Raw genomic sequence first — 136,972 nt, 5'->3', positions numbered from 1 at the left:
GGGCTGCCCGCAGGCAGTACCGGGCCTTGTCCGTGACCGACGCCAGGCTGTGCGGAGGGGAAGGACCCCCCGGGTGCTCGGAGAAGGCCGGGACCCGCTGCGGACGCCGGCCTAGCGCCCCGGCAGGCGGGAGGGGAGATGTCGCCACCGCCTCAGCTCCGCTGCCGGCCTACGAGGCCCCCGGGCAGTGCGCGGCGCCGCTGAAGGGAACGGGCCCCTTCACGGCCACAGGCCCCGCCGCGATCGCCGCCTGTCCTTGCCTCAGGAGCCGAGCCGAGCCGAGCCGAGCCGGGCAGCACGAGGGGCCGGTACCAGCCTGTGGACGGGGATCCCGGCGGCGGTGCCGGAGCGGGGGGCGGCTGCAGGCGACATGAAGGGCTGGTGGCAGTGCCCTCGCTCGATAGGTGCCACCACACGGCCCCCGCAGGCAGTCGAGCCTCCGGCTGAGCATGGCGCAAGGGAGGCAGGATGGGAATGGACTCTGGTGCCAGATCCACACTGCAGGGCGCTAAGCCACCAGACGCGCACAGCACAGCACGGCTGCCCGTGCCTTGCTTGGCAAGCAAAAGTCAAAGCCACATACGCTGAGATAGGGATGGAGGCAGCAGGAGAGGATGGTGGCACTGGCCGCAGCCTGGCTTCGCAGTGCAGATTCTCGGCAGCTTTTGCAGAGCCCAACCCGTTACAGGGGCTCCCGGGCCCAGACACAGCAGCCCTGCACACAGCAGCTCAGTAGCATCACCACAGGTTCCTCAGAAGAGACAGGGAAGACAAGGGCCATGGGCTGTGTGCACCATGCAAACACCCTGGCCTGGTGCCCATCCTCGTTTCTTCAAAGCCGAAGCTTCTGGGCTGTTCTCTCCTCCACAATCAGCTGTCCATGACACTGGGAGTCAGGTTCCTCCTTCCCAGTGAGAGCGATGGGCTCTGTGGCTCCATCCTGCTGTACTTACACAACTCAACACAGCCCTCCCTGCTCAGATGCCTTGCTCAGTGTGTTCAAGTAACAGCAAGAGCCTCAGAAGCGCCTTAATATCCCCATGCCCATCCCCTGCCCCCTACCTGGGGCACGCTGCAGGACAAGCACACAGTGAATTGATAACTTGTTCTGCTCATCAGTGGGCAGCAAAACAGGGAGAGAGCATTTATGCTGGTGTCCCCCAAAGCACTGGGTTTCCCCACACACTGACCACTGGATATGTAACCTGGGCTCCCAGAGGCCCCCCATAAACCTGACCTCTCATTCTACTAATGTGGCAGGTGCCCAGAGTCCTGCAGGGCTCCGAAAGGGTGCTGAAGTGCTTTCTTGGAGCCTCCCTTCCAATGCAGGCTTAGAGGAGGGTCTTTTCTGCTCCCACTGTGTAGCTGAAGCTTTGGTTCTAAGAAAGGGAAGAGTAAGATGATCCGAGAGTTGTGCATCTGGTCTCATCCCACACAGCAGGCTCTGGCCAAGGCAGGCCATGTGTAACCATGACTCTGAGACCACAACAAATTCAGATGCTGCTAAGAGGGATCTGAAGGTAACTGGTACTCTCCTAAGGTACTCTCCTCACCCTGGGGCCAGCAGAGCAGAATTTCTTGGCACAGCAGTTTGCTGTGCCTTTTGGGCAAGGTAACGGTGGAAGGAGACCAAGTGTATCCCACTGCATGAGGGGAATGAGCCCTGCAAGGTGGCTGAGAGCAATTGGCACCCCAAAGCCCTGCCAGGCCTTGCCCCAGGCTGCAGGAATGACTTGCAGAACAAGAAACAAAAGGAAATGTTGATCCTGCTGTCATTATACCAAATGCCAGATCTAACGCTGGTGATGTGGTTTCAAGGAGCAGCAGCAACACAATCTTCAAAGACACGCAGGCAGGACCGTGTCCTTCACACTGGGGGAGGATCAGTGGCTGTGAGCTCAGGTGTTCCTGTTCCACTCTGCAAGAGAAACTGGGTGAATACGTGTAAGGTGGGGGATCATTGACAGACCTCGCGTTCCAAGGTGAGACTCACACATCAGCAAGGGAAGCACGCAAGGACTATCGTGGTCCCACTGACAGGAGCCCCCCTGGGCTATGCATGAAGCTGCGGCAAAGTTGGCCTGGAGCAATAATCATCATGAGAAGCAAAAGTTCATGTTAAAAAAGTTATTTTACTGCCTCATTATTAAATACATAAATTATCAACCTTAGCAGCAGAAATATGCGTCCCACAGTGTGTCTGGGTGACAGACGCAGGAGAAATTTCCAGAATGGATGACCAACAATGGACACAAACAGGGGAGACTGAGCTGAGCTCTTAGGCAGAAGCTCTTCCCTGTGAGGGTGCTGAGGCGCTGGCACAGGGTGCCCAGGGAAGCTGTGGCTGCCCCATCCCTGGCAGTGCTCAAGGCCAGGTTGGACACAGGGGCTTGGAGCAAGCTGCTCCAGTGGAAGGGGTCCCTGCCCGTGGCAGGGGTTGGAACTGGATGAGCTTTAAGGTCCCTTCCAATCCAAACCAGTCTGGGATTCTGTGATTCAACTGGAAATGGCCCTGAACAACATGATACAGCTTTTGAGTACACTTCATTTGGAGCAGGTTATTTGGATGACCTCCAGAGGTCATTTTCTTCCTATGTGTTTTTAAGGCATTACTAAAATCTGATGTTACACACAAGCCGATTTAATAAGGTCAAAAGAAAATCAAATCCAACAGAAGCTCCTGCGGGGGCCACCAGGGACACTTTGAGAATGAACAACTTTTTTTTAGTTGGCACTAAGAAGCTCTTGGCTTTTCCTCGCAAACTGGACCTTTGGAGAGGACACATCAAGTGTACCAGTGGAAGGAATCCCAGGGAAGAAAAGTAATGCAGCATAAATACCCAGGAGAGGAGCAAAGAATGGAAATGCCATAAAATAATAAATAATAAATGTATAATAATAATAATAATGATAACAATAATAAGGGAATGAGAAGTTTCCATAGAACAGGAAAAAACCCGACTAACACCCGAGAGCAGAACCTGGGGGTGGAGCTGTGTTGGGAAGCTCAAGAAATGTGCAAGAGTTCTTTGTCCCACACCAGTATACTCTGGCTGTTCCAGGTTGCAGCTTGCACCAACTGAACTGTATTTTAACAAAATCTGGTTCTTAAACCACAATTAAAATCAGAATTTTAAATATAAAACCAGAATCTTATAAAGCTGAATTTCTGCTGGCCACCTGCAGAGGACAGAGCTTTCTTCCTTCACCTTATTATAAACCTCAGCTTCTACAGAAGGATCATTCACCTGAAGCACCAGCATGCCACCACAATGAACAAAACCTCCAGCATGTGCAAGGAAATCAAGACAACCAGTGGAGCTTGCTCCTGCATTGAAGGAATGCTGCCCCTTAGTCCAAGGTGTATGGAGGTGGGAGGATCCTCCTTACATTAATCCATACTAGGATATCCAGGCCCAGATCCTGAATCGAAGCAGTCAGTCTCACTGCAGGCTGTTGCAAAGACCTTGAGTTCAAGTAATAAGCAAAAGTCTTCTCTTTCCTGTAGTACGTAGAACTTGAGAGTTCTCCAGGACTATAAACCATTAGTGCTTAAGATTTTCTGTGCAGCACGTTTAGTTTGGACTTTTTTTATTGCAAAACATCTATTACACATTCAGCCGTCAAAAGAACCCCAATGGTCCCTTTCATCTGATGTTCCTGAAGGTGGGCACCTCTTGGTCACACTCTTTCTTCAAACTGCCAAGTTCTAGGGATTTCAGTTTTCTGAGCACCAACATCATGGACTTCTTGCCCTGGCCAAGCTGAGCAGTTGGCCAGGCAGTGAACTCAAACTGGGTCACCATGGTCACCACACATGATCTGCTTGGAGCTGTAGTGTAGCCTTCAGCTGGGATAACAAGGGAAAGGCATTGCCTTGGCTGCTGACCCAGAGCCACATGGGACTTAGTGGTGCAGGCCTCCACAGGCACCACATTCCAACACTCCCAATAAAATTACCTGGAAGAGCAAGTTGATCAAAGCAACACACACCTGAGGGAGTGACAACAGAATAGAAGGTCACTCTATTTTCAGCTGGTTGAGGAGCTCTTCTGCCACGGCAATTACACCTCAGAGAAACAGCAGCAGGAAGTGTGCAATAAGCTGACTGCTAGAAAAGAATGTGAACTCCAGCCTTCTCCTTTTGATGATCACAACCCGCTGTGAGCAGCTTAGGAGGCCATCCTCTTATAAAAGGCTCCTCATCCTCTGACTGGTGACAATTCCACCTGCTTATGGAGAACTTATATTTGGGAATTTCATGGCACTGACAAGTGCTAATCCCCTACTCCTAACCCCTTCAGAACCACTGGGATTTTATTCCGTCCACTCATGTTCACACAGGGACTGTACTTCGACCTCCTCCATGTAGCTCAAATTACTGATCTGACTTCCTCTAGTCCAAGTTCAGCATCTCTGAAGTCCAAGTCCTGGCCTCCTTTTCCATAACCCAGGTCTTATTTTTAAGTTGCTGCCAGATTCTAAATTGCCTTGCTAGGCAGGATGCTCTGGTCTTCCAGGTATAGCATATGAATATACCTCAGATGCAAAAGGGTACTCATGCTTTTACCTTGCTAAAATACCACACAGCAACCGTCCCATTATAACAGGCACAGTTCCTATTTCTTTTAAAAATAAATATTTATAAGCAAAGGAAGAGATCCAGAGAACTACGATGTCAAAAATCTGCCTGCCAACAGCACAAATGTCTTTTTTGTGTCAAGTCACAAGTTGCACACCAACACAGGTACTGTCTAAAAGCCCTCTCTCCTCATCAGCTACTATAGTCCTCCACTGCAGGAATCCCATTGCAGCAATCAGCTCCTCTGCACTTCTCTAGGACTTGTACTGGGCTTCTTAATCTCCTTTTGTAATCAAGTCCTCGATATATGCATCCAGTTCATCATCTGTATTAATATCAATGTCCTGAAACCAAAGGCACAAGAAATACCAGTGAGAAGTGCATCTTGAAGAGCAGCGTAAGAACAGACAAGACACCAGTACAGCATCCTCTGCAACATCTGTCCTGGTCAGCCTTTACAGCCAACTTCCAGCCCTCTTCAGCTGCTGACATCTGCTGTGAAAGCAGGACCACCTTTCCTTGTCACAGCCTGATGGACAATGCCTGGAAATCAGTCAGCACTTGACGCTCAAACAGTGCACTCAAATAATAGATTTACTAAGCTGATCTGGGCAGACATTCCTTGCAGAACACAGCCTGTGCCCAGGGAAATTCTCCTGCAGCCCCACATTTCCTAGCAAAAATCGAAGAACAAATAAGAGACTGTTGCACTATATACATGCCATGAAAAATGCATCTGTGAAAATGAACACTCATCAGAATGTCTGGAACCCAAAAGGAGGACAGCAAGAGGAGCTGCACTCTCAGCTGCTTCTCATGATCTAAGCCCAAGTTGCACCCAATTGAGAAAGGTGAAGCGCAGCTCAAGCGCCTGAAGGGGCCCGGGTCTTGGGAAGGTTGCTACTCATGGGGTTGCTTTGTTTCACACCCCTTCCTGACCTACCTCCTGCACTTTCTGCAGAAGGGCCACGATGTTAGTCCTCAGCTTCTGCAGTTTCTCCTCTGTTTCCTTCAGCTTTCTCTCTGAGTTGCGGAGGTTTTCTTCACAGGCTTTGGCCCGGGCATCAGCACGTGTCTGATATGAATTGCACAGGTTCTGCAGACCAACCTCATACTGTCTGAAATATTCTTTCTGTAGAAGACAAAACACATCAGATGATACGTCAAGAAAAAGCACCAAGCCGCAAGAAAATTCACAGCCTGTGGAAGAGTCCAGCTACTGCATCCCATGACCAAACACCACCAGCTCTCCACATGGTTGTTACCACACATTTCCATTTCTGATTTGCCTACTGGAGGCAGCACAACAGTCACAAGGGTTTTCATGTTTCTCAAAGACCAGAACTGCAATAAAAGCTGCCTGAATTCAGATTAAGGATGTAGCATGTATTTAAAAGCCTAAACCCACAGGTATGCTGTAGAAAGATCTGACAGCCTCTGTTCATAGCAAGTTCCTTTGTATAGATCGCCTAGACAACACAGCGAGGTAGGAACATTCACACATGCAGAAAACTCCTGACAGAACCAACGTGCCTTGTGAAAGCAGAAGCACCAGTAACTCAAGCACAGGCCTGAATTAACAGAAAAGAGGAAGACAACTGTGAATGAGGGAGTATGGCACTATGAAGAATGACAAATAGGCAGTGGCTTTTGTTGTTTAGTCACCTGTAGGTGGATTTTGTAACCTACAGATGCCTCCAGAAAAGATCTCCCTTTGTAGTATGTCAGAGAAGAAAGAAGCCAGAGAAGCCACTATCATTTCTCTGCATTTCTGCCTGCACTGGACCTTCCAACACCAGCACAGGGATCCTGGTGTAGGCTCAGCCCCCATCTGTTCCTTGCTCAACTAAATGGAGGCTGCACCAAAAGCCTCAAGATGCATAGCGGCCTCACAGGCAGTCAGGCTGCTTCCCTCGAGGAGTGTGAGTAGGTTGGCTTGTGTTCTTTCCCACTTTTAAGATTACCGCCAATTAAGTTGGGTTTATAAGGCTGGGGGCAAAATAAACAGGTCTGACTACATCCTGTTTCTACAAACATCTAACTTGGCCTCACTTTTTAAAAGCTTAGCGGCAATGGACAAGAAGTTAAGATAGGAGCAGCCAACAGCTTTCCCACACAGATGCATGGTAATTTAAAAAGTCCTCAGAGAATACCTCAGGCATGTTTCAGAGGGTTTAATTCTTTTCTCAGCTGCATTAGTCTGCGAAGGACCCAAACAATCTTCTGAAGAGTGTGATCTTTCATTAACAGGATGGATGCTTGCCATAAGAATGGAATGTGTGTGGGGAAAACCCCCAGACTTACTTTTCTAGATATACTGAACTCACCAAGGGGAACGCCAACAACCCTTCTGAGCTCATGGAACTCAGCTCCTTCTTGGAGATAGGAAAATTGGGAGGTAAGAAGTACCGCAAACAATTTCTAGGCAGGAAAAGAGAAACACAAAGCCAGAATTGGGAGTTTAAAAGACTTAAGCAAACAGACTGCAACAGCTCACCAGAACTGCAGTGAACCCACCGAAGGATCTGGACTAGTAAGTCTACTGTTTCGTGGCTACTAGTGGGACCGGTGGTGTCTGGCTCAATTCTGACACAGTCTGAGGTAGAAGGTTCTGCCACAATGACCTCCTCTTCCTGCTGTGTATCTGGAGCCTGGTACTCGGGAGAGGGAGGCTTCATCAACCTCACATCCTCACTGCCCTTCTCTACCCTGAAAAAAACACAGTGAGGGAAAGTCAAATATCTTTTTCTACATTAACCATACCTGAACCACTGTTAACAGCTTCATCAGAACCTGTACCCAGCTTCACTCTGAGACCTCTAGATTATACAACAGTTGCCTCCACAGGAACATCACACTAAAGTGATGGGCAGACTGGATGGAGTCTGCCCTGATCATTCCTTATGAAGCAGCTGGACATTCCTAAGCACATATACACTCCCTGACATAACAGTAATGTATCTGTCTTCTCCATCTATGGAAGTAAAAAGGGGTCTTCCTCCTGAAAGCAAAGCAAGCCTCCAAAATCCAGCAGCTAGAGATAGTTACCAGCGATTCCTTGGTGTGGTGTCTGTAGGAACATAATCAAACTTCACCTTCCAGCGTACTGCATGCTTGCCCATCTCCACAGCTGTGACACGGCCTGTGAACCACTCCTTGTTCACACGCACTTCTACACGCAGCCCTTTATCTGCAAGGAGGACAATAGTAAAGATGACTGCAAGCATTCGGATGCTGGAGAGCACATTTTGCATGAGCTCTAAAGACAGCCTCTGTCAGTGGGGAGCCAACCTAAACCTGTGACAATTCCTTCAAATGATACACAAATCATAGCACCACTGTCACACAGTTCAAATCCTACTTAGAAACATTAAGATACAAGATATGGCATTTTCAGACAAAAGGTTTCCTCTGTACTCTGGGCTATGTGACATGGGCTTTCCAGGCCCATGCTGGCCAATTCACCATAGGTTTGCAGACAGCTCCTTGGGAAGAAGCTGAAGAAATGCCCTGCTCTTGCAGAAGGTGCAATACATCCTGGCTATCATCTTTCCTGAGGATCTCTTGGCCCCTCTTCCCTCACAGCAGCGCAGCAGGTCTAGATACAGTCCTCAGCATCTCCCAGCTAACATAGCTCCACGATCCATTCAGTGAGGAAGGGTGACATCAGTCTACAGCATGCAGCCAAGCATCACACCTGTTAATGTGACGCAGGCCTTTGATTACAGATCTCCCAATGCTCTTTGTTGTCCCTTTTCTAATCAAGGGCATCCTGGCCAAAATGTTTCATGTCAGTTAGTCATCTTGGGGTTTGGGACCCAAATTTACACTAGTTCTTACTTTAAAAAGCTCATTAATTAAATCACATGTTTAACCAGCGAGTCTAGTTCTGCAACAGTTCTTTTCCACTGTGTTTGATACCGGAGGCAGTTGAAGGGTTCATTTCTCACCTTTCTGAGATTTCTTCAGCTCTGCCAGGTCTTCTTCTCCAGCACTGTCTGTAAGCTGTGAGGAGAGAGCTCAGATTAGCTGCCTCCCACCAAGATTATAAACACTTGACAAATACCTTCTGCTGGGGAAACCAGTGCACTCTCACCTCTACCACCACCTCACTGGAATCCTTCTCTTCTTTCACAGCCACAAATTTGCCCCGTTTTGTCTTCTCTTTCTTGTGCTCCTCCTCCTCCTCCTCCTCAGACTCATCCTCTGAGGCGCTCAAGATTCTCTTCCGAGTGGTAGAGGCCTGCAGGAAGCAAAAAGGCTCAAGATATAATTCCAGCATGCTTCCAACCAAATCCTTCTTTCAGCCAAGGTAGAAAGCCCTCAAAATCCAGTACTTCATTTGGTAGTCCATTAGCTTTTCCAGCAGGTTTTAGCAGGTACTGCGTAATCATGAAAACACTCACCCTGCTACTCAACATTCATTCATTTCTGGGGAAACAGTCTGGTCTAACAGGAAAGAGATGAAACGAGTCTTCATAAGGGGTGTGGAATGGCACCCTAACTCACGAGTAAAGTAAAGGTTACCTTGCACAGGGACTACAGTGCAAATCCCATGCAGTAGAGCAAGACAGGCTATGCAGAATAGAAGGTACTGACAGTTTTCATCCCATTGAGTCTCACCTGTGGGCATTTGACAGAGGCAGATTTCTTTACTGCTGGCACCTTGGCAGCTTTGGGACTGGGTGTCTCACGTGAGCTTTTGGGATTCTGCAGGGCAGCAGAAGGTGGCTTTGTTGTTGTACCTGGTTTGGCATGAGTTTTTAAATTGCTGTTAGACTTCCCAGCTGTCAGAGTATGCTGGTGTGTCCTGGAAGTGCTGGCCTCCTCCCTGGAGAGCATGCTTGCCAGTTTGGGAGTGCTGGTATTTGGCCAAGCTGAAGAGTTCTTTTTCAGCTGCATGGTGGACTTGGCCAGAGGTTCAGACGGTGGTCTGCTGGGAGCATTCTTGATTACATCAGGTAAAGGAGGAGATCGTGGGCGCTGAGGTCGGGTTAGTGACTGGGTGTTCTGAAACAAATGAGGGTACAGAGAGTCAGTCAGTGCTTTTCAGAGCAGTTAAGGACAACACAAATAAGGATATAAGAAAGTAAGGACAGGTAAGGATAGTACAAATCCTACAGTGGTATCGCATTTACCTCCCCTGCAGGCCGTGTGGTCACATCCAGAGGCAGTTTCTTTAAGTCAGCTTGAGATCGAATTGGAGTGGTTTTCTATAAAAAGAAGCCAAAAACCTCAGAAAGGCCCATCTTTGAGGGCTGTCAGGGCCTGCCTTAGCCCAGCCCTGCAAACACTTTTTCAGCTTCAAATCAACAACTGTTAGAAGGCATGTTCTGTGTCCTTCAAGAGACATCCCTTCATCCAAACACCAGCAGTCCCTCCCATTTCCCTAGCAAGCTGAGATGCTTATTTTCTGTTATAAAACCACCCCTGCCCCAGTAAGGAGCACAGGTGGCAGCAGAGGCTGAGACAGAGGTCATTGTCTAGTGATCTGCACTAGGAGGTCCCTCAAGCATGCTGTGCTTAGCTGGAGACGTCCAGATTCACCTGCAGAGCTTCCAGCTTTTCCTGCTCCTGGCGGATTTTCTCAGCCAGTTGCTTCTGCTTCTCTTCTGGTGATTTCAGGTCTTTCTTCAGAGTTCCCAATGGTACCTTCTGCTTCTGCTCTGCAGCTTCACATCTAGCAGGACAGGAATGCAAGACCACCTCAGTAATACAGTAACCTGTGCTGTCTCACTCATACAGCACTGACTGTCCCCACAACCCATCCCAAAGGCAGCAGTAAAACTGCCTTTCTTTCTGCAGGACACACAATCTCAAAACCAGTAGTTTTCTTCTTGGGAAACGCATGTACAATTTAAGGATCAAAAGCACAGTTGTTAAAAAATAAACACATGCAGATTAAGCACGCTGGAGGAAAGTCTTCGTATTAACTGATTCTTACCTGTCTTGTTCAGGATCAGGGTTCATGGAGCAGACCCAGCTATCAGGGTAATTCTTCTCCACTGAACTCAGCTGGAAGGGGAGTGTTCGCCATTTCAGACAAACATCTGTCAGACAAACACTTTGCAAGTCAGAAATACACATCCTGAGCCACAAAGTAATTTTCTTCTGTAGTGCTTCTCAACCCTATTTGATGCTCAGGGACTGCCCCAATTACCATGTATCCAGTGACTGTCAGACTAGTGGCCACAAAAAAAGTGAGAAAAGCACAGGATCTACTGAGCCAGTTCTTGCTTCATGCTCACAAAATGCTTGCTGGAAGACCTCAAATTTCATACAGGGCATCCATAATAAGGATCTGATGAGGCCTGGGATCAACTGATACTAGAGGACCTCCAACTCACTGCTGCAATGACAGCTCATGCTCTGCCAGTGAGGAGGTGCATGGGAAGCCAGGAGGAAGCAGAGAGAGGACACCTGACCCAAACTAGCCAAAGGGGTATTCCATCCCACAGCACATCATGCTCAGTATAAGAAAATGGGAGGAATTACCTGGAAGGCCCAGGTCGCTGCTCAGGTCGGGCTGGGTATCGGTTGGCAAGTGCTGAGCAATTGTATTCTCTCCCTTTGTTATTTCCTTTATCATTATTGTTACTGGTGGTAGCAGCAGTGGTTTGTGTTATACCTTAAGTTACTGGACTGTTCTTATCTCAACCCATGGGAGTTACATCCTTTTGATTCACCTCCCCCATCCCTCCGGGAGCAGAGGGAGGAAGAAGGTAGGGAGTGAGCGAGCGGCTGTGTGGTTCTGAGTTACCAGAGCTGGGCTTAAGTCACAACAAATACTTACAGTATCTAGTAAGTTTTAGATGAACCTGGAAGACAGATTTGGCCCCCAGAGCATTGCCAGAGCTTTCCTGGCCTACCAGCAAATCAACAGCTTAGGAAAAAAGTTTTGCCAAGAAAATGGAAAAATTCTTAAATGAGTCTCTGGAAGGATGCCCACAGCAGAAGACCAAAAGAATGACAGGAAAGCTCCTCCTCTTTGGGAGGAACTTGAAAATGACTGAGAAAACTGTTAAGGCAGGACAGCCTAACAAAGTAATTCCACAAGACTGGCCCCATATTCCTTGTTACATTCTCATACCAAAATCCTGTGGGGAAATGAGGTCAAGAGAGTTTGGTGTCCCTCTACTAAGAGAGAGACAAAGTCGTTGTGTTGAAACCTCCCTCACACCAGAGTAAGGGCTTAGCCAAATCTGTTCAGAGGTGCACGGAAGAGAACTTGCACTGATTTTGAAAGTCAACTGTAAACAGCTCCCTTTTGACCTCACACCCAGTAAGGTTAGGAAGCCTCTGCATCAGCATATAAATTACTTGGCACTTTCTACTGCAGGAAGTTTCAGATCATATTCTAGTATTGAGGTGGGTTGGCTTTGGCCAGTTCCAGTTTGTATGACATTCTAAGCCCATCCTCAACACTGTTACTGGCCACACCTGCCCCATTCTGTAAGGGCACCTGAAGAACATCATGGTTAATAAACTGCAGGAAAGCAACCTCCTGCCAAGACATCTAAGTGGACCATCAGATGCAGACAATGGCAACTCACAGAAGAAGAGAAGCCCTAGAAGAGGGTAACGATAGCAAAGCAGTTCTCAAATCTCCTACCCATGTTGCTGCTCCCTAGCAGCAGCCAGCAGTCCCTCCCCTATGCACCAGGCAGGAGCAGCCTCCTAGTCACAGCCTGGCCAGACGTACCACACTGAATCGTGGTAGGGATCTCCATGGCTCTCCGGCGTTTGTAGCGCAGTTCACTAGATGGAGGCTGGTTCCAGTTTGCTGACAAATAACCAAATTCATCCCAGAACTTGATGATACCTCTCTGGGCTGGAAAAAAAACAAGTTCCCACTCAGTACGGAGCCATTACCACAGAAATCACCACCCGCAGTCTTGGCTGCTCTCCCCCTTTGCTGCCCTCCAGCCAAGGTTTTCCCTTCCAGGCCCTGGTAACTGTGAAGCTTCATTACCTATAGCAACATCCTTCCAGTACTGAGCCAAATGATCCCCCATGGCCTTCAGCAAGTGTCGATACTCTTTGGCATCAGCAAAGTCCTGTTTATTATGGGTTGGCTCCAAAACCAAATAGGGCACATCCACCACACCCACCACTCCACCACATGCCCTGGAAGAGGAAGACACAGTCACTCACATCATTCAGTTATCAGTCACTAACATCATTCAATTATCAGATCAATTATCAGATTATCAGTGTTGAAAACAGCAGGTTATACACATACCCACTCACCACTTCCTGCAGCAGTACTGGCTTTAATTTATCAGCTTTCTAAGTCAGATTGGAGCCAGCATACAAAAACATGGGCTCAGATATCTCTATTTGCTTTCAAGACCTATTCTCCCTGTCTCTAGAATGAGGCAATACTGCTACCAGTATTTATCAGCCCCAAAGGCCAGCACTGAGCATAAATGCCTGACACTTCGGGTCTGATCAAAATCTGTGTAGACAACTCTCTATCAAGAAACCAGGGAAATATTGGGCAACATTAACTGTAACTTATTTCCCAGAATCCAGACTAAATGCTGACACAATGGCTAAGCCTCACACTCATGAAGAACAATTAATGCAGAACAAGGTTATTGCACGGCCTGAATTATATGTAGGAACTCGCAAGGCTTAAGCAAAAGGATTGCCTAATAATCTCCAGGAACTCACATGCCACCATCCAGCTGCGGGCCCACCTTCTCATACATCTTTATCAGGCGACTGCAGTTATAAATGAACATGCCATCCAACTCGCGCTGCTCGATATTCACACCAAAGACAAAATTCAGCTCTTTGGGTTCTTTCAGTGCCCTGAGAGAGAATAAAAAGAAGCCTCAGGAATGTTGAAACTAAAACTAGTTCTTTGCTGTCATTAGAAGTGATCTAGCGCCTCTGAGCATTAGGGGTTTACCAACACCTGTCCTGTAGTCTGCTACTGCTAAGAAACACCAAGTACCTATTGAATGTGAATGAACAAAATACAAAACCTTTACAATACAGACACCAACTTAGGCTGGACAGTATCTTCTCCGATAATCTGTTTATTTGGATACGGTTTCTCCTTCTAAAATGGATTCTGCTTTCTATTTCAGATCTGCTTGTTCAAAAAAATTGAATTACACGTAGCTTTAGTACTGTGTAGTACTGGTAGGTAGAGACTGTCCCCTCCAATGCGATTTTGTTTGTATTTTCCAGATGTACATCCCTATGCTAGATAAAACATCGAAATTAAGATTTTGATGCTCAGATTCTGGGAAAGTTCTTGTAAACACATGTTTTCCAATGCCATTACTCTAAGTTTGAAACCTAGAAGATATAAGGGACAGCCCAAGCAGAGCTGCTTTTCTTTTTTTCCCTACAAATGACAGGACAGGAATTTGCATGATTTCTACTGTCTATGCAGCACATGACATCAGTAAAAGTTGGCCTCAAATATGTGAGCAGATATGGATTTCTGAACCTGGATCTGCTGTGTGAACTGTGTCTCCTGCCATATGCAGAGAGCCTCAAGACCTCCTTGTGTTACAAAAGAAACAAAATCCCCAGGTATCACAAACAGAACTATTGCTCTTTAACAAATTAAATTAAATAGGTTCCACAGCTTCCATTAAATCCATGCTTAGGATTTTTCATGATAAGGATCGTCCATTTCAGGCTGAAGGTATCATCAAATGTGAGTTTCAAACTTTTAACTACTGCAAGGCTATACCATTGTCCTACCCATCCATCTCATCTCTGACCTGCCTTACTTCCAACTCCCCACCATCTAACCAAATTCTTAGCACTTATGTGCTTTATCCCAGTTAGGAATTTTACCTTTGCCTAAGGGATCAGTTGAAATAATGGAATTCTTTAAACTGATCTGTTGACTGTCTACTAATATTAAGTATTAAAAGAACCTGAGCTGTGCATGCATGAGCACTGCGCAATAATATTCTGCAGGTAAAAGATGTAAATCTATCTTAATGGTCAAGGATTTCAAAATAAATCCCTGAAATAGATTAATTTCATATTCGTTTTCTGTTTAAACCCATCTTTTTGCTCACACAGACGTGTAAGTACTCTGTAACACACCTTCCTTTAAAATAAGTTACTAGAAAAACAAATGGAATAGCAGATTCGAGTAATTTTAACAGTAAACTTTTGCCAAGGCTTATTGTGAACTGTCCTGGGTTTAGCAGTAGCAGTCATTTTTCTCCTTCTTGGTAGCTGGTGCAGTGCTGTGTTTTGACTTTCGGGCTGGGAACAAAGCTGATAAAAATGATGTTTTGGTTTGGCCAAGGACTTTTTGAGCCTCCTGCTCTGCCAGGGAGGAGGGGAAGCCGGGAGGAAGCAGAGACAGGACACCTGACCCAAACTGACCAAAGAAGTATTCCATACCACAGAACATCATGCCCAGGATGTAACTGGGGAGGGACCTGGAAGGGGCTAGAGTGGACTGCAGGGTTGGAGGAGGTATCGGTCGGTGCTTGGTCGGGCTGGGGGGGCAAGTTATTGGTTGCCTGGTGATGAGGTGTTGTATTCTCTTCCCTTGTTATTTCCTTTATTATTACTATTATTGGTGGTAGCAGCAGTGATTTGTGTTATACCTTAGTTACTAAACTTCTTATCTCAACCCGTGGGAGTTGCATTCTTTCTGATTCTCCTCTCCATCCCTCCACGAGTAGGGGGAGGGCAAGAAGAGCGGGGGGAAGCAAGTGGACAGGCTGTCTTGGCTGGGGTTAAACCATGACTGAACACAACATAGAAGTTGGGCTAGATGTGATAGATCTACCTCTGGCAACAAGTCTAGGATAGCTCTGACCTAAGCACCCACGAAAACTAGCATGCAAAACAACCAGGTGGGAACAAAAACTTAGCATATATAAATCCCAAACTTTCTCACACTCAGCATTTGTTTGAAGAGCATTTTTATCTGGTTACAACTTCATGTATGAAATGCATAAAACAACTTTGTAAAAAACAAAAAGCTTATAAAAAAGTGGAATATTCTTGTGAGTACATCAATAGCAAAGTCAACTGCAACCAGAGCTAAGTGGGAACAATGCCTTGGGATTTCACAGCACTGACTGTAACAGAGCTCAGAAAGTTTTTAGAAAACATCCCTACAATTCTAAGACATTTTACTGTAATATTTCATTGCCTCCCTGAATCGTACCTGCAGATGAAAAAGCAAAAGAGTGAAAACAGCTGATGTGAAAACCATATAAACATCTACAGAAAACAAGCCAAATATAAAGGCATCTTTCAGCAAGAGGGGAATAGCAGAAGCAACCAGAAGAGCAAACAGTCCCCTTGGTTTAACAGCCAGGGTGTACAGGATGCCCACAAACATTTAAGCTCGGAGCTGAACCGCTCTCTCTACCACGCAAGCACAGTACGAGAGATGTGAACAGCCTGGGAAATCCAGAGCTCTGAACCACCCTGTACTCACCGCTGCTTTGCATCCTTGATCCTCTTCTTGACATCAGCCTCCCGGCGCATGGTTATTGCCGAGTTTTGGACCTGGCGCAGCATCACCTGCAAACATGCATGGTACAGAAAAATTGCTGCTCTCAAATTCATCATTCGCTCATTTTATGATTTTTTTGTCCTCTTCAAGAAGATCTTGGAAATGTTTTAAAGAATTCACTGACAGTAGAAAGTGACAATCATATATTTAGGGCAGTGCTCGGTGCTAGCTTGTTTAAGCAGCTACAGAGCTGCTTGGAAGAAGATGTCAAAATGCAACTGAACATCTAAGCTCACTGAAACCAGAGGGTAATGGAGGCACAGGGAAACAGCCAGGGTACTTGGATACTCCTATTTTCATTGGATGCCTATAGGAAGTACAGTGATTTCAAGCTGATGACACCTGGGGAAGCACCAGGCATACCTGCGTGCTCTCCTCCCACCCAGAGGTGGTCTGGGTCTCAGCCTTGCCCCTCTCAAGAGCCACAGACCACGAGGAGGAAGCAAACAGCCCCTCTCCAAAATTTTTGGAGCCAGTTACACAGGCAGGGACTGGGCATAGCCAAAAAGCACCCAGTTTTACTTCTGTTCAAACACCGTACATACCCCTGGCCTCTTCTGCAGAGGCTGACACCAAACAAGGTGCCTGGAGGCTGCGGGTTGCCTTCCCTCGCAGGATATATTGAAGAACATCAGCCCACTTGCCACCTGGGCTGGAAACCATGTACAGATGTTGAAGCACATCCACTGGTCATGAGCCCACAGAGCTGCTGAAATGCTGCAAGCAACTCCCCAACTGAAGTCCCTGCCTGTATCGCCTACACACTGGGTGCTACCACTGGGTGCTGACCCGCCAGTGCTGCTCTCTGAGCCAGTCCCCAGTGCCTGAAATGTCACATGCTGGCAAAGCACAGGGCTTACCCTGGACTCCCGTGTGAGGTCCCCACCTAGGCGCAGCTCAAGGGCACGGGCTTTACTTTCCGCCTCACGAGCCTTCTCTTCCGCTGAAACACACAAGGAAAAGAATGATGTCAACCATTCAGTACATGCAGCATATACTAAGGCATCCACCTGAGGGGACAGACTTCCAGAGAGCCTTTGCTGGACTGACATGTACAAGGGTACAGGGTTAACATAAAAGGGTACAAAATAAAACCTGTGAGAGGGCACCACTGACATCTTATAACCTGCTCAGATGTCACAGTCAACACCAGCAAAACTGCAAGGCTAAATTCTGCAAAAGCATGTTTAAAGGAAGGATCCATGAAGGAGTTAGTGAGGACTTGGAAAGAGTAAGGATGCATGTGGCCCCCGTCTGCTCTGCTTGGAAGCATGTAGGCAGAGAAAAGGCTGTCACAGAGTGAAGACTGAGTTCAGGCTTGAAAAGGAGCTACTCAGAAGTAATCTTCTTGCAGACATGAAGGGAGAGCAGTAGTAGTAAAAATGCTTTTAGCTTTGGTAATTGCTAAATTTTGCCTGGAAAAAGACATATCTGAGCTACAGAGAAAATAGGACACAGAGTTCTCTGAAAACCTGCCACTCCACCTGATGTCTGCATGAAGTTTACCATTGAGAATAACTCACCTTTCCACTTCTCCCCCAGACTTCCTGGCAATAGGTACATTTCACCCTGGTATTGCAAGAATTATTCAACAGATTTTATTTTCAGTGAGGAGATCCCTTTCTAAAATTGAGCCACCAGGTGCTTTGGTATATCAGCACCATATACCTTTCATCTCCATGCTCTCCATCCAAAAGCACATTGTGCCCTTTTAGATTAGTGTGATCCTCCTCCATCCTACAGGCTATGAGGTCCACGGGGGTAAACATGGACTGGCAAGTAGCCCCATTTTTAAAAAGGAAAAAAAGGAAGATATGAGGAACTACAGGCAGGTCAGTCTCACCTTGCCGCGTGGCAAGATCATGGAGCAGAAACTCCTGTGCTAAGGCTCATGGACAGTAAGGGGGTGATTGGTGACAGCCTCCATGCAGCCTTCTCTTCTCCAGGCTGAACAGCCCCAACTTTCTCAGCCTGCCTTCATTTGGGAGGTGCTCCAGCCCCTGATCATCTTCGTGGCCTCCTCTGGACTTGTTCCAGCAGCTTCATATCTTCTTATGTTGAAGACACCAGAACTGCACACAGTGCTGCACATGGAGTCTCACAAGAGCAGAGCAGAGGGGCAGGATCACCTCCTTCAACCTGCTGCTCATGCTTTTGATGCAGCCCAGCACACAGTTGGCTTTTGTGCTGTGAGCGCACACTGAAGTGGCTCATGTTCATTTTCAACCTTGTACACAAGCATTTCCCAGAGTAAGTCATCTTAGGGAACAATGTACATTCCTTTCATTACATGGAATATTTCTGGGTCATCAATAGTCACTGTATTAACTAATCTCCTGAGCAATCATAATGATCACAGAAGCAAGCAATTGCAGGTCATATCCAGCACAGCACTATCTTCCTGGCTGTTGCTACAGCACAGTCAGGATGCACGCATACCCCCAAAACTCACCTATCCTCGCCATGTGCTCTGCTTTCTTCACCTCTTGCTCTGCGCGAGTCTTGAAACGGTTTGAAGTATACTTGTACATCCTGTCATGATTGAAATTTATGAATCAGCAAACTCAGCAGTAAGGTTAAACCAAGATTTCATCACTGTATGAAAGAATAAAGTCTCCACCTGCTATTCTGCTCTTCTCAATAGATTCAATAGAGGAGATTTACACATCAGGAACTGAGTGGTTTTCAATGCAATTAGGCAAAAACTTCTGAAATCAGAGATGCTTTAACAGCAGCTGCAAACACAATTCCCTTTTCTGCATTAACCATTGGAAGTGAAATATGCCCATATTCTCAGAGGAAATCCCAATGTTTCGAGGAATAGCTTGTTTGGAAGCAGAAGGGAAGAGTAAATATATATGGAAAGCCTCTCAAAAAACTCACATTATAGATAAATAACCCTTTCTCCTGCAAATAGCCATTCACAGATGTAGTCTGACAGTGCCCATCACACAGTGTAGCTCAAAGACCCTACGTGGCAAAGCAACTCTGAATGGAGCTTCAAGTTTCAGTTCTAAGGTTTCACAACATTTGTGTGTACTACACATCTAACTCACAGCCTTGTAAACCGCGCTTGAGTCACAGTGGCTTGTTCCACCTTCCTGTATCATAATGTGCCAAATGCAGATCACAGACTGACTACTGTAGAGTGAAAGGCAAGTGTGTTTAAGAGGCAGAAGTTTGTGAGTATACATCACCTCTGTGCAGAGACACATAATTGGGGAAGAGGAGATGGCACCAAGAAGGATGATCAGAGTCTGCAGGAACTGAAACTGCCTTAAGACACCAAGTTCTGTATGTTTCAAGAGGAAAATCCCAACCCAAATAACTTTTTATGGAAAAACAAGGCTGTGATAATTGCCACAAGACCAAAAAGACATACACTGTGCTCTACAGGGAGGCCTTCTTTGCAGAATACTGCTGCAGGAGTGGGGATTTTAGATGTAAATGCTTTTACAGTGTTGGGAATTTTTTACTGCCCTACCACCGTAAGCAGATCTACAAGGAGTTTGCACAGATGTGGCACAAGCAGATTTGTTAGATACACCTGCACCAGCATTGATCCTAGTCAGTGTAACCGCGGGGCACTGTTCATTCATGAGTTTCTAATACAACTTCACACATTTTCACTTAAGAAGCTGAGGAAGTACAGGCCTGACAAGCAGGCCATGGCTGTAAGCTGAAAATGGGTCAGGCTCTCCAGGCAACCATCATGACATCAGATTGTGCTTAGTATGAGTACACAAGTTGATAGTGCGCCATACTATTAAAACAATTGATGTTTGTGCTATCAGAAAAGCTATCCACAAATACTCTATAAAATTATTACTAATCTATTAAGACAAATCATGTTATAGTATCTGGTATACAGCCTGTGTGCTCCCAGGGACAGAAGAACACTACTGCCTCAAGGAGACTTAAATACATGTTTTTCTTCCCCCTCGCATTCTTATATCCTTTTCTAGTTCCTGTTAAGACAACTGGCAGCACACCTCTCTTGCTTTCAACTTTCTTGTATAAGAGAACTTAAAAGGAAGACAGGGAATAGTATTTCCTAATCTCTATGCAAACCTTTATCAGCTACGTATGTAAGTTCATTTTCAAAGCAACTGTTTCAAAGTGCTTAGTCTCACTTCTTTTCAGTAATAGTTCTAAAGGCACCATATTTATGCCCTTAAAAACAGCTACCTAACTGTTTTGTATGCATATGTAATTTTGAACAACAATTATCTTCATTTCTTGGTTTGCTCTGAAAGGGAGCCAAACTGCATAAATTACTCAAGATACTAAATTTTCCACTGTCTACCTCCTTTTCCATATGATCTGTTTCTGTGGCTTTAACATGGAATTATGCAGGATACACCTGGAAAGCAAAATGTTAAACCCTTTCCACAGGGAATCTCCAAGAAGTCCTACACATCTGCAGATGCTGGGTCCAGTACTCACCTGGGCTTGTACAGGCAGCATGAAAGTCGTTTTGTTTGTACTTTGTGTCCATTTATGAAGATTCTCATTCTGGGATCAATATAAAGCACAGCAGCATAGGCACGAAAGGAGCGGCGCTCAGGCTTTCTGCAAGAGAGGGATGGATGCTTACAGAAACTGAGCAGTTTGTTCACCACTTCCTTGTAGAACTACCAGCAGACACTATCCCAGTCTGGCCCATGTAGCCCAAAGGTGCCTGCAGCAGTTCAGCCCCGAGTAATCAGTGTCTCTTTAGTCAGAGTGCTCATCCTGCATTCCACATTCCTCCTTCCTTCACAGTTTTTCCCCTTCATTCCCAACCATTTAAGAAGAGCGTGTCACATACTACTGTCACAGAGCCTTGTCCTCTATCCAAACCAAATGAACAAGTTTTTCCATGACAAAACTTGCAAGATTCTTATTTTACGACAAAATGCTACCCAGTAGCCAAGTGCCCACGCTGCTCTGCATTACCCCAATATATTTTAAGCACCTGAAGCAGGATTTACACCTCACGCATCTCAGCTCATAGCCTTCTCCTTCAAAACATGCCAAAGAGACAATCTTCAGCAAGAAAGGCAGGCACAAGACAAGGCCCTTCTATTTTAATTACCAGGCAGCAGGGTGAAGTGAGGCTTTTCTTTTAATATTGTTTTATCCATGTCTTCTATGGAGAGTTGCTATTGAGCTGTACATTTTAAATACTGCTACAAAACACTGATGTACGTATCACTGTAGCTTGAAAAGGATGTTTTGAATACAGCTGGATAATAAAGGTCAAACCTATAAACTGGCCCATTGAACACTAAGTGTGTGCCCCACTTGCTAGCATATTCTCTTACCATTCTGTTATTCAGGAGTGTGCTCTGACAGGAACTGCACAGATCACACACATAAATGCTATCACAAGGTAAGAGAGAAGAAGCTCCTTCCAGTGATCGGTGCTAATCATAAAAGCTCACCAGCGCAAAGAAACTGAGAATCACGTCAGATTGCCAAGGAGTTTGCTGCACCTGAGCACTCAGTAACATCAAACTAATGCATACAGAATTAGCTAGGTTTACAGTGTCTGAAACTGTATTTTTATGAGAAATTCAAGCACTTCAGGGAAGCAGTGTGTAATCTCATTATACAGGTAAAGCTCACTAGGTGTGCCCATGTAGCTCTGGGATTTAATCAAGCATTTGATTTAATCTGAGCTCATGTTTTCCTTTTCAGGCAGCTTTCCCTGAACACCCCTCTATGCTCTTCCAACTGTCCTCTGAGCACATCCTCCTTTCTCCTCTGCAGGAAATCCAGGAGCTGCTCATGCTCCCAGGATGAGGTGTTGATACACCCCATCAGTACTACCCTTTTACCACTCGCTCATACAGGCTGACCTGTGCGGTGTTCACATCTTGCCAGGGTTCATTTAGTAACAAAACTGAACATGAGTTTGAAAGCAGCAGACTCACGACCAGCTGTCATTGTAATGAAAACATCTTTGATGAGCATAGATTAAACCTATAGCTTAGGGCTCCTTTGTTTTAAGGTGCCTAAAGAAGAGCGCTGAGTTTCCTGCTTTGAGTAAGCTGAGACAAGACAAAGTAGGCATTCACCCAAGCATACAAACATAACACCTTCAGGCTGTTTACACACATAAACTCCAAACTGCTAAGAACAAACTAAAGATCTTTTAAACTCTCCAATTCACCACAGAAAGAGCAGCTTTTAAAAAGCACATGCACACAGTATATAGCTAAACCCTACACATAAAATTATCAGAGCCCAAAGGCTTGTAACATGACACTTACGTTCCCTCTGGAGATGTTTCTGCCATCTGAATGTCTCGGGGGTCAGAAGTCACATCCAGCTCTGGCTCTCCATTATCCATTAGTTTGAGGTTAAAGATTATCACCAGGGTGCCTGAGCAAGTAACAAGTTGGTAAGATGAATTCCAGCCAAACCCCAAATACCCTGCCTGGGACCAGCACTGTCCATACATACCTTTCTCACCATGTATCTTATTAAACTGCTCCATCACTTCCTGTTCTGACTTGAAAGGGGAATACTTGTAAATTAGCTCTGTCTCAATAGCAAACTTCTCCATGTTGTCAGTCACAGGCTCCCGGCTTCGTGCATTCCAGGTAGGCAGGGGGACAATGACCTGCAAATTGCACTGTATCAAGAGCACAGCTCACCCACTCTGGTCTGCAGACCATGAATGAGTGACTTGCCCCTTCTGACAAATGCCCAAGGACCTCTCTTTACCAGCCTCTGAGTTGCCTTCCCACAATATCTAGTCTTAGACTGAGCTATTTCCAAGTAACCTCTATGGTACTGGCTACTCACACACTCAAAGGGTTTTTTCCCCTCCTCTTGCAATGACTTTCATAATACTACCATAAAAAAAAAAAAACCACCAAATTTTGCTTTTTTAAAAATTTCAATTTCTGTACTTAACTTCTCTCTTGAACTCAAATAACCTTCACTCATATTCATCCAGATCTCACTCTTTATTTTATTTACAAGTAAGGCTATTATTGGTGTTTTCTGTTGTTCAGAACAAAACCACAGATGGAATTATAGCCTGGGTCTGCCTATCAAGGACACTGAATCCTGATCTCACTTTAGAACTGAGGTCAAGCACAAATCTCTGATTCCACAGCCGCAGTGAGAACTACATCACTGTTCCCAACTGGCTTCAGCCATCAGCTGGCCACTAACAAGCACTGCTCCCTCAAAAGCTTCTTTGTAGAGCTCCCTCCATGATCACAATGGAAAATACTTTCTTAGATACTATCCTAGTACAAATTTACAACCTTTCATTATCAGTCTTGCATGGAAAACACTTGTGTTTGAGCACAAAAATAGTTCCATGTTAAAGGGTCTGGATACAGAACAACAATGCCTGAATTATGTATTAAGATAATGCAAGTTTTCAACAGGTAGAACCACACTGATTTTTTGTTTTAAAAAAAAATCCAAAAGAAAAGACATGTCTGGAGTTTGGGTCCTGTGGCTAGGACTCATTCAAGCACACCTTTAATTCTCTACAGAAAATCAGATCAGAGCAATAAATTTAAATACATCCCATACTCAAATTTTGTGGAAAAAGGAAAATGCAAGAAGTCTAGGCATGACCTGAACTCAGCATAAGCAACATTAAGTGATTAAAACAAGTCCTTCAAACTTGCTGTAGTTTACAGAACTCTCGGAATTAAAACCTAAAGGAAAAATCCTTTGATGACTTTGCAGAACCCCTACAAGTTTATCACCAGGAGAAAACCATACCACTGGTCCAACCAGGGGCAGCCAACACTGACACAGACACTTCTCCTGTGGGAGCTGGAGAGGTTCTGGTGAGACAGCATTCACCACATTAGTTCATTATAACAAAGTACATGCAAACCTCATCAATGCCTTCTTCCTCATGGAATGTTCGTGACAAGAGAAGGCAAGTCATGGTGTTGTCTTTCTTTGTGAACAGGATAAAATCCTTCCCAATCCGCATGGAACCCCTGCAGACAAATTTCAGGCTGCATATTACACCTGATGCATAACATTTTCTAGAAAGCAGACCACATTACTGAACTTTCTTCCTATTATGTTCAAGATGCCAAAACCAGGTAAGGCAAAAGAAGGGCTTAAACAGCAGCTACCACTTCTCTCTAAATATCTCTCCTTTCAAAAGGCATCTTAATCTGAACATTCTCATAAGGCTTCAAATCCCTTAACACGAGTCTCAATCAGAAGCCAGATGCGCAGCGTGCCCAGGCTCATCCTAGATAGGAAGTTTAAAAAAAAATAATCTTTTTTTTTTTTTTAATCTAAGATGACTAAAGTGAAATGTGACAATATCCTGCAAATACACAGGCACAAGTGTGAGAAAGCAAAGACACACTTCATTTCACTTCACACAGAATGAACAGCAGCAAACAAGTTTCTGGGAGACAGACATTTTTTTCCTACGTCTAACTTAAAAGACTCACTGACACTTCAGCCAGTGCAACTTAGCAGCTAGCTGTCACAAAAGGGACAGTCCCATCTTCCTCCCCACTCTCCTATCCCCAACAGTGCCTTCCCCATCTTGTTTTACTCTAACTTGTCTGAAAAACCTTAACAAAGAGAAGTAGCATTGCATCAAAAAAAGGGATTAGTGTTCTGTCAGTTCAATTCTCTTTAGATTGGCCTGATGTGATACCAAAGCACACCTTTTGCATGTTTAGGCTTCAGTCTGCATTTCTCACCTGTAATATAATATGACTCTTGTCCAAGGTTAAGAACAGGACAGAGGTCTGCCCTGGAAGTGCCCAGCCAGGATCTGGGACCTGTCCTGCACTGCAGCTATATCAACGGGATATCAAAGTCCCTTACAACCCCTTTTCTTCTTTCCTCCCATGCTACAGAGTCCCACAGATTTCCCCAGGAGGATACACATAAAAATAAATCAAGCCACACAGAACAGTATGAAGCAGAACAGCCAGAGTAAGCCATAAAAGCCCTCTAGCCTTCCCAAAGACTTCAGTTTACCACAGAAACACTTCTTTCCTAGCAAATCCCCTCCAGCTAACCAGAATTCCTCCCCACCTTTGTTCAGCTGCCACCTAATCCCACTCCTCCTCTCATTCCTTCCATTACTCTCCTTCTTCTCTATGCATTTGTTTGATTTAGGAAAAAAAAGAAAAGGTTGAAGTCCATCTGACTAGCAGCCCACAACCTTCCTACTCAGAGGACTATTTTGCTCCCATTTCATTGTCTCCCACAGGCAAATTAAGGTTTTGTTTCCTGCTGTTTCCTGCATTTTTTTTCCACCAGCTCTGATCTGTATGCTCTGCATTATGCAAACATAATGGCAAAACACTGTCATCAGCTCTTGACAGACTTCTGAGCCACTGAAAAATTACAGCAGATGTCAGGGCTCCTGTCCCCCAAACCACGGTACCAGGATTTAGATTTCACCTGCCTTCTTTCTTCTGGGGAAAAAAAAAGATATATACCTCCAAGCAAACAACACATTTACTACCTCAGCCCTGAGCTCCATATCAGGAGGCTGGCTTTTGTTATACCTACGATTTCAAGCCGTTCCCATACTGCCCAATTTGAGTTGACTCAGGTGATCGCTTGGCTGATTTCCCAAACTGAATAACACTGGCAGCTTCATCTGGAACGAGAGACAGGTAACAACAAAAGTTTTATTTCAATACACAAACAGACAAACATCTTTTAGATAAATTCATTCACCACTGTAAGTAGCACAGAAAAATTATAGCATGGAAAATGCCAGAAGCCAAAGTGTCATCCTGAAGCTCTGCCGTACAGCCCTGTAAGATACACACTGCTCAATGGCATTTACATCATTAAAAGCTTTGTGCAGATGCCATTATGATGACAAAAAGAGTTTTAAGTTCCAGATGAGCCCCATGCTCCATCCCAACTGCACAAAGACATTTCTTTTTACCAAAAAAAATCCACAAGATGATCTGTTGCGTCAACCACAATCATCAAAATGTTCATAAACTAAAACATAGCCTGGGACACTGCAGCTCTGCTGTGCTGCATGTACTGCATGACTCAAACCCACTGCCAATAGAGCGTAAGTCAGTGCTACAAAAAAAGGTCTTGAATTTGGGATAAACATCACTTTCTCTTCATGGTGTTGAGCTGAACACTGAAGTAAGCTGAACACTGAAGCACTAGTAAGACAAAAGGTGATTTTCACAGCAGACTGCTAGCAGAAGGGCAGCTGTGGGGGAAAAGGCAGGATGAGCAAGTACTGCAGCAATTAACAGAGTACTTTATTACCAGCGACCTAAATGAAAGGATGTGATGCATCTGCATCTGCAAGGGTCTGTCATTTTTAGTTCAAGCCTTTATATTGTTCAAGGGATAAAGCCTTTTAACATTTAACAGAACAATTCCTCTTCCTTCCCCCAAGAGATCACAATCATTTCACTGCAGAGTTTGCCGGGAGAAATGAAACACAATTCCAGAGACAAGGAACAAGGAACATCAAGTGCCTTAACAGGAAGGCTAACAACAATTACAACCCTCAAATGTGTACACAAGCTGTGAGGGAGCTCAGGACACAAGCTGTGAGTGTAGCTCACCCAACCAGCCAGCTACATAGAGGCTGAGCAAGCTGGATTTAAGCATGGAAGACACTTGCCCAAGTCCACTAATATTGACAGTGAGTCTTTACAGTAAGATGTTTAGTATTAACACCACTGGTCTCACATGAAATCACTGAGCTGGGTGTCAGAATGCCATTTACCACTGAAATGACATTCAGATTTAAAGTCACAAATCACAAGGCAAAAATACTGTGCAAGCACCCCACTGCCTCAATGCAGTATGTTCACCATGGAGATCCACAAGCATTTCAAAACGAACTTTTGACTGGATAAGAGGACCTCTTCCTTTCCTTCAGCCTACAATAGCATTTTCTAGCCAAACAAGGAAAACATTAGATTACCTCAGATTTGAGATCTGGGTAAGAATATTGATTTTATTATTACTACTTTATTATATTCTTACTATTACTACTTTATTACATTATCACTATTGCTACTACTGCGTTAGTTTGAAAGCCTAGGCAGAAAAGGGTACAGGGGATGTCCTAAGAGGAGAAGTTAAACTGGAACCCTTTTGCTATACTGAAGTTGTATCAATGACTACTTTCAAGAAAACTCTGAGAAGCCTAAAAGGGGTAAAGAATAATTATCCAAAGCACTTCCTCTCTCAGAAAAGGCAACCATATGGTTTATAACTCAATGCTGGATGTCGAAAACTACCCTGTAAAGATTCCTCTTTCTGGGCAGAGGGACAAAAGTGATGCCAAGCAGAGGGACTGCGAGGGAGCATCTGTCTCTGCTTCAGGTTTGCTGTCTTTGGCAGAGGTTTAGGCTTTACCTCCTCCCAAGAATCAAGGTACAAATGATTTTATTTTTCTTTTTAGCTTTGAGTTAAGGCTCTAGAAGGAGTTTCACTCTCAGCTATTTTAGTCACGGTGTTTTCATTTTGTCGTGTCTCAGAGTTACCAGATTTAAAACAAACTCCCTGGCAACGTAAAGCGGAGGGTGACCTATGCCAAACACGAGAGAAAAAACAATCTGAAGGAATTTGCTCAAGATGGCAGATTGATCTTCAGAGCCCAAGAAAAGGAATCAAGGGCACAGATAAACAGTTGCCTCCTAAGAAACATGAGACGCCTGGGATGAAGAACTTGAGGGATGGAGTTGTTTAGTTCCTGACTGCTGGTCCTCCAAGAACAGCTGCAGAGCACCCTCCTCAACAACAGGCAGGCTGCTCAGCACAGGCTTGATGACACAAGCCACCACAGACACCCCTGCAAGAAGCTGCCTGCTCCCCCACCATGAGTCACAAGCCGTATCCCTCCACTCCCCCACTATCAGCCACAAGGCACCCACTGAAGTCAGACCTGGCTTGCCCTTTGAGGAGAGTCCTCTCACATTCCCAAGTTTACCAGACTGGAATACGCTAAAGAAGGTCTCGATGTAAGCATAGAAAATGATCCTTCCTGCCTTCTCCATAAACACATCTGCTATATTCACATTAGGTGGAGTACTTGCAGCACACTCAACAGCATCCTCAAAATATATCCCAGAGGCAAAGTATCTAATTTACTACATGGGGGAAATCAGCCTAAACCAAGATTACTTCCAGTGAAGCTTTCCCTAGGAAAGGGGAGGAGAAGCTCTGAGGTCTTTCATCATCATAACAAACACAAGACAGTCAGCTACCTGAGGCTGGTACAAGACGACACCACTTTCTGCCCACATGGGGAGGGCACTGGATGCTGTTTAGCTGGGCTTTAGCAAAGCCTTAGATGCTGGTTCCCACAGTCTTCTCCTGGACAAACTAGCAAGACACAGACTGGATGGGTGGTATGCAAGATGCACAGGGAACTGGCTCACAGGCTGCACTCAGAGGGGGACCATCAATGATGTTTACTCCAGCTGGCAGCCTGTCACAAGTGAGGCCACCCAGGGATTGACGCTGTTCAGCATCTTCATATGGGATTTGGATGATGGGATGGAAAGCACCCTCACCAGGTTTGGTGATGGTGGGTGAGCTGGACACATCAGAAGGGAGAGCCATCTTAGAAAGACCTGGACAGGTTGGAAGAGCTGGCAAGCAAGAACTGTATGAAGTTCAAAGGAAGGGCAAGGTCCTGAACCTGGAATGAAATAACCAAAGAACCCAGTACAGGCTGGGATCTGTGTGACTGGGGAGCCTTGGTGAAAGGGACATGGGGGTCCTGGCAGACAGCAAGCTGAATATGAGTCAGGAGTGTATCTCTGCAGCTATGAAGGCAAATGGGATCCTGGGCTGCATCTGTATGGGCATTACTAGAGACAGAGATGTGCTTGTCAGGCCATACCTGGTGTACTCTCTGCTTTTGATCTCCTCAGTTCAAGGAAGATGTGGACAGACTAGACAAGGTAAAAAAGGAGATGATGATCAAAGGGCTGGAGAACCTGCTCTATCAGAAAAGACTGAAGGAGCTAGGTCTCTTCTTTCTGGAAGACAGGTCTCACAGAGGGAATCACATCACACTACCCTAGTATTACAGGGCAGCTGCAAAGAGGATGAAGGCTCTCCCTTCACAAGGAGCCACACGAAAAAGAAAAGGGCAATGGGTAAAAGTTGCACTGGGAGAATAATCAGTCACTGAAACAACCTCCCCATGTGGTGGAGTCCCTGTGGCTGGAGGTTTTCAAGATGCAATGGGACAGGGTGCGAAATCATCAGGGCGCTAGGTTCCCCTCCCATGAAAGGTTATACCATGATGTACAGATGATCTTTGAGGTCCCCTCCAAACTGGGCTGTTCTGATTCTAAAATGCAACTTAAAGACTTATTTTTTTCTATCTTTTAAGAATACAATTATAGATCATTTCCTAAATTAGCCATTATACTTCTTCAATCTTCACTCAACCTACATTCTGATTCATGCAGCACCTTCAGAGCCCAAGCAGGAGGTAAAATTCTCAAGCTAAGTAACCTCAGTAGTGATGTCACTGACAATACGAGAAATCCTGACCTAATGTTTTCTAATCAAATCCAATTTAGTCCCTTATGAAAAAGCCAAACTTTTCAACCAGCACCACTATCCCAGTATCTCCCTGTGAGACATGATGCTTTTTTAGAAGCAATCTGTACTGTGGCACCACTGAATCCTCAGATCTTTTGATGACTTATGACTCTAGAGCATGTTTGCAGCTTGAGGACAAATGTAACTTGACCTTCAGGCAATCCAATCCAGCATGATCATTAAGAGAGCCAATGCAGCAAGTTCTGAATGCAACAATAGTAGGAGCCACTTGACAAACAGTTTTTAGAAAAGCTGATCACTTATACCTTTAGCTCATTTTACCTGGGGAGCTGCCATTTGCCTTGACAATGGAGCTATCGGGCAGAGCGCTCAAATTTGAGCTATTGCCTCACTCCACCCTTCTATGTTTCCATAGCTTGCCAGACAAATTTAGGACTGACCAACACAGAACAAGACCAAAGGGACTGGAGGTGTCCCTGCCTATGGCAGGGGGGTTGGAACTTGATGATCTTAAGGTCCTTTCCAACCCAAACCATTTTATGATTCTATGATTCTATAACAGAGAACGTGTTAACTGAACACTTTACTTGGGCCATTCAGCTCTTCCCTCTGTGTGAAAGCATCCAGAGATATCCAGGGTTATTGACTCATCCTCCTCATCCAGCCTTCTAAGCTGCCCCTTCAGTGTACTCGGGAAGATCATACTAGCGTGGGTTCCAACAGGATTAAGACAAATCACATAGTTATTCTTCTTAACATGTCAGCTTACAACAATCCTTACCTTAATTATCATGTGGAAAAATAAACTCCTCCCAAGCTCTGTGATTTCTGTGAAGGTCTGTGTGGATTTTGATGCTATTTTCACAATAAGGAGACAGAAAAGTCCAGTAAAAGGTTTTCTGCTGACCTATCCTAAAATCAGCTTTCAGGTAAGAAATCTTCAAGATGTCTTTAAAACTGGTAGATCCTGCATTATTAGAAATTAAAACTCAGGCCTCTAGTCAGGTGTAGAGACAGACCCATGTAAGGAGTTACAATAACAGTCGCTCTCCAGCCATTCCTGTCCATGTTCACAGGCAAACAGTGCAGCAAATGGAGTTTCTACCTGGCTGCCCTTGGTTAAGTGACTTTTAAAAGTTGATCAAGCTTCCTATGACCACCCAGCACTGAAGCCATGAAGATGTGACCACCAGAGCCAGAGTCTGCATCAAAACAGTATGTCTCAGACTACTGAAAATTAAGAAGGGCTTTTTCAAAAGTGCTAAAAGCTGTAATTTCACATCTGAAAAGCGGTATCCTGGAACGGGGCAAAGGTAACCTCACAGCCTAGTTCAAATCTAAAATAAAATAGAAAATGTTGAGGCACAGAGTGAACTACACTTCATGCAAACATCAACAGTCAAAGGACATAAATTATATTGTATTTGCCATATACGCTACAATACAATATAACATATGCTAGTGCTGTGAAATACCACCACAACTCACAGTACCTTGCACTCTCCTTTACAGAGGATCTCAGACTACCAAAGTTAGGATAAAATCCTTCAAGATTTAGTAGAAAGATCAGCCAAAAGAAGCAACTGGATACTTAGCCAATACTTAAATACCACTTTGTCACAAAATCAGCAATACAGGAGCAACAACAGCGTAAAAGCTGCTATTAAGACCCTGCAGCGTTAGAACGGATACTTGTCACCACCTGCTCTCAAACCAGACACAAACATGCAGTCTCCAAGATACGCAGAACAGGCTGTATTTCTTCTCCCCGATCCAAAGGTTCGTGAGAAGGCCACACTTAAGTCTCTGAACTTGTTTTATGGATGGGGCTTAATTGCTTCCTTCAATTCCACTGGTGGCAGAAAAGTACTCTCAGAAGGCCTGTTAAGGATCCTTAGTTATTTTCCAGAGAGTACACAGAAGGTATCTGGGGTTTGAAGTAAACTCCTTCAAGCAAGTCACAAATTTGTGTATCAAAGATGCTAATGTATTTTTATAAGCATTAATAAACAGAATTAAACACTTCATATCTGTACTTGTTTTGGCTGGGATAGAGTTAAATTTCTCCATAGCGGCTTGGATGGGGCTATGTTTTGGATTCCTGCTGGGAACAGTGTTGGTTTAGCTACTGCTGAGCAATGCCTACAGAGCATCAAGGCCTTTTCTGCTCCTCACACTGCTCCACGAGCAAGGGGGCTGGGGTTGCACCAGGAGTTGAGAGGGGACAAAGCTGACGCCAACTGATCCAAGGGATATTGCAGACCACAGGATGTCATGCTCAGCAGTAAAACTGGGAGAGGAGAAGGAGGAAGGGGGACATTCAGAGTGATGGCATTTCTCTTCCCAAGTAACCGTTACACGTGACAGACCCCTGCTTTCCTGGAGAAGGCTGAACACCTGCCAACTAATGGGAAGTGATTAATGAATTCCTTACTTTGCTTTGCTTGCACACACAGTTTTTGCTCTCCCTATTATACTGTCTTTATCTCAACCCATGAATTTTCTTGATTTTAACTCTCCAATTCCCTCCCCCATCCCACTGGGCTGTGTGGTGGTGCTTAGTTGCTGGCTGGAGTTAACCCACAGTATTACAAGCACATCTTAAAGTACTGAGGGATCAAAATAAAATGTTAGTCGAGACTTCTTTACTTATCTTCTCTATCTTCTCACAAACCTTCAAATTCAGCCAACTTTTCTGCCAGTAGAGAGCTCCTCACAGGAGGATTTACCTGTCTTCAAGACACAGAGCGGGTGGAGTGGGTTGACCGTGCTGTTCACTGATGCTAAAGCAAAGCAAGAAGCTTTTCTCCTGCTAGATACAACTCAGATGTACATCAATTCTTACAACAGCTTTAATTTTTTTCATGGTACACTTTCTTGTAAGAGCTGAGAAACACTAACCACTTGGCAGCCTCTAATAGAGAAAAGGCTTATGCCATTCAAAGCCTGTGCTTGTTGCCTTTTCTGGCTACCACATTCTCTCTCCAGCCCCAAGGCCAACTTTGGTGTGCTGGAACACCACAGGCCAGGCTGACTAATTCTATAATGCAGCAAAATAATCTGCTTTTGGCCAGATCAGTTTTCTGCAGCTGAAGAGGTGAACAGCTTGATACATGATATGGTGTGAAAGAGCCAGTGCAGCAGAAGGAACATGTACCCAGGCATGTAATATGCCCCTTTCAACAGAACCATGTTGTTAATTCAGCCTAAGCTGTAACACGAAATCTCAGCTTGAAAATGAAACTTTAACTTCCTGCGACTTACTTGAATCCATTCCTGTTCCATCATCCAAAAAACAGAGCATGAATCCACCTCGCAGGTCATCCCGTTGCTCTACAAGAGAAGAATTATTCAGTACTCCCATGAGCAAAAGTTAAAAGTTCCATAAAATGGAATCAGTGGTAATGACAGAAGTAACATAACAAGCACAAATACACCATGGCTAAGCTGTAAGAAAGAGCAGCAGATTTTTGTTACACAATAACTAAGAAGTCCTCCTGCACTTTAAACTGTATGTACATACATGCTGCAAGAGTGTATTGTAAAAACAGGTTTCTTAAGCATCCAGTATAAACAGCTACTCTCTTTACCTGACCTCAGCTGAAGGCTGCTCTAAGCGCTTACCCGAGTTACTTGTGAAGGCACCAGTTTTTGAAAGACAACAGCCACTGGGGCACAGGACAAATGGTAGAATCAGAATTATTTAGGTTGGAAAAGACTCTTAGTATCATTGAGTCCAACCATAAACTTGCCATTGCCAAATCCACTACTAAATCACGTCACTAAGCACAACATCTACCTGTCTCTTAGAAATGTACAGATGGTGACACAGGCTGCCCTGGGCAGCCTTGTCCCGTGCCTGAGCACCCTTTGGGGCAGGAATTGTTCCTCAGCTCCATCTAAACCTGCCCTGGTGCAGCTTGAGGCTGTTTCCTCCTGTCCCATTCCTCATTCCTTGGAAGCAGAGCCCAGCCCCTCCTGGCTCCATCCTCCTGTCAGGCAGTTGTAGGGAGCTATGAGATCCCCCTGAGCCTTCTCCAGACTGAACCCCCCCGGGTCCCTCAGCCATTCCCCATCACACTTGTGCTCCAGGCCCTTCACCAGCTCCATTTCCCTTATCTGGCCCTGCTCCAGCACCTCGAGATACCTCTTGTAGTGAGGGGCCCAAAACTGAACACAGTATTGGGTATAAGCATGCTCACTGCAATTCTACCAGGTAGAACACACTGCTGACATTCAATGACGCAGCAGGAATGACTTACCAGGATAAATGTCTATTCTCGTGGCATCTGCATCTCTACAAAACAAAAACACAATTGGTATTCAAATGTCAAATGGAAAAAAGCTAAAATCCAGGCACATGCAATAATTTCCAAAATGAATATTTGCTGCACAGATCAAAGTCCGTAAAGGCCCCTCAGTCAGCACCAACATGCAAGTGAAAACACACAGTTTCACTTTTTGCCTTCTTGAACCCAAACTCCAGCATAAGACATTTGCTGCCACACAACTAAGCCTAGTTACAGCGGAGTATCACTGTATTTGTACAGTGATAGTGTTTTAACAAAAGTCATGTGTGGGGAGAGGGATCAAATAAGCCTGAGCTCCTTCCTGTTCAAAACAAACAATACCGTCATTTTTCCTGTCAAGCTGCCTATGGAAAGTTTAGTAACTCCACAAAAAACTCCATCTAAATACATTCACGTTTGTCATAGGAAACTGTGTCATTACAAGATCATTTAAGTAAAGCCCTTCATACACTGTGCATCCTCCTCTATTTAAAAAGGAGCATAAGCAGCATTACTGCCCTCTACCCAAAACCAAACATTTTGTTTCATGTAGACCATCACATACCCTTAGTTTGCTGATCAGAAGAGTGCAGTTGCAGTGCCATAATAAACCCCCACTTCCCAAATGCCAAAGTTACTTTGTCTTGTCTTTATATCTACAGCCAAGTATAGCTACCTCCTTCCCAGAAGGCCAACCTCTCTTTTCCCAGAGGAGGAACCAGGCTGGAGAAAATAATCCATTAATATCAGACACTACATTTAACTATGTTGTACCAGAAGTGCAAAGCAGCAACGGTGCAAACACACACACAGCTGATTCCCTACACTGAAGTCTTCCTGCTTGAGCTCTTTAAACTAAGAGCTACAGAGAACAACAGTTCACACACTGATAGAAAATGATAGAAAATTTTTCCATAATTCCGTCAGAATATTTATAGAATAGAATAATAGAATGGTTTGGGTTGGAAAGAACCTTAAGATCGTCCAGCTCCAACCCCTGCCACAGGCAGGGACCCCTTCCACTGGAGCAGCTTGCTCCAAGCCCCTGTGTCCAACCTGGCCTTGAGCACTGCCAGGGATGGGGCAGCCACAGCTTCTCTGGGCACCCTGTGCCAGCGCCTCAGCACCCTCACAGGGAAGAGTCTCTGCTTAAGAGCTCATCTCAATCTCCCCTGTTTGAGTTTGAACTCATTCCCCCTTGTCCTATGACTACAGTCTGTGACGAAGAGTCCCTCTCCAGCATCCTTGTAGGCCGCTTCAGACACTGGAAGCTGCTCTGAGGTCTCCACGCAGCTTCTTTTCTCCATGCTAAACAGCCCAAACTTTCTTAGCCTGTCTCAGCCTTTATTTTATGAAGAGATAAGCATGCAAGGCTTGGGAAACAGCTATGGCCAGGATTCCCAAATGCAAACATGGTCCAAAATCTGAAATTTAAAAATACCAAGGCTCAGATGTCACAACTGGTCTAACCGTTCTTGCACTACTTTTCAGCATCCCTTGTTCCTTGGAAGAAGAGACCAGAGGTCCCTGGTGTAAGAGTACCAAAGGAAATACTTATACAAAGCCTCAGCGAAGTCTTCAATTCTGGGTATTTTTTGTGGTATCTACTAAAAGTGGAAATTGCTCAAGATCAACAAATAGAAGGGTTGATTATGTCTTTACCAATCTTATGCTGGGAATTACGCAGTCTCAGGTACATACCTGGCATTATCTACAAGTTCAGCAAGGGCACCAAACAAGAACTCATGGGTGGTTCTGCAATGAAACACAGAATCAGCAGGTAACACTGATGCTTAGAAAGAGACCTTTAAATAAATGAGAATCTCAACCACATTTTAAACAAATCCAAGTGTATGTCTACAGCAATGACTGACAGCAGACTAGAAACGACCACTTTGTCACCTGCCAGAGACAGACACAGCAGACAAGCTGCCCCGTGGAGAGGCAGATCCAACAAACTGCTGCTTACTACAGTCTGAAGAACATGGCATGGTAAACAGACAAAATAGAAATTGCTGACCCGATGAACCAGCCTATGAACAAGTCAACAATTCATGTAATTTCGTAACACATTTAATTGCCTTCATGGCAACTAAACACTGCCTGTATGTAAAAGACAGACAGATGAGGGTTATGCGTAAGATCTATCTCCCCAACACAGGTATTCACTTTGTGTAAGTTATTTCTGACAGGCAGAAGCTTCCAGATCCTGGGAGACTTTCAATAGTTGCAACTGGTTCTAATCCATCGAATGACAGTCTTCTGCCACCACTGTACCACACCACGTTCCAAACTCAACAGTAAAATCATCTAGGTGGGTACCATTTCAGCACAATCTCAAAAGCCATGTTAGCTTCCAGCCTCTTAACTGCCACCTTTTACAAGCAGCACCCATTTGAAAACCATCAGTTATGTGCCTCAACCTTGAAAGACACATGGTGAGAAAACCTTAAAGAGCTAATAAAATCATTGTAACACATTGTCTGCCAACATTAATGCAGTATCTTTGCTGAACACCCAACCTGGTGACCTATTTTCAAAACCTAGCAATTATTTCAAATGTAGATGAGCCATGTCAACCCCCATACTAACAGCAGCTATAAAGTCTGGAGGAACAGTTGATGGAATTTGTTGCTCCTCTAGGATGTTTACTGAAAAGACAAGAGTCCTCAGAAACTGCTTTTATCAACGTTTCAGTTTGCATGAAACCTGTTTGACTACCGCAGAAAAAGGACAACAGGTGACCAAAAAAATAAAGGGATACATATTTGTATTTTCAGCTTTCAGAGAACAAATGCATAGATACTTCCCACATATAAAACATAGCTGTCCATAACACCAAAAGTCACAAAATGAACTTGGATATCCATCTTCAATGTCATGACAGCTAACCAATCAACACAGCTTGAGTCAGAGGTAAAACACAGCCACTTTCGAAGTTATCACCAGAACCATTAAATGGTTCTCTTCCATCTCTGCAAGCTCCCAATTGCCTACACAGAAACAGGAGACAGAAGGGAACAGTGTTTTGAAGACTATCTTCCAAATCAGAAAGCTTCCACAGAAGCTCATCCCTTGTATTCTTTCCTTCGAGCAGGATTTTCTGTTGTCCTGGATTCTCCTGGGATGGAGTTTTCTTCCCTGCAGCCAATGCTCAGGGCTGTGTTTTGGGTTTAGTCTGAGAACAATGCTGATAACACACCAATGGTTTAGTTGTTGCTAAGTAATCCTTACCCTGACCAAAGACTTCTCAGTCTCTCATGCTCTGCAAGTGACGAAGGGCACAAGAAGCTGGGAGGAAGCAGAGATAGGACACCTGACCCAAACTAGCCAAAGGGATATTCCATACCACAGCACGTCATGCCCAGTATAGAAACTGCGGGGAGTAGGCTGGATGGGGTCAACTGCTTCTCAGTCTGGCTGGGTACTGGTCAGTGGGTGGTGAGCAATTGTACTGTGCACCACTTGTCATTCTTGGGTTTTAGTCTCCTCTTCCTGTTATCCCCTTTCTCTTGTTCACCATCATCATCATTACATGATTATTATTATTATATTTTACTTTATTTCAGTTCTTAAACTGTTCTTATCTCAACCTATAGGCTTTACCTTTTCCGATTCTCCTTCCCATCCTACCAGGTGATAGAAGGAATTAGCAAGCGCCTGCCTAGTACTTAGTTGCCAGCTGGGGTTTTAAGTGCTCCCTCGAGTTTATAAACACAGATTCAGTTTCACGAATCAACATACCAGAAGTTTGTTTAGGAAGTAGCCCCTGCCAGGAAAAGCCCATCAGCAAATGGATGCTTTAGCACTAGTCACCATGACTCTTTAGGTGCTTTTACTCTACAATTTAAAAAATGCTTCAAACTAAGGAAAAGATGCGAATAAGGTACAAATTGGGATTTCCAAAAACAAATATTTTGGAACAGTATTTTTGGAAAAATTGGAAAAATATGAAAACATTGCACTAAATTATATGAGAGGCAAGAGAAAACATTATTCCCACACAATACTCAATTTGAACATCTACCAAAACTGGAACCTCGTGTGCTGACAGAGGCAAAGTGAAACGTTGGTACAAACAAGTGAAATTCTCTCCAGCTAACAAAAAATTTAGATACACTATAAATATCTTCTATATAGTATATTGATCGCAACACTTACGTTTGTCTTGTCAATACCTAATTAAAGTCGTATGAAGTGACTCAGCTTTACCAAAAGCCACCAACTTGTCTTATGGTCAAAAGTGCCTGAAATACTTAACGTCTAAGTTATCAAATGGTGACAATTTTTCCCCCTATCTCCCAAAACCTTGGGATTATTTTACTTGAAATGTAAGTTTAAAAAAACATGAGATAAGCTGTTGGCAAAATTGAGTCTATCAGAGCTTTCACGTGACCTGGAAACACTCAAGTGTGAGCTAGGTGGGCCTCATGAGAAGCATTAGTAACATCCATGAGTCAGAGAACTAAATCTATTTCAGGTCACACAACTGTGCTGTTGAATGACACACGGAAGTGGGGGAGAGTGTTATCAACATCTGTAGTCTCAGCAACAACTCATCGTGGCAGAAACAAACTAGCTTGGACTTCCCTACAACTTCCAGTTTTCATTCAAGACAGCTCCATGCAGGAGTGCAGGCTTGACAAGAAATGCAATGGGAAGTCCAATGCTGACGATTTATTGAAATGCTGGTTACAGAAGGCCAAGTCAGATGACTCTGTAGAACACGACAAATTTCAAACACCTCTACAACTGTTTATCCTAGCATCCTAAGGGAAGAAAAGCTTAAAAGGGTCACCTGTTTAAGCCCAGCTGGACCCCTAAGCCTGCAGAGTCAGGCAAGTACTAATGAGAGATGTAAGACTTCGTTTTTGTTCTGAAAAGAGGCCACATCCAGGAGAACATTTAAGTTCGGCATCTTCATCAGGACCAAGAACTATTCTCTCAGTACTGCACTACATTTCAGGCCAGAACAGAAAACAATGCACAGGAAGGAAGTGACAGAGCTTGGGGAATGGGAGAATGTTGGTCTGTTATTAGTAATATTCATCAAGAGCAATATGTAGTCATTTTGAAGTCTTTCTATCTGAGTTACTTTCTTCCACTCAAGCTGTATTCAACAGGACAATTCTAGTTACAGGAAAAAAAATCATCCTTGAAGTTCAATTACAAGCTAAACCCTACATACTCTCAGAAGACAATTTCAGTTGTTCAACTTTTAACAAACTCCATCATTTCTGCACTGCAGATATTAAAAATATGCAAACCAAAGTTGCCTGGGCTCAGGTGCGTTTCTGTGATTACCTTAATGAATGGCATTGGAAATACCTTAAAAGAATTTACTTTTAAGGAAAAGTAATGTGAACCCAAGCAGGTGGCTTGCCTCATAAAAAAAAATGCATGGGCAATTTCCACATTTGCACACGTGGTTTTCATTCTAGGATCTAAAAGAATATTCACATAGAAGAATCACAGAACAGTTTGGGTTGGAAGATCATCTAGTCCAAACCCCCCTGAACTGAGCAGAGACATCTTCCAGTATGATCAGACTGCTCAGAGCCCTGTCCAACTTGACCCTGGATGTTTCCAGGGACAGGGCACCTACCACCTCTCTGGGTAAACTGTGCTAGTGCTTTACCACCCTCGTCGTTAAAACATTTCTTCCTTATACCTAGCCTAAATCTCCCTTTTTCATTTTAAAACTATCACCCCTTGTCCTGTCACTACAGGCACTACTAAAAGTCTGTCCCTACTCACTTATTTCTCAAGAAAAGTGCTTGGAAAAGCACAGCTGTGTTCACATTAAGAAAAAAAAAAAAAGGTACGGCAATTGAAGTGATTCAGATGCATGCTGTTAAATTTGCAATCAGACACGTAAGCATTAAGCAGCTACTCCAAAGATCTGCTGCAAGTGCTCAAGTTCAGAAGCAAGATAAACTGGCTTCTGTAAAGCACTTCAGACTGAGAATTCCGCGTTAGACACACTAAAACTTTTCCTAAAGGAAGTCTTACAAGGAGAAAGAGAAGTCATGGCTTCCTTCTGCACCTCAACAGCCACATGGCTGATTTTTAACTACAATTTAAGGAACTGCTACCTCCATGACTATAAGAACACCTTTAGCACTGAAATGATTTTTTTTCTGAGATGGTATGGCTTTCCTAGCAAGAGAGAGCAGTCCAAAAGACGGGAGTCTCCATAATCAAAAGCCCTATGCTGCTCATAGGTTGGTTTTGCATGGTTTGTGGGTTTTTGCTCTTTCTTTTTCTTGAGGGAGTGGGGGGCGTGTTTATTTGTCATGGGTTGGTTTGAGTGGTTTGGGTTTTTTTTGCTTTTATAATGACTCAAGATTTTCCACTCTAATTCTTAGTGAAGAATTTGTCTTATGCTTATTCCCATATCTGAAGAGGCTCTTCACTCATGATGGACCAAAAGCCCTGGCTCTGGCTTGTTCATACTCATCAGTTTCCACCTCCTCCTAACAATTTGGTAATGTAGTTATATAATGCAGACATGTGGCACACTGGAAAGAGACCAGCAGCATAAGCAGAACAGGAAGTATGGTGGCAACATGAAGTAGCTTTAGTATTTAGTACTTAGGGGCAGCAATACATCAGCTTCTTCTGCAACACCAATGTTAACTTCTTATGAAGATAAACAGCTTTCTGGTGTTCTGCAGGCAAACACAAGCTGCTGACAGAGCTCTGCCATATGGTCTTGTCCATTGTCTTCAGGGACCAGACTGTTCACTGCACATGTAACCACTACCAGTCAACCCAGAGAACAAAGCCACAGGACATGGATCCAAGGGTGACACAAGGCTGTTACTAGGTTTCTTCTCCTGTGCAAAAACCATTATCTTCCTGATTCTGAAAAGAAACAGATCATAATGCTCTTGGTATAGGAGATTCATCTTAGTTGCTCTTGCAGATGTATCCTGAGTTACCAACAAAACCTACTTTGCAATGAAGCTGATAGTAAATCAGAAGTCTTCAGACTGCTGCAGACCACTGTGGTCCTCCATTCTAAGCTTACATTCACACAAAGGAAATGAATAGTTAAGCCTGCACTTTATTTCTTCTTCTATTGATGGTAGCAGTAAGAGTCAACTCTTCCACAAATTGTTAGAAGACAACCTTACGCTGGTGATCAGCTGATCAATATGAGGAAATGCCAAGTGTGGTTTCCACACTGCTCTTCCAAGGCAGTTCAGCCAAAACAAGCTCTCTTTAAACTCTTCTGTATGTGGCACTACAAAACTTAGGTGCAACAGGAAGGTCTCCGATGAGTGCTTAACCCTGGTAAACACCATTTCCTGGCAGTGTTTGCCATTTTCGAGAAAGGCACTCTGATGTAACCCCCTTTGAAAAAGAACTTTGTCTCTTCTCGTAAGATTTTAGTTTGGAGGATTCATCAGCGACATGAAAAAGCCACAGCAGCTTCAAAAAAACTGATCACAAGAAGAACGTCATATTCCTGCTTGAAATACACCTGCACAAAATATTCGGGCACGAATGGAATGTGCTGCTGGAGAGCTGGCAGCGCCTGCACTGCAAGGGCACGTCCATGGGACTACGGCTGCCCTCGAGGCGGCACCCGTGAACCCCCAGCGCTCTGTGCTCTCCAGCCACTGTTTCTCCCTAGATCCGCAGGCCCGCCAGCCGTGCGCGGCAGCGGAGCCGGTAACAGCCCGCGAGGCGCCCGGGACGAGCGGGAAGAAGGGCGGGCAGCGCGGTGCTGCAGGGCCTCGGCCGGGCGCCCCCGTAATCACGCACAGGCACGGGCACCGGGAGAGGGGCGGGCAGCGCGGCCCCAAGCCCCGCCCCACGGCGGCCCTGCCCGGCGGCCGCGGCCCGCCCCGGTACTCACGAGTTGGTGTGCAGGTACTCGAAGGTGAGCTGCGCCCGGTTCAGGCTGCTGTAATTAGCCAAGGCCATTGCGGCGGCGGCCGGGCCGCGTGCGCCTCGAGGCCTCCCCGCCCGCCACCCCCCGCCGCCGGTCACTGCCCCGCCGGACGGCCAGCACCGCACCGCAAGGGGGGGCGGGGCCCCCGCCGTGCCGTGCCGTGCCTGCTGCCTGACGGCGGCTGCTACTGCTGCTGCTCCGGGGCGCCGCGCCCCGCCCGGCCCCACTTTGTCTCCGCCGCGACGAGAATCACAGTCGCGCCCCGCCGCCGCCGCCGCCGCCTCCTCCTCCCTCCTCAGCCGCCCCCGCGCGGAGGGGCGGGGCCGAGGCGCTCACTGCCCATTGGTCGGGCCGCGGCACGTGATGAGAGAGTCATGGCGCGGGCCGCCGCGGCTTCTCTTCCGCCGCGTGACGGGTGCGCGCGGGCTGGCGCGTGGCGGGAGGGCGTGGGTGAGCGCGCGCTCGTGCGGCCCGGCCGGGCCCCGCGGCGGGAGCTGCTCCGCTCCGCTCCGCTCCGCTCCGCTCCGCTCCGCTCCGCTCCTCTCCTCTCCTCTCCTCTCTCCTCTCCTCCGCTCCGCTCTCCTGCGTTCTTATGGGAGCCCGCGGGAGCAAGGGGTCTGCGGGGAGCAGGCGGGCGGAAACGCCGCCCGGCCCGGCGCCCTCCTCCGAGCTGGGGGTTATGGCTGCGGCGGGCGGCGCTCGGAGCGCGCCAGGGGCAGCTGAGCGGAGATCTCGGGCGCCGCGCGGTACGAGAGGAGCCGCCGTGACTCCGTGAGAGGGACGCAGCCGGATGGAGAGAGCCAGGCGCTGAAACCGGCTGCTGGCCTGCAGCACACGGACTTCAGAGGGCGGCTGGTGCCTGCAGCCGGCAGCAAGTACAGCCGCTGAAAGGTCTGGGAAGCCTTTAAGGAGAAGCTGCTGGATGTGCCGGTGCTTAAGGAAACATTAATTGGGCAGAGAAACTCATTATTGCTTCAATCTGATGGCTTTGATTCATTTTGAAATCCGAAGGGATTGAGCAAGGTGGGGCTCCTTTGCTTGTTCCCCCCCAAACCACAGGCTGAACCCAGGAATTCTGAAGGCCGAGAATACTTTGCTGGACGCTTGATTTGCCCAGTGAAAATACATACCAGATTCTCCTTCTGTAATGGATTGTAAAACAAGATGGCTGCGTCTCCTGTGTCTCAGATAATAGGAATCAGTAAGGATCCAAAATCTGAAGGAGTTCAGTCTGTGCAGAAAGTGGTGCTGTATATCCAAGCTACACAGTGAAAAGTTAAATTTAATGATTAATCGGGAATGGCTAAAATCCGAGTTTGTCTTTAAGTTGCTTGCCTCCCATTTTGTTTGGAATACGTTCTAGTCCATGTGTTTGTGTGAAATGGGTCCCCAGCAAACCAGAGCTGATGAGCCTGCAGCTTTGACCCAAGGACTTTGCTTCCCAGCACTGCGTTTAGTTCTGTTCATCCTCAGTTCAACCTGTTCAGGTCTGAAGATTTCTTAGAGCCCACAAGTTGTGTTATTCCTGCTGACAGGGCATTCTGTGTATGTGTAGTCCTCAAAGTCCCTGCAAACATCCATGCAGTGACTCTTTAGGCCTTATCTCTGAAAAGCTGTGCACAGCAGAACATCAAAACTGCATGAAAGAATTAGGAAAGCTACTGCCAACAACTGTGTTTAAGTGTAATTTATAACAATTTAAAGTATCTGAGTCTCTTAAAGATTGTAGCATCATCTCTTTTGCTCAGCTTTTATTTCATCATTTGCAGTCAATATTGGAAGCACATGTTCAAAACCAGTATAAATCCCGTCAGTGTACAGGCAAAGTAACTACCCAGATAGATGTTCCTAAGGAACATGAACCTGAGCTTGTGTGTCTTGTCAGCCTTACCGTCTTTGGCACTCTTGGTATCTCCTCTTTGCCTAACAGGAACTTTGTCTCATCATCATACTTTGCCTTCAGTGAAGGAACAAGTATATGCTTCCTGAGATTGAAGAGGTTGTCAACATCAGCATAGTAGTGCAGATGTCTGGAACGGAGCAGTTGGATGCTGTGGGATCTGACTTGCTGACAGAATGCCAGTCCTTTCCATCTGGCCCTTGGGAGAAGACAAGCACATTGTAGTTCCATTTTATTTGGCCAGTTCCAAACAGAAAATTACTCTTCCATCCCACCATTCCATGGTGTTGAATTCCAGGTCTTTTTCACTTTTTTTTTTTTTTTTTTTTTTACAAAAGTGAAATGAAAATGTAATTCTTACACTTGCAATAACTGTTCTGAAGTAGGTTTCAGACATGTTTCTGACTTCTGCTCTTGGGTCTTTCTTGCCCAAGTCTTGAAATAATTGTATGATTTTTCATTTGCCCTCTGAGTTGCCAGATATTGTGTCTAGGAATACAAAAACTAATTTACCATCTGCAGACAGCATTTGGATAACACCACAACTCTTACCTGAGCCAAAGCAGAGCTGTTCTTTGGTAGGAACCTGTCTGTCAGTGGGTGGAGAGAGCATACGCTCTTTTTGCCTGTGCAAATGTGCCACTGCTTAAAATTGTTGAGTTTCTTAGTGCTTTTGAGATGTAGCTTGAAAGTCTGCCCACTACAAATTCACGTTACCCTCTTTTGGGGTAGCTGTTTCATCTTGGAAACGCTCTTTCCGTACTTGTGTAAACAGTTCCAGATCTCTCTGTTGGAAGGATTATGACAGGCAACTTGCCTTTTCTTTTCCATCTGCTGCCAGCACCGTTTCCCTGCGTTGCTGTAAGCACCAGGGTCTCTGCAGCCAGCTTCCACGAATGAGCAGAACAAGACTGGCTTCTCAAATACTTCTCACCCTTGAGGGGCTCTTGTTGCAGTAGGAAGCAGCACACAACTTCCCAGATAAATGACCTGTGGATTGGTGGTTTGTGCAGCCTGTACCTGTGGAGCTTGAGGCAAACTGTACTGCTCTTCAACCCGTGGCTGAGTTTCTTACTCTGAAATAATCCCCTTGTAAAACTAGCCTTTTGATCCCACCACACTGGTCAAATATTGTGTTTCAAGGCTGGGGAGTGAGATTTCCCATGCAGTCCTGTATAGTGTTTCCTGGGTCCTTAGTCTAGTGTGGTATTTTGCTCAGCCTCTTTCCATTGGAACCTAGGCCATAGCCTGAGGTTGGTGAACGGTTTATTTAGGTAGCTCGTGCTCTAAAAATTGGAGATAACTGCTTCTAACACCTGTGTGGGTTTTGAATCAATAGTTACTCCTTGCCTCCCCTAGTTTTTACGAAACTAGACTTCCAAGCCAGTATTTTATGGGTGAGTTGCCATAGTGGTGAGTACTATATTCTGCACCAGACAAGCGTACTTAAGACTGTATCCAAGTGTATTTTCCACACTCCTGTGAGGTTTCCCAAGTTACCTCTTAGTGGCTTTATTCTGTGTTCATGCACATAAAAAATGCAAACCTGTGCATTGTAGAAATGAGGTTTTCACTGGCAGAGTGACATAACCACTGCAGGCAGTAAAAAATATATCTGAGAATACCAATAATTCTCAAGTCCTTCCTTTACTCTGGAAGGAAAAAATAGCACCTGACACTCTTTTGAGTACAAGGTCCTCCATACATGTGATAGAAAGTCGCTGAAGTGTCCTTTTTTCTATTAAGCAGTCACTTTTGAGATACTTCTTTTAAGAAGTTATGGTGCAGTTACAGGCCCTGATTACCAAAGTGGCATGGATCCTGAAATTATAGAAGGAATTTCAAAGTGCCTTCCATTAATGGGCTGTGAAATCATCATGCTGGCTCACAGTTTTTTGGTTCATTCCCTTGTGTGGTGCCACACGCTCGGTCAGCTGCATGATTCCATCTGACTGTCTCTCTGAAACTTCCTGCCAGGAAGTACATTACTCCCTCGAAACAGCATAAGGTCTTCTTTAAATGGGGCGTGCCTGTCTCCCAGAGAAGAGTTGCACTATTCATCAAAACATTCTGCCTTGTTTTGGGCATTTGTTGAATCTCAGGATCAACTCAATGCAATACAAGAACACAATACCTGAAGTCAAGAATGTAGAAGAAACAAGTGGTTTTCCCTGGCTTTTCCTAGTAAGGAGTTCTGCCTTATGTGAGCTGGGGTAGTCCGGTTGCTGTGTTCATAGCTATGTCTGTCCAGCCTCCTTGTCATTCATGTCAAACAGCAGAGCAATTTCCTGGTGAAAGATACCATTCTCTCCTATGCTGGGAGATCTAAATCCTGCCGTTCTTCTCTCTGGAACAGTCATTTAATGAGCAGTCACTGCGTCAGTCCTTGTAAGATAATGCAGACTGAGATGTTCCAGTGTGAGCACCTAAATGTATATGGGAGGCATAAAAGTTCGGAGACCTTTTCTGTAGTGCCAGGTGTCAGCCTCTTGCTTCTTTGTCTCTAGGGAAAGTCACACCACACCATGTATTTAAATTCATTATTTCGGTCTGGGTACCAGTCTCAGTGAGACAGTGGCTGTCAGAAGTGAGTTTGTAAATGAATTTACAGGAGATTGGAAAGGATAAGAATAGATGAGAGCAGGGAGACCTCTTGAAGTGAGAAGCAGGAAACTGTCAGCAGAATGGTGGGTGGTAAGAATCCTCCACTACCAGTCATGCTCATCCTGTCCTGAGTCCAGCTTTAATTAATGAACTAAGCAAAGAATGGAATTAACAGACATGAAAGAAAATGTAAAGTGTCAGTATAGCGTTACTGCATCACCTCTGGCCCAAGACAGAAAATGCCATGTGTCTTTGTGAGAACGACCTGCAGAGGAGCCCACAAGAAGCTAGTAGAAGACGAGTGATGATGACATCTTGAAAGAATTCATCTGGCACACTTGCAAGAGTTGCAAATGGCATGGACCAGTCATTTGTCAGAGTTTGGCCTTGGCTGGATGATTTTCCACATGGATACTGAAAAGGACTCAAGCCTGTAGGTTTCTTTCTTTCTAAGCCGTGATTGCAAGACATTTCTAGAGGCTTCTACCAACGTGAGAAGGAGTGCAGGCTTCTTAAAAGTTGGCTAACTTGCAGAATTATTTTTTTCATGAGTAAATAGTTTTCCTTTATTTGAAATATGTGGGCTATGTCACCTGTTGGGTTTATTCAGTTCCAAGCATCTTTTTAAACCAGTCTGATGGATGTGCCTAGCATGGGCAGCTCAAATAATTTCAGTTTGGCAAAGCTGCAACAACCAAAAACGATTTTGTAGTGAAAAAACTTACGGAAAACTTATGTGTGGGTGCCTCTAAGAAGTAACATCTGAGTAGACTAAGCTGTGATAAGAATGAAGAGATGAGCACCCATACAACCACATCTGGTACAGAACATGGTTGGGGAGTGCTCAGTAGGGAGCAAGGCTCTACAGGTTCTTCCTATTAAGACATCTGTCAGTGGTGACTGACAGTAGGTAGCTGCTGCTTCTAGTGTGTGCTGTGAACACTACCTTATGTTAAACATTTTATGTCATCTCAGAAGGTGTTCATCTCCCCAAATTTTAAATGCAGACAGGTACAAATTGCACTGGAACCCCAGATTGCTCTTCTCCACTATGTGAAATAGACATCAAAGATGGGCTTGGCTGCCTTGGTGGGAGAGAATGAGGGGGACTTTACAGGTGCATCTTCTCTGGCATGTAATGATTAATCGAAAGCTGGTCAGTCTGAGGATTGCAAACATGAAGGCAAGAGGTGGTATGAAGAGCAGAAGTACCATAGAAACAGACTAGCAAAAAGCTGTCGATCAGCACTGTTTCAGACTTGTCCCTAGCCTGAGCAGGGACTGTCAGGAAGCCTAGAGGTCCTCAGGAGGAAAGCAAAAATCAAAATAAGTTGTGGGGGCAGCAGTTATTTGTTCTTGTCACTCAGACTTTTTATCCAGGCATGGTTATTTTCATTAAGAGAAAGAAACACTGGAAAGGTTTCATCAGCACAGTTCGATCATTTCTTGTGATTGTTTAGCCATCCTCAGCGATCCTGTAATCCGGTTAGTGTCACCATGCTTGTTCAGTACATCCTGGGATCCCCTGCTTCCTGGGCTCTGACTTTGTCCTGTAGTAATGAACTGGACAATATATGTTCTATTCTTACATGAGCCTAAGCGTTTAAAAAAGACAAAGACCTTTGCTCTGTAAAGATGGGTTTGCCTGTGTGTCTCTTCCGTGCTGTTTCTTTCCCCTCTCCCCACCTAACCTGACCTGACAAGGAAGAGCAAAGTATCTGTAGGCTCACACAATGTGGTAGTGGCACATTTCCTACAGGCATGTGGGATAGTAGTTATGTGAAAGCCAGTGAAAAGAGACTGTCTCTGGCATGTGCTGGAAGTCAACTAAGATACTGCAGCAGCTGTGGCAGCAGTTGAAACAGGAAAATACCAGCGTTAATGACGTTAGTGCAGACTTTGTAGAAGCATAGAATAGTTTGGTTTGGAAGGGACCTTCAAAGCTCATTGAGTCCAACCCCCCTGCAATGAGCAGAGACATCTTCACCTAGAGAAGGTTGCCCAGAACCACATCCAGCCTGGCCTGAAATGTTTCCAGGGATGTTGCATCCACCACCTCTCTGGGCAGCCTACACCAGTGTTTTACCACCCTCATGATAACAAGTGTCTTCCTCATGTTCAGCCTGAGACTCTTCTTTTTTAGTTTAAAACCATCACCCCTCATCCTGTCGCAGCAGGTCCTGCTAAAAAGTCTCTCCCCACCTTTCTTACAGGCCCCTTTCAAGTTCAAGGTCTTCCTGGATCTTTCTCTGAGTTGCTGGCAGATAGCTGGCCTAGCCTGAGGTTAAATGGAGGGGTGACTGTTGGGCACTGCAAAGAGTGGAGAAGCTAAGGGGGGTTCCAGCCCTCACCTGGGGCTGTGCGAACAGAGCAAGAAGCAACCCAAGGGGTGAGAGGTTGTGTCAGACACATCCTGGATGGAGAGTGCCTAATGGCAGTGTGGCCTGACTCAGCCAGGCTGGAATTACTGAGTGAAGGTGCAAAGTTATAAGAATTTGAGCTGGCTGGGGAGCTGGTGGGAGGGGGAAAGAACTGGGGTAAGTTGCTTATATGTCAGGGGGAGGTGGGGGCAAAATAGAGGGCAAAGCAAAGCGTGTAGTTGGCTGGCCCCAGTGCACATCAGATCAGATGCAGTCAGCATCAGGATAATAAATCCGCTGTGGCCATGTGAGTAGGTTTGCCTTGCTACTGCAGCCAGGGGGATGGGATGTGACCCCCAGCACCACTGAACAGGTTCCCTGACAAAGTCTACACTCAGTGTAGCTCAAATTAGCATCACAGTTCATCTGAATCTCAGAAAAGGCCTTCTAAGGAATGTCATCTGTATCCACATCCCTTTGCAGAGTCCTTCATATAAAACGCCTGGAAGAAGGAAGAAGGTCATAAAGTGTCCTCTCCTCCCACTTCCCAGGGAGAAAGGCCACAGGCCTTTCCCCAGTCTGCTGCTGGCAGTGTGTTTTTCAGTTCAAGGCATTACATCTCACAGACCTCACAAAGGACTCTGCAGCACTCACAGGTATTTGACTCAAGCCAGGTTATCCTTGCCAGGAGGAGCTCAGGCACTTGCAGGCAGCAGGGACATGTGCAACCAGACCTGTCAGTGCACCTCAGTGCCACCAGAAGCCATCCCGACTTCAAACCCAACTTGTGGAAGCTGCCTGAAAAATAAAACTATGGCGTCAGGCATGAGTCAAGGCTTTGGTAGATTGTGTTCTCAAATATTTATTTCAGTGTTCTTGTAAATGTTTTAGTTGAAGAAAAATATTGTAATTGGCCAATATTCCACAGAATCTAAATATTTTGCTCTAAGATAGTGCTTTGTCTGCTCACAGAGATTTGATTCTTTGCAGATTACATGGTTCAAGCTCTGGGTATGATGAGGGCTTCCCCCCACTCTGTCATCTGTTTACATATGACTAAGGCCTCAATCCAGTCAGAAAAGGCGGAGGGGGAAGGCAGTTTATCCTTGGTTAATCCGGAAAAATAGCATTTCGTCTGACAGACTTTTCCACTGAGAACAAGGAAGATGGGAAAAGTGCACACTGGAAGAGTATGGGACAATGGCAGGGCAAAAGCAGAGCCTTCCTGTCCCACCTGCACTGGCTGTGCAGAGAAGGGGGCACTTGTCAGGAACGACGTACCCTTGCAATAGAGGCCATGCGATGTCAGAAGCCACGCAACATGAGGAGCCCACAGAGTGGTGTGAAACAGGCAGTGTGGACTCTGTACCACACCTGGGACTTGTCCCTGAGAACTCTTTGAGGCTCTTCAAAACTGAGCAGCCTGTGAAGAGGTTCATTTTCCCTCGGGTTTGGCAAAGTTATCATTGCTTTTGTAGTCCTGGAAGGCTTTCAGGCACATTGGGTGGTTCCTGCTGTGGAGAAGTGTCCTATTCTACACCCAGGTCTCTGCTGTGTGCTGGTTTCATGGTCCAGAGATCCACCAGGGAGAGCAGGGTGCAAGCCTGTGCTGAGGATGTTGAGAGCTCCAACTTGGTAGGGTTCCAACTTGGCAAGGCTTCCATCAGAGCGCACAAGGGGCTGGCCCTGCTCTTCCTATTCCTGAGCCCATGACAGAGCTGAGGTCAGGCTGCCAGGCTGTGGGTTTTAGAACAAGCAGGCACCAGCTCTTAGTTATGCAGATAAGCAAAGGACAGCTTGTTTTTAGCAGTGCTGGTAACTGATAGGAGCTGGACAACTTCTGAGCAAGTACTTCCCTGAAACAAGGAGAAAGATGGCAGGAGCTGACACCAGACAACTGAGGGATAGGAGCAATAGTGTGCAGCACTGCATGGAGAAGCACACTCAGCTGGCAGTCCACCATTCCAGCCTGCTGTTGCATACTCATAGCTAGCGAGTTTTGGATCAGCTGGAGATCCTTGCTGCCACTGAGAGATCATATCCTTCACAGGGACCTGGAGTGATGGTGCCCTTATTGCATGTGGTAGTTGGCGGGACTAGCTGTCTACTTTTTTGCTTTCAGCAGCACCCAGATGAAGTATAGGGCAGCATTTGTTCTATGGTGCATTCTGAGTGGCCAGTCTGTAAGTACCCACTGTATTTAGAAGGGTGGTTAGGGAGGTCCATAAAGCATCTTAAGACTTGTGAGGGGTTTTTTGTAACATCAGCTTGAGACTTGGATCCATTTTATGATCTCAGTGAACGTTGCTGATATCAATCATTCTGCTAGGTTCTTTATCATGTGTACCTGGGGCCAGAAAACATCTTAACTGGTACTGGAAGAAGAGAAAAACTTGTAACAGCAACTTACTGATTTGTGGGATGACGAAGGCATGTACATGGTTAAGAATGAAGGATAAATGCTGTGAGTGGATCAGGAGAAGCTTTATTTACTGACAGCTGTTTTTTGTCTTGTATCACAGCTGCAGGAGTGGGAGCAAGAATGGGGTACATTTTGGGCAGCTGGTAGAGCAGCTTCCTCAAGGGAAAAGATACAGCAAGAAGGGCCTCCAAATGTGGGCACAGCTTGCAAGAAAAGTCAGAGGTTTTGTGAAAGGTTATTGTAAGATTTCTGTATGTGCCATCATACCAATGAGCAGAGTGAAGAAATCATGTAGTAGCAGGCAATAGCTGTTGGTCACATATTTCTAGCTGGGTTATATACAGTGTGTTTTGCTGTATGTGTATGGAAACATGGCTGGTGTTCAAGAGGTGTCTGTGGGGAGATGGAAGTAGCACAACTCCTCAACAGAGAGCAAACTGCAGCATTCAAAACTACTGACATAAAATCCCCAGTGCCTTTTATAGGTAGATTTGGAAATATGCCTAGGAAGAAAGAGTCCATTGGCCTTAGAGGGTGCTGTGAGGTATCTGATGCCAGGAAGGCTGGCATTCCTGCAGTAAGGTTCATTGTTCCTCTTTGCAGTGCCAGATAAATCCTTCCTATTCCTTTGCTTTGGATGGAAGATAAAAATTACTCCAAAGACTCCTCCAATAACTTCTTTGAAGGAGATCTATTGTGATCATCTTTGCAGGTTAACAGTCTCTCTGGTGTAGTGGCAGTGAAGAACTCAGGTCCTAGTCTGTGTCCAAGTTGTTTGCATCCCAGGTAACTGGAGGAGGAGTTTGGCAATCACTGACACATAGGATCTGCTGTTGGATTGGAGTGCAACAGTCAGCTGTGACTGAATCCCAAGGAGTACAGTGCTGGTTTGTGACCTCTGCATGTGCTGGAGCTACAGATGACCCCAATTTAATGACTGAAATTGGGTCTTGCAAGAATGACCCACAGAAAAGGAAAGGGTAGGAAAGCACCTCATGGATTCAGCAGAGCGACAGGGTGCTGGTGAAATCATTTGCTTGATAAACACCAGCTTGTACCAGCTTTGCAGTGGATAAATGAAGCTTCCATCTCCAAAGTGAATTTGAGACCACATACGAAATGCCAAATGGTGCGCTAGCAATCTTTTTATGCATGGACAGGGTATTTTAATGCAACATAACTCAGCCTGCCTGCAGCAGACTAGACATACCAACAGGGATTGAGTCCAGTGCAAGACTTGGCAGAGTTACAGCTGGGTAGAGAAGACTCCTTACCAGGCAGCTGTTCAGTTCTTTCTTATATAAGCTGTCTAGACCAGACAAGAGAAAACAGAGCCATAAGACTCTCATGCCCTTCACAGAGGGTCTCCAACCTGCAGCTTTCATATTTGAGCTTGAGCAGAGCAAGGGGGTGAAGAAGGATATTAGTAGTCAAGACAGCTATGCATAGGAGAATAGTCTATGAACAACTGTAGAAATAATGGAAAAGAACAGTAACTGATGAGATTTATTACTAGGAAAACATTTGATGTTTTGCACACAGAAGGTCCAGTTTTTCCAAGACGTGTCCTCACAGGGAGCCTGCGAGACTCGGGTAGTGCAAGGAGATGCAGCATTGAGCCACAGGAGAGGAGAAGGATGGTCCTGGGGAGGAGCAGCCCGAAGAGCACACACACGCTCGGCAGTATTTTGCCAGATTTTGTTAATTCCTTATGTCTGTTCCAGGGGAGATTCAAGTGAATATGAGGAGACAATGGAACCACAAAAAAGACTGGTCTTAAAATAGGTTACATGGCAAACGATACAGAAGGGCCTGTGGCTGGGACTGGTGCTGAAGCAACCAGAGCTGTCACCAGAGAGCAGCAGAGCAAGGCTCAGCCTCTTGGTCGGTAAGGACATGATAGTCCTGGAGCGTGGGTCAGAAGCCTGGAGATGTGACACGCAGCCAAGCCTCTCACCAGGTGACAGGCCATGACCCACTGGGTGCAGCCCTTTGTCAGAGCCTGATTTGGCTCATCACCAATACCAGGACTGAGTACCAGCACAGCTTCCAGAGTGCTTGGAATAACGTGGTGCTGGTGACTGAGATGCTGTTTCCATGCTGTCGGGGGCCCACAAGAGAGCAGCCACTGAGCAGTGAGGCACAAGGGCCTGGGCTTCTCCCCTGCCTGCAGCCCCTCTGGAGCTGTTTGCAGGAGCAGGTTTGTCCTCAGTCCTGGAGGAGACACTGTGCCCCTCACTGGGCCTGCAGAACCCAGGGTAGCCCTGGGCTTGGTGCTGCATCTTCCTCTGCAAAGGCAATTTGCTGCTCCGGGGTAAGTGGTCTGTTTGCCTTGGCACAAGGCTGCAGAGAGGACCTGGGAGTCCAGGGTGTCTGGCCACCTCTGCCCATGGCACAGTGTGGTGCCACTTGTTTGTCTCTCCTCTAGGCACTGAGGACCTACCCTAAACCCATCCCTGCAACAACAGTCACCCTGCTTTTAACACACAGCTTGTGAATGAAGCCAGATTTTAGGGCAGTCAGAAAAACTGATTCCTTGGCTCCCCCTCAGCATCCTGATGGCCAAAACCCTGACAGGTGAAGTCTTTGGAAAGGCAAGGTGGCTGCTGTGAAGCCTTCTGGAAACCGCTGGAAGGGCTGGCATGTTTGATGGTGTCTGGAGGTTGGGATTCTTAGGAGTAGGTTACCAGGAGTGGCATTTTTCCTGCACCCCCATCCTTTTTCCAAACCCTTCCTTTCTTGGCCACAGCATGTCTCAATATTATGATTTATGGGCTCTAGAGGTGTTCCAAAAGGGGAAAAAATAACTTTGTTCGCTCGGTGTGACAAAGAAATTGAAGGGGGGGGGGGCCCCCCCGCGGGGTGCTGGGAAAGGACAAATCATGTCTTAGGAATGTCCTGCCCATGGAAATAGTGAAGCAGTCTCCCTCTCCAGCACATGCAGCCAGGGCCTTATGCAAGCTTCCAGTTCTGGGGCCGAGCTAGAGTCTCTCTCTGGTCAGAAAGCACAGAGATCTTTCTCTCCAGTTCCAAGTGGGGCTTCTGAGATGGTCGGGAGCTATGGTCTCCACGTGTCCTGGTTCCCACAGATGCTCTAGGTGCAAAGCACAGCAGGATGAGACCCTGAGTGTCAGTGCCCCCATACCTTGGGAGGGTTACAACCCTTCAGAAGAAGGAAAGGCAGACAAGTAACATTTGGGGGTCTGGGAAAGCTGGGGGGAGAAGTTCTCTATCCCAGCAGCACTGACTGCACAGGGTTGTAGCTCTGCAGCAAGCTCTCTGCCAGCAGTGCAGGGAGTGAGGCCATAGGGTGCTCCTGTGGGCACCTAGTAGGACAGGGACCATGTGCTCAACTTGGGCACACCTTGCCATGGGCAGATCCATCTGGAAGTGCCAAAGTACAGCAGAGAATGGAGGTGCCCACTCTTCTTCACAGTGGTGGCAGCCCTGTCAGTGCTGGAGATGCTGATAACAAGACCCTGACTGTCCTTAAGCACTCCAGTCCCCTGGGCCCACTGCCCAGGAGTAGGCTACAACCTCAAGGGTGATGTCCTGAGCAGATGCCAGCTTCACCCCAGCCTCTGCCTCCAAGCACTGTCTGCCTGTAGCCATGTCCTGTATGCCAGGATGCTGTGCAACACCACGGTCCATCCCTGGACTGCTGGGCTCCTGCAGCACTGAGGACTGATCGTGTTTCCATCTCTTGGGACCTTAGGCAAGGTAGATTCATGGCAGAGAGGTCCCCAGGCAGCGTCAGAGGCACTGCAACAGGAGCAGATCCAGGCTGCGATGGTGATAGTGGTGCCACAGGACAGCCCCTGGGAGAGGAGCCCATACGTGCTGCTGGGTCCTTTGCTGGCTCCTTCTGCAGGGCAGGGGGTGGGACAGGCTGTGCTTGCTTCACAGGATCCCAGGGGACTCTGCACAGGACAAGGGTCAAAGGTGAGCAGAGGGAAAAAATCCAAGCAGTGGATTAATTCATCTGGAGTTTAACTCTTACTAGCCAAGGCCCACAGCAGGACATGAGCTAGACCAGGGTGGGCATGGTGCAAGCAGAGAGGATACGCTGGCTGATCTAGCACTTGCACATGCAGTGCAGGATCCTTCCTCTGCACGAGGCTCCTGCAGGGAGCACGGCGTTTGCCCCAGTAGGGCTGGGCACCTGGCCACTCCTGTTTGCAGTGTGGCACCAGTGCAGTCAGATCCCTGCCACAGCAAGACGTGAGATGTGCACCAATGCTCAGCATGTCACAGCTGCCTGACACACACCCCAGCCTTAGGCCAGGGTGCCCACACCTCTGTGGGCAGCAGCTGCACACAGACTAGAGCCAGGAGACAGATGGACAAATCTGTCCATTCACTTCCTTGTGCACAGATAGAGGCACGATAGAGATCCAGTCCTGGAGAGCCACATGTGGGGCAAATTGCTTTTAGCTCATAGAGAACAGTGTATGCTTTCTGCATGCTGGTTCTCCTATGTGCCAGACAGGTACAACTGTAGTCATGTACCTGCAACATCACTGCTCCTCCACAGGCACTGTGGTGACCCTCCCTTGTCACATGCTTCCTTCCCATCCTGGGTGATGCAGCACCCCAAGGGCAGGAGGCTGCCCAGCAGCAGGATGTGAGGAATCCATCACACCCGAGCTTGCCCTGGATCCCAGCAGGACATGAATCACACCTGAGAAATGGGCACACGTGCTTTGCCACGACTGCCCTGTCCTAACCAAATGGCACCAGTACGTCAGTTCTATGCAGGCAGATGGTCCCTGAGGCTGGTCTGGCCACAGCAGAGCTGCTGTAATGCTGTCCTCATCCACCTCTAGCTGTGCTGCTTGTCCCATCTCTTCATAGACATTCTCCTGTGTGTCTTCTCTGGCCACCCACCCTGTCCTGCCCAGCCTCCATCCACACCTCATGGGGAGAGCTGGGGGACAGCTCTTTATTCATCCCTTGTCCTGCTGTGTTTCTGTGGGGTGCACCCACCCCAGGTGCTGCCACCTTTTTTGGGATTGGACAGCCCTACATCCATCCCCCAGGTCCTGCTGCTCTCGCCTGTCTTCATTCCAGTCTCAGCACTAACCCAGCTACGTGATGCCCAGGAATCTGTTGTCCAGGAAGATCTTGGCAAAAACACCCAAGGGTGCAGTCTCCAGAAGGGAGAGGAGGAGGCATGGAGAGCTGCAACCTCACAGAGTCAGAGTTTGTCACCTGTCTGGGAGCTGGGCACTGGTACCCAGGGAAGCACATCTGAGAGCCTCAAAACTTGGCCAGCATGATGAGGTGTTACTGACTGTAATAGCAGGGTGCTCCATGGGAACACCCTGCCATGGGTGTCAGAAAACTAGTGACAGCATCAAGCTATTTGCCATTGTCAAAGAGCAGTGTGATGAAGCAAAGAACCGTCCTCCTCCTATCCTCTTTTCCATGGGCATGTTTAGCCGCTGTTGTCAGCCAGGGTTGAGTGACAGGTCCCCCTCCCTGCCTTCCTCTGGGAGGTGGGCCAGCCAGGTACAGCTGATGTGTGCCGTGGGGAGCAGTCACACAGTGTTGGGTGAAGGAAGAGTCGGGAGCACACACGTTTGTGGGTGTCAGCTATTCCAAAGGGAGAAGGGGCAAGGCTGGGAAAGCTCCTGCCTGCTCCCAGGACTCTCCTCTCCCCACTGCCAGGGTCCAGCAGCCTGTGCAGCCCTGCACTGCAAGTGGGTCTGAAGGCCCATGGGCCCAAAAGATAAGGAAATCTCCTTGCCTGATGCTGCATCCAGGTCCCTACCCTCGTCTGCATTGTCCCACCCTTGAGTCAGGCCGGTAATCCCTGCCCCTGCACCAGACTAGTCCCAGACACATGCTGGCACAATTCCATCATGGGTACTTAGCATTCCGTGTAGTACCTACTAAAGGAACCCAAGGCACCCATGACTGTCCCATCCGCAGGGGAATCTGCTGCCTGCGCCCTCTCATGGCAGCCCTATGGCTTCTGCAGTGGGTGGCATCGCATCCTCCCTGCCCACTCTGGATGTGCTGGGCAGCAGGCTGCTGGCATCCCACCCTGCTCTTCCCAGAGGCAGGCCTGGTACCCCACACCCTGTGCTCACTGAGAGGGCTGGAAATCTCTCCTTGCCCCATTTCCATGGGAATAAGAAGGTCTTTTTCTCCGAGGCTGCACTTGGCTGGAAGCACGCACCCCTCACTGTCATGGAGAGTCCCAGGGGGTGTGCATGGAACCGAGCAGAGCTGTGTGCTCCAGGCTGCACCAGCCCTTTGTGGTGTGTCTGCAAAAATGAGGCTGGGTCATTACATGGGGTGAATGAAACCAGGAGAGGTAGGTGCAGACCTCCAGGAGCAGGGGCAGGATAAATACCACTGCACATGCTGAGAGCTGTGCATCCAAGGCTGCTTTATCAGCACAGTTCAGTGTGTTTCTGCAGCTAGGCCTTCTGTGCAGGAAGCCCAGCATCAGTGCAGCCAGCCATGCCACCTGCAAACCAGTTGTGCCACCACCAGCTCAAGGTTGCCAGTGGGGACACCCGCACCCCAAAGGCATGAATGCTGCTGCCAGCTGCTGCCTGACAGCTGTGCCAGCTCCCAAGGCGCAACCTCAGCCAAGGGACTGTGTAATGAGCAGAGCTGCAGGCAGTGGAGACCTCTGTGTGGCACATGTGGCACATGTGGCACACAGCAATCATCCAGCAAGTGAAGACTGTGTCACTTCTGAGACTGGCAGAGGGATAGGAAAGGCCTGTTGGGAGGCACAGTGCTTAGAGGGGTTTGATTTAGCAGTTGTTTGGGAAGGAGCTGTCATAGAATCATACAATCAGTCAGGTTGGAAAAGACCTTTAAGATCATCAAGTCCATCTGTTACCTCAGCACTGCCAAGGCCACCACTAACCCATGGCACTGAGGGCCTCGTCTACACAGTGTGTGAACACTTGCAGGGATGGTGACTCCACCACTGCCCTGGGCAGCCTGTTCCAATGCCTGACGACTTTTCTGGGGAAGAAATTTTTCCTAAGATTCAATCTAAACGTTCCCTGGTGCAGCTTGAGGCCGTTTCCTTTTGTCCCATCCCTTGCTCCGTGGGAGAAGAAACCAGCAGCTTCTCCTGCGGGCTGGGGCAGGGGCTAAGGCAGAAGGAGGGGAAGAAGTGGGAGCAGGAACTGAGGCAGGAGAGGGAGCAGGGGCAGGTGCAGGCCGGACTCCGGGGCACACCGGCGGTAACGGGGGGACACCAGGACCCTGCACTGGAGGTAGCACCGCCGCGCACTGCGGCGGGAGGGGCAGCGCCGGGCGGATCGGAGCGGGGCGAGTGGGGGCGTGGCCTCGCGTGGAGAGGCGTGGCCAGACGGGGCGTGGCTTGTCCGGAGGCTCCCGCCCGGCAAGAAGCGCCAATGGGGGCGGTGGCGGGCGCTTGGGGAGCGTAGCGCAGCGCGGGGCTCTGCCGCGCCGCTTCGGCCGCTCTTTGTTGTCTGTGCCGGTCCGTGGCGGCGGCGAGATGTCGCAGGAGAGCCTGCTCGGCCTGGATGAGGGCGCGCTGCGGAAGCTGGTGAGTCCCAGCGCCTGCTGGGCCGGGGCCCTTGGTCGCTCTGCCTGCCTCGGCTCCGTGACCCTACGTGGGGGAGGGGCGGCCGCGCTGGCTTCTGTGGCTTCAGCGGCAGCGTTGGGCCTGTCCGCGCCTCCGCGAGTGGTGGAGCTGCCGCTTCCCTCAGCTGGGGCAGTGCTGGGGGATCCCGGCCAGCGGCTCCTGAGGTGAGCCCGGTCTGGGCTGGGGCCCTGGGCACCGGTGAGCGCCGAGCACAAGCCGCCGCCCTGCCCCGGAGACTCCGGAGCCTCCGGCCCTGCAGCTCTGGCCACGCTCGGCCCTTTGCTCGCCACCCGAGCTCCGGCTGTGCCGTCTGTCTGTTGGCTTCATGGCCTTGGCCGGCGGCTCCCTCCTGAGACGTTTGCGGCTGCCGCCTCCGCTACCTGCTCACAGCCCTCCCGGTGCCGTCTGGCCCGGGAATCTGCTCCTCTGTTTGCCCGGGCCTGGTTTGGTGCCGGGAGAAGCTCCCCATGCCCTGTGTCCGCATGGCTGGGCAGGGCCCCCTGTGCAGCCGCTGCTGCAGCAACGTCGGAAGCACCTCCCTTACTTCGGGAGCAAGGACTGGAGCGGAGCCCTGGCCCCGCGGCTGCCGGAGCCAACTGGGCTCGTACTGGGATGAGCCCGACGGTGGGACTGTGGGCGCTGGGCTCTGACCCGCTCAGCCGGGGCTGATCTGGGAATCTCTTACAACGTGCTGCCCACCCCGGGCAGCCCCGCCAGTCCTCTCCACCCCGGCGGGCTCAGGGCCGGCGCCTTGCCGGGTGTCCCGGGGGTGATCCCGGGACGGCGCTGGAGCGGCAGGAAGCTGAGTCAGCCGGGAAGGGGCGTCTGCGGGAACAGGAAAGGGTCCGGGTGCCGCGGGACCTGCGCCGGGCCCCCGGCGGGGGCTGCCGGATCCTCCTGACGAGCCGTCCTCAGCCTGCCCTGGGCGACAAGGGGCAGCCCTACCCCTTGTTCCTGAGCTCAGGAGCCCACTGCCCTCCGTTGGGGCCAGCGTGGGGGCCTGGAGGAGCAGGGATGGGTGATCTGGGCTTTCTCCCCATACTACCAGTGCTCCGGCCCTGGCATGTCCCAGCTGAGGTCTCTGGGCTGAAATGAAGCCCCAGCAGTGGCGATGGGGTGGGTGTCAGGTTGTGGTGGCTGATTTCTAGCCAGCCTAAGGAGGTGGATTTTTGTCTTTGACATGGTGGGGCTTTGCATGCCCAGAGCAGCTTGCTCAGGTTTCCCTGTGCCTCGGCTGGGGAAAGCCTGCTCCAAGCTGACGTGAGGTGGGGATGGAATTATTTTTCTTTCTGGTTAGGTTTTGGCTCCGATCAGCTGGAGGAGGATTAGTCCATATAAGGGAAAACTGCCTCTCCCACCGCTTCCTCCCTGCTCCTTTGCTCTCCTAGCCCTCTGCTCCAGATTGCTTCCTTTCCTCCTGTCTCCCAGCAAGTGAGGCTTCAGCAGCAGTGCGTGACATCCCTGGGGTCCCTAGAAGAAGGAGGCTGGAGAATGCAAGCAGGCCCCTGCAGCCCTCGTACTGGGATTGTTGCTGTGCTGGGAGCTGCCCAGCTCTACCCCCATCTCCCTCCCATAGGCATCCATGCATTTCGCTCACCTGCTGCCTGCTGGTACTCCAGTCCAGGGGGGAAGCCAGTTGGGATGAACCTATGGTGCAACACGAAGGTGATCAAGGCCTTGAGGAACCTAGAGAGAGAACTGGGGGGGATGTGGTGGGTGCTGCTGCAGGGTGGCTTTTAGCTGGGTGTCTGGAAGGAGGGGGTTATTTGAGTGCTCGGGGCTGTGCTGAGCTCCAGGATGTGGTCTGCTGGCCCAGTGCTGAGGAATGCTTCCCTCACCCCGTCCTTCCAGATCTCAGCCTGATTAATTAAACAGGCAGGATGCAAATCCCCTTGCAGGCAGAGGCAGGACAGGCTGGAGAAAAGTTGTGGCCATAAGGTCCCCGTCTTGCAGCCAGTGGCCTTTGGGAAAAGTTTCAGTGGCCCCGAGGGGTGTTGTATCCCTGCCACTTACCCATTGCCTGTCTGTCCTTCCTGCTCTCCTCTGCCTGGAAGGCAGCTACACTCCATGAGTCCTTCCAAAGGTGACAGCAAAGCTTGGGGCTGCAGGAGGTGCTTGAGGTCCTGTCCCTTGAGCAGTTTCCTTGTGGCTGGGCTCCAGCCTCCCAAGCACTCTGTACTCAGCTGCTCTGGGGAGCCAGGTGGATGCAGGGCTACTCCCTGAGGAGCTGCTTACTGTGCTGGGGCTCTCAACACTGCTGTGCTTGGGTATCATCAGGAAGGCAGCTCAAGAGTGCGTTGCCAGCACCGGTTTTACAAAGCTGCTTTGTGTGTGCCGAGGCGGGTGTTTGCTCATAACCATTAATTTGCTGCTGGCTGGGCAGGGCTGGTGAGGCCCTGGCATGTACCAGTCCCTGGGCCTGCGTGTGCTGGCAGGGAAGGGCCCCTCAGCCCTTTCCCATCTCTGGCTCCAGCTGTGGTTTCCGGCACGTTCCTCCTTGATGCTGGCCATGGAACCTCAAAAGCCACTCATTTGCCTCATCCCAGCTCCATGCTGACGTGGGCTGGAGACAAGGCTCTTTCTCCTGTCCTGCCACTGCTTTTCCTGTGAGAATCCTTCCAGGACCCAGGTGCAGGTCAGATCCCAGCTGTAGCCTCTCAAGCAGAGCTGGCTCTGGAGCTAGCAGGCAGGTGTCACACAGCACACAGGTGCCAGAATGCTCCCTGCTCTGGAGTGCATGGCACTTGTGTTCTATCACATCCTCCTGTTCCAGCACTCCTAGCTCCTGCAGCTACTCCTGTTTCCCCCTGTCACCCTGACCCAGCTGCTGGGGCAGAGCCATACACAGCCAGCACCTTAGCCTTACCAGGGGCTTGGCTTCTTGGTATGTGGTGAAGGAGTTTTTCTGTCCTCAGGGCCTTTGCATGGTTGGAGCAAGCTGTGCTTGCCACCGGGCCAGCACCTCCAGCTCCTGTTTGGCCTGGACTATACTCCATCACTCCCCCAGCCTGTTGCTGCCACCTTGTGAACAGCAGAGCTGGGCTTCCTGGCTTCAGCTGGAGCTGCACGGGGAAAGGCATCTCGATGCCTTTGTCCCTGCAGACAGTCTGCCTGCAGCAGCATCACCAAGGCCAGGCAGGGCAGGCGTAGATGGGAAATGGGAGGCCCTGTAGACTGAGGGGCTAGTTTCTTCCCTGACGTTCCCCTGTCCTGGCAGCACAGTGGCTCCTGCTCTTCCCAGCCACTTCCCTGCCGTTGCACCACCAGAGGTGCCAGCTCCAGATAAGAGCATGGGGGGCTGCAGGCCCCAGCTCCAGCCCAGAGGTGAATAATCTGGCTGCTATGGGATTCAACAAGTGGCTGCAGTGTGCTGGGAGGGATGGCACTGGGAGCCAGCATGGCAGGGGCTGCCAGGGTGGGAGGGAGCACCCTGACTTCAAGTGACTGTCCTCAGGGTTGGGTGCATTTTTAGCACCAGGCTGGCTGAGGGGAGATGCCCTGGGGGTGACAGTCCAAACTGCGAAGCATCTTGCTGGAGTCTTCGCAGTTGGGGAAGGATAATGCTCCTGGCTGGGCCTCAAAACTGGTAGGGGCTGGAAGAGCACAATTTTGGCTACCACTGTGGTGGTACGTGGCAGCTCCATACCTGCCGGTTTCACTGGGATGGAAATATCCTCCCCTGGTCCCCAGACCCCAAGCAAGGAGCATGAAGGGCTATGGCTTTGCTGGGGCCTGTGTGCAGGGGGGTTTCTGTGTGGGGGCAGTAGTTGGAGGCCCTCAGCACTGCTCTGACTGGATCTGGCTGAGGGACCAGTACTGATTCCTGGTGCAGCACAACCTGAAGAGCCTGGATGAGTGGCCTGGCAGTGGCCTGTGGGAGGAGAAGGAAGGGGACTGATGCTCTTGTCCTGTGGTGCAGCCGTGGCTGCTCCCAGCATGCCAGGGCTTGACGACAACAGCAGCTGCTGTGGGTCACAGGGTTTATTTTGAATGAGCTCTGTGGGAAACTGCCTCCTGGGTTCTCGGCACTGGCTCAGCCGTGATGTCTCGCAGCAGGACAGTGGGCCTGTGCCTGCCCTGGTTGGCCTTTCTTTGTGGATGCAGCCTTCCACCCCCACTTCAGCATGACCCCCCCCAAAGCACTTGGGCCAGGGGCAGGACTGGGGCTTTGGGTGCCCCTGCCAAGTCCTGGTGAGTGGTCTTTGGTAGCCTAAGGAACACCTATAAGATTTTCATGGAGGGGGTGTGATGAGGTTGAGGCTATGCTTCCCACGCACAAAGGACTGGGCTTTGATTTGGGACAGATTCTGCTCACAGGTTTGGCTTCAAGAGCTGCCTGCCATCCCCTAGTGAGGGTAGGGGAGAGGGCTGTAGGGGGATGGGGGAAAACCCTCCTCTGTATGGTGGTGCGACATCCCCAACCAGCACCTTGTGAGGGCCACGGGGGTGGGAGCAGAACAGACTCTGCTGTGTGTTCCCCCTACTGCTGGAGGGGCTGGCATGGATAGGAGTGCTCGTCCCTGTGCTGGTGGCATGTGGGGTAGGGCTGCAGGGAACCCACCCTTGGAGGCTGTGTGGACTACCGATGGGCATCTATACCACGTGCCCTGTCTCCTTGCCCCTAACATACCCACCTGGAAGCCCCTCCTTGCCACGGTTGGTCCCAGCATCCTGCCCTGCTTCCCCTGGGGCAAAACAGTGCCAGCAGCTGGCCCCATTGTATGGACCTGGCAGCATGGGGGGCACCACAGTTGAGCAAGGGCGGCGAGAGCCGGTGCTGAGCCCGGACCTGTCCCACCCAGCTGGAGGCAACGCTGGACCTGGCTGAGCGGCGCCGCATCCGCTCGGCCATCAGGGAACTGCAGCGGCAGGAGCTGGAGCGCGAGGAAGAGGCTCTGGCATCCAAGCGCTTCCGCCCCGAGCGTGGCAGCCACCCGCAGGACAACAAGGAGAACTGGCCACGGTGAGTCTGGACTGGGACCAGGCTCCCACTCACCCCCTGCCTCTGTCCCAGAGGATGGTGGCTTCAGTGTCCAGCCACACTGTGGCTTGGACAGGTTTGGATGGGCGTTAGGGTGGGAGCAGCCGGTGCAAGTGGCTTGGTGTGTCGGGGGGCATTGCCTCAATTTGCTGGCTGCCTGTGAGGAGACTTACTTTGAACACCCACAGCAGCTCCCACCAGCCACTGTTACTCCACACAGGTCCAGGCACCTGGATGAGGAGCAGCAGGCAGCCCTGGCCACCTTGTCCCGGCGGCTTGAAGCCATCACCGATGTGGAAGAGCTGACAAAACTGGTGAGTGTCTGTGTGCCGGAGGCAGCTGTGTGCCAGGGCCGTCCATGTGTGTGCTGGGGCTTACCCTGCTTCTCTCCCATGTCTTTTCCTCTTGCAGCTGCGGGCAGCAGGTGAGTACGAGGAGCGCAAGCTGATCCGAGCTGCCATCCGCAAGCTACGGGCTGAGGAGATCGAAGGTGAGGCATCATCCCCATGTCCTGGAGCCGCTACCTTGGAGAGCCCATGACATGGACAGCTCCTTCCTAAACACTGCCTTTGCTGCTACCCAGCTGCAACCCTGGCTGGGAAAGCACAGAGCACCCAGAGGGTCGGCAGTGAGTCCTGCACTGTGCCTGGGGATGTGAAAAGCAGTCGGAGGGATGATGCTGAAACACCAGCCCTGGCTGGGAGGGAGAAGAGCAGCCAGAGGGGTGACATCAAGCTGCCAGCCCTGGCAGGGTGTGGGCAGAGCTGTGGTGAGGCCAGTGGCAAGCCCTTGGACACAGCCAGGAGCAGGGAGAGCAGCCAGCAGGATGATGCAGAGCCACCAGCGCTGGCCGGGCCGGAGGAGAGTGGCCATGGAGGGGCTGCAGAGCAGCCCACTGCCCAGGAGCCCAGCAGCTCAGCGGTGAGTGAGCATGGTGCTGCTGGGGAATCAGGACCACTGAAGACCTGCCTGCCCTTCCCTTGAGTTCTTTGTCAGCCTACCTGGGACACAAGCCCCTGGGCATGCTGGCTTCACCCACCCAGGAATACTGGGGCAGGTGGAGTCTGAGGGTATGGGGACACGGGTGGGCTGTGCTATGTCAGTGTGCCTCCAGCAGTGATGAGCTGGTGATAGGGTGCAGCCTGCGTACAAGTGCTGCAGGCAAGAGGTCTGTGGTGACCTACGCTGTGCCTGGTGCACTGCTCATCAGTTTTCTGGTGCAGGCAGAAGCCTGGATCCCCCAGCACTCTTCCATGTGGGTTTCTCCTACTGGCCCTTGTTGGGCTTGGGCTCACTGGAGCAAGGCTGGTGCCCACCAGCCATTGTGGAGCTCTCCGTACAGGGGAGAGATGAGCTGGTGGGCAGGACTGGAAGCAATGGGTGCAGTCGGGGTTTTCTGCATGGTGGCGGTGACCCTGCAGGGGATTGCAGGTCTCCTGGCAGTAGGAAGCCTCTGCAGACGTCATGCAGTGCTGCCCTTTGGGGGAGAGAGTGATGCAGGGATGCCCTTTGGGGGAGAGGGTGGTGAAGGGAAAACACTGGTTGTAACCACAGGCAAGTGGGAAGGCATGGGTCCCTGCGCCTGCCTCCGTTGAGCCCAGCTTCCTGCTCTGCCTGCCATGCAGCCATGGGACAAGGCTGTATGGGGATATGGGCCTGTGCCACCTTTCAGCACTGTCTGCCTTCCCCATCCAGATATGCTGCCATGCTGTCCCCAGGTCTGTCTGTGCCGGGACACCTCCTGAGCAGCCAGCATGGTTGTTCCACTGTCTGTCTGGTTACTCCAAGCCTGAGGCCCTTTCCCTGCAGTGGCACCTGTGTTGGGGTCGTGGTTTCCCTGTGCCCCCTCAGGGTATGGGTTCCTCTCCACCTCCCCCTCCCTGGAGCCCACAACGATCCCAGAAGCTCTGGCACAGCCAGGACTGGCACCCTATGCCCTGGCTGGTGACATCGGGACATCCTGGCTCTGCTCAGGTGTATGTCAGGGACACCCTTGTAACCTGTGCGTGGTCCTGCACTAAGAGCATCCTATCGTTTGCCAGCACCACCAGTGCCACAGGCAGAGACAGGGTGATGAAAAACTGGGTGCTCCGTGTTGCACAGAGTGTGGGCTGGGGGCACGAAGGGACAGGGGGTACTGGGCAGGGGCTGTCCTTTCTTTCCGACCTCCTGGCATCCATGCTGGACAAGACTGGTGTAGTCCTGGCAGGGGCCACAGAGGGACGCAAGAGCCAGCTCCTTGCTCCATGCCCTAGTGCTCATCAGCCCCACACAGAGGAGTGCCAGGAGCCCCAGGGTGCGCGGGATTTGGTGTCCGTCTCCCCCCCTTTGATAGACACAGCATCCACTTCCGTACCTGGTGGAGGCAGAAGGGTGTGGGGACACTTGCCCTCCTGCCAACCTCCTGCAGTGACCCCTGTGCAGGAGTTGGCTTGTCTGTCCCTGGCAGCACCCAGGCCCCTGCCTGCACAGTGTAGGAAGAGGCCATAGGCTGTGGCAGGGATAGGGCAGGGTGATCTGGTCAGAGAGTGGAGTGGGGCTGGCTCCGCTCTCAGCCTCTGCTCTCCCCAGGCCCGTGAGCAAGATGACTTGGTGAACCAGGAATGCATCCCAGCTGGGATGCAGGAGCTACACAGCTGGCAGGCAGGAGACTCCCAGAAACCCAGCACCCAGGGTGAGTTCCCATGAATGCTGGTGGCAAAAACCCCATCTGAGTGCATGTCCAGGGCCAGAGCAACACCAGGATGAGCTGTGGGCAGGGGTGGGAGGATGGAGAGGGTGGCGCAGCATCTCCCAAGGGTGCAGGCAGGGAAGCCAGATGCCTGGTGTGGCTGAAGGAGCAGGGATGCTCTGCAGGGAGTGGCAGGCTTCCCCTCATGCACAGCCTCTTCTGTCTCCCACAGCTGCAGTTTCGGGGACCCTAGTGCTCCTGGAGCTGCAGCTGGCCCCAGAGCCTGTTCCACAGCTCAAAAATGCTGGCAAGGACCTGAAGCGGAGTCAGCTGTGCTCTCCTGTGACTGCCCAACCCAATGGGCACCAGGCAGCCTGGAAGAACGGGAGCCCAGACAGCCCTGCCACCACCCAGGAGCCCAGTGCGCAGCAAAGCCACCACGTAGAGCAGCCCCCCCCCAGCCAGCCCAGTGCTGGCAGCCAGGTACACACATGGCAGCACGGGCTGGGGCCACCACTGCCAGGGGCCAGCAGTCCTGTGGGTGAAGGCTTGATGGTGTATGCTGACTGCTCTGCCTGTTTCTCTCCCTGCAGCTTGGTACCGCGGTGCATGGCCATGTGCCAGTGCCAGCTGGGAGGTGCAGGGCGCAGTCATCAGGTAAGTGCAGTCCCATGGGGAGGGAGAACTGGGGCTCTGCCCTAAGTCTCGCAGCTAGGCAGTGCTTTGCCCCCCTTGCCCTGCAGCACATGTGTCCCAATGAAGCCAGGAAGGGCGTCAGCCCTGGGGACGTGACATAAGTCCATGCGGTCTGGGGCAGGAATGTGAGGGCAGGATGCGGCCTAACAAAGGGCAATCCCCAGCCAGGGGTCATTTGTCCCCCAGCTTGCAGTGGGAGTGCCTGCACCAGCATGGTGCTGGACGGGCTGTTTACCCGTCCCCCAGGCCAGGCCAGGCAGCAGCAGGGCCATGAAAGGGAATCCATGCCGGCAGCAAACTCCGTCCTTTTGCATTCTTTGACCCAATAAGGCCAGGAGCCATGTCCCTGCTGGCCCTGACCACCCCCCTCCCCCCGCCCCGAGGCTGCAGTCGATGGTCCAGCCAGCACCCAGCACCATCTGGGTCCTCCCCACAGCCTTGACAGGTCATGGGGCCAGCAGCTGCCCTCTCCCTATTCCTGGGAAAACTGTCCCCACAGCTGTGCCAGGAGGGAACAGGAAACAAATCTAGAAAGCAGCTCTCTGCCCCCAGGGATCAGGGTCAGGCATCCTCCTCAGTCACCCTTGCAGGCAGAGGTCCTATCCCTCCAAGAAGCCCCAAGGAGCTGCTTGCTCCTGGGAAGACAAAGCCCTGGGGTGATGCTGGGGGTGGTGGGCTGCAGCGTGGCACGGCCCTTGGGCCAGAGGGAAGCATGCAGGATCTGACACAGACATCACTTGCTTCACTAGGGGCTCAGACCTTGGTGCTGGGGAAAGGCTGAGTCCTTGGATACGCAGGACTTTGGCATCAGTGACTCTTGTCCCTGGCCATAGTGCTGCCTGTTCAGTGCCTACCTGCAACCTGGGGGCTCCCTGGATGGGGACTGGAACACCACCTACTCCTACTCTCCAGAAGTGATTGCCAGGCTGGCTATGCTGTGCCAGTGCCTGGTGGGCGCAGGGGTGATGGCAGTGTTTTGGCAAAGGCTCCAGGTACCACTCCTGACTCGACAGGGTGCGGGTACCCCAGTTTCTGGTTTGCCCTGCTCCACAGTGTGGCTCGGTGCTGCAGGGCACAGCCAGCTGCCTGGGGTGCACGGCTGCCTGCGAGTGCTGCCAGAGCTCAGCTCTATGCCTCAGAGTGTGGGGTAACAGGGAGGGATCCACAGGGTGCTGTGCTTGGCAGAGGGGTGGGCAGGGATGGCAAGAGAACCCTGTGCTGTGCTGACCTTCTGCTCCCCTTGTCCTGAACCTTGCATATCTGGCTTGTCCTTTCCAAAGCGTCAGTGCCAACCCAGGATGTGGCAGGGACCCCGGCTCGCCTGAACACTCACCGGTGGGAGCAAACATCCTCCTCCCTGCGCCTGCCTGGCCGCACAGGTAAGATCCTACAGCAGCTGCCTCCGCTTTGCTTCACAGTGGTGGGAGGTCCATCGTGGAGCCTGGGCAGGCACACAGCTTCATGGTGTCAGGATGCTGATGACTGCGCCTGCTTTCCTGCTCCCTGTCCAACATTTATTCCTCCCCACCCTTGTGCGCAAGCAGCCAGGCCCCAGCAGAGGTGGGGGGAGGATGGGGACAGGATGACACACAAGCTTCAGGGGGCTGCAACCACCCCAGGGTGGCAGCATCCGAAAGCGTTGCATGTGTGGTGGGGTCCCTGGAGGGCAGCATGCACTGTGTGCTTCGTGCATGGCAGGGCACCGGAGGGGGGTGATGGGGCACCCCAGGGCAAGGGCTGGGCATGCTTCCTGCAGAGTACCCCGTGGAGCTTACATGCGTGGTGTCGGCGAGCGCATCACGGGTGGCGGGGACACCCCGCGCGTTGCTGCAGGCCCGGTGACCCCCCGCTCACGTCCCCGCAGAGCCGAGCCCCGCCGCGCCGCCGCTGCGGGCTGCCTCCGTGCGGGAGCGCGCCCAGCGCTTCATCCCTGCCGGCGCGGGGCCGGCCCCCAGCGCTGCGGGGGGAGCGGGGGGACGGGCCAGCCCCGGCCAATGGCAGCGGGGGCCCCGCACGGCCACGCCAGGGCCCTCTCAAAACGCGCGGGGCTGCGGTGGAGGAGGCGCAGAGCAGTGCCCGGCCTCGGTCGCCCCCGGTCCCGGTCCCGGTGCTGGCCTTGACGGCATGAAGACCTACTTCACTATCGAGATCAAGGATGGGCGCGTGCAGCCCCTCACACCCCGCGTCCTGGCCACGCCTGGCAGCCAGCGGGCAGGTGGGCATCGTGCAGGAAGTTGGGTGACAAGGGCAGGGGCAGCCATCAGGGATGGGGTGAGGATGATGGGTAGCACAGACGTGTGGCATCCGTCAGAAGGCTCTGGAAGATGGGTGGCAGGGGCAGAGGGCACCCGTGGTGAAGATGGGATGGGAAAATGGGTACTTTAAGGATGATGGGCCTAAGTAGGCATTACTCAGGGAGGTGGGCACCCATCGGGCACCATGGGGGCAATGAGCACCGGCAGCCAGGCAGGTGGATGCTGGCAAGGCCATGAACACCATGGGAGAGTGCTCATGACATCATGATGTGCACAGCTGGGCAGTGCAGATAATAAATGGATGCAAGTGGGCAGATGGGCACTGACAGGGTGGTGGGCACCAGTGAGCAGGTGGAAACCAGCATGCAGGTGGGCAGGAGTGGGTAGTGATGGACTAGCCAGGGATCACTGAAAAACAGCAACAGTGTCATTTGAGTGCTGGTGACTGAGCATGAGCAGTGCCAGAAGAGCAGAGGCTGTGGCAGAAGTGTGCCTGATGGCCTGCACCCCTTGGCAGGGATGCTCAGCCTGCTCATGGTATCTCCGTACTGGGCCATCATCTGGTCTTGCAGCCTGTCCCTATGGCCACTGTGCTGCACTGTTCATGCCCTGCTCCTGATCCAGCCCTGCTGGCTCACAGACGTGACTGGCTCAGAAATGTCCTGGGGCAGTCCCTCACACGGGGGTGTCTTGGCTCCAGATGGCATGTTGCTGAAAGTGCCCTCCCCTGGGGAGGAGGATGAGCCCGTGCTGAGGGGGTTCTGGCTGCCCCATCCCTTGGCTGTGCCCAGAGCCCTTCCCCTTCGGCAGAGCTCAGTGCAATCGTTGAGGCAGGATGCGTGCGGGAGGCCGGCAGTCCAGCTGGAGCCACTGCTCGGGTACGGGGCTGAGCTGGGGCAAACCCCATGTGCCTCTTGCTCCCCTTGCAGAGGTGACCCTGGGGCTGCGGAGCACCCCCATCCGCATCACCACCATCCCCAGCAGTGTCAGCAGTATCTGCAGTGTCAGCAGCAATGTCACCAAGGTGAGTGCCCAGAAGGGCTGGGTGCCATGGGGTCATGTCCCAGTTGGGCACGACCTGGGGGCTCCTGGCCTGAGGTGGGGAACAATGACCGGGGCAGGTGGGTTGGTGCTGGCAGCAGTCTGCAGCCTCTGGCTGTTTCTTTGGGTGGGGTTTTTTGGAGGGGTGGGAGTGGGCTGTTTGTGTTGGTTGGGGTTTTGCTATTTGCTTTTTGTTTCTTTGTTTTAAACAAAGAGATGCTGGGGATCTCTGTGTGGATGCCCAGCCCCAGGCATGGGAGCCCCCTGCATGCTGGACTGTGCCACTGTGTGTACAAACACTTGAGGGTGTGGGGGAGCTGAGCTGGGGGCCTTTTATGGGTCTCCTGCCATTTGAAACACCTTTTATGGTGCAGGAGCTCAGGGAAAAACCCATCACAACCCTTCCTTCTTGTCTTCCCTCTTGAGAATGGACTTTGGCTTTGAAGCCTTCCCAGGGGTATCTCATTGACACTGCAGCTGCAGGCTGGGGTCCTGCCTTCTCCCACTTGGCAATCCCAGCAGCGGAGCAGCAGCCCTGGCCTGGGAGGGATTCTTGGGTGTGACTGGAAAAAACAAACCAACCCTCTGCTGTATTTGGGGCAGAGCAGGATGTGGCCCCTTCCCACGTGCTGGCGGTGGGGAGCTGGGTGCGCGCAGGAGGCAGCCCTGCACACACAGCCCTTCAAGTGCTTTTATCTGCTCCTGCCCATCTAGGGTAATGCAAGGCACTCAGCCTTGGCAGGAGCTGGGATGTCAAGTGCGGCACTACCTTGCTGCTGGCCCTGTGAGCACCCGGCTCAGCTGGCTGCCTCTGCAGGCACAGCACTGCTGGTGGCCATGGCACCATTGGCTCCCCCTATGAAGCAGGCAGTGCCCACAACCTGGCAGGGCTGCCCTCTAGTACTGCCTGTATGAGCCAGCGGGTCCTGCTGCCTGCAGGAGGGGTGGCTGCCCTGCGCTAATGCGCTTGGACAGGCTTGGCCTGAGCAGCCCGTCACTTCTCATTAAGGTATTAGCTGTGCTACCCAGTGGGGTGGGGGCTTTGGGACCCATTGGCTGCCCAGCAGGAGACACGGCCTACAGGTGTGCTCCCAGTGGGCAGGGAGGAGGAGGCAGCAGCCGCAGCGGTGCTGGCAGCCCTGCCAGGTAGGGCTTTGGTGGAGGGGACTGGTGGAGGTTTGGGGACAGTGCTGCTGCAGCATGTCCATTTGCTGGTGGGGTTACCCTGGGGTGTTCATCAGGCAGCACAGGGGACGGAAGTCCCCAGACATCACAGCTGGTAGCCGAGGTTGTCACCAGTGCTAGCCTGGGACTGGAGGTACTGTTCTGTGGGTGATGCTGGCCAGGAGTTAGGAGGGCACCCAGGCAGAAGGGTGCATGGGTGGTCCACGGCCCTGGAGCGCACCTAACAGAATGATGGTGTGGGGTTGACCCTGCCTGGGGGCTCTGCCCCACTTGCCGTGCCGCACAGGCCCCCACCCCTGGCTGGTGTCAAGGGCCCTAGCAGCTGCCCCAGGTGGAGCGCACTTGTCAAGTTCCCTCTTGCCAAACCACCTGGTCCCAGGGCTGAAAGCGGTCCGAGTGCTGGCACCTGCCTCAGCACCCCTGTGCGGGACCCCCGGGTGCTGCGATAAGAATAGCCCAGCAGGCGCGGAGCTGTGCCGGGCCAGCCTCCAGCCGGGGGGGGAGCGCCTGGCGCCCCTTTAAAGGGCAGAGGACAGCTGAGCACCGGCACTGCTGCCATGCTGGGGGTCAGCATGGAGGGGCTGGCGCAGGCCGGAGCGGCTGAGCTGGCCGAGCTGCGGCAGGAGCTGGGAGCTTTCCGGGGGGCGGTGGAGGGGCAGCTGGAGCAGGCGCTGCAGCGGGTGCAGCCACTCGTGCTGGCGCTGCGGTCACTGGAAGAAGAGCACTGGGAGCTGCGGGCAGAGCTGGCGCGCCTGGCTCGCCGCCTCGACCTGCTGGTGCTGCGGCTGGGGCCGCAGGATTCCCCTGGGGAGGACCTCAGCACGCTCTTTCTGGAAGCACAGGACCCTTGCGCCCACTTTGAGGGCACCGAGGAGCGCAGCGGCCCCGTGGCCCATCCGCCCACTTTCTCCAGCACGCGCCAGCTATCAGCCCTGCATCTCTCCCGGAGCAACAGTGGTGTGAGTGCGGGCAGCCCTGCCCCGTGGCAGTGCCTAGCGGTGGGGTGGGGAGTGGCACCAGCCCACAGGGCTTCTGGCAGCCCTGGGGGTGCATGGAGTCAAAGCAGCACTCCTGGCACAAGGTGGGACCGTGGCTGTGGTGCACAGGCAATGTAATGTCACCGGGATCTGCCACCATTTGGGCTCGCTACTGTGGGGGACAAACGGCATCTGCCTGCTCTGCATTGTCAGCGTTCCGGCCAGGCTGCAGGCAGCTGTCCTGCTCCATCCCGCATAGCAGTGGTGGGGCACAAGTGGTGGCATGGGTGCGTGCGGCCAGTGACACTTCCCACCACTGGCTTTGACATGGGCTGGGTGCCAGGCCGGGGCAGCAGGATGCAGGATGGGGCCAGGTGAGTGTTGGGGCTGCTTCGGCCTCCCATGCTGGCATCTCCTCTCTGCAGCCTCCATGCCCTATTCCGGTCCTGGCCTGCTGCCTGCCACACATTGCTGGGGGGTCGTGCTGAAAGGGACTTGGCATTCTGGCTTTGCTCTGGTGGGGCCAGGGTGTCCTAGATTCCAGGCAGGAATGCGGGGGAGGCTCTTGATCTTCTGCACAAGCTTTTCTGTCTGCTAAGTCCTTTAATTCCTTGGAAATCCCTTGTGCTGCTAATGGCCCCCACTGGCCTTGCCAGCACCTTGCTTGCACCAGGCACTGCCCAGCCTGGAGCACCCAGGCAGTCCCTGTCTGCTGGAGGGCCCGGGCAGCCTGTGGTGATGGAGCATGGTGAATATTTGGAGGCGTCTCGGCAGCCAGGTTGGGCCCTCGCAGACTAGGGGGTGCTGCAGTCGGGGTCGTTGTGCTCTCCTGCCTGCCTTGGTCACTGCAGGCAGCTGCGGCATCCCACCGGCTGTGAGCTCTTATGCCGCATGTAGCATGTCTTCTCCAGTGTCCCCATCGCCCTTGGCACTGGGCGAGTGTCAGGGTGATGGGGGACTTGGACCCTGAGCAGCAGCGGGTGGGGGTGGCCGAGCTCGCAGGGGTTCAGGTGCACAGTGCTGTCCTTGCAGATGGAACCAGAGGTGGTAGAGCAGCCCCAGGCACCAAGGCTGGAGTCGGAGCTGCCCAACGGCATGGAGAAGGTCCAGGTGAGGGAGCTGGAAAGAAGAAGCAAACTGAACGTCGAGGAACTGAACAGGATTGAGGATGAGGATGTGCTGGATAAGATGGTACCTCTGCCACCGCTGGGCTCCTGGGGAAGGTGAGGAGACCCTGAACTGGTGGCAGAGAGGTGATGCTGACTTCCACCTCCTTTGCAGCTGGATCAGACAACAGACTTTGAGGAGCGGCGACTGATCCGAAATGCCATGCGGGAGCTGCGCCAGCGCAAGCGAGGTACATGGGGATGGTGATTCCCACAGGGGTTGGGGCCCTGGTGGTGGCATTGCCAGTGGAGCTGGTGGGACACTGGTGCAGGGCTGTCTGGCTGTGGTGAAGCAGGAGAAAATGTTTGGTCTTATGCTGCTCCCCTGGCTGAGCCAGGCTGAGGACACTGTCCTTCCCATAAGCCAGTTCTAGACCAGCAATGGCCAGCAGGACCCCTGGTGTGTGGTGGGACAGTGCCCAGTGCTCCTGCCTCTCATGACTGATGCCATCTCCCACCTGCATTTGCAGACCAGCGAGAGAAGGAGCGGGACCAGCGGCTGCAGGAGACTAGGAGCCAGGCTGTGGCAGGGAGGGCTGGGCACACCACAGAGACCACCACCACACAGAGCACCCAGTCAGCCGATGGCTCGGCACGCAGCACCGTCACGAAGACTGAGCGGCTCGTCCAGTCTAGTACTTGCTGGGGGAGTGTGGGGGTCACTTACCCAGCACAGCCAGTGCTGTGTGCCAGCTCCTTGGGGACTTGTGCAGAGTTTCCAGTGCTCTGCCATCACAGCTCCTGTGTGCCACTCCCACTGCTTGTCCTGGGTCTGCCTTGACTGCACTGGGAGCAGGACTGTGGGTCAGGGCTGAGGTTTACTGCATCTCCTCTGGCTGGCTCTGGCTGCCTGGGGATCTTTAAGGAATCTGCTCTGGTGACTTCCCAGCCAATCCTCCAGACCGTCAGCATCATAGGGGTCTTGTCTGCATCTCAGACCTGTTTTCCGGACCCTATACCTGTACTCTCACAGTCCTTGAGTGGCTCAAGCCAACAGTTGCTGCAGGGCTTTGCCTGGGGGGTGTATGCAGTCAGTGCCCTCTCTACCTGTCCTGGCCATGGCTTTGCCCCTTGAGACTTCTTCCTGTGGCACTACATGGATGCCAGGGTGCTTGGCAGCAGTGGGTGTCTGTGGGTACCACTGCAGCTGGCCCCAGCTGATTCCCCATTGCATTGTTCTCTTGCAGGCGACGGTACCAAGACCTCCCGTAGCACAACCATGGAGTCGAGTTATGTGAAGAGATCAGATAGTAAGAACTTTTGCTGCCCTTTCCCTGCAGCATCCTCTGGGTCTAACCATGGGTGTTGCTGCTGTCAAGCCAATCCTGCCTGTGGCACACGCAGAGCTTCCCTCAGCTCTTGCCCAAGGCCTCTCTCTTTCTGCAGATGGCAACAGCACATTTGTTCAAACCAAGTCATCCTACAGCTCCTCTTCCAGGAAGACTGGCAGGTGGGTGGTCGTGTCTCAGCCCCAAATGGACCCTGTCAACAGTCTGCTTGTACAAACCCTATCTGCCAAGTCTACAGTGTCCCTGTGCTGGGGTGCCCCCAAAACTTCCTGGTCCCTGGGGCATGCTTGCTTCCTCCAGTGGTCCCCATGGGTCCGTCCATGTACATGGAGACGTGTCTGCCAGCGGTGGACCTTAAGCACACCTCTTCTTTCCCAGGGATGTGGAGGTCTTCAAAGCACCAGGGCTGGCAATGGGCTGGGGCCACTGTGTGCCCATGGCCCCCTTATCTTTGTGTCTATCTCTTCCCCAGCATCTTTGACCGCGAAGATGAGAGTGCCTCGAGGCAGAGCAGCCTGGCTGCGCTGGAGCGGCGCCAGGCTGAGAAGAAGAAGGAGCTGATGAAAGCTCAGAGTCTGCCCAAGACATCAGCCTCACAGGCTCGCAAGGCCATGATGGAGAAGCTGCAGAAGGAGGGTGGGAGGTGAGGCTGGGCAGGTGACAGGCAGGCCAGGATGGTGGGCACTGGCTGGTTAACACTCCGCATCTTCTGCCACAGCTCACCAAACCCCGTAGCGGCACGCACTGCGGTGCAGCGCTCCTCCAGCTTTGGCGTACCCAATGCCAACAGCATCAAGCAGATGTTGCTGGACTGGTGCAGAGCCAAGACCCGGGGCTATGAGGTGAGTACCACCCCCTCTCCCCATCTTCAGGGCTAGTCACTCTGCCCCTCAGTAACCCTCCTGCCCTCACAGCACGTGGACATCCAGAACTTCTCGTCCAGCTGGAGTGATGGCATGGCCTTCTGTGCCTTGGTGCACAACTTCTTCCCCGAGGCGTTTGACTACAGTCAGCTGACACCCCAGAACCGTCGCCACAACTTTGAGGTGGCCTTCTCCTCTGCAGAGTATGTAGCTCATGTGCCACCATGGGGGCTTGGGGTGGCTCGGGCAGCTCTCCTGCTTGCTGCCCAGGGCAAGGGAGCACGTGGGCAGGCGCAATGGTGCTTGAGGTGGGTGCCCATCAGCATTGCTCCCCTTGTTCTGCAACAAGGTTTAGACACTGCGGGAAAAGTGTCAGTGCAGCCCAGTGTAGCATGGTGAGAGCGGGTGTGGGGGGGAACACCCAAAAGCAGGGCAGCAGCCCCCCAGCCCACCCAACCACAGGCAGTACATCCCGTCCCAGGGTGCTGGGTGTAGGACCTCAGCCCCTGGGGAGTGGAAAGCAGGGTTTGTCCATACCAGGTGCCTCCTTTCACAGTCATCGGGGCTCAAAACACTGTTGCAGCTTCTCCAGTCTCTTCCCTTCCCTTTTTGCTTCTGGTTTTCCTGGGTGCTGAGAGATGGGAGCTCGTCCAGCTGGAGGGCTGTCAGTCAGCCCCTCTCTCCTTCCTTCTGTCTCTCTCCCACCCACTTGTCCACTCCAGCACCCTGCCCAGGGGTAGGGCCAGGCAGGTGGAGGTCCCATCCTGGCCAGTGCCTGGCGTTGTGGCGTGAGCTGGGAGGGACCTCCTGTGAGCTCCCTGGGTGCCATGATGCCATTCGGGGAAGCGAGAAGAGGGCCAGGTGCCTGGCTCTTGGTGCTCCTGGTGATAGACTGTTTGTCTTAATCGGGGACCCGGTGCGTAGCCTTGAGAGAGCCATCGATCGCTCCAGCCTGGAAGCCAGGTGGCCTCTCGTCCTTCCTCCTCCTCCAGCTCTTGTGAGCATCTTCTCCCGAGCTTCCTGCACCAGGGCTGTGCTGCCGTGGTTCCAAGCGGAGCTGGACAGGAGGGCTGGCCTTGCCCCCCCATCCTCCCAGTGGATGGCTGTATAGAGGCTATATAGAGTGCCACTCTGCTCTGGAACCCGTTCCCCGCGCACCTGGCGCACCAGAACACCACACTCCTCCTTCTCTGTCTGTCTTTATCTCTGGACCTCACGCCTCTCCACGCCACTCACCTGCCCTCCCCATCCCTTGCTTGTGCCCCCCCCAGATCTCACTGAATGGCCTTGGTGCAGCGGTGCCTGGAGCCCTCCTGCCTCTGCATTGTGCACCCCCAGAGCATGTGGGAGCAGAGCAGCATCTCCCCGGGGGAGGGACGGGAACTGCATTGATCTGTGTCTCTTTGTTTTCTCTCTTCCTCCCCTCCCCGACTGGGCTGCGGTCACTGGCTTGCCCCTCTCTCTCCCTGCCCCCAGGAAGCACGCGGACTGTCCACAGTTGCTGGACGTGGAGGACATGGTCCGGATGCGCGAGCCAGATTGGAAGTGTGTGTACACATACATTCAGGAATTCTATCGCTGCCTGGTCCAGAAGGGGCTGGTAAAAACCAAAAAGTCGTAGCCCATTTCCACCCCCCCTGGGAGCGATGGTGAGAACCTTCCCCTCCACGTATCTGCCTGCGCCCACCTCCATGGCTTGGCCCAGGGAGCGGCCACCATGGCTGGGGAAGAGACTGGGGGCTGCCCATGGGCGAGGGGCAAGTCCTGGCAGTGTTGGCCAGCAGAGCAAAACTTTGGCCAGGAGAGAGGGATGGAGGCTGCTGGCTGGCCTCTAGCTCTGCAGTATAGCACCCATGGGAATTGGGGAGGGGAAAGGGTGATGGGAACACACATGGGACGGAACATGACACGTCACCCTGGGGGCCTGTTGGGTCTCCAGCCATGGGGAGGGTGCTACTGGGAACAGAGCTGCTGTAGAATCCTAGAACCAGCCAGGTTGGAAAAGACCTTTAAGATCATCAAGTCCAACCTTTACCCCACTGCTGCCAAGGCCACCACTAAATAACATCATTAAGGGCCTCATCTACATGGTTTATGAACACTGCCAGGGATGGTGACTCCAGCACTGCCCTGGGCAACCTGTTCCAATGCCTGACAACCCTCTCAGGGAAGAAATTGTTCCTAATATCCAGTCTAAACTGCCCCTGACTCTAACCATGGCTCTTCCCTCCCCGTTGGCCAAGCCTGATGCAGGGCATTAGCTGCTGGGGATGCCGTGTGGGGTGCTCTGCATCAATGGTGCCTGGTCTGGGTGACACCACCCCCCCCCAGGTGTGCCAGTATTGCTACTAGCACATGATGACTCCTTCCCGTGGCCCAGGATGTGCAGGGGCTGCCCCATGGGTGCAGGGCCAGGCGTGGGCCATGGTGCCCAGCCTGCACAGTGCTGCCTGCTCATATATGGGCAAGAATGGGAAGCCTGGAAAGTGTGACTCAAGGTTTGGGTCCTGCCTCGTCTTGCAGTGTTTGTGCCTGTCTACAGGGGCATCCCAGCTGTGCTGGAGCAGCTGCTCCCCTGGGCTGTGCGCAGCACTGCTGCACCACGTCCCAAACAATGGCTTTATAAGGGCAGAGCTGTGCTCCTTGCACTGCCGTTGCTTTGCTTTCGCCCCTGAGCCAGGGCTGGAGGTAGTGGGGGTGGCCACTGGAGCTTAGGTGGGGGCTTTTCCAAGGCCCTGTGCATGCTACCCGGTATGTTCTTCCCCGAGACCACATCAGGAGCTAGGACCAGTGCTAGCCAAGCTGTGGGCTTGGAGCCGTTTGACTCCAGCACAGCAGAGGTCCTGTGGGAAAGCTGGGGCAGTGGGGCACAGCAGCAGGGTCCTAGTAGAGCCCTGGGCTGGGGCCTCTCCTTGGCCCTGGTGCTCCCCACGGTGCTGGCACCATCTGGGGCTCCCTCCTCAGCTGTGCCTGCTGGATTCTGTTGTGCTGAGGGACTGAGGATTCCACCAGGAGTTACAGTAGCCTGGGTATGGGGGGGTGCATTGCAGCATGGGGTTTGGACCCTTCTTGTGTTTAGAGCCTAGTGCCCCCCACTGGAGGGTGGCCCCAGGGCCAGACCAACTGAGCTAGCCTTAGCAGCAGTGGGTGCTGCCCATTTGCACAAAGCAGCCGCCAGCATAGCCTCTGCTGTATGCACTCCTGGCTACGTCAGCTATTCGCAGTAGCAGCACACTGGGGTGCTCCAGTCGTCTCTCCCCAGGTAGGTGCTGGCACCTACCCAGCTGCCTGGTCAGAGGTGCAGGGCCAGGGTGGTGGCAGCAGTGACCGTTGCTGCTTTGCCTACCCAGCAGAAAGGAGAAAACAGAGGTGGGCAGTTCCCCTCTGTGCTGTGTCCTGCCTGCCTGTTCACCATGACTACCCCAGCTATACTGGCAGCCCATGGAGCTGGGGCAGGAAGAGAGAGGGCAGGGTTATCATCCCACTGGTGGACTGTGGCGGAGCTTAGAGGCTGTGGGGATTGGGAGGCAGCTATCGATGCTCTGCACAGACCCCAGCACTGCACAGGAGTCTGGCCTGGGAAGTGGTAGACACAGACCAGTGCTGAGCTGGTTGTAGCTGGGCAGTACCCATCCCACTGGTGGTGGTGGTCTGTGCCTGGGTAGGCAGCCCCTCAGGCTCCAGTCCAGGATGGGGGCTGGACCAGGCTGGTAGAGCTGAAACAATGGAGGAGAGCTGGGCCAGGGCTTGGAGAAGGAGTGATGGGCAGCGTGTGATGAAACTCCATCCTGCTTTCCCTGGAGCAGCCAGTGGGATTTCTGGTGGGGGCACAGCACAGACAAGCAGGTACGTCTCTTACAATGCACCAGCATCAGCTGGAGAAGGAAGAGGGTGGGCACAGCCTGTGCAGGGGTGACTGTCAACAGTAAGAGCCAGGGTAGAGGGCATTAGGAGTGCACTGGGTGCAGGCAAGCACACAGATAGACCCTCTTGCTTGTTACAGTGCCAGGAGCAGCAGAAGTGTGGGTACAGAGGGGTGGACAAGAGCTGAGTGGGGCTGAGGGCAGCAGTGCCCAGCACCAGCAGCCCCTGGGGTGTGGGTTGCCTGTTCCAGCCCCTGCCGTGGGGCAGCCCACTCAGTGGCGTGCTGAGTGCTGCACTCCCACAGGACACTGGTGGACTGCGTGCCCCTGGTGGACGTGGAAGACATGATGATCATGGGGAAGAAGCCGGATGCCAAGTGTGTCTTCACCTATGTGCAGTCCCTCTACAACCACCTGCGTCGCCACGAGTTGCGCATGCGGCAGAAGGAGTGCTAGAGCCTGTCCTGCCTGCCTCCCCCTGCTCCCGAGGAGCTGCCTGCCCCAGGAAGGCCCGTGGAGGGGAGGGGCTCTGCCCCAGGGCACCCCTATGCCTCTGCCTTGCTGGAGCCCCCTCTGCCCTGTCCAGCTGTGGGCTGGCCACGCGGGCAGGGCAAGGCAGGCACTGCCAGGATGCTCCGCAGCTTGGCTTGCTTCCCACACACCGGTGTGCTAAGTTATTTGTTCTCCAGGAGTTGTTTGTCCTGTGGGCAGCACCCCTGGGGCCCCAAGGAGGCTCAGGCCCTCCTGTACCCTCAGGCTTGGGGCTGGCAGCGACCAGCAGCTGCATGGCCTGACCTCGGTGTATCCTGCAGGCAGCACAGCTGACAGTGGTTCTCCTTGGGCCCCCCCGTGAGGAAGCTCCTCTGTCCACCATAGGCCCTGCCTGGTGCCACCTTGCCGTGGCCAGCTCCATGGCCCTGTGCTGAAACCCTGCTTCCCACCATGCACATGCACCCTGGGATGCTTCTATACTGGGGGGGCTGCAGTACCCATGTGCTGGGGAGTGGGCAGGGGGGTTGATGGGTCCCAGGGGAGCAAGGGGCCCAAGGATCAAGCCAGAACAGCAGCCCCTGCTTTCCTCCCCAGCTCAGGGCACCACGTGCTCAGCACTGCTTGCCCTTCCATCACTGTCTCTACACCTGTGTTGACACGTTCCAAATCCAGCCGGGCAATAAACATTTATTCTATGGGATGACGCCTCTTCCTCGGGTCCTTGTTCCGGGCCACACTGCTGCTTCGTGCCACCAGCACTGGCAGCCAGCTGCAACAGACCTCTTTGCCTGTGGGCGCCCTGCTCACCCAGCCCAGGGGGATGTAGGGCACATGCTGCCCCTCCTGCTCAGGGATGATGCCCAGAGCCCAGTGACACCATCAGCATCCCACCTTGACCAAGAGCTGCTGGTTTCCAGCACTGCAGGATCCACTCACGGGCTCGTACCTGTGCCCCATGAAAGCAGCTCATTCCAAGCCCCATCCATACATCACACTGAAGAGGGAGCGGCACAGGAACAGCAAGGTTATTCCACGGGATGGTTTGTCAGCTTGCCAGCGACAAACTGCTGTAACACTGCTGCCCCCTCCTGCCTCCAGGACACCCAGTATAGAGCACTGGAAGATGCACCCCCACTGAGCCCTCCCTGGAAAGATCACACGGTGCAGGCAATCGTACGCAAAGGCTTTACTGGGGGCTCTATACAAGACAACCTTGCTGGGGCATAAAGCCATAACCCCTCTGGGGACAGCTTTCCACCTCCAGGACTCAGCACATCAACCCTCAGCACCTGGGGCTTTCTGCTGAGGGTTTCATTCTGTCCCATGCAGGTAGGATATCGCTGCCCAACACCAGGAGTCGGCTAAACTTCACGGCACTGAGAGGGAGCACAGCAGCATTCCTGTCTGGGAATGCAGGGCTGCAGGGGAAGGAGGGCAGCAACAGGTACACGGAACCCGAGAGGGCCACAATGCGCATGAAACCCCTGGGGCAGCTCAGGGAGTCCATGGCACAGAGGCTACACAGCACCAAGTAACAACAGGAGCACCTCTGCCACGCTGCAGCACCATCCCCAGGTGCTGTGATGTCCTTATCCCTGCACACTGGGGACTGGCTGCAGGAGCTCCTCAGGGCTGCAGCACCCTCCGCTAGAGGTCTGGGTGTTCCCCCTCGCTGTGTTTGGGTGGGCTCTCGCCATCAGCAGTGGCAGTCTGGGGAGGTGGCAGTGTGGGCAGAGGCCTGGCCGGTGCAAACTGAAACTCCCCAGGCACAGGGGCATCAGGTGCCTCCTTGCGGTAGAAGCCGAGCTCCTGCACCAGCTGATTGATCTCCTCCCGGGTCATGTCGCTTAGAGGGATTCTCTGCACACACGCAGGGGCTGCAGCTCAGTGCCTGTCGGCACCATCCACCCAAACCCTGCTGTGGCAGCAAGTGTCACACTGCCCACTAACCTCCAGCTCTTCGTATCGGTGGCTGAGGAGCACAAGCTCAGGGTCAGCACCAGGCAGATGCTTCATCTCCAGGTTATGGCTGGATGATGTGTTAAGGAGCCAACAGTACTGCGCAGGTCCATGCAGCCCTCCCACCCCCCATCCCATCCTGCTTTCTGTCACATTCCATTCCCTCCCAGCCCATCCTCCACTGCATCCCACCCCATTCTGTCCCATTGTATCTCATCCCATTGCCCAACCATCCTGTCCTCCACCCCATCCCTCCATCCCACCCCTTCCCACCCCTCATTCTGTCCTCCACTGCGTCCTGTCCTGTCCTCCAGCCCATCCCACTCAGTCTAGCCCTGTTCTATTGTTTACCCCCATCCGATCCCATCCCACTCCATCCCATGGGAGCGTCCATCCCAGCAGAGGCCCGCTCCGGGACGCAGCCGCACCGATCGCTGCACGCCTCGGCCGGCGGATACTAGAGGGGAATGTCCTGGGTGACGAACGCCTTCACCTGCGGGCACAGCGGGCGGCCCGGCCCGGCCCAGCCCGGCTCAGCGGTGGGGCGGCTCTGGACCCGGACCCGGACCCCGACCCCATCCCCATCCGCCACCCGGCGGCACCTACCTCCCTCAGGCGGTTCAGCCGTCACCCGCCGCAGGTCTGGAGGACGAGACACTCCATCACCACTGCCGCCGCCGGCGGCCAGCGGGGTCCACGCACCCTCCCCTCCGCTCCGCTCCGCCTCGCCCAGCCCTGCGCTGCGCTGCGCTTACCTCCACCTTGCCCCGGGCCAGGTCCCGCAGCTCAGCCCCTCGGTGCCGGGGGGGTCCCGCGCCGAGCCCCGCCGCCAGCACCGACACCAGCAGCAGCCGCAGCGCCGGCAGCATCCCGCAACGCCACGTCACGGCCTCCGCGCGCACGGGGTCCGGCCCCGACGAACTCGAGCACGCGCACGTCGAGCAGTCGCAGTACGAGACACGCATGCCGGGGGGGGGCAGCCACACGCCATGCATGCGCAGCGCGGGGACCCGCGGGTACACGCGTACACACACCGTGAACACGTGGGAACGCTCCTCATCACCCCCTAAATACCCCCGAACACCTCCTAAGCACCCCCCTGCGCACACCTACACCTCCTACACACACCCCCACACACCGCCACCGCAAACACACCCGCACCACAAACTTGGATGTGCGCACGTGCACGTTGCACACCACAAACGTGCATCGAAAACTGTGGATGCACGCACGGACTGCACCCCAACACACAGAGTGCAAACACGGCATGCGCATGCAGACACTGCAGACACGCGATGTGCAGCACAAAGGGGTGTGCATGCATGGCTGGCTGGGAATGCACACATGCACACAGCTGTGCACTCGCACCCCTCTGCACACCCAGCTGGGAGCACACATGCACAGCTGCATGCACAGCTATGTACACACAGTCCACCCACCAGTGCATAAATGCAACTGCACACACAGCTGCAAACAGAAACACACCAGCACATGCAGTCACAAATGTAGCAGCATGTGCATGCACCCAAAGCTGCACGTACACACACGTACTGTGGCTGCATGAGGTTGGAGGCTGTTGGGGTCCTGCCCAGCTGCATGTACACACACGTACTGTGGCTGCATGAGGTTGGAGGCTGTTGGGGTCCTGCCCAGCTGCATGTACACACACGTACTGTGGCTGCTTGAGGTTGGAGGCTGTTGGGGTCCTGCCCACTACACATACTGTGGCTGCTGAGGTTGGAGGCTGTTGGGGCCTGCCAGCTGCAACACACACATACTGTGGCTGCATGAGGTTGGAGGCTGTTGGGGTCTGCCAGCTGCAACACACACATATGTGGCTGCATGAGGTTGGAGGCTGTTGGGGTCCTGCCCAGCTGCATGTACACACACAACGTGCTGCATGAGGTTGGAGGCTGTTGGGGTCCTGCCCAGCTGCAGTACACACACTACTGTGGCTGCATGAGGTTGGAGGCTGTTGGGGTCCTGCCCAGCTGCATGTACACACACGTACTGTGGCTGCATGAGGTTGGAGGCTGTTGGGGTCCTGCCCAGCTGCACGTACACACACATACTGTGGCTGCATGAGGTTGGAGGCTGTTGGGGTCCTGCCCAGCTGCATGTACACACACATACTGTGGCTGCTTGAGGTTGGAGGCTGTTGGGGTCCTGCCCAGCTGAATGTACACACACATACTGTGGCTGCTTGAGGTTGGAGGCTGTTGGGGTCCAAGCTTCTGCTCAAGCAAGCCCACACACGGCTGGTTGCCCGAGGTCACTGTCCAGTTGGCTGTTGAGTTTCTGCAGGGATGGAGACTGTACAACTGGCCTGGGCAGCTGGTGCCAGGGCTTGGTCACCTCACAGGAAAAAAGCGTTTCCTGACATGCAGAGGGAACCTCCTCTAGTATGAAGCCAGTGCCTCTGGTCCTGTCACTGGGCACCACTGAGAAGAGCCAGGCTCCATCTTGCCTTCAGGTATTTACGTAGATTGATGAGATTCCCTAGAGCTTTCTCTGCTCCAGGCCAGACAGTCCCAGCTCTCCCAGCTTCTCCTCATGTGCTAACTGCTCCAGTTCATTATCTTTGAAGGCCCTCATTAGGCTCCCTCCAGTATGCTCATGTTTCTTGGACTTTCTCTTGGGAGCCCAGCAGTGGACTCAGCACTCCAGGGGTGGCTTCACCAGTGCCTCCTCAACCTCCCTTGCCCTGCTGACAACACCCCTGATGCAGCCCAGGAAGCCATCATTCACCTTCTTTGCCTCAAGAACACACTGAACTCATTGTCAGTATGGTCTCCACCACATAATCTTCCCAAAGCCTTTTCTGCAGAACTGGTTTCCAGGCAGGTGCCCCCCAGCATCTCCTCGTGCCTGGGGTTGTTCCTCCCCAGAGGCAGGACTTTGCACTCTCATTTATTGAACTTCTTAAGATTTCTGCCAGCCCATTTCTCCAGCTTGTCCAGGTCTCTCTGGATGGATGCGTGATCCCCTCATTTACGAACCTCCCAGCCTGGTGTCAACTGCAGACTTGCTGAGGGTGCATTCTGTTCCATCATACAGCTTGGTAACAAAGATGTTTAACAGGACTGGACCCAGTACTGATCCCTAGGGTGCATTAGTACTTAACTGGCCTCCAACTAGACCTTGTGCTGCTGACCACCACCCTCTGCATCCAGCCACCAAGCCAGTTTTCAATCCATCCTCAATCTCTGCTCATCAACAGCTTCTCTAGGAAGATCTGATGGAAGATAGTGTCAAACGCCTTCCTGAAGTCTGGGCAGAGAATGTCCACTGCTTTCCCTTCCTCTGCAGGGCCACTCCATCACAGGAGGTGCTCAGGTTAGTCAAGCAGAACTTCCCTTCAGTGAAGCCATTCTGACTCCTCCAGTGGTTCCCAGAACTTGCTGTTCCACCTTTCCAGAAATGGAGGTGAGGCTGACTGGGCTCTAGTTCCCTTGTCCTCTTTTGTGCCCTTCCTGAAGACAGAAGTGACATTTGCCTTGCTCCAGTCCTCTCCCAGCTGCCACAGTTGATCACAGGTTATTGAGAGTGGCCTTGCAATGACAGGAGCCAGTTCCCTCAGCGCTCATCCCACTAGGGCTCAGGGACCTGTCCTCCAGCAGGATCCTCTTCCACATGGTGCTCCAGCCTCTCCCAGGCTCTGTGGCTCCTGAAGGCTGGTCTTGATGGTATGGAGGTGTCTGGGACCTCTGCCCTCTCCATGCCCTCTGTCACCCAGTCCCCCACCTCCTCTGGGTGCATACAATCATTTGCATACCCGAAGCAGCCCCGTGTGCTCTCACACCCACCCATGCCAACCTGTGACACGCAAGGACCTGCACGGCTGCAGGTGCATGCCCGGCACCTCCCACAGCTCCAGTGGCGCCCGTGGGCCCAGACACACCCGCCACAGCGGTGCACACGCATGGAACGCGCGTGCGGGAGAGCAGGGGCGCACGAGGGCAGGTAGCCGTGCACGCGCGAGGCCAGTCGTGCACGCGCCGGAGGTCACGTGCCCAGGTGCGCGCTGGGCAGGTTCGGTGTCCCTTTTGCGGCTCCTGCGCCTTTAAGGCTCGCGCAGGTGCGCGGAGCTGACATCACGGGGCGCGGCGGGGCCGGGCCCGGGCTCGGGCTCTTCCTCCCGATGGAGCCGGCCCGGCGGGGCAGTGCGGACCAGGGCTCGGCCGCCGCCTTGGGGCCCCGGCCCGGCCCCTCATGGGGTCCCTCGCCCGCCGCCGCCGCCCCCCCCCCAGCTCGGCCGGTGCCTTTCGGCTCCAGCGGCTCGGCGCCGGCGGCGCCTTTCCTTGGCGGCGGCGGTGTCCCGGGTGCCCGCCGAAGCTCTCGGTCGGACGCCGCCTGCGATCCCTTCCCGTATGGCTGCCCGCGGCCCGGCGGGGTGCAACGCTGCGGTCCTGAGGAGCGGGCCCCGGGCAGGGGCGCGCAGCCCCTACCGCTGGAGGTCGGCAGGGCGCAGCCCGAGGGGCCCGGCGGACCCCACACCTTCCCGCTGCCGGCCTTGCTGCCCCCCAGCCCCGGCGCCCCCCCGGCCCGGCCCGGCGTGCAGTCCCCCGTAGCGCCCGCCTTCCCCGAGCTCGGTCCCCTGGAGCACGCTGTGCCCGGGAAGCCGCCGCTCGCCGAGCGCAGGGAGATGCTCCCCAAGGCCGAGTCCAGCGATCACATCTCCGCCTGGGCGGGCTCCTCGCCGCGGGCCGCCGGGCTGCCCAAAGCCATCTCCAGCGAGTTCCTCGCCAGCGGGCGGGTGGGCCTCTCCAAGCCGTCTGCTCTCTCCAAAGCGGAGCCAGAGGAGCTTTCCCTCTTCGGGAGGTCCCTCGGCCAGCCAAGCGCTGGTGATTCCTCCGACGCACTCGGCTGCTCGGGAAGGAGCCCGGAGGACAGTTCGTTCCGGTGAGCAGGTGTTGCTGTGGGGGGACAAGCAGTGGGAGCAGTGCTGGGCCAACGCTGTCGGTGCTGTGGAGCAGCAAGTGCAGCCTCCTATGGGGCTGGAGTGGTCCCTTTCTTCCCTCTGTAAATGGTGTTCTCGTGGAGGAGATTGGGATTAGGAGCTGTGAACACACTGGTTTAGTGGGAGGGAAGGATGCTCAGTGCTTACTGTCCATGCGAGCAGTGTGCATGGGGTGGCATGTCACAGACTGTGGAGTGGGTATCGTCTGCCCTCGCTGTCCTGGAGCTCTGGAAACGGTGTGGCACTACCCTCCCTTGCTGTTGAAACACTCTCACTGTGACTGAGACTTGACCTAGTGCTGCTGGAAGAGCCTGCAGGCTGCTAGTGCGTGCTGCATAACAGCACTCGTGTTGCGACTGATGGTGGCTTTGCACTGATGAAGGACACCGCTGCGGGGCCTGCAGTGCTGCTGTCACGTGTGGTGCCCTGGCCTTTCGGACTGGCTGAGCTCTTGGGCATAGTCGGGGGCTGAGACTGGGTTCTTTTCCCCAGGAACCCCAGAGATGTGTGATTTATAGGGAGGGGAAGCGGTTTTCCAGGGAGACCCTGTCTTGCAGGCTGCCTCCTGTGCTGGCCTGCCTGTGTCAGTCGGTGGTGATGAAAGCAAAAGGTCTTTTGTGTTGGTTTCTAGAATTTCACAGGGGTCTGGATTATAGTGGGGCTTGCCCTGCACCAAGATGCAGATCATGGGGCAATTCAGAGGAAAGGACCCATCTCCTGTATATGCCCTAGCTGAGGTTCAGCTGTGGCCATTTCTGCTGTGGCCAAAGAGCTTCCTTGGTGGAGCTGGGGATTGAACTGGGGTGGAGGGAACAGGGAACACCTCTGAACCCCAATCTTAGTCTGTTCTTCCTTTGTCCTCCCAAGCATCACAGTGGTTACCTGGAACGTGGGCACAGCTATGCCCCCGAATGATGTGACATCCCTGCTGCACCTCAACACAGGCGAGACAAACGATGCGGATGTGATTGCCATTGGGTAAGAGGTGGAGGTGCAGGGCCCCCTCCCCTGCTGCACCACATCCCTTTCTGGGGGATTACCATAGCGCTGTGGGGTGGGGAATGGTAGAGCTGCAGCCCAGCCCCCCTGGGGCACAGTGAGAGGTGTGCATTGCAGGCAGCAAAACATCAGAAAAGGTAATGGAGAGTCAAGTCCCAGAAAAATGGAAATGCTAAGAGGAACAGAAGCCCTTGAATCCCAGGTAGCCTTGAACCCCCAAAGGGCCTGGAGCTGGCTGTGCTGTACAGAGCTGGGGCCTTGGCAGTGCTGCTTTTGCTATGAGCCCTGGCAGCCCTGAGGTCGGGTCTGCAGAGGCGTTCAACTTGCCTGTTGGAGTCCTCTGGGACTGTTTTCTTCATCTCATCTTTTGCCTATGGTATGCAGGCCTCAAGGGCACAAATTTGCCGTTCTCTCATAGATGAATTGGCACTGTTCCCCTTGCAATGCTTAACTTTGGGCAAGGCAGTGCCATATTAGTGTTTTATTGGCATGGCTGGCGAGGCCAGAGTCCAAGGGCACACTGGTCCCTCAGGGTTTGCTGTGGCGTGTGGATTCCTGCTCAGACCAGAGACATGCTGCCTTTGCACAGGGAGTAAGACACTGCTTCTGCCTGTGTGTGTGAGGTGGAAGAGCTGGATTTGCCTCAGGGAGGCTCCCAGGGACTCCCTGATTCTCCGTGCTTGAGGGAAGGGGCAGTGTAAGGCTGGGTCTGCCAGAGCTATGATGCTGTGTTGGAGCTGGTCTCCTGGTCCCTTTGGCCTTGCAGGCCAGCAGTTTGGGTCTGTGGAGGTAGATTGAAGCATGAATGGATGGGGTAGGGGTGTAGCTGACAGCAAGAGACATGCTGGGACAGTGTCCTGGCTGGGACGGGGTGTCCTGCTGCTCCCTACCCCCAGGCTGTTTCTCCCTGGCTGTGTCCTTCCTCTGCCCCATGTCTCTGTGCCCTGAGCACTTGATATTTCTGGGCAAGACATTTCCTGATTCTGCCATTCACTGGGAACATTCTCCTTCCCCCTCTTCACTAATTGCTGAGCCAGGAGGATGCTAATTAACTTTCTGTTTGCTGCTGCTCTGAGCTGGGTGGCTAGGATGCATCTGGACACCCTGTGCTGAAGTACTGGTGAGACTTGGCTTCTCTGTAAAGACCAATACAGCTGAAATGTCCCGTAAGTCCCTCTTACACCTAGAGATAAGCTTTAGACTGCTGCCCAGCCCTGTGCAGCTGAACTACTCCTGCTTTAGAAAGGGCCAAGGCCTCTCATGGATTCAGGGCCACTTATGCTTTCTGCTAACACATGGCCCAGCATTGCTGGAGCAAGGATATGGCTGGCTTGTGCTCTAAACCCAGGATCCTCCTTGAACTGCCCTTCCTGCCCTGGTCCTGCTCCACAGCACTATGCTTTTGCACCTCTCCTAAGGAGCTCCTGCTAGCTTGGACATAAACGCTTTCCTGGTGTGGCTATGGGACCTGTCCCTTTCCTCCCAGGCTGCAAGAGGTGAACTCTAAGATAAACAAGCGCCTGAAGGATGCCCTCTTCACAGATCAGTGGAGTGAGCTCTTCATGGATGTGCTGAGCCCCTTCCACTTTGTCCTGGTAAGGAGTTCCCAAAGGGGCTAGGCAGCTGGTGTTCCCTCCCTGCCTGTTGGGCAGGTAGACGACAGACAGGGAGAGTTGGACTGCAGGGATGGAGGGAGGAGTTGCAGTGGGAAGGCAAAACCTGGTGGCAGGACAGCCTGCAGCTATCCAAGCAGCATGTGGGGGCTAACCCGAGGGCTAGAGGTGTGTCTCACCAGCCTGCTGTCTAGCTTCTGCCACCCTGCTCCCTTGCCTGCACCTTGGGCTTCCCCTGTGGGGCTTTGGAGATACTTGCTGCCTGCTTCATCACACTAAGGCAAGGACTTGTATGTGGGAACAAGCCTTTGCTTCTGGCAGCAGCCTGCAGGTCCCAGGGTGCTTGCCCCAGAGCATATGTGCCCTTGGCGCTGCTGGGCTTATCTCAGCTGTCAGTATGGAACAGGTTGTCAGGAGAAGCTGTGGCTGCCCCATCCCCGGCAGTGTTCACAGCCAGGTTAGATCAGTCTTGGAGCAACCTGCTCAAGTGGAAGGTGTCCCTCTCCATGGCAGGGGATTGGAAGTCTAGGAGCTTTAAGGTCCCTTCAACCCAAACCATTACATGATTCTATTCAGGAGGGTGTTAGTAAACTCTGAACAAAATGTGCTATTAGTCACCTGCAAGATAGGGAGCCTCCAAAGGGTGGAGGTGCCTCCCTATGGCCTGGAGGTGGGGGAAGCTGTCCCTGCCCCTACAGGCTCTGCTGTGACTACCCTCCTGCTTCAGCCTCTGCCCCCATTCCAGGTCAGCACTGTTCGGATGCAAGGTGTGATCCTACTGGTATTTGCCAAGTACTACCACCTCCCCTTCCTGCAGGACATCCAGACAGACTGCACGAGGACAGGGCTGGGAGGCTACTGGGTGAGTGCAGCCCTAGGGGAGGTGGTGAGGGGCTGGCTTCCCAAGGAGTCACAGGATCCTCTCGGTGCAGGGCAACAAGGGTGGGGTGAGTGTTCGTCTCTCCATCTTCGGCCACATGGTCTGCTTCCTGAACTGCCACCTGCCAGCGCATCTGGAGAAGGCAGAGCAGCGCAAGGAGGACTTTGCCACCATACTGCACATGCAACAGTTCGAGGGGCGTGTGGCCAACGGCATCCTGGACCATGAGTGCGTACCCCACCACTTTGCTCCCCAGTCTGGGCCAGGGCTCTAATGCCAGCCCCTGTCTTTGACTCCCTCAATCCCAGCACAGCTTGGAGATAGGGTTTTGCGTGCAGGGCTGCAATACTGTCCCATGGCCCAGCAGCAGCCCAATATGTCGGGGTACGTGTTAAGAGGGATCTTTGGTCTCTCCTGGAGCACATCCAGGCATGAAGCAGCTCCCTGCCATACTGGCACTGTTGGAGTTTGGAAGTGGTGAGTGGAGAGCCTAGCTCTGACCCAGTGTCTTGGCTGTGTATTCCAACTCGGTAGGTTAATTGCTGTGGAAATTTCCACCATCAATGCTCAGGGAAGGTGGGCCTGTTAGTGGATGGTTCTTAGTCCTACCTGAGTAACCCTCACAGGCCTGGCTGCTGGCCAAGCTGTCAGCCAACTGCTGGCCTGTACCGGTGCTCTTGGGAGCACCTGTGCCACAGGCTGAGGCTGCCCACAGGATATTTCTCCCCCGCCAGCATCAATAGTCTCGGCCCTTCCAGCCCGTTGCCCTCCTCCCACCCACAGCCTCGTGTTCTGGTTTGGAGACCTCAACTTCCGCATCGAGAGCCTTGACATTCGCTTTGTGAAGTATGCCATTGACAGCAACATCCTGAGCCAGCTATGGGAGAAGGATCAGGTGAGAAGGGTGGGCACACTGCCAGGCCCCAGGTGGCACTTGGCTCTTGTCCCACAGCTGCATGGGCAGTTTTGGTAGAACATCTGCCCTTACTGCTCATGGGACACAAAAGGCCCTGGTTCTGTGTGGAAAGGGGAACACAGTCCCAGGATGGTCTTTATGGGAGCTGGGCACATGTATCTTTTAGCAGTATGTTAGGAAGAGCTGGGGGCCTACAGACTTGCTGCCTGCATGGCATGGACAAACCCTGAGAACTGTGTGTGTGGGGCTGGCAGCAATGGGGCAGGGATGACTGCTAGGGGTGGAGAGGTATTCTGGGGCTTGCAGAGGGGTCTGGCCGTAGGGGCTGGTGTGCTCCTGTTCTCTTTCCCACAGCTAAATATTGCCAAAAGCACCTGGCCTGTCCTCAGTGGTTTTCAGGAGGGCCCCCTGAACTTCCCTCCCACTTTCAAGTTTGATGTAGGCACCAACAAATACGACAGCAGGTAGGACTGCAGAGCTCAGGTATGTGCTGGGCCTGGGAGCAGGTGGCACAGCTGAGGGATGCAGGTGGGGCACGGATGCCAGCCAGGGCACGTGCTGGTGGGGCAGGGGCTGATGCTGCTGCAGATGGATGGGGGTAGGGATGTAGGCTGGGACTGGCAAGCTGGGACACAACTGTTGTGCTGGTGCCAGCGCAGGTCTGTCCCTGCAGCTGCACTGAGCTGTGTGCCAAGATGAGCTGCGCCCCCTGCCGGTGCGTGCGGTAGTACCGGGGGAGGCAGTGTGGGGTGGAGCCCACTGGCCCCTGCCAGGCAAGAGATGCCCCTCTGTGCCCTGCAGTGCCAAGAAGCGGAAACCTGCCTGGACTGACCGCATCCTCTGGAAGATCAAATCTCCCAGTGTTGGGCTTGGCATGGGTGGGCACCGGCCCAGCCAGGGTGTCCTCTCAGTGAGCCAGCTCTGCTACTGCAGCCACATGGAGTACACAGTCAGCGACCACAAGCCAGTAGCTGCCATCTTTGCAGTGCAGGTGAGCATCATCCAGGGCCAGTGGGCACAGTCAGGGGTGAGACACGCAGCTCGTGTGTGCAGCTTATCATGGGGTGTGTGGGACTTACTTTGTTTGGTAAGCTGTCACCGTGGCTGGGGGCTGCTAGACAGGTGCCCGGGGCAGCAGGGGCAGCTCTTAAGCATGCCCTTCCTTACCATGTATCATAGAAACACAGAATAGTTCGGGTTGGAAAGGACCTTAAAATCATCCAGTTCCAACCCCCCTGCCATGGGCAGGGACACCTCACACTAAACCATCTCACCCAAGGCTCTGTCCAACCTGGCCTTGAGCACTACCAGGGATGGAGCATTTACCACTTTGGGTAACCCATTCCAGTGCCTCACCACCCTCACAGTAAAGAACTTCTTTCTTACATCCAACCTGAACTTCCCCTGTTTAAGTTTGAGCCCATTACCCCTTGTCCTATCACTGCAGTCCCTCATGAAGAGTCCCTCTCCAGCATCCTTGTAGGACCTCTTCAGATACTGGAAGGCTGCTATGAGGTCTCCACGCAGCCTTCTCTAGGCTGAACAGCCCCAACTTTCTCAGCCTGGCTCCATACAGGAGGTGTTCCAGTCCCCTGATCATCCTCGTGGCCTCCTCTGGACTTGTTCCAACAGATCCATGTCCTTCTTGTGTTGAGGACACCAGAACTGCACACAGTACTCTAAGTTGAGGTCTCACGAGAGCAGAATAAAGGGGCAGGATCACCTCCTTCGACCTGCTGGTCACGCTCCTTTTGATGCAGCCCAGGATACGGTTGGCTTTCTGGGCTGCAAGTGCACACTGCTGGCTCATGTTCATTTTCTCATAGCAGCAGCACTCCCCAAGTCCTTCTCCTTGGGCTGCTCTGAATCTCTTCTCTGCCCAGCCTGTAGCTGTGTCTGGGATTGCTCCAACCCAGGTGTAGGACCTTGCACTTGGCATGGTTAAACTTCATGAGGTTGACACTGGCCACCTCACAAGCGTGTCAAGGTCCCTCTGGATGGCATTCCTGCCCTCCAGCGTATCAACCGAACCACACAGCTTGGTGTCATCGGCAAACTTGCTGAGGGCGCACTCAGTCCCACTGTCCATGTCACCAACAAAGATGTTAAACAAGACCGGTCCCAACACCGATCCCTGAGGGACACCACTCGTTACTGGTCTCCAGCTGGACATTGAGCCATTGACCACAACTCTTTGTGTGCGGCCATCCAGCCAGTTCTTTATCCACCGAGTGGTCCATTCATCAGATTGATGTCTCTCCAATTTAGAGACAAGGATATCATGTGGGACAGTGTCGAACGCTTTACACAAGTCCAGGTAGATGACATCAACTGCTCTACCCCTGTCCATCAGTTCTGTAGCCCCATCATAAAAGGCCACCAATTTGGTCAGGCAGGATTTCCCCTTAGTGACGCCCTGCTGGCTGTCACCAAGCACCTTCTTGTTTTTCATGTGCCTTAGCGTGCCTTCCAGGAGAATCTGCTCCAAGATCTTTCCAGTCACAGAGGTGTACATCTCTCTTGCAGTTTGCTTCCAAGACAGACAAGCCCCCGGTTGAGATTTATGTGGCTGATGAATGGAGCAGGCCTGAGCAAGCAGTTGTCAGGTACAAGATGGCTGCTGGCTTCCACCGGAGCTCGTGGGACTGGATAGGACTCTACCGGGTAGGGGCTTGGGTGCTGCTGGGGCTGAAGGGAGTGGGGTGCACTGCACAGCACTGTGGGGTTCCTTCTGAGCTACCCCCAAATGGTGGGCACTGATGCATGGCATGGGCCTGTGCTCTGTGCTTTCCTTTCCCTGGGGAAGGCCTGGCAATTATCCAGAGGTTGGATAGCAGCATTAGGAGCAGGATTTGGCCCTGCTTCAGGAGGCTCAGATCCAGTAGTTCCCTCCTGCCTGGTGGGCCCCACAGGGTCCAAAGCCTGGCACTCCTTGGAGGCTGGGGGCCAGGGCACTGTTGAGTGGGTGCAAGGCAGCTCTTGGTTTTTCTGTGAGAGGAGACGGGGCTGAGTGCGAGGCAAGCTAAAGGCAGGGTGGGAGGTGATGGTGCTGAGTAAGTGCTTATGTTCCTGTGCACCGGTGTTCTCCCATGTACATGCACACAGGTGGGCTTTCGACACCCTAAGGATTACGTGTCCTATGTCTGGGCTAGGAGTGATGATGGTGAGCGCTGCTTGGAGAAGCAACCATGTGCACAGGTGAGCTGGGCCAGCTCTGCTGTCCTGGTGGGCAGGTGTGTCCCATCATGGGGGGACAGGGACCTCTTTATGCTCCTGGTGGTACAAGGGGGCACCTCCTTACTACTCTGTGCTGAGCCTTAGGCAGGTCTACTGGGCTGGAGTAAGGGGTATTGGCTCTGGGCTGGGGCTGGAGGTGGGAGGGGGCATCCCTGTGCCAAGCCTTGGTGCCCATCAGCTCTCTCTGGGCTACAGGTGATGTTCTCAGAGGAGGCACTGCCTAAGGGGAAGGGCGAGTACATCCTTGGATACTACAGCAACACTTCCAGCAGCATTGCGGGTGTGACTGAGCCCTTCCAGGTCAGCAAGGCCAAAAGGCAAGGGTGAGGGGTGGAGGGAGGCAGGGGGTGGTGTGTATAAGGTGCTTGGCTGGAGGAGGACAGTGGCTTTGGTGCCCCAGATCAGCCAGCAGCGCTGATGCAGGGGTGCAGATCTCCCTGCCCAGGTCAGAGGAGGGCAGCAGCCCCACAGACAGCTCGGGCAGCAGCTCAGAAGAGGAGGATGACAGCACGCTTGTCCTGCTGGCCCCCAAGTCCCGTAGCCCCAGCCCAGGCAAGATGAAACGGCACCGGAGCCGAAGCCCCAGCCTAGCCAAGTTCCAGGGCCTCATCCTGCGGCCATCAAGCCGGGACAGGGGTACAAGCCGCAGCCCCTCACCCCAGAGCCGCCATGGCCTCCCTGGGGACATCCCCACCATCCACCTGCCCCAGGAGGAGCTGGGGTGCCGTGGAGTGAAAGGCAAGGAGCCAGGGCGAACAGCCAGCAGCCAGGAGGGCAGCTCCTTCTACCAGACTGTGCGGGAGCAAGGTGGCCCCTGGCGTGTCTCTGCTGACAACCCCTTGGCCAGGGCTGACCCCAGGAACCTGGGCCTGCTGCCTGCACTCCGCCTCGAGATGGTTGACCAAGCTCTGGGACGGCGGAGGGACAGCACAGACCAGGGCTACCCTAGCCAGAGGATGAGTCCCACCAGCCCCCCTGGCTGCAGCACCTCCCCAAAGGAGGGGAGCAGCCCCCAGGAGCTGGACAGCCATAGCTGTGCCCTGGGCCACTGATACAGTGACCCTTGTCTCCTTCCTCCCTGTAGTGTGCTTGCTGTGTGCTTTCCTCCGCCACTTTCCTGCTGAGACATCCCTCTTCCCCCTTATTTATTGCAGTGATTTCTCACTGCTGCGATAGAGGCCTCCCCCTGGTCCTTCCAGCCTCAGCTGCTGTCGTGGGCCTGGTAGAGCTGGGATGTGGCACAGGGGAAGGCAAGGCTAGTCTAGTATGGTGGCGGGGAGTGTCCACTTGAGATTCAAAGTGCAAGGCCCTTTGGTCCTATGGGAGGAGTGCTGGCTTCACACATGAGGTGGGATAGGAGCACAGGGCTCTGGTAGCAATGGTGATGGGCATAGAGGAAGGACTGCCCCAGGGTATCCCTTAGATCAAAGCTTGCTCCTTCCCTGCTGCTACCACTGTGCCTCAGCCTGGACTTAGTGCAAGCGACAAAATAAACCATCCTGCCCACTCTTGCTGCACTGTGCTTACTACAGAGGTGGCAGGATCAGCCCCTGCTGTGGAGACCGCAGCATGTGCAGGGGGGGCAGGAGGCTTGGCCCTGGCACCACACACCACACTCAGATCATCCCGTATTCATCTTCTGCACACAGGGACTGACCCCCTCCCTAGAGCCAGCCCAGCCCAGCCCAGCCCACCCTGGCTGCGGAAGGGGGTTGGATCACACCACAATGCTCAGCCGGCCCAGCTGAAGAGGTGCAAACCCAGGTTGGGGGCAGTGCTGTCCCCCGTGCCTGGGGGAACCTGTGTGCCCCAGAGAACAACAGGGACTAAAGAGGGTGGGGTTCCACTTTCCCAAGCCCTCCTCTTCCTTTCCACCTGCTTTGATGCTCATGGATGGCAGCCACTGCTGCATACAGGACCCCCTCATCCTGAGAGCCTTCTCAGTCCATCTGCTTGCACCTGCTCCAGCTGTGGCACCCCCCAGCTCCATGCAGTCACCCCAGCAGTTGCACTTAGTGATGTCCTTTGTCTCAAGAACTAGAAATTGAGTAGCTTCACCTCATGGCTGCAGCACAGGACATTTTCCTCCCCACAGGAAGCTGTACTTCTCAGGCATCGTCAGGGCATGGGATGAGGCTGAGCACGAGGCTTCTGCTTCAAGGCCATCCAAAGGCGTTGCTCATAGAGAGTGACACCACTGTGCTGTTTTCCAGTCTGGATGCTTGGCCCTGGAGTTCACATGCAAAGAATCCTAGTGTCTCAGGGTGGCTCTGCACCACTCCACAGCTGGGCTGGATTGGATGCTACCATCCTGAGGGCAGTCAGGGTGTGCTGTTGGTCCTGTTCTAACATGGCCATTGCTGTTGGGGGCATAGGCTCCAGCCCCCACTGTGCTGCTGCATGCCTGCTTGTGGGCTCAGCCTTGTCCCTGGCAGATGCGGGGGAACAAGGTACCTGGTCCCTGTGGCTGCTGGGCTGTAGCAGGTCTCTGTGCCTGGTAGAGCTGAGGGTTTTGACTCAGCTGCTGTCAGTCTCTTGTGCCCTACTCTTGAGAACTCCCCTCCGTTGCCTGGGGGCTGCACAGCAGGGCTGCCAGTCCCCTCTGTGGGCAGGCTGTAGTTATCCTGACACTGCTGCACCATCCTGGCCAGGGGTACTACACCATAACGCTCACACCTGGGAACATCACATGCCATAAGGCCCCGTACACCCACTCTGCCACAGCCAAGCTGGTGGCAGCAGGGCAGGGCATGCCCAGGGCTGCTGCAGCAGATGCTCAGCCATGGGGCTACAGCACCGGAGCACTCACCCTCCCCACCAGTGCCACCAGACGCACTCCCCGCGCTCCCATCACGAAGCACGGCACCTCCAGCAGGTTGAAAAGGGTGACTCCGATGATGTTGGAGAGGGTGTCGTTGAGGTCCAGCAGACACCGCCGGAATCTGCAGGGCACACCGAGGCAGTGAGCAGCTCGGCGGCCCCGGGGCGTGTCTGTGTGTGACCGACCCCCCCGATCCCGGCCTCTGGGGCACCTGGCATCACATTCGCAGTGGGAAATGGTATGCAGGCGGTAGCTGCGGATGCCGTAGCTGAACTGCGGCGCCGTGACCTGCGCCGAGCGCTGCTCGTGCTTACGACAGCACCGGTCGGGGCCGCGGAAGAGACCTACGGGCAGCGTCGATGAGGACAGCCCCACCGGGAGGATGGGGCTCGCCTGACCGCTGCTCCCTCCTCGCCCTCCCCACTCAGTAGCCAGCTCTCGGGCACTGCCGCCAAGTCACCGGCTCCGCACCACAGCGTGTCCGGAAACGTTCATCCCCGCCAGCGGCGGCGCGGAGGCTGCCGGCGGTGCGGGTTCGGCACAGGACGCGCAGGTCCCTCCTCACTGCGGCACCGGGGCGGCGGCGGGCGGGGGGGGCGCAGGCGGCGCTGCAGGCGCGGCGGATCCAGCCCAGGCGCTCTCCAGCAGCGCGGCCAGGCCGGGGTCCCCGCGGCTCAGGACGGGCACGTAGCGCGCGCCGCACGCGCCCGCCGCGCTCACACGGCACGGCACCGCCCGGCCACGCGCTCGCGCTCGGTACCGCGCACGCCAGCTACGCACACACGCACGCACACGCGCACACCCTGCGGCGCGCACCACCCCCTCCCCCGCCCCCGCCTTTAAACAGGCGCCAGCTGGCCGGTGGGCAGAGCGCTGATTGGTCCGCCCCGGCCCCGTCCCACCCCGTGGGCGGTGAGCAGGAGGAGCGGGATGCAGGAGGTACCCCCCGCCCCGCGCACCCCGCTTCCGAACAGCCCCGGGTCGGTTTTGTGGGGCGTGCAGGGGCAGCCGCGCTGGGGCAGCGGTGTGCGTGTGGGTGTGTGATGAGTGAATTCCTGTTCGTTAATCACATCTTGTTTGCTTAAAAAATTGTTTGTTTAAGAGTTACTTGACTTGCTTAAAGGTTACTGGAGAATTTCGGCACGTTGAAATTTGGCTTATAGACTGCGAGCATCTGTTAAAGGTATGGAAAAGAAGATAAAGAGCCTTCCTCCTCACACCCACCGGACCCACCGGGAGGCCGAACGAGACCCCTTATCAACGGGCCACCCAAACGCAGAGTACGCCAAGAGTAGCACGTACACTGGATAAAGAAGAGTATAAAATCAGTGACTTTGGGGAAATGGGGTGCGTGCCGTTGGCGGAGCAGAGAATCCCCGGCCGCCCAGCGCTGTTTTGCTTGCCGTCGCTTGCTCAATAAACAGATTTGATTCATTGGCCTGGCTCTAGTCAATTTATTTGAGCCACTATTTATAACACCCAGAGACCTTGTAGTTAAGCAGATACTCTGGTAAACTACCACTACAGTTCAGGCCAGCGTTCACATTAGACAGGTGCTACGGAAACCTTACAGCAGCCTTCGAAATACTTGAAGGGGCCGATAAGAAACCTGGAGCGTCCTTTAAACAGGAGCCTGCAGGGACAGGAAAAGGGGAAACGGTTTTACCCTGCCGGAGGGGAGACTGAGCTGAGCTCTTAGGCAGAAGCTCTTCCCTGTGAGGGTGCTGAGGCGCTGGCACAGGGTGCCCAGAGAAGCTGTGGCTGCCCCATCCCTGGCAGTGCTCAAGGCCAGGTTGGACACAGGGGCTTGGAGCAAGCTGCTCCAGTGGAAGGTGCGGGTGAAGCTGCCCCGGCCCCGCGTTCCCCCTGAGCCCCCGGGCCGGGGCCGCGCTGCAGGCGGGCGGTGCGGCGGGAAGGGGAGCCCGAGGCCCCTGCCGCGGCTCCGGCGGCTCCCCCCTCGCTGCGTGCCCCAGGTAGGAGAGCGCGGCCGCCGCCCGCCCGGCCGAGAAGCGGCCTCCGCGGAGCCGGTGTCCGGCGGCCGCAGCCCCCTTCGGGCCCGCAGCCCGGCCCCGCCGCCTCTCCCGGCCCGTTCCGGCCCTGCCCTGCCCGGCCGCCGTCCTCCGCCGTGTGCCCGCAGCCGGCAGCCGCGTCCTGCGGTGGGAGCAGCACCCGGCACGAGCCTTCCCGAGCCGCTTCGGCTCCGTCCTCGGCTCGGCGCTGCCTGCGGACACGTCGCCTCCAGCCGGGCCGGCCCCGGAGCTCGCTGTCGGCAGCAGCGCTCCCCTTGGATCTCGCTGGAGCCTCCCTGGGGCTGCGGAGCTCCCCGCGCACCTCCCTACCTGCCTGCTGCCTGCCGGCGGGAGGGAGCGAAGGAGCCCTCGCTCTGCTCTGAACCCCCGCCTTTAGTGAAAACACCTCCGGGTTTGGTTTCTCTTTGTGAATTTAAGACCATCACCAGACCCACGCGCTTTTTTCAAGCTACTGCAAATCCCTTTTGCCCAGGATTTACAGCACCGCTTCCCGGCCCCGGCTGCCCTCCAGCCGGCAGCAGCCCAACAGGTTGGCGGAGCTTTTCTCTTTCCTTTTTCTTTCCAACCCCCCTTTTTTTCTTGATCCCCGTTGCAGCAATCGCTGTAACTTTGCTTTAACTGACAACATCCTCGGCCCGAATCGTCCCAGCTATGAAGTCTCCTCCTCGAGCTTATTTGTCTAGATGGACTCAGTTAATCGCTGGCGAGGTTTGGATTTTAGCGCTAATGCACTTAGTGACTGTATCAAGGGCAATCCGAGTCTGTGTTTCTGTCGCTTCAATAAACAGCGCTATTAATCCGGAACCTGGAATCGGGACAGTTCTCCACGATCGCGGCCGGCGGTAATCAGAGATGCAGCCGAGCCGCCCCCAGCCCCTCTGATCTCGGAGCTCTGCCTGGATCCCAGCGGGGATTTTGTGCCAAATGTGGAACCTCCGAACGCAACAGAAAAAGTCTGCGGAGCCGCCCGCGGGATTGCCAGGGAGAAACTGCTGCGGGGATGGGCGTGTGCCAGGGAGAAACTGCTGCGGGGATGGGCGTGTGCCAGGGAGAAACTGCTGCGGGGATGGGCGTGTGCCAGGGAGAAACTGCTGCGGGGATGGGCGTGTGCGCCAGCCCCGGCGGGAATAGAAGGGGCCCCGAAATGTTGGCGAGATGGCGATGAAGTGGTGGAGCGGATCCAGCGGTTTCGGAGTCAGCGAAAAGGTAAAATGGGAAAGGTAAAGGAATAGTTTGTGCAGTGCTGGGGTTGTTTCTCTTGCGCGCAAAAGGCAATCAGATAGTCCCTGCCCCCGAAACAATTGTCGATGGAGAATCTCTTGCCTTGGAATCGGGAAACGAAGGGTTGAAAACTTGGCTGACTCCTGAAGAAGAAAACGGCGGAAACTTGAGGGCAGGAGCTGGTGACCTCACGAGTGAAACAACAACCTGAGAATGCTGCAACCCGAGCCAGGTTTTCAGCAGGAACAATTGGATGTGGGGAGCCGAGTGCCGCGTCGGGTTCAGCGGAACAGATCCGGCAATGAATCCGCTGTGCGGAGCCCGCAATGTGGGCTGGAGATACCCGGCACCGTGATGGCAGCGAGGAACTGGAGGAAGGGTTTGGTTGTGATCTTGCCCCAGAACCCGTACCTGTGCAGCCCTGGATTAAACCCGAAATCGCAAAGGAGGAGGCGATGATGCCCGCACTGCTGCTCGCGCCATCCCAGGGGCTCCTGCTGAAGTGTCAGATTTGCAGGACAAATATTGCAGGTGGCGAGGGGAATCCAAGTCGGAATGTGCGTGGCGAGTCTCCCTAACGGGAGGAGACCGAATGGTCCCGAGGGGAGCAGAATCGGGAGATTATTGGCGTCCCAGAGCGTTTTGAACCACCCCAGCGGGCGCCCACAACTCTCCATTGACCACACGAGCCGCTTCCTGGGGCGGTGGTACAGACCCGCAGGAGTGAGGGGAACCCCTTGGGATGAACCTGCGGAGTTCGGGGATCTCGCTGCATCCGTGCGAACGGCAACCAGCAGCCAGCAATGGAGGAGAGATCCCCAGTGCTCGCCGCGGTCGATCCGGCCAGAGGAGCTCCGGCCGCCACGAAAACGTCAGATCCACACACGCCCCCCACGGGCCCGAAAGCAAGCAAGCCGTTCATTCTAAATCCGCGCCCTCGGCCCCAGAACGGGCTTTATTTGACCTCGCTAATATCCCGACCAAAAGGTGGCATCCCCGGGGCGGGCAGTGAGCCGCCCTGCCCGGCGGGCTGCGCAATGCAACGGCTCTTTGATAGCCATCAGGAGCCCGTGCTCTCCGTGCCGACAGGACCCGGGAGATCGTCTGCAGGCTTCCTAAATGACGCAGGGGCGTAGATGTCGGGAATTACTAACCGACCAGCAAACGATCTGGACGGAAAGCCAGTTCACCGTAAAAGGAACGTTCGGGGAACTGAGGGAAGGATCAAAGAGTGTCCCACTGCAGAAGTTGCCTTATGGCTCCCGGTGAGCAGAAGCTAACTGGTGCTCAAGTACCGGTTGTGCTGTTCACACCCTGGAGTTTGATCTGCTCTACGGCAGGACGTGGGAACTCCCCGATGGAACACTGGAGTTTTGCTGGACGAGGGGATGGAGAATGGCCCTTATCGATGCTGACTGCAATTGTGGAGTGGACTCGGGAATCGGGACCAAACCCGATTGATTCCATTATCGCAAGTGTCCATCCTTGTGCCACCCTGGCAGGTCAGTAACGCGGGACAGTTCCCCTCGCCGGCTGCCGCACAGCGGGGAGCTGACGGGGTGGTGATGGATCTAGGGAAGAGGCGTTATCACCCGCGCCCGTTCTCCCAATTGCCCTGTCTGGCCGCAGAAAACACCGACGGCGCCGCGGCGGCTTGCAATTGAGTGCGGGTGCCGAAACGCCGAGGCCGCACCTTTACCCCAGCGAGGTGGCACAGACAGACTACGGAGCACAGCCGGGAGCGGGTGGAATCGCGGGAGCAACCCTTACGAGCCCAGTGCTCACACACCCTCCCGCACTTATCGATCTGTGGGAAGATACCCGCCGGCAGGCTGCCACAGCGAATGAGCCAGGCAAAGATGACCCTTTTGCTCCCGGACCAATCGACCCTGAGAGAGAACCCTGCCTCTCCCCCCATGACCCGCATGATATGTGGAAAAACAGTAAAAAAGCAGCGGCAAATCCAGGTGCTGTGAACCTGCCCCACGACCTGAACGCTCCACATCCCGTCCGTCACGGGGCGAACCGCGGGCTGGACGGCGGGGAGTAAAACGGCGCTCCCGCGGGAGCCCAGCGGAGGCTGCGGGGGGGCTCCCCTCCGGCAGAGGGGCTGCGCCTGGTGGCGGCGGGACAAGGAGCTGCGGAGCACGGGCGCGCCGCCTCCACCCCCCCGCTGCCGCGGCCTCACTCACCCGGGCGGCGGCGGCGGCAGCAGCAGGCTCCGGCGGGCTCCCCCCATTGTCTGCCCGCGGGCAGAGGCTGTGGTGCTCGCCCGCCCCTCGCCTCTGTGTGCTCCGGCAGGCGCGGGTACGCGCTGCGCCCGCCGAGATGCGCGCTGCGGGGCGGCGCGGGGTCCGCTCCTCCCGGTGAGAGCCGGTAAGAAACCCAGCCTGTGCTGCGGAGGTTTTTCACCCACAGCAGTGGTCTGTCAACAGGTAACGATTCAGTCAAACATGCTACCCTTCAAAATGGAGCTGCCATAGATGTTTTGCTGTTAGCTCAAGGACATGGTTGTAAAGACTTTGATAGAATGTGTTACATGAACCTGTCTGATCATTCTGAGTCTGTCCATGAGGCAATTCAAAACCTAAAGGAGTTCAGATGTTGTGAGTGGAGAGTAGCTGGAATTGGCTAGGAAGTTGGCTGTCAGAATAGGGCATCAGTGCATGGTTGAAAGATTACTAAAATCGCAGTAGCCTGTGTAAAAATCTTTATAGATATTTTAATCACAGTTCCTTGTTTAATTGCTTGTATAAATCGTTTGATTGCTAAGTCTATTAACAATGTTTTGATCGTTTATAAAGAAGGGGGAGAGGTGGGGGATTCTGCACAAGAAGCTGCGCAAGTAGACCTGGACGAGAGCCCGGACATCTGGACTCTCATCAGCCACAAACCTCGGGAGAAGTGAACGGGACAAGTTGGGAGGAACCGGCGAAAGAACAGGAGAAAGAACATCGGGTGGGACCGAAGAAAGAGCATCAGGATAATGTCTGAGGACTGTAAATTTGGAAACAGGGGGATGCTTAAGACAAGATAAAGAATGTGTAGTCAAGGGGAAGTGGAAGTGACAGTGTAACGAGTAGTGATAGCAGAGAACGTGACAATGCAACGAGTTCTGATAGCAAAGAACTATGTTTAGAAAGAATTAATCAAAGGTGAGTGGACAGTAATGTGATTGGCTGAAAGAGTGCGTGATCAATAAGATTGTTTTGTGATGGAAAAGTACCAAAGGAACTGCTACTAACTGCTAAGCAGAATACTATAAAAACATGTAAGCTCACTCAATGAGGGATTTCGTTTGTAGCCAGAAACAGAGTCCATGCCTCAGTTGCCACAAGATCGGGCCTGGCAAGGGGTGCCATCCCATATAAAGGGCGGCCCGTGTGCAGTAGGGACCCTAGGCATGTTCATCCCCAACAACACCATGATAATGAATAAACGAGGATTGCGTTCTCGAAGGTCAACGCACGCTTTTCAACCGAGCTGCGATGACAAGGTAAAGTTTTGGAACCCAGGTGAAATAATAACTTCCTCATTTTTAGCTCCCAGAGTAGGTAGCGCCCAAGCTTTAGCAACATTGAATAAATTAGGATGTTGGCTTGCTAAACAAACTAATGCTACAGCATCCGCTCGCTCTGCGTTGCTCACTGATGTTGACTATTAGACATGCAACTTTGCAAAATAGAGCAGCAATCGATTTTCTCCTCTTACATGGACATGGGGATGAAATTTTGGAAGGAATTTTTGCATGAATTTGTCAAACCACTCAGAATCAATACATGACAGTATCCGGAAATTAAAAGACAGTGTAATGAAGTTAAGGGAAGATGATAAAGATTGGCTATCATCGCTTTTCTCTAATTGAGGTATAACTGGGTGGCTAATGACTTTGGCTAAGGGAGGACTGATCTTTTTGCTTGCTCTCTTTGCCGTCATATGCGTTGTGTCTTGCTTATTACAATGTATGCAGCGGATGTTACCCCAAGCTTTTGAAAGACATGTGTATACTGCATTGCAAAAACAAGAAGGGGGAACTGCGGGGGTTGGAATGTATCGAAACTGTCAGAGACCATAGGAAGGAAGAACCACAGCAGGCAATTAAGAGTGACCCATCCCTGACTGATAAGTAACATTCAGTAAGTGAAGCTATCTGAAGATCCAGCTTCTGCTCCCCACATCAAAGACTGGCAAACAGACCTCAAGTTCCTACTGCTAGAAGCACAACTCCAGACACAAACTCAAGAGCTATTAATATAGATAGTCAAATTCAGAAGTCATTGCACACTCCTACCAAGCTATAAAGCACCAGTAGGTATTGTCATGCTTGTGACTAGGTCAGGCACTGCATCCTTGAAGTCCACAGACAAGTTGCTCAGCTGGTTTAGAGCATGAGGAAGAATGAGAGTCAACCTGAATAAAATAGCACATAGCACACCACTTTTAATCTCTAGGAAAGGGACAACAAAGGCAGTGATGCACATTAGGAAAATATATAAACATCAAGACTTAAAAGTTAACTGTAAAAATGACCAGCATCAGTTTCAGTGGCCTCACAGATAATTTCAAGCTATAGTGTTTCATTTTACAATGTGGTCCTGAACGATCCTGCTGTCCAGGTCTCATTAAGAGATGAAGGAGATAACAATTTTTGTTGGATTGTGTTAATGTTGTCTAGGTACTTTTACCTTCCATCTTAATATTTTTCCCCTTTCCCATGTAACCCTAAAACCCAAACCAAAATAAGTAATATGGGATAAATATAGTACACACATTACCCTGCAGAGCAAGAGGTTACACGCATCCCCCTGAAGTAAAATAAACTTTTGAAAACTGTTTTCTGCCAAAGTTAAACAGTATCATCTTGTAACTGCGATATGGGGAGCAACTAAAAACTGGTAAGGACAGCGATTTCAAATGCATCTGCTGCCATAAATTCCTTCTTTAGATACTTGTGTAGTAGCTGCCAGTCTCTCCTGGAAGTCAACTTTCACATTGGCGTCCACATGCAGATGTATCTGGCTGCCACCAAGCAGTTAAGCTTCAAAATTTCAAGTTCTTAATGAGGTAATGAAATATAAATGCATCATTTCTGTGACTGTTTTCACCAATCATTTTCTCCAGAACACAAACCTGGATATCATAAGCCTACAAGCAAGGAAAAAAAGCTCATTTGTACAGCAACAAATACTGTAATTCTGACTTCAGAAAATGAAACTAAATTCTATTCCTGCATTGTCAACTGCTTTCGAGGTAATTCACTCCTGACAAACACCCTCACACACTGATGCCAGCTTCCTTCCATGCTTCTATCTTTTGAGCAACCAAATCAACAGGAGATCGCATGGGCACATGCTGTCAGCCAAGAACCTTTCAACTACCTTGTCTGGCTACACCTGGAGTTTTAAAGGCCACTGAGGGGAGAATTACTATTTGGGGTTTTGCACAGAGCCTGTGCAATCATTTCTGGTGTTGCTTTGAGGCATTAACACATGTCGAAACAGAAATCCTATTTAAGGGCTATTGGTGACAGATGACATCTAAATCTCCCTTGATTAATAATGCACACAAAATTAGCCAGCTAGCTTTCTCCAAGCATGTACTCAGAACTATTCACTTTAGGTGAGGCCTCCAAGATAAAGTATACCTGCCTATGAGGTAAGGTACTTTAAGGAGATCTAAAATCCGTATGCTGTTTAATATACGGATTTTATCTACATATGCTGCTTTTCCTTTATCCACTTTTTGTAAGTCAGAATTTTCTACTCTCTTCCATCTGACATGAAGCAGCAATGATGCATGAAATTAGCAATTTCTCTATGATTAAAAGGACTCCTTTTTAAGAGCAGAGCACACTTCAAACAGTTGAAAATGAACTGAAAGAGGTGCAAGCTCATTTTGCCTAAGTCTTCTAGTTATTTAATGAACTGGAAAAGCTGTTTTTTTGGGTCAACTCAAAAAACCTGTCTTTGTTCCCAGAGTAGTCTCAGAATTCATCTTTCAGCAGCAACCCAAGAGCGCACGGAGGCCTCAGTGCACAGCAGGAAAGGTACAATTTGGTATTTTTGTGTTGTAAAGTAAGCCACAGCTTGCTTCATAGAATATTCATTATTCTCATAAATTACCCCAAAATAAATCAATGTTATAGCACTTACAGCAAAATGCATTCTAAGTCCCTATGGCAGAATAGTGATTTTGTTTAACATCAGCATCTCAGGAGTGAGGTGAGGGAACAATGGGGAAGTCCAACTTTATCCATCAGTGCAAAGAGCTGTAAATATCTGGAAACTTCGTAAGCAGCTCTTGGAAACAAACTCTTCCTTCAGAAATCTGATCTCGTACTCTTAGCTCTTGGAGGAACCCCAGCTCTGCCTAGTAAATTTTTCAATGGGAGTATCCTTTATCTTTGTTAGAAAAGAAAAACACACTCTTGTGAAATGCTAGGGTGCAGAAATTTATGAACAGTTCACAGTAGACATCAGTGCATATAAACCAATACTACTTCTCAGAATCCTGATCTGAGAAACAAAATCATCTCTGACAGGGCTTTATGCTGATTGCTCCTGTGCATGGGTAACATCATTGTAGCAGGAAAAAAGATCTGGAGAACTAGGATTTTTCCAAGAAAATAGTCCAGCAATGCTCCATTCTGAACTTTTTTATGAAGCTTGGCTAAATGGGGTGAAAAGTGGATTAGTTTAAAACAAAGTAGATCACTTCTGTCCCTCCAAGCCTAGCAGCTGAAGTTCTCAGCGGCGAGACTCGCCATCTCGTGCAGTGTCCCAGCGCCATCTCCTGGGAGTTTTGCTGGCGCTGGCAACACCCCTTAACTGGCTTTGTAGAGACCGAAACAAGCACGTTTCATTCAAGTACTTCTGTTTTTCTTCTCTCACAGCACCAATCAAGTTTCAAGAATGTTCAAGTACTTGCATCACTTACGGAAAAATCACCCCCAAAATATTCTGCTCCCTTTTCTCACTTCAACTCCCGAGTTAGCCTCAATTCATGGGCTGGCTGATCAGATAGTGCCACTCTTGCTCTTTGTTTAGTTTTGCCAAAGAGAAAAGCTTGACCTGTATGAAGTAACACCCTCACGTTTTCCTTCCAGAAGCCTTCATTAGGTCTGTAGGTGGAGTGTCATGAGGATGACAAAGGAAAGCGTTCACCCCAAATGACCTGAAGTTGAGGAAGGAATAGTCTTTTCAAGATGAGCGTTAACCATTGGAAAAGTTGGGTTAGGTTGACACAAGTACAGCACAGGCTATTTTGTAAGAATTACGCCTCACAGCCTGACACATTCAAAATGAACTATTCAAAGACAACGGCGTTGCTGTACAAGGCAGTTTGCAGGATTCAGGTGTTACACCAGAAATAGAACTGTTTCATATTACAAAAAAGCCTCCTTCCTCATGTAAGAAAACAATACACTAGAGAAGCAAGGCCATATCTTAAAAGAAAGGAGGAAAGTCTGTTATTAAAGTTATAAGGATCTAAGCTTATTCTCTTGATGAAAAGGAAGCTTCATTTGTAAGTATCAGAAGTTTTCAGTGTACAGAATAGACTGACACTGAGTAAGGTTGCCCTCTGCCTGAACCTAGTACAGAAACTAGATTTATTCAAATCTGGGGGGCTGGAGGGAGGACTGGAGCACAAAACAGTGGAAGTCACTGTGCCTATCTCCAGGAAATTTTCCTTTGTGTGATCCAAGTGTCTTAGCACATCAGAACTGCATGACCCGATTTTATATATAGAAACTCTTACCCCCTTCAGCCAGTGATGCACAGTAATAGACGCCTCACACCTTCCTACAGCCAAGTAAGTTCTGAAGAGACCATGGACAATTTCAGTATTACCAGATATCTTCACGTCAAAATATAGACCAAATTTCCATTAAATGGTGCTTATCTCGGTCTTTGCTAGGTAAAGAACTGACATCTCCATTAACAGACAAAAACCATTCTCTGATCTGCAAGTTAATTGATGAACCTTACACTAAAGCATTAGGTAAAATAAATAGGAGTTATGCTCAGATTTGAGTTAGCTATGGTACTTATCAGGAAGAATCAGAAGGCAAAAGGACATAAGGTCCTAAAACACCTTTTTGCTTTGTTCTTCAGAGGAGCTGATAAAAGAACAATACAGAGCTAGCCCCAGTCTCAACTAGGAGGACAAAAAAAGTAATCCCATTACTCCATTCTTTCTGAAGAAGTGAATATGCTCCTTTCTCAGATTATATTTTAATTCCCTTTCTGTTCAGGAAATAACTGGAAATCCTGACATGGAGAAAGGAGATACATAAAGTATGACCCATTCTCTAGGCTACCAGCATATACAGGCTCAAACTTCAACTGTAGGAAGTACAGAAACCACAGTCCCGTGATCAAAACAAAAGGGAGCATGCTTTATTTCTGCATTAAAAATGTGTAACCATGGAGTTTGATAACCAAGCCTACACCTACAAAGGAAGTTAATTCAGTATGGCTCTTCCAAATGCAAAGGCTAATTTAAGGACAAAAAATGAACAAGTTCAATTTCATGCATGTATATATAGGTACTCTCGTGCTCAGGTTATAATGAAGACACCCATTTAAATGGCTTCCAGAAAAAAAACAGTTTCCATAGCCTTTAGATAGCTCAGCAACACTGATGAAATTTTAGTAAATATAAGAGCTTAGCCAAATTGGCAATACAGCTCAAGTGCAGTAGCATTCCTGAATGTCACTGACTTGACTATACTGAGGGACTCTACTTCCTAGTTAGCTGCACAGATAAATTGCAATTTACCAGAGTAATCAAAGCAATTTTGTCACTTAGTTAACCATGAAATCAGGAAGAAGCACATAGTAGTTGAAACTATGAAATTGTATATTTGATAAGGAGAATAAACACTAGCAACAATTTCAGTTACATGAAATAGCTGAAGATACTTCTATTACTTGCCACACATTTAGATCAATAAAGAAATCGTATAGGCAACGATCAAGTAATTCAGTGCTCTTCTAATTCTCCATTTACCTAGCATGTTTTCTTGTTAAATAAGAGCTGTAAGGCCATTTGATGATTTAACGATAAGCAATCAACCTGTCATTCAAGGCAACATGATAGCATACATATTTCACTGCAGGCAAGTGCAAGGTTGCACACAATGGAAGGATCAATCCAGCTAAACAGGCACATGCTGATGGGTTCTAAAATTAACTGAAACTACTCAGAAAAAAGTTAAGGGTCAAGACTGAAGCTGACTGAAAAAGAACATCTGTTAAAAATGGGAAAACGCCCAGACAAAATGTTAAGGCAAAGAATAAATATCCCAAGTACTGTCCCATTGTTTAAGACTGTTTTATCATAGAAGCACAGGATGGTTCAGGTTGGAAGGGATCTTCAAGATCAGCTAGTTCCAGTCCTCCTGCAATGGCCAGGGTCACCTTCACCTTGCACATTTCCTGCCTCCATCTATAAAAGATTTCTGTAAAGTGAACAACTTGCATCTACATCAGGTAACAATCTTCACTGGTGTCTTCTAGAGTCCTGAAAGAGATCGCTCCAGGTATCTGGACTACAGATAGCAGAAGACAGGAGATCTGGAGAAAGACAAAAGTATTCAAAGTATAAAATCCTACCTGTGAAGAGCTATTAAGTGACACTGCATTTATTTTTATTTACAATTATCTGACCATACCTGGATTTTACATTTTCCTGTTAGAATGAAAAGAGGGAAGAAAATGGCAATACCAAACATGAGCTAACAAAAAGGAAATCTGAGTTCACACTCACACAAACAGAAGATGAAACAAAAAGTTGAAGAAATGGAAGAGGTGAAAGATTTGTGAATCAGGCTCACTTTGTCACTGTCAACTTAGAAAAAAAAACAACAGTATTTCTTTATGGAAGAGTGTAAGGGTACAACTCCATTTCACAGTCAAGAAACTGGAGAAGCAACTTAGTATGAGAATCTGATCTTGCAAATCAGGATCTACAGAACTGAACTATGCGTTATCCTTACAGTGAGACATTTCATGCTCAGACAATCTACAGGAGAAGAGTAAAGAAAGCCATGTACAAGTTTTGATGTGTAGTCAATTTTTTCTAATCGGAGATATACCGGCAACCATTTCGCACAGGCATAGTACTTCCTGCACAATGGGTAAATTATGAACACTTCCAAGGACACCATTCCTTAAAAAAAAAAAAAATGAACTCAGACACAAGCTTTCTTGAACAGCATTTCAGTTTTAATGAAGTAAAAAATTAATAACATTAGAACAATTCTACACATCTATATACATACTTCAGAGCATAATGAAGTATCAATTATTTCCCACGTACAATCAACTGAAGTAATACAATAGAAATACGACCTAACCAAGGAAATACAAACATGCTGTTGCAAGATTATTTAGCTTGTTTTGATGGAAGCCGTCGCTTGATGATTAGATGATCGCATTCCTTCTGTTTTTGTTCTATAAGAATCTGAAAGAGATTATATTTCAAGGGTTACTCAGCATTTCTTCAGAGTCAAATTACACGCACTTCTAGACCCATGTTATCAGCAGCCTGATTTTTCCCCATAAGTTGTTTTCAGAATGAAATTTCCTTATTATCTTTTAGCCAGAGGTCCCCGATACAGAAAAACTCTTTTATTGCATCAGAATAAGTGACAAATACCAGGGACATACAAAATCACTTTTTTTTTTTTTTTTTCTGAAACAAATACCGAAGTCCAAAGCAAAACGTGATCTGAAACCAGCTCTCACTTCTAAACTCTAATACTCATTTTGTGAAACAGGAAATGTTCAGAAAACATTTTTATCTTAATTTCCTATAGCTATCTCTGCTTTCCTGGAATTTGGTCTGTCATTTTCCCTTTTACTTCCAAGCTTCTTAGCTTCTTTTGCTTTGCATTTGCCATTTTCTTCACCCTCCTGTGAAAAACATTTTCATTTCTGCTGTATTCATTCATGCTATTTACAGAAAATTCAATAGCATACGTATCTCGCTATGGGCAACCATAGTTACTGTCAAAACCACCTACGTGGATTTCAGAAGTCATAAATCAAGCTCTGGCCTAGAAGACTTGTTCTAGGCTGACTTAAGCACACACAGAAGGCTATCTAAACTGTGCTTTGAAAAGCATGGATGTACCATCATCCTACAGTAACAAATATCAGCTGAGCATAAATGGAATTGGAAGTTACCTTTGGTGCTCACTTGCCCTGCAAAGCTAATTGTACTTGCAGACTTTTGTAGCTTTAGTATTTCAATTATGCTATTCCAAATCTACGGACAGGTGAGAAGACATAGAAAGTAAAACAGCAGGAAGAAGAGGCCAAAAGCAATGGGTAGGTAGAATCAAGAAATAGATAAATATTTTCAAACTTCTTCTGCAACTTGGTTAGACCTTCAGATTTGTTCTGTCCCCCTAAGAGCGTATTTTAAATCACAATTACAGAAGTAGATCACAGTGGACAGAACAGTAACCTGTAATCACTTACCGAAGAAGCAGGGATATCTAGAGGGCAAGAAATGTCAGTTGAATACAGCTTTCTCTTAGCCCGTTTTGGCTTCAGCTCATTTTCTTTTAGGCTTTCTGGTTCTGCAGAATTAGGAGAGCTTATTGTTGCAATCAGCTTCTTTGCTAGATGAAAATATTTAATCATAAATCAATGTCTTACTGTGTTTGTAAACTTCAAAACTAATGAATACAGCAAGCTTTACTAAAAACAACTTAAAAATTAAAGAGATATTGTCTGAAGTTTAAATATAAAAATTCAGATGTGGTATTTGACTACCACAGTTTTCTGTGGCTGGAAGAAGGTTTTCATAGCTTCAGGTGCAAAAGCTTTAATGTGCTATTTAAAGGTGTCCTTTAAAATCAATTAGGAGTCAGATTTCACTGGAAAATAAACAATTCCAAAGAAGTTGAACAACAGGCTTAACACTTCTTTGTGCTGACAGGAGCACAGGGTAGAGTCAATTTTCTCTAGATATTTCTGTAGTTTTACCAAGGCAGGACTAGCTGTATAAAGAGATGACTGTATGCGTATTATGAGCTAGAAAGGAAGACATCCTGAACAATAGCAAGTTATGTAAAAGAGAAAAACACAGGACATAACAAAGGTTACAAACTAGACCTCATTTGCTCAAATTAAGTATTTTCAGGGTGAAATTTTGAGTAACCTGAATTTGGCTTACATTGATGACAATGTTGTCCTCATGGAGCCAAATCTGATAAGCCTGGAATGTTTTAAAAATCCCACGATCGCCATCTAGACTGTTTTACAGCAGGTAAGATGTCCTCTGTAGCAAGTCAAGTTTTTCAGTTGGCATAGAGATCTTCATTTTAACCACCCACACCGAATAACAACTGATCTGGTTTTAACCAAACAATTGTGTCTTTTAGAATTCAACACACGCAATTCCTTGTGCCCACTGCTAATTTTATTTTTGTTTTAAACACAGTAACTCAGAAATTCTGTTTTAATACAGGAAAGAGTAACATGTTCTTTAGTAGAAAGTCCCAGCAGTTAATCTTCCCAAGGCTATGCTTAAACTTAGTGAAATCCATTAATCGCTTCATAGTCAGCTTATTGAAGTCTTCCAAATATTTTCATAAGACACCAGCTTTAGGTTCTGTAGAACTATATTTTTTCTCCCATATATGTACATAAAGAAAAGCATTAATACAGTTTCCACAGAAACAAAGTGGTGGGGAGGTGGGGTGTGGGTAAGGAGGGATCACTTATAGAGCAAGGTAAGATTTAGAATCTGGATTCAGCTCTTCATTTTTCTCTTTAGAGCAGCAGGACAAGTCCCTGAAAGTGCCCTTAACTGTTTGGTTTTACTGTAAGCAAAACCAAAGTAACTCCAACATGTTGAGCTTAACAGTTATGTCTTTTATGATGAATTTATATGCATATATTCCACACTGCATCCTTTCATTCCATCCAGTTTATCTTTCACAACCTAAACTTGATAACCATGTGGTCTTTGCAATCAAGACAGCCTTTTCTGCTCTGCAAGATTTAATATAGCAAGCCCCAGTTCAGACTCCTTTATTTCATAAACAAAACAGCAACTTAATGAAGCAGACTTATCGTTGAACAGTATATGTATTAATAGGTTACAGTAGAAAAAAGTTATTCTGCAATGCCCAGAGAATATGCAATGAGACTTATTTGTTCTGTACAAACCTTTAGACTGAATAATAGTAGGAGAACTTTGGAAGAAATCTCCACTTTTTTGCAGCTTTCCATCTTTCTTTTTAGCAGAGTTTTTACTTGAAGTGGATTCTTGCTTTCTTAAGGGGTATGGTTTTCTAAGCTGTATAGTAGACATCTGTACAAAAATACAAGAGCATTGCTTAAGTTGCAAGTTGACTTATCTTAAAGATTAATTCCATTTTATTTTACCATAATGTTATTCTCAAGCTGACATTCTGAGTTTTCCTACTGGCACCTCTGTTCACTGTACTAATGACCCTACCACAACAAAAAAATATAAACAGCCTTGTTTTATACCCAGAATTAAAAAACATCGTCAAAGTTTCACAAAATACATTTAAGGGCATGAGAAATATAGAAAACAGTTTCTTAAAGAAAAAAAAATTCAAAGTTGTAGGCAATTTCATTAGACCAGCTATTCTAGTTATAACTAAAACAAGAGAAAACTGGTGGGGAAAATGTATCCACTACCCATCCTCTGAACCCACCCAGTTTACTACTAATGCCTAAAATAATCCTCACAATTTTCATGCGTATAGGTGAAATAAACCTTTCTTTTACTTCAAAGGAATTGCCTATAACATTATGTATATTAATAGTATGTTCAATATTCAGTATGAAAGGTCATTCCCTATGAATGATTGTACAGTGCAGCTAGTACACATTCTTGATAAATACAGACTCTTTTTGGTTAGTATATTGAGTTTAGGAAGACAACATGTTTAGAATCCTATTCAAGTACATAGATAAAGAGAAGATACTGCTGCATATGTCTGCTCCTTTCACAAGCCCACCTTCACAGAAAAGGCCAAACTAACTTCAGAAATAGAATAAAATCAAACCATTTTCTTGTTGCTTGTAGAAGGCAAATTAGTCATAGCAGGTTTTGCATTTTTTTTGTTCTCGCTTTTCACAAAATCCTAAGAAAATAAATGACAAATTTTACCTAAGATTCTTCTAGAAAAAACCAACAATTATTTATATTACAGAAGCAGTCACTGTTTAAGTGCTGTGAATAACAGTAGGGAGCCATTGGCTAATACTGGATAGAAGTAATTATTCAAATGTGAATTAAATGCTAAACAGACTTGTGGAAGGGAGCTAGAAATACCTGTGGCCAAACCATTCAGACATTTATTATTTTCCTCCTTCCATTGTTCCCTATACTTCTGGCTTTAAGACATTTGAGACGCAAATACACAAATTTAAGTTAACTCAATAAATCAAAATGAAAATTCAGATTTACAGTGACAATTATAAAAACATGTCAGTGACATTGACAGCTTAACATGATAGTGTAAAGCTGTCATTAAAATATGACTTTCATCTCATTCATTATTGCCAAGAGATTTCAGGTAACCAATAGCCATACCAACTCATAACAGTGTCAGAAGAGAAAGAGAATTTTGTTCTTTGGCTAATTATCGAGAGTCTCAGCAAAAGAAGTGGGTTTTTAAAAAGCACACCCAAACCCCCAAAAATTCCAACCCCAAACTACACCACTTCTTAAAAAAAGAAAGGGAGATGCGCAGTATGTGGTTGAACACCACAGATTTCCCCCCATCCCTTACTTTTACTGCTGACAACATGCTTTTGTTTCAGACAATTTAAAAACAAATTGTGTCTTCAGTAGACTTGTGACAGTTAAAGTTGCTGAATCCTTTTATAATCCATTTAGCATAACAAATTATATTTAAGAGTCATATTTGGGTGAACAGAACAGCAATAAGATACTTTAAAATTTAGTTTCATGTTATTGAAAAGTTACTTAGCTAAATGTTCTCCCATAAGGGTATGAACACAAACTACACTGAAAGGATTTAAATGAATAGGTAAAACAATCTTCTCTAAAAACTTTAAATATTCTATGATCCTATAACTACATGAGATTAAATACCTGTAGGAAAAGTTTGGTACTTTTTCAGTGCCTTCAGAATGGTGGTTATTTTTACACCTACTTTGCCAGCAAGCTGAAAAAATACTACTCTCAAAAGAAAACTGGTTCAAGCCACAAGAAACTTAAATCAGCTCTGGACATGCTTCCAGAATGAAGTGTTGAATTCCAGATGAACTAACTTACACAGCTTTTAACAGGTTTAACAAAATGAGTTTATTGAAGCCCTGTTGCACAGTAATCATGGAAGTGATTATTTATCTTAACTATTTTATTTAGAGATTAAAAAACATCACTTGGGAATGATTGAGCGAGAAATGCTAGAAAAGCATCAGACACTTCACTCTTCAGCTGAGAGAAGTTCACTCGCTAAAACACCACTTACTACCTAGACAAATCATCCACAATCTCATACTTACCAGTCAGCTTCAAAAGTCCGTAAAAGCATAGAGATTCATAAGCCCTACAAGTACGATTAAAGTACCACCACAATGTGCTCTTACGGTTTCAAGGCCTTCTTAAGTGTCTTAGAGAAAGCTGTGTGGGCACTGATAGAAGGCAGAGGGATGGAACATGCAGTTCAGGTAGAAGAACTGAAGATTTTTACCACCTTGGACTGCTGTGGAGCCTTTGTCCCACATGTAAACACCACAGCACATTAAGAGGGCTGGAGCACATAATCTAGTACAACTGAAGAAATTAAAGAGGTATTAAGGCCTACAGAAAACAGGGAGGTTCAGGTGCTGGTACATAGTCCCTTCAAGTACAAAAAGATCAAAGAGAACACAAGCTGGAGGATAAGTGGAAGGAAGGGGTCCTGAAACTTTGAAATGCACTGATTTAATGCACAGAATTAACTTGTAATTGACCATTAGAGGGGTTTATAATTGACATCAATAATTGTCTAAACCAAAAGAAAAATTTCTATAGAACTGGTCTGCAATCCCACATATATCACAGCTGGAGGCAGAAGCAAATGGTGCTTGTAGGGAGAGGGAAAAGTAAAAGGTGAAGAGAAAGTGCAAATCGGAGACAAGGGGCCAGGGTCTGAATAAACTGAAGTCTATCACCTTACTCATCACAGGCCAGAGATTCGTTCACTTGGCAGGCAGGGGGAAGGACAGGATGATGTTTGAAGAAGCTTAAGTATGCCCTACATATATCTTTTGGGTCTCAGTGAGAATCAGGAGGATAGGATTTTAACAAATTATCAGAGTACTAGAGAAAAGCTGCACAACGTAATGTCAGTTGGTCTAGGGCATACCTCATCCATCTCTTCACTTTTTCTTTTCTTTCCTGGCTTGAGCATTTTAATTGTAACTGGTATGGGGCCGCCCTGGTCCTTCACCTCCATCTTACTGGGTTGCAAAGGTGTGACCTGGATTTTCATCTCTGGTTTTGGGAACCGACTGTTTTTTCCATTTTCTGTAGACATTTCAGACGAGTCAAGTGCAATTTCAGAATGGTCCTGCAAGCATAGGAACGTTTTAAGAAAACAAGCTTTAAAATAACTATGACTTAAATGCTATAATACATATCCTTCTCCAGTGGGTTGCTTAGCAAGCATTCCTTTTTCTAGCAGTCAGCTTTCGGAACACTGTTAATAAAAGCAAAGGAATCTACTTCAGCTACAGCAGAATTCACTCTTATTTTCTAAAACTTTTGTTAAATTTTAAAAGGTTAACACTTCCATGCATGACCACAGAACTTAGTCTTCCTTGCTGAACTCAGCCTGATACTTTGCAAGTCATTTTCCTCAAGGGCAGAGACAGCTAGTCACAGTTTTCACAGCTAGCAGTAGTAGCATTGACACGATGTTACTCATGTTAACTCTGCTGCTCTTTAGGAACTGGGCAGTAATAGGAGCTTGAGAGAAAAGTATAGTCTTTCTCTAGCTTGTTTTCAGGGAGCTTTCCCTCCCCCTTCTACACCTAGAGAAATTAACTGTGTGAGTAACAAGGTTCGACTGATTCAAGACAAATTCAACTGATGAGGACTTCCTCACTCTACTTAATAATCAGCCACCTTATAAGCCTCAGCGATAGGTAAGTTTTCAAGAACACATGATTCAGGTCAGATATATTCACATGATTATGTCATGCAGCTTTTATTGCTACCAAGAGCAACAAAACTAGGTGATCTGATCATCAAGAAAGATTTACAGAAAAAAAAAAACCCACCCAAAAAACCTCATGAAAAAACCAATCCCAAAACCTTTTAGAATTGTTTGGGCAACAAGAAACAGGACATTTTTGAATCACTAAAATCTATTCATGCTAAGAGATTATAAGAAATGTCCTGCTGGGTCTTACCAGCAGTCCATCTAGTTCAATATTCTGCCTCTGACAGTGGCAAAGGGAGATGCTGTTATTTGAGGGATAAAATGTGTGATCCCAGCCACCTTGTCGTCTGTTGTCTCCATACTCACCCAGCACTCTCAATTGTTGCATTAGAGGGGTCAAAGGATATACCTTTGCCTAATCCTCAGAGTACCCATTTGTCAATATAGTTACGGATTACAAATACAAGTTTTTCTGTTCAGTGCTGATAGTACCTGTTTTCAGAGGATCATTAGTGGCTTCAGATAGGAATAAGTTATTTAATTGTTTAAATTATCTCCTATTAGTTTCATCAACAGCTGCCCAGTTCTTGCAGTTTTGGCTTTTGTTTACCCACCACAACCATGATTTTGTAAACCTCAGCTCCATAACTCTCCAGTAGCCTTAACCTCTCGTCATCAGACTGCCATCTTCTTAGCCTCTTCTTAAATGGCAGGAGACATATCCCCTTGAATGCTTTAGTTTTTCTTCTTTATTGTCACAATGTGTTTCCCAGGAATTATTTGCCTTCTCCCCCCCAAAACCTTACCCCATTCACTTCAACATCAACAGAAGTTTCTCACATCATAATCCTCCTAGACACCTCCACTTACCCATAGGAACAAATATTGTCTCTACTTCCTTGAGGTAAATATGTCAGCACCAAATGTTCACAACAATTCTTCAATAACTACTTTAATAGCAAAAAAAAAAAAATATGGTGCTCTCTTACCTGTTATTACAAAGCTGTGTAAAGCACTAACCCTTCTGAAAGCTACTCTGTCCTCCCTCATTCATCACAAGCTTTATCTATATGGCACTAGCTGAACTGATGAACTAGCAAGAAACTAGCCAGACAGTCTTATTTGGCAGTAGACAGGAAAGAGATGAAGAGATGCATTTTGCATTCCAGTTCTGTAGCAAGAGGAGAAATGCATGTTCTAGCAGCCAAAGGAGGGATTGCTAGGAAATCCACTTTCAGCCCTGTTCACTATTAACTAGCAGTAGAGCCACACAGCATTAATTCAGTTTAGGAGGAGAACTATATCCTTAAATACTGTTCAAGTTAACACGCAGGAGTTCAGTCAGAATTGGAAGTCTCAGGATAGTTGCAAGCCTTTCAATTTTTCCTTCCGGAAATAAGCAAAGTTGATATTTTCTTTGCGTAAACTTCAAATATTGTTTTGGTTTTCTGTGGTATGCAGGATACTATTTTGTTCTTCTGAACCCCCATATAGGTTGGAAGCTCCTATTACAGAAACATCTCTTATTACCACAGTATAGGCAATATCACAAAAGTTTTGAGCTGAAATTCCCTGAACACCATCAAACTGGAATGGCACTACAATGTCTTCAAATCTCTAGAACCTGGGTTAGGTAACTACTTTTCCCCTCAGGCATGCAAGTTCTATAAATGTATCGCGAGATGGTATTCTATTAATGTAAGTACCCTATTTCTGATAGCAAAAGTGGGAGATGGAAAGAATGAACAAGAACTCGGAAATGAAGATAAAGTATGAAGAAGTACGAGCAATAAGTTTTGTCAGATTCCCAGTGCTGCTGAAACGTATCTTGAGAAAACAACAAAAGTTATTAAAACCTTATAATTAGTACATACTTTCCATAACAAACATACCTCTTTGTTTACAGTCTGATCTATTTCAGATTGTCCTTCTTCAGGTAAAGGTACTTCTGCCATAGACAGAAGACTTTCATGGTTAACCTGCTGTGTCAGTTCCTTTATAAAGTCATCTTTCTCAGCCAGCTCTTTCCTTAGTTCTTCTGTATCAGTTTCCTTAGCCTAAAAAACATAGCAAAACATGCCACAAATTGCAGGACTGACAAAAGAAAATATACACACAAGCATCGTTACTTGGAAGCATCAGTTTTAGAACTGCAAGCTAAACCAGTCAGCTATCCAACAAAAAGCCAACAATTTCATGTATGAGTGGTCACTATTTAAAGTGAAGCAAAGTCATGTAACACCCAGGGAAGATGTAATGTAAATTTTTATTTTACTCTACTTATGTGAAGTTATAAATAGTTCACCTCCCACTTGATCATTAAGTCCCTGGGGCTGTGAAAAAAGCAGCAGCTATGATAACTGTTTCAGATCTCCAGTTCAACTTTGCAATCAAAGAATCAAAGAGACTTTAAATAAACTACTAAATGTTCTGAAACTTTGGTTACTGTTACAAATTCAATTTCAAACATAAAGCTTCCATTTTTAATGAGCTGCTAATGGCTTCAATATGACAGTAAGAAGAAAAAAACTGAGCCAAACCACAAAAAGTATTGTGTTTTGTAGAATTAATGCATAACAAAGGAAAACAAGAAAAAAAAATCCCACAAGAACAAGAGAGAGAGAACCTTTCCCAAATCCTTTAGTGCAGCCTGTTTCAGTTCTGCTATTTCCTTATCTTTTTGTGTGGTGTTAGAAACCAAAGTCTTGAGCTGTATTTCCAAAGCTTCTACTAATTTCTCTCTTTCTTCACGCCACTTTTGAAGATTGTTGTCCTTTTCTGCCAGCTGTGCAGCAGCAAGACTTTCCTGAATAGGGAAAAAAAAGATTAGAATTGAGCACCAGTTCTACGCACTATCTGAACTGTTCTGATAGTTTGGTTTCACATAGCATTACTATTTTATGGCCTGAGTAAACTTGAAAGCCTATATTGATCCTACAAAGCTCGCATAGAGCTGTTTTCACAAAAAAGAATACAAAAGCAAACTACGCTTCAATTAGAAAATCTGCATCTATATTTATACTCTTTGTTAGTAATAAAATCAGAGCGAGCAAGTCTCAGGCAAGCAAAGTCACAGATAACGTTAAAGTAATCTTAAGCTCCTAATACCCTCCTGTACTGATTGCAGGTCCAGAAAGTCATTGCCAACTATATCTGGATGCAAATACAGTTTTAGATTGGTCAGATTCATTTCATAATTTTAGATACTCAAGAAATACAGCCATAATGCAGCCTGGTGAACAGGTAAGGCATTTACCTTGCTATTAACTCTCAGTTGAAACTGATACAGGAACAAAGCCACTAGCATTTTAACTAAGTATTTTTTACTCTAAATCTCAAAAGATTTTTTGTTAACTTCTGCTTTTAGGAAAGAGCCAAACAAACAGTCCTATTTTTCAAAGTATGTTTTCTTAGCTTCAAATAAGCAGCAATTCACGTAAGTGTAGGTTACTGACAGGTGTTTTACACACAAAATAATGTTTGAAGAATTCAGTGAGGTGATGATAGGATAGAAAGGAACAGGCATGTTAACTTCCATTACCTATTAAGCTTTTTCATTTTGTGACCCTCCTATTCTTCCCTTTTCTTAACAAGATGGTCTCATCTAGGCTTCACCATGTGATAAAGTGAGGGGATTTTGACAAAGGTCAACTACCCTCGAGCATCCACACTGTTAACACTTCACATGAGATTTGCTCTGTGCTAAAGACACTAGAGGATTCAGTATACTAAGACCTCCAGTCACTTACAATTTCTGCTTGTTTCTTTACGTGGTGCTCTCTTTCCTTCTCAAATTTTCTCATTTCCCTGTTGCGAAGGATCTCAGCTTCTTTTACTTGATGTATGAGTGTCATTTTCTCCTCCAGCCACTTCTTTCTATCACTTTGATACTTTGCCTCATTTTCCTATTTTAATTAAACCAGAAATAAAACGACAGGTAGAGATTAAGACAAAATAAAAATCTCAAAATCCAGATTACCATTAAACGGATTTCTTTCCAAAAGATAAAAATCCTAACAGTTTTACTCCAGCATATTCCCAAGTGCAAGTACTACATTCTCATATGTTCCTCCGTATTGGGAGAAAAAAAAAATGAACAATTTTCAGCAAGTTTTATTCAGACTGACGCATCTTCATGGGAACTTTTTTTTCTCGTCTAAAAACTTGCCGAGTGAGCACACTATAAAAGTTACACCAGTAAACAGACTCTCAACTTACAGATTCCCAATCTTTTACACTGCCTTGCAGGACATGTTAGAAAACTTACTTCTACTTCAAGACTGGAAGGCAAAGAGTACGGTACAGTTTGAATGGTAGACAGAGATCAAGCATACCAAAGAATGTCGCTTCAATCCACAGCAACTTTGCCTCCTTTCCTATCACAATCAAAGCTCTTGTCAGACATTCACCCACATAAAACAGAAGGCACCCGAATAGCCACTTGTGGGGAGAGAGGGGAAATCTCCTCTCTAATCCAATGAGAATTAAGTTTAAATCCTCAACCTAACAAGAAGGGGTTACAGGTCGTACAGCAAGTGCAAGATCTTGAAAGTCTGATTTAGTTGCCAAAGCAACTGACAGGAAAGAGGTTTGGAATAGCTATCATGAGTTAGATTAGCTAAGACAACTGTAAGAGAAGCCTAGCTGTAGAAAGACATCTATGGTAGCATAATATAAGGACGACTGCAGTTCATTACAGGGCATCAGTGATGCCATATGTTACAAAGATACGCATCCAAACTGCTGTATGGGTGTAAAACAGCTTCTAGAGGAGGTTTCCTTCACTAGTGCAACAACTTGCCATATGATGCCCTAGCTCTTGAAGACAGTGACACAGAAAAAAAAAAGATTTCTAAATGAAAGTTATGGCTTTAAAACTAAGTATGAATTACATCACCATATTTATCTTCAGCTCTTTTTGCAGCTTCATTATTTCCTCATTTTCACTTCTGTTTTTCTCCTCATTTTTGCTCATCTTTTGCTGCCAGTCACTATTGCTCTGGTTATTCAGCTCTCTAAATTTCTGCTTCCATAGTTCCAGTTCTAGTCAGTACACAAAATTAGGTTATATAATATGTAGTTTAAATGCATATTTGAGCACATTCACATCCTTATTCTAAAGTTCCTTGAATTTATCAGCTGTGACTGCAAAGGGACAACAGAGCCTTTAACTCTTAGAAGTTTCTTATGTATTACATAAAATTAATGCCTAAATAGCAGTCAACAAATAAAACCATAAATTTAAAGCATCTAATCACAATAGATCCAATATAATTTTGCCTCCTTGCTCCCTTTCCATAGATTACCCAAAACTAATCTGTTGATCTCTTCTAGTTTGGCTTCCATCACTTCTTGTTTAATCTGAGTCTGTTCTTGTTCTCCTAATGTCATCTGCATATCTTCAATTATTTTTTCCTTTGCACACAGATGTGAAGATTTGAAAAATATTTACAAATGAGCCCTATCATGTTTTAACCTAGTTCAGGTCAGCTGTCCTGGCTGTGCTCCCTCCCAAGTTCTTGTGCTCCTCATCACTAACTGATCCATGAGAAACCACTACTTAACACACCAATGTTTTGTTGTTTTCAACATTAATCTTATACTAAAGCCAAAACGCAGCACTGTACCAGTTACTAGGAAGACAGTTCTATCCCAGCAGAAAACCAGGACAAGCCCTCTCCCTCCTCACTGCCCAGGATCAAAAGCTCTATTAGAAACAATGCAACTCTACTGAACTATCTGAATCCAAAATTCTTAAGTGACTCCATGAACTTGATTTAGGCAAACATTTCAGTTTAACATCAGTCTGTGTCTTGTATTATATAGGAAACTAATAATTGTTCAACTGCTGGATGTTTGTCAAGCCTGCAGAAACTGTTACTGTGCTAGTTAGTGTTTCAGTGTTCCAATTTGTTAAAATGACTAATAAATACCAACATTTAATAACCTGACACTGATATCAGCAAATTCACACTTTCTCTGAGCTCATATTTCTTAATCTGAGACTGACTGCTTTCAAACATACCTGCAAACAATGCCTTAATAAAATTTTGTTCTTGACTTTATATTTTTAATGCCCTGTTTGAAGCTCCCAGGTTTTTTTAAAATATAAATATATAAAACTGTCTCAAGTTCATTAACAATATGACAACTCATTATGTTGCCATTCCACAAAGGGGAGAAGCAATAAAACTGTCTTTTTCTGACCTTTACATGTTTTCTCATACTCTTTGGAGATTTCTTCCAGCTTCTCGTTATTCAACTGCTCCTAAGGCATTTAAGAAAAACAGTCCAGCATAAATTTTTTATGTGGTGTTAAGGAGCATTCAAGTTGACTAAACCCCAAAAGGTTTAGAGGAAAATGTTACTACTAACATATCTATGTGTCACTAATCAGAATATCTGCAAGTATTGAGTATTAGGCAGATTATATAAAAACAATTTGACAGTGGCATGCAGTGAGAAATTCTTTAAGCATCTTTTATCCACCTATTAAAATTATTTCTAACTCTTATCTTTACTCCAGTTTCTGTAAGCTTTCTCCTTCTGCTTGCCCCGTTTAAGGATTCATCAAAAAAACAACAAAAAAACCCAAAACTAAGAGCAGTAAAAAAAATAAAAATCCAAACCCCCAACCTTTTTAAGTTGCAGAATTGTGCGCTGTTTGATCTCTAATTCTTCACTAAGCTGGTTTTTAATTTTCTGAAGTTCATTAACCTTGCTCCTCAGTGATTTCTCCTCAGATTGCATTGTACCCACCTGTAACAATGCACAAAGACATCAAGGAAAGCTAGCTTTTTGTATAAGCCTCTTACAACCTTTGTAAGTTACTAAATAACTAATTATTTTAATTAAGAGTTAAATGTCTGCAAACAGCTAAATTTTCAGGGGCAGGGGGTTAAAAAAAAACCAACAAACCAAAACACAAAAGAAACAAAACAAAAATGACCTGTCAAGAAATAACCTAATCAAGCTACAAATTCATTTCCTTGCTATTTCTCAAACAAGGGATTATACAGTGAAAGTTGAGTAGGAATAGGTCCTCAAATTATAGGCTGCTGGGGAAGACATTGAAGTCTTAATTTTCAAACCAAACTCTTCAACAGTCTTTTGGATTTTAAGTTCTTGTAACATCCCATGAGGTTCTAAGACATCCTGCTGCTTGAAAAGCAAATACTAACAATTAACATTAAAGCAATTCCATGCTTTCTTTTCTTCTCCACACCTTAACAGGAAACGCAACTCAAATGTTTAAAAGTTGCTTTTTCTGAATAATCCATCTCCTCCTTCCAGGTATCAGTGTTTTCCCCGTGAAGCATCACCCTTTGAAGTCAGCGCGAATAACATAAGGCTACTGTTGTCATTAAGATTATGTTTATAATTTACTCCTCCATAACCAGATTAGCCATAGTTTTTACAAACCTTTTTCAAATACACGAACAAAATTTACACCCCCCCTTCAGTATCTGTACTAATCTGTGTATTAATTATTAAATCTGTATTAATCTGTGTATTAATTATTAAATCTGTATATTCTTCCTTTTTCCTCTGCAAGTCTTTCAAACTCCGTACAAGGGCAGAACTCTCAGAAAGATCTTTACGTAGCCTTGTGTTCAAAATTAAGAGATGTAAATGACATTAGTATTATATACCTCAGAGAAACACCTTTTCCACATTAACTCAGGCTCTATGCTGTTTTTATTCATTAAAAAACCTTAAATTTATCAGATTGATGCCAAGCCTTACAACTTTACTTTTGGATTTCAGCTTATTATATGATCCTGAAGTAATAAACTGATCAGATTCACTTCTGAACACTGCAATTTATTTTTAAGCAGACCAGAGCAATCATTTTTATCATTAGGTGTCCTTACAAAGTAAGAAAAGGAACAAGGTTAATATCAAGTAAGTTTCAACTTGATACCTACATACCAGACCTTGTAAGGATCAAAATATGTAAAAATAAGAAAGTAGAAAAAGCAATAACATTGCAACAAGTCCTGCTATTACACAGGCTACAAAATAATTTAGAAGTTTGATGAGTTAATTTTTAAATTATATTTATTTTTAAAAGTTTACAATAAGACACCTTGGATTTTTACTTTAAAACTAACAGAAGGTTTTTTAGATTCTATAGCTGAAGATACAAAACAAGGCCACACAAAAGGAGAAACACCTTTCAAGGTGGGGGATCCCCAGACCTTCATGTTAAGTTGTGCATCAGAGTACATGCAGGTACCTACAAATATGGCACAAAAGAAACCCTAGTAAGGAGAAGGGCTACGTAACATCTTGAAGCTATTTTTGTCTTGCAATTGCCTTAGCATATAGCAAATATAGTCTGTCAGATACATTTAAGCTCTTATTTCTTAAAGATCTAAAAAGTAGAAGGGGCTGGGGAAAGTGCTATCCTTCTAAACCTGTTATTCCTTCAAGGTTTTATAGTAGTCTCTGTTCACCTAGAATAGCTATCAACAAAACCAGCTGTTTACTCCCTAAGCTCTTTTCTTTTTTTTTTAACTTCCTTCTTTTTCTTTTTAACATTCAGTCCTTTCCAAAGAAAATATTACCTGCTTTCAGACAAGTTACAGGATATAACATTAAACTATGTTATTTCCTCTAGAAAGTGTATGCAATATAACAATATTAGAGATCCCCAAAGAATTATTTCCTTGCATGCTCCTGTTTCCCTACAGTAGTTTCCCTACAGTAGTTCCACATTATTTAGATGCATCATTATGAAAGAATATACAAACAGGTGAGGAAAACATAGGCAGCAGAATATGCAACTGTAAAATGCAAGTAGTGTATTAAGACTTCTTAAGTAGTTTGGTTCAAAAAGTTGATAAACATGCAAGTGTTATGTCAAAATAAACTGATGTTCACAGAAAGTAGCTTTGAGTCTGTTCTCAAAGGTCTAGAAGTTCTCAGTATTTACTTACAGTTCTATAGATTGTATTTGCTCATCCTCATTTTTCTCTTTCTCCTCAAGACAGCATTTCATATTCTCCAAACTGCTCATCAACTGCACAATTTCCTCCTTCAGATTTACTTCTTTATCATTTAGTTCTTTAATGGTTAGGTCTGAATTGGCACATTTCTCTTGCAGAGCTACTGTACTAGTCTCTAGATTTAAAATAATAGATTCTTTTTCTTTGAGTACTTCTTCTAACTTTTCTATGCTGTCATCCTTAGCTTTAAAAGCCTCCAAAAGGCATTCAAGCTCTCTTATTTTTTCCTCGTAGGTGGTAACTTCCTCCTTGAGCTCGGCAATTACTCTGCGATCTTCTGCAGCCTGCTTTTCAAAATCCTGTGTTTTCTTCTGAATTTGCTCTTCTAACTGACTCATAAGTTCTTTTTCCTTTAAGGACTGATGATCTTGATTTGCAATTTCATTTAATTTATTTTCAGTTGATTATTACAGTTCTCAGAGTCATCAAGTCCTTTCTTTAAGTCTTCAACTTGTTGAAGTAGTTCTTGAATCCGCTGACTTTTTTGTGAAGAAACCCTTATAATATTTTTGCATTCTTCCCAAATGCTTTCAACAGTGCTGTGAAAGGAGCCCTCCCATCTCTGATCTTCTGCAGAAGCAGTTTGGGACTGCATGCATACAGAACTCACTTGAGCTCTCTCTAGTTTGCCTTTTTGAAAGTCTAATGAAGCTTTTAGATTAACAAAATCAATATCCATAGTGTAAGACTCAGCTAGTGAGTGACATTTATACAACTCATCTACTTTGGACAGCACTGCTTTAATTTGTGACAATTCATCAATTAACTTTTGTTTTGCACTTTCTACTTCATTATTTAGCTGAATAATCTTTCCTTCTTGTTCCTTATTTATAGTTTTCTGTTTGTCCAATTCAGAAGCAATCTTCTGATAATCAGCTTGACGCTGCTTAAGTTCTTCACTTAAGCCAAAAGCCCTTTCTTCAGAAGCAGAAAGCTTGAGATGCAAGCTTGTTATCTGCTCGCTAAACTCTTTATTCTTTTCTTCAAGTGCAGCTAGCTGACCTTCCAAGGTTTCATTTCTTTCCCTCAGTGCTAATATTTCTGCAAGGTTCTCAGAAGTACTTGTTTTCAAATATTCAGTTCTCTTTTGCTCTAGAGTGTCATATTCCCAACTCTCCTTTGTATCTCCTAAACAAGAAAAACAACATACAGGTCAGGCTGGTTAAAACAGATAGTACAAGTCACTAGCAATACCAGATGGCAATTACTATACAGAATGCAGTCACCATCTGAAAGCCACACCCTTATAGAATGGTTAAGATTGGAAAGGACCTTAAGATCATCTAGTTCCAACCCCCCTGCCATGGGCAGGGACACCTCACCCTAGACCCTATCACCCCAGACTGTTCAACCTGGCTTTGAACATTGCCAGGGAGAGAGCATCTACCCATATCATTGGACATTTTTGTCTTGAAGTAGTTAAAGCCCTCTGATTAATTTAAAATGCAATAGGTGCCTGTTAGGCTTCTAGAAAGTTTGCAGCAGGAGAAATCTTAATACTTTTCCAATGGCTCTATTCCAGCCCCCTGCTCTGCACCACTAGTAGAAAGGCCTTTCTAGTTTTACTAATATACAGTGAGATCTGTGAGCTACATACCATTCACAGGCATATCTAGTTTTCACCTTCGCCCGTTCAACAATGTCGTTAATACAACCAGCAACCACTCATACCATGTTTAGAAGAGCTATGTCATATACATTTCTGAGAAGTTTCACTCATACTTGCTATCCTCTTAACTTTAAAAGTTAAGCTAAAAATCCAGCATGAGTTGGTTTTGCTTAGTGTTGGGGCTTTCTTTTCAATTGGTTTCTAAACGACATATAACTATTTACACATGCACTTAATATGTTGCACGTAAAGTTCTCCCAGAAAGATGGGTGAAATGTTCCACCCCAACCACAAGTTTTCATAAATATTTTATTAGCTTCAGCCAGTTCCCTGCCCCCCCCAAGTAATGAGAAATTCTAACTAAAATAACACACATTTCACCACCTTCAAAACTGACTCCAGCTATGCTTCACACAAGCATTTTAGAATCCAGCAGTGTCTAATTAGTAGCATACATTCTATGTTTTAGTGTTAAAATCAAGCCTGACAGAGGATTCTTGCAAGTACTGTTAACTACAGCAAGGTGGAATTTGGCTGTCATCTTACTTTGGAAGGATTAAGTAAATAGGCACCGCACAGAAGCATCCTCCAAACAGATCCAACAAGTTTTATAGAGTTAGTAACAATAAGTGATACTGAAACATTAGCAACAGTGTTCTCCATCTCAAATGAGGTTCTGATTTCACTTTGTTGGGTTTATTATTTTTCGAGGGATCAAATTCCACAGGACATTTTTCCTTCCTGCTTTTCTGTAAATTTCTGTTCTAGTTAGACATATATCAAGTGCTCCTGCTAGGTCAGACACAACAGCAGCTTTACTTTGGCTTGTAAAGCCATGTTTTTGAATCCTACAAGATGAAAAATTCTAGGTAGGGAGATAATTTTCTCCCTATCCAAACGCTACATATTTTCACACTGGACATGAGTTTTACACAGTTCACATTAAAAGGGAAAGGTGCCAAGGTACCTTAAGATACATTTTGTGATGTAAGGCTGCAAGATGAAAAAAAAGGCACATCATAGCCCAACACCTACAGTGAGTAGGGTATGATCATTCACAGTAAGATTTAGAAATTATTTAGATGCATGGTACTGACAATCACAACCATGCAAGCAAAGTAAAATACTAGCGCAAGAAAACACAATATTTACTCCAGAAGGTTTTTATGTAGGAAGTACTTAAAAAGAAAAAGCCCCACCCCAAAATATAGAAGGCAAGTTTTAAAGAAGAGTACAAAACCAGAAAGTTCAAGACAAGATAAAACTTATCTACTCCCAAAGTAAACTTCAGTCTTAGGCCATTAGTATATCTAAATACTATGAGAAAATGATCACAGTGCACAAATTGTTCTATTGCACATTTAACAAGAATGGTTAAACGTAAGCATATATTAATAAAAGTCATCATTTTGGAGCTTCAAACAACTCAGTTTTAAAACCAGATGCCTTCTATACTCAACACCCACAAAAGATACATATTTAACACTACTGAATAGCCTGCTCTTCCCAACAGAAAAAAAATCTCAGTGCTTATATTAATTGGCACTGATGGTCAATTTTTTGTTTGAGTACTATCCCTTTTCTATTGTTGTTTAGATGAGCTTCGGTCATGAGATAACAAAACTACTACTGTCTAGTATATCAATAAGTCTAGATGAGCTTTTCCCACCCTTATATAGGTGGCACCATCTAATGGCCATGCTATGATCTAATATTCATCCTAATCAAAGACAGCAGAGCTGAATGAGACATGCATCTGGTACAGAGACAGAAGCTTTCCATAAGTGCGACGTTTATACGTCTTCAAATAAAAGAGACTTCAAATGACAAATGCCCCACTGCATCACACACCATCAGTTGACATAGCCTAGTATTTTACCGCCTTTTTCTACTGTTGTTAGGTCCAGACACTTCCTACAGACTTTCCCTTATACAGAACAATTGGGAGCATTGGAAGAATATGGGACAGTGTAACTCTGCTTAACCATTTCAGTGTCTGTGTGTGGACCTATTGGCTGCTAGCTTGTCTAATCATTCCTGGAATCTGAGAATCATCTGCCTCTCCTACCTTCTAGGGCAGGAAATACTAGAAGTTCATTACCCACTGCATGAAATGCTTTTGTCCATCAACTTAAACCGATCTTCTACTCAATCTAGTGTTCTCTTGTTCTTTCACTGTAGGGTGTGATACATGACAGTCCAGCATTTGGTTTACTCACTATCTGTAGCCAGAGTTTTCTGTGAGCATGTGAATTTAACAAGTCTCTTTTGAGCATGTTTTATCTCCTCTTTATGGACATAAATGTTTTCTGCTTCCCATTTTTTTAAATCTTATTTCTATTTTTCTATCCTATCCTCGCCTAGAACATTTTCTTGCTTGCATCTATTCTGCAGGAGGAAGGCAAGAAAGTAAGGGACACAAAGGGAAGACACTTCATTCTGCTTTTGTATGTACTTTGCCATAATTCTGAGAAACTGAAGGCCAGCTCTGTCATCAAGTCACTCAGATGCAGGCAGATCTTACATATACCATTTGTACAAGATCTGTCCCATAGCTCAAATCTCACTGATTAATAGACCTTAATGAAATAGATAATTTAAGTGCAGTGCCCTTTTAAGTTTCACACTCACCCTTGAAGGTCTTCCACTGTAGCTAGTTTATTCACCTCATTCTAAGAGAACTAGTAAGCTCACAGATGAAGGAAGGAAAGCAAAAAGATTAAAGTGCAAACGTGAGCTGCACAAAATATGCTATCTGCGGACTTGAAATAATTTTACTTCCATTCAAACAGAAAGTTTCTCTACTTTGCCAGCACTGTCACGGTGACGAAAGCTGGTGTGTTCACAGCACGCATTCAGAACGAAGCAAGGTTTAACAGCACGTGCTGTATGACTGAAAACAGTCATTGACAGACCCCTTTGATGATTGCTTAGAATATTTTAAAACAACTTGAGTGGGAGCTGCTGCTTTCCCAGAAGTCCATCAACAGCAAGTTTTGTACAAAACCAGATGTTAAGAAATTTCTGAAGAACTACAGCTGAGTGTGCAAGTCCATAAAAAGATGAGAAAAAGAGCAAGTCTAAAAACTAACTTTTATTTTAAACATTTAGGAGTGCACTGTATAGGATCTGCTGCAAGACAGATGAAATTTACACAAGTTACTTCCATTTACAGTTTAACATAGTAGGTCTTCTCTTCATAACGCAATGTTTACGCTTCACAACTTTTAGTTTCTGTTCTGGAATATTAATCAAGTTTTTTTGGGAGGCCCCCTCTTGAGTGATGGTAGAAATTGTACCTTTCTTTGTAGGTGGCTCTTCTTCCACAGTAGGCCTATTTTCAAAGCAGCGTTTCCTTCCCACTCCCAGTACAGTATCTTCACAATCCTTGAACTGACTGCTTTCAATCACCTGGTTAGAGTTCTTTTCTGCCATTCTTTTAAGGCTAGTTACAGCGTTGTCCTGTGTTAAAATAAGATCAATTACTTTTAAGTTTTACAAAGTGAGCACTTGAAAAGCTTATTAATCTTTTATAACCAAGTATTTTTACAAAATTAATATGATTAGGGGTTGTAAGAGGAACAAATCAGTTATAGATCACTTACTTAAATGCAGGTGGCTTTCAGATACAGGGCAAAGCTTTGCGCTTGTCTGAAGTACAGAAGCATAACAAGAAACTAGTAAACTACAAAATGCAAGACTTGCATGTAAGAGGAGTTTGCTTCCCATCTAAAGCAGTGTCCAGTGTCAAAAGAGTTGAATTCCTAATTTGTACAAACAGCAAATAGTCAGCTCTGTAAATTCATCACTTCCTTGTCATACTTGGAAGTAACTTAAAAGCCCAGTTAGACTGCATGTTTGATTAAGAATGAAGTTTTACTTTCAAGAGGACAGAAGTAACAAGCCATGCTGGTTACCAAGGCCCAATTATTCATCTTAAAGTACTTCCATGAAAAAAAAAAAAAAAAAGAAAAAAGGAAATCTAGTCAGGCTGAGGTTTGTGGCCGTTTTAAGTTTCGCACCACACACTCTCCAGAAACACTGGACAGATTAGAGTCATCAAAACTCTTACACTCAGAACATTCACACTTTTGAATAGCTGAGTTGCTGTGGGACAATAAAGGGAGCAGAAGATTAAGTATATCAAAGCCTTAAGTTTATAGTGAGAGAGAGAAATGGGTCAGAGCCCCAGCTAAGTTTAATTTGAAGGGTTCTCAGAACTACTTCAGGTTACTGGACATCATGCTCAAAAAAAACCAAACCAAAACCAAAACCAAAAAACAAACCAACCCTAAATGCAGATTCTGATGTTTTGTTGTGTTTTTTTTTTTTTTTAAACCAGTATACATTTAGCCAAGCTAGTCTTGATATTCAGCAGGTGGTAGTAGACTAGGCAGTTGTAAGCTTTATTAATCACATCAAAAGCAGAGATACCCTGGCCAACCACTCCCAGGTAAAACTCTGTTCAATATATTCATATGCCCTCCCTTTAAAAGGGTGTGTGCATGGTGGAGGTGGTGGTGGGAGAAACACTGATTTTTCTTACTAATTTATGCAATCGCTACCCTTCTCACATTATTAACCTTTTGTTAAATAAAATTTGACTTTCTACTGCAACAAAACCTCCTTTTCTTCCTCTTCCAGTCAGGCAAATGTAAGGACAGTGACATAATCCCTCTATTCCTACTATTTAAGTCCTCCCACTTTGAGTTTAGTTTCCCCACCCCCACCCCCTTTTCCTTAGAGTGCCTTTTCAAAGTCTCATCTCCAGTTGCCCAGTAACTCCAGATCACTGCTTCTGAAAATTCCATTTCTCCACACCCCCCACCCCCGCACACATTTCGCTGTAACTTTCCTTTCAATGCCAACTCACCTGCTACCATTCAAGCAAGCATCAATTCCTTACAGAAAAATTCAATTTTCTGAAATGGTTAAGCCAGTAGTTCTTTTCCTTGGGACTGGCATTTTAGTGTCAAGCAGTGATGATTCTTTTGCTGATTTCTGGCCAAATGACTGAACTTGAGGAAGAACAGATGCATCCGTAACAAAGACCTACCCAGAAAATAAAGAACAAAGCCACCAGTAATTTATTAAACCTTTACTGGCACTTTCCTATAGGCCTCCCGAGACTATCCTCTGTTCAGAGTCACTACTTAGACCAGTTCCCAGCTAGGGTACCAAAAAGTCACTTTATAATCTAACCCTTCTTTTGATCCTAGGAACACCAAGTTTCACAAGCTGAACAACCTACAAGAGGGTTGCCAACCCACACACCAACATATTTATTTTTCCTATACTTGGGGTTTCTAGTTGCATTACATAAATGTCATCCTACAAATTCTATTTTTTAAACAGCTGTATCACCCCTACAGTCTGCTCCTTCTGACGTTGTACTTAACCTGCTTAGACAAGCCCACATGCCAAAGGCCTGGACCTCCCTCAACCGGCCCGCTGAAACCTCTATGGACACAAAGATGACCTTTCAAACTCTGGTGCTCAACCTATTTTATCAATATTTCAGGTGAGCAATATTCAAATTAAGATGGCAGTAGGACATGGGCAGCTAGAATTGCTCCTAAGAGGGAGCATATCATGACCACAGAAAAAAGTCTACCTAGCTCTCAGGGAATTTCTTCCCAATACAGCAAGTGTCTTGTTAGGCTGGACATTTTGTAGGAATTGCAGAATTTCAGCAAAGTGGTAAAGCCTGACTAAGAGTAATTAGAAGATATGATTGCAATGAGACAAAAATCCAGCAACTAAGTTTATTCTTACAAGTGAGAATACCTGCCCTTTAAATGCAAATCAGAAGTACTGATCACAAGATGAAATACTACACACTTACTTTTTGTGCAGTGGCTGAGAACTTTAGCACATTGAGTGTTTCATCATATGCTGACGCACACTGGCTTATATTTACTATCATACAGATCTTCCTCTTTCCACTGAAGAATCCTTGGAAGCAGTGAGTTAACTTACGTTCCCTGAAAGGGTATGTGCTGCTGTATCACAGTATCACAGTATGTTAGAGATTGGAAGGGACCTCAAAAGATCATCTAGTCCAATCCCCCTGCCGGAGCAGGAACACCTAGATAAGGTTACACAGGAACGTGTCCAGGCGGGTTACCTTCAAACAAGCAAGCATCAATTCCTTAGAGAAAAATTCAATTTTCTGAAATGGTTAAGCCAGTATTAAGATAGATTTAGATCTTTGTATAAGGAAAATTGAGACGCCCAAGACTTACATAGTCTTTTATGGTTTCTTCAAAAAGGAGTATCAAATCTTGTAGTCTCATAATAGCATCATCTTTTTGCTCCGCAATGTCCATTAGTACTTCAATCCTTTCATTCTGTGTATTCATTTTCTTGGAAATGAAAGAACAGTAATTCAGTCAGTGTTAAATCATTCAACTACTTGGAAGCAATATCAGTCGTAATGGAATTTTAAGCTATTGGAATACTGTATTAAACCACATCATTTTGCACAAGTTTTTCTTGAGAAAGTTACCTCAGCTGCTTCTTTAAGCTGCTCAGACGTCTCAGCTAATTTTATCATCTGTGTTTGAATGTCTGTAACAAGAAAAGTCTGTATCAAATAAGCAGTCAATATGTAGTTTACTTATTAGTCTATTTTTTCCAGGTCTTCTGGTAACTCAGTAGCTTTTGAATAGATTATTTCCATGTTGACATATAAGACATTTCAGAAGTTGCTTAGTTGTTTGTTATTTTTTTTTTTCTTTTAAACAGAATTGAGCCTTGCAACCCATATAAAATACAGATCATGCCAAGAGACTTCTGGTGAAATTGTATTAAAAGGTATTGTTACTTTTTCCTCTATGAACGTTCCACAGGGTACCTGGAAACAGTGCATCAGCAAAATGTAAAGTGCCGGGACTACAACATCATGAAATCAAGATTCAATTTTATGTTTTACCCCACGATTCAGAAGCCTGCAATTGATAAAAATTAAGTAGTCTTAAAAATGGAATAACCAAGACCTGTGAAATTGTTCAACCTCAACATACATAAAACAATTGGTTACCACCTTGATATATATGATTTGGTTCCAAAATCCTGCTTAACTGGATCATTTGCTCTACTTAGAATCATCGAATAGTTAGGGTTGGAAAGGACCTTAGGATCATCTACTTCCAACCCCCCCTGCCATGGGCAGGGGCACCTCACATTAAACCGTGTCACCCAAGGCTCCGTCCAACCTGGCCTTGAACACCACCAGGGATGGAGCATAGTCAGTAGTCAGTCCTTTCTTGTTTTTGCCTTTCACACAGTTACACCTGGCTCACCCTTGCTTTTCTTTGCCAGCTCTCCTTCAGCTTTGATTAGTTCCTTGCTTTTTGTTGCCAGCTCTTCTTTGGTCTTAGTTAGCTCAGTGGTAGTTTTTCCCAGTTCTTTTTCAAGCCAAGCTATAACTTTCTGTTGGTCCTCTAGGTTCCTAATGTACGTGTGTGCTTCTTCTGCTTGCTTTTTGATATCCGCAACATCATCCTGCAGGGAAGCAACAACGCCCTCAAGATCAGTGTAGGTACCAGGCCCAATGCTATGGTTTTCATCCTGAAAGATAATTTATATCCATTTAGAAATGGCAAATAATTACCCAGTAGTCGTTATTTCTACAGAAAAATGGGAAGACCATTATGAATTCAAACATACAAGTACAGCTAATTCTCGCTTCAAAACCATCTTGGGTTTTCAGCTGTTTTGATTGCCAGTTTTTGTCCACCTTTACACACAACTCTCCAGTATCAAGTCATAGCTATTCTTCTTTTTTGAAAACATCTAATGACCCATCACATTCCCTTTCACATCACCACAAAAACATCCCCTCCGAACTTAGTGTAAGAGCAGGTATTTTTTTTACCCAAGGAGAACATTGACTAAATACAGCAAGAGAACAGAGAATGCAGAAAACCCCAAAGATGCCTAAAAGCACACCCACCCAAGGCTCAACAACTGCTATTAAATTGGATAAATACATCTTGCTGAGAATACAGTTACACAGCACATAATCTTCAAAACCACTCTTCTAATCCCCAAAACATAATGGCCATAATGGATAGTTACTAGAAGAGATGTTGGGGCACAGGTTAGGGGGTGTACAAAGGTAAAAGTACCAGAGGTTCAGCCTGCTCACTGCCAGGCCTGTCTTTATATCCTTAATCTGTGTTTTCAATATAATCATTTACAAGTTCCTTGAAGATTTCCAGACGTCTTTCAGTATCCTCTTCAAGCCGCTCTCATTCCTGAGAAAGGCACTCTCTGTATAGTAGGAAAAACATAGTCAGATAAAAGCTACCCAGTATGAGATGCTAAGAAGTTATTAGTACAGCTGCTTAGAAACAAAGTTGTTTATTTTAGCACAATA

General features: G+C 49.0%; 4 protein-coding genes and 1 pseudogene across 9 annotated transcripts; 2 read left to right on the top strand and 3 right to left on the bottom strand.

The window, feature by feature from the left end:
- Positions 1-3,580: 3,580 nt before the first annotated feature.
- Positions 3,581-41,929, bottom strand: MORC2 (MORC family CW-type zinc finger 2). Of its 3 annotated transcripts, none has more exons than XM_061370438.1 (26): positions 41,778-41,928; positions 35,612-35,665; positions 33,884-33,918; positions 32,886-32,954; positions 25,617-25,707; positions 23,956-24,064; positions 22,551-22,710; positions 22,358-22,469; positions 20,547-20,672; positions 18,553-18,632; positions 16,961-17,043; positions 16,023-16,108; positions 13,259-13,399; positions 12,555-12,709; positions 12,285-12,413; positions 10,527-10,632; positions 10,130-10,262; positions 9,721-9,795; positions 9,206-9,592; positions 8,679-8,825; positions 8,533-8,587; positions 7,631-7,772; positions 7,100-7,291; positions 6,910-7,003; positions 5,526-5,714; positions 3,581-4,926 (listed from the first exon to the last, which is right to left on the bottom strand). In XM_061370438.1, exons 1-26 carry the CDS (start codon positions 41,843-41,845, stop codon positions 4,858-4,860), a joined length of 3,087 nt encoding a protein of 1,028 aa, XP_061226422.1. In that variant the 5' UTR covers positions 41,846-41,928; the 3' UTR covers positions 3,581-4,857. The 3 variants fall into 3 exon arrangements, with proteins under 3 accessions (XP_061226422.1, XP_061226423.1, XP_061226424.1); XM_061370439.1 differs by lacking the exon at positions 41,778-41,928 and adding an exon at positions 36,760-37,359; XM_061370440.1 differs by lacking the exons at positions 3,581-4,926; positions 5,526-5,714; positions 6,910-7,003; positions 7,100-7,291; positions 7,631-7,772 and adding an exon at positions 7,780-8,279 and having other exon boundaries at positions 41,778-41,929.
- A 16,632-nt stretch (positions 41,930-58,561) lies between these two features.
- Positions 58,562-80,863, top strand: SMTN (smoothelin). Of its 2 annotated transcripts, XM_061370437.1 has the most exons (21): positions 58,562-58,642; positions 63,484-63,644; positions 63,883-63,976; positions 64,074-64,152; positions 64,246-64,583; positions 66,234-66,336; positions 66,566-66,816; positions 66,927-66,990; positions 68,310-68,408; positions 68,894-69,244; positions 70,214-70,308; positions 73,520-73,678; positions 73,769-73,844; positions 74,124-74,288; positions 74,841-74,903; positions 75,040-75,103; positions 75,415-75,585; positions 75,661-75,784; positions 75,857-76,008; positions 77,282-77,454; positions 79,974-80,111. In XM_061370437.1, exons 1-20 carry the CDS (start codon positions 58,592-58,594, stop codon positions 77,424-77,426), a joined length of 2,805 nt encoding a protein of 934 aa, XP_061226421.1. In that variant the 5' UTR covers positions 58,562-58,591; the 3' UTR covers positions 77,427-77,454; positions 79,974-80,111. The 2 variants fall into 2 exon arrangements, with proteins under 2 accessions (XP_061226421.1, XP_061226420.1); XM_061370436.1 differs by lacking the exon at positions 77,282-77,454 and having other exon boundaries at positions 79,974-80,863.
- A 470-nt stretch (positions 80,864-81,333) lies between these two features.
- On the bottom strand, positions 81,334-83,086 carry SELENOM (selenoprotein M). The gene is made up of 5 exons (XM_061370404.1): positions 82,875-83,086; positions 82,726-82,761; positions 82,578-82,612; positions 82,111-82,189; positions 81,334-82,020 (listed from the first exon to the last, which is right to left on the bottom strand). Exons 1-5 carry the CDS (start codon positions 83,082-83,084, stop codon positions 81,808-81,810), a joined length of 573 nt encoding a protein of 190 aa, XP_061226388.1. The 5' UTR covers positions 83,085-83,086; the 3' UTR covers positions 81,334-81,807.
- A 3,159-nt stretch (positions 83,087-86,245) lies between these two features.
- INPP5J (inositol polyphosphate-5-phosphatase J) lies at positions 86,246-96,233 on the top strand. 3 transcript variants are annotated; one of them, XM_061370433.1, is made up of 12 exons: positions 86,246-87,021; positions 87,947-88,057; positions 89,565-89,673; positions 90,437-90,553; positions 90,624-90,799; positions 91,355-91,466; positions 91,842-91,951; positions 92,289-92,478; positions 94,014-94,151; positions 94,593-94,685; positions 94,920-95,024; positions 95,156-96,233. In XM_061370433.1, exons 1-12 carry the CDS (start codon positions 86,261-86,263, stop codon positions 95,774-95,776), a joined length of 2,643 nt encoding a protein of 880 aa, XP_061226417.1. In that variant the 5' UTR covers positions 86,246-86,260; the 3' UTR covers positions 95,777-96,233. The 3 variants fall into 3 exon arrangements, with proteins under 3 accessions (XP_061226417.1, XP_061226418.1, XP_061226419.1); XM_061370434.1 differs by having other exon boundaries at positions 95,148-95,417; XM_061370435.1 differs by having other exon boundaries at positions 95,170-95,374.
- A 14,923-nt stretch (positions 96,234-111,156) lies between these two features.
- LOC133221743 (kinesin-like protein KIF20B) lies at positions 111,157-136,866 on the bottom strand (annotated as a pseudogene).
- Positions 136,867-136,972: the final 106 nt, after the last annotated feature.

Source organism: Neopsephotus bourkii, unplaced genomic scaffold (assembly GCF_033783945.1).
Source record: "Neopsephotus bourkii isolate Nb327-2 ecotype Australia unplaced genomic scaffold, CSIRO-AGI_Nbou_v1 NB_1542, whole genome shotgun sequence".
NCBI lineage: Eukaryota > Metazoa > Chordata > Aves > Psittaciformes > Psittacidae > Neopsephotus > Neopsephotus bourkii.
Note: the sequence above shows the minus strand (reverse complement) of the source record. Positions and strands in the feature narration are given on the sequence as shown.

Excerpts from the sequence above, each read along its gene's own strand:
- INPP5J (XM_061370433.1), top strand. The coding sequence starts at position 86,261 with ATGGAGCCGGCCCGGCGGGGCAGTGCGGACCAGGGCTCGGCCGCCGCC. Across the intron at positions 89,674-90,436 it reads GCCCCTTCCACTTTGTCCTG|GTCAGCACTGTTCGGATGCA; the intron begins GTAAGGAGTTCC and ends CCCCCATTCCAG. Across the intron at positions 91,467-91,841 it reads AGCTATGGGAGAAGGATCAG|CTAAATATTGCCAAAAGCAC; the intron begins GTGAGAAGGGTG and ends TCTTTCCCACAG.
- MORC2 (XM_061370438.1), bottom strand. The coding sequence starts at position 41,845 with ATGGCCTTGGCTAATTACAGCAGCCTGAACCGGGCGCAGCTCACCTTC. Across the intron at positions 17,044-18,552 it reads AGAGCACATGGCGAGGATAG|CGGAAGAGAAGGCTCGTGAG; the intron begins GTGAGTTTTGGG and ends TGTGTGTTTCAG. Across the intron at positions 5,715-6,909 it reads GGTTGTTGGCGTTCCCCTTG|AAAGAATATTTCAGACAGTA; the intron begins GTGAGTTCAGTA and ends TGTCTTCTACAG.
- SMTN (XM_061370436.1), top strand. The coding sequence starts at position 58,592 with ATGTCGCAGGAGAGCCTGCTCGGCCTGGATGAGGGCGCGCTGCGGAAG. Across the intron at positions 64,584-66,233 it reads AGGAGCCCAGCAGCTCAGCG|GCCCGTGAGCAAGATGACTT; the intron begins GTGAGTGAGCAT and ends TGCTCTCCCCAG. Across the intron at positions 74,289-74,840 it reads TGAGCGGCTCGTCCAGTCTA|GCGACGGTACCAAGACCTCC; the intron begins GTACTTGCTGGG and ends GTTCTCTTGCAG.